This window comes from Neospora caninum, chromosome VIIb (genome assembly GCF_000208865.1).
Source record: "Neospora caninum Liverpool complete genome, chromosome VIIb".
Taxonomy (NCBI): domain Eukaryota; phylum Apicomplexa; class Conoidasida; order Eucoccidiorida; family Sarcocystidae; genus Neospora; species Neospora caninum.
Genome location: NC_018394.1, coordinates 849,608 through 986,550, shown reverse-complemented (window position 1 = coordinate 986,550; position 136,943 = coordinate 849,608). Strand labels below are relative to the sequence as shown.

General features: G+C 55.6%; 14 protein-coding genes across 14 annotated transcripts; 8 read left to right on the top strand and 6 right to left on the bottom strand.

Annotated features, from left to right (window-relative positions):
- Nucleotides 1–5,115: 5,115 nt before the first annotated feature.
- Nucleotides 5,116–6,723, top strand: NCLIV_025110 (conserved hypothetical protein; the record flags this gene model as incomplete). Its single annotated transcript, XM_003882705.1, has 1 exon — nt 5,116–6,723. The coding sequence occupies one exon, from the start codon at nt 5,116–5,118 to the stop codon at nt 6,721–6,723; it is 1,608 nt and encodes a 535-aa protein (XP_003882754.1).
- Nucleotides 6,724–7,513: 790 nt separating this feature from the next.
- Nucleotides 7,514–13,297, bottom strand: NCLIV_025100 (hypothetical protein; the record flags this gene model as incomplete). Its single annotated transcript, XM_003882704.1, has 6 exons — nt 7,514–7,642; nt 8,335–8,654; nt 9,280–10,149; nt 10,680–11,467; nt 11,963–11,999; nt 12,466–13,297. The coding sequence occupies 6 exons, from the start codon at nt 13,295–13,297 to the stop codon at nt 7,514–7,516; spliced, it is 2,976 nt and encodes a 991-aa protein (XP_003882753.1).
- A 4,046-nt stretch (nt 13,298–17,343) lies between these two features.
- NCLIV_025090 (conserved hypothetical protein) lies at nt 17,344–24,963 on the top strand (the record flags this gene model as incomplete). Its single annotated transcript, XM_003882703.1, has 8 exons — nt 17,344–20,621; nt 20,892–21,068; nt 21,607–21,686; nt 21,957–22,327; nt 22,499–22,604; nt 22,904–23,099; nt 23,268–23,616; nt 24,061–24,963. The coding sequence occupies 8 exons, from the start codon at nt 17,344–17,346 to the stop codon at nt 24,961–24,963; spliced, it is 5,460 nt and encodes a 1,819-aa protein (XP_003882752.1).
- A 3,025-nt stretch (nt 24,964–27,988) lies between these two features.
- Nucleotides 27,989–32,514, top strand: NCLIV_025080 (conserved hypothetical protein; the record flags this gene model as incomplete). The annotated part of the gene is made up of 7 exons (XM_003882702.1): nt 27,989–28,147; nt 28,534–28,927; nt 29,481–29,623; nt 30,535–30,613; nt 30,872–31,022; nt 31,347–31,392; nt 32,449–32,514. The coding sequence occupies 7 exons, from the start codon at nt 27,989–27,991 to the stop codon at nt 32,512–32,514; spliced, it is 1,038 nt and encodes a 345-aa protein (XP_003882751.1).
- A 1,890-nt stretch (nt 32,515–34,404) lies between these two features.
- On the top strand, nt 34,405–36,032 carry NCLIV_025070 (conserved hypothetical protein; the record flags this gene model as incomplete). The annotated part of the gene is made up of 2 exons (XM_003882701.1): nt 34,405–35,055; nt 35,928–36,032. 2 exons carry the CDS (start codon nt 34,405–34,407, stop codon nt 36,030–36,032), a joined length of 756 nt encoding a protein of 251 aa, XP_003882750.1.
- A 1,938-nt stretch (nt 36,033–37,970) lies between these two features.
- NCLIV_025060 (conserved hypothetical protein) lies at nt 37,971–59,387 on the bottom strand (the record flags this gene model as incomplete). The annotated part of the gene is made up of 7 exons (XM_003882700.1): nt 37,971–38,938; nt 39,585–44,710; nt 45,416–47,095; nt 47,410–48,975; nt 49,487–54,654; nt 54,990–56,992; nt 57,638–59,387. 7 exons carry the CDS (start codon nt 59,385–59,387, stop codon nt 37,971–37,973), a joined length of 18,261 nt encoding a protein of 6,086 aa, XP_003882749.1.
- Nucleotides 59,388–63,712: 4,325 nt separating this feature from the next.
- On the top strand, nt 63,713–68,542 carry NCLIV_025050 (SPRY domain-containing protein, related; the record flags this gene model as incomplete). Its single annotated transcript, XM_003882699.1, has 5 exons — nt 63,713–64,286; nt 64,752–65,248; nt 65,714–66,449; nt 66,950–67,175; nt 67,924–68,542. 5 exons carry the CDS (start codon nt 63,713–63,715, stop codon nt 68,540–68,542), a joined length of 2,652 nt encoding a protein of 883 aa, XP_003882748.1.
- A 1,281-nt stretch (nt 68,543–69,823) lies between these two features.
- On the bottom strand, nt 69,824–72,914 carry NCLIV_0250 (ADP-ribosylation factor domain-containing protein; the record flags this gene model as incomplete). Its single annotated transcript, XM_003882698.1, has 7 exons — nt 69,824–69,851; nt 70,318–70,418; nt 70,596–70,673; nt 70,814–70,925; nt 71,846–71,927; nt 72,551–72,589; nt 72,812–72,914. 7 exons carry the CDS (start codon nt 72,912–72,914, stop codon nt 69,824–69,826), a joined length of 543 nt encoding a protein of 180 aa, XP_003882747.1.
- A 3,227-nt stretch (nt 72,915–76,141) lies between these two features.
- Nucleotides 76,142–93,600, top strand: NCLIV_025030 (conserved hypothetical protein; the record flags this gene model as incomplete). Its single annotated transcript, XM_003882697.1, has 25 exons — nt 76,142–76,921; nt 77,404–77,583; nt 78,193–78,414; nt 79,032–79,175; nt 79,712–80,222; nt 80,695–81,038; nt 82,037–82,552; nt 82,933–83,090; nt 83,574–83,750; nt 84,334–84,776; nt 85,291–85,431; nt 85,569–86,075; nt 86,454–86,813; nt 87,013–87,584; nt 87,810–88,170; nt 88,672–88,845; nt 88,953–89,210; nt 89,763–89,944; nt 90,196–90,323; nt 90,637–91,165; nt 91,536–91,688; nt 91,999–92,288; nt 92,484–92,717; nt 92,966–93,285; nt 93,404–93,600. The coding sequence occupies 25 exons, from the start codon at nt 76,142–76,144 to the stop codon at nt 93,598–93,600; spliced, it is 7,881 nt and encodes a 2,626-aa protein (XP_003882746.1).
- Nucleotides 93,601–97,426: 3,826 nt separating this feature from the next.
- On the bottom strand, nt 97,427–105,145 carry NCLIV_025020 (conserved hypothetical protein; the record flags this gene model as incomplete). Its single annotated transcript, XM_003882696.1, has 3 exons — nt 97,427–99,149; nt 99,451–101,548; nt 102,112–105,145. 3 exons carry the CDS (start codon nt 105,143–105,145, stop codon nt 97,427–97,429), a joined length of 6,855 nt encoding a protein of 2,284 aa, XP_003882745.1.
- Nucleotides 105,146–107,193: 2,048 nt separating this feature from the next.
- On the top strand, nt 107,194–109,488 carry NCLIV_025010 (hypothetical protein; the record flags this gene model as incomplete). Its single annotated transcript, XM_003882695.1, has 5 exons — nt 107,194–107,266; nt 107,570–107,855; nt 107,999–108,208; nt 108,637–108,839; nt 109,247–109,488. The coding sequence occupies 5 exons, from the start codon at nt 107,194–107,196 to the stop codon at nt 109,486–109,488; spliced, it is 1,014 nt and encodes a 337-aa protein (XP_003882744.1).
- A 2,708-nt stretch (nt 109,489–112,196) lies between these two features.
- NCLIV_025000 (hypothetical protein) lies at nt 112,197–120,207 on the bottom strand (the record flags this gene model as incomplete). Its single annotated transcript, XM_003882694.1, has 11 exons — nt 112,197–112,454; nt 112,819–112,920; nt 113,310–113,420; nt 114,119–114,221; nt 114,490–114,520; nt 115,050–116,117; nt 116,717–116,949; nt 117,662–117,768; nt 118,194–118,326; nt 118,809–118,895; nt 119,303–120,207. The coding sequence occupies 11 exons, from the start codon at nt 120,205–120,207 to the stop codon at nt 112,197–112,199; spliced, it is 3,138 nt and encodes a 1,045-aa protein (XP_003882743.1).
- Nucleotides 120,208–121,654: 1,447 nt separating this feature from the next.
- On the top strand, nt 121,655–123,081 carry NCLIV_024990 (conserved hypothetical protein; the record flags this gene model as incomplete). The annotated part of the gene is made up of 3 exons (XM_003882693.1): nt 121,655–121,828; nt 122,528–122,635; nt 123,025–123,081. The coding sequence occupies 3 exons, from the start codon at nt 121,655–121,657 to the stop codon at nt 123,079–123,081; spliced, it is 339 nt and encodes a 112-aa protein (XP_003882742.1).
- Nucleotides 123,082–133,489: 10,408 nt separating this feature from the next.
- NCLIV_024980 (Pepsinogen A1, related) lies at nt 133,490–135,895 on the bottom strand (the record flags this gene model as incomplete). Its single annotated transcript, XM_003882692.1, has 18 exons — nt 133,490–133,590; nt 133,649–133,662; nt 133,735–133,751; nt 133,811–133,897; nt 133,956–133,997; nt 134,057–134,143; nt 134,208–134,294; nt 134,350–134,446; nt 134,506–134,512; nt 134,576–134,645; nt 134,704–134,719; nt 134,778–134,830; nt 134,892–135,016; nt 135,068–135,105; nt 135,160–135,218; nt 135,271–135,368; nt 135,433–135,484; nt 135,539–135,895. 18 exons carry the CDS (start codon nt 135,893–135,895, stop codon nt 133,490–133,492), a joined length of 1,407 nt encoding a protein of 468 aa, XP_003882741.1.
- Nucleotides 135,896–136,943: the final 1,048 nt, after the last annotated feature.

Genomic DNA, 136,943 nt, shown 5'->3' with positions numbered 1-136,943 from the left:
CCGAGTCCGCGACTGGCCTTGGCGACGCTGGCGAACATCGCAAAGAAAAGAGAAGAAAGTGGCAAAGACGAGGCGACGCGACACCACCCCCGGACGCGCGGAAAGCCCTCCAGCGATGGCCTTTGTTCGTCTTTTCGGCGTGCGCTTCTCGCGGGGAGGGGTTTCTTTTCGCATGCAGACTGCACGGACACGCCTCTCGCGGCCTCCGCACGACGGGGCCTGCGCAGAAGCCGAAACGCCCCGGGGAGTGGACAGAAGCATATTTCCGCGAGGAAAACGAGACGAAAAAACGTCGTGCGGGCGCTTGCACCAGAAAGCTGGTGGGCAACCGGCGAAAACGAGTGGGGACGAGGAAACGAAAGCGTTTGAGACCAGGGACGAACAAGGGCAAACCGAGGCCTGGACCCCGAGAGAAGAGAAAGAGGTCGAGGCGACAGGGACGGCGAGAAGAAGGTGGAGACGGGCCAGGGAGAGGAAAGAAGCACAAGCAAGCTCATGTCGACGCGGAGGGAGCTAGTAAAGAGCGTGAGGAGAAAAAACACGGCGTGGAGACCGCCCACAAAGAGAGGCAGCGGGAAAGGAACTGGGCAGATATGAACGAGACAGGAGCGACGGGTTGAGTGGTGTTCCGCTTTTGCGGCTGGGTCTTACGCGCTGCATTAACGTATGCGTCCGGTGATGCTCTCTCAAGGAACGGCCTGAAGGGGGAAAAACCGCTCGGAAAGACACGGCTCATGCGTTCTGGGCATCAAGGAGACGCGCGCGAGACGAAACATTCTGAGACGCGGGAGACACAGGCGTGCAAGTCGTCTTCTCCCTGGTCTGGAAAATCCCACGTGCGCCTTCCCCGCTGCTCTGCGCGGAGACAACCAACCATTATGTGCGGCCTTGCTCCCCCTTCCGTCTCTCGTTTTCGCTTCTGTTCACGAATCCTCCCCTTGCCGTTCCTTCTGATCTTTCTGCTCTCTTCCCGTTTCACCCCTTTCCCTCTCTGCTCGCTTCCTTTTTTTTCTCGGGTGGGGACAGTCGGCCCTTTCTGTCTTCCGCCTCTCTCCTTTCTTACGAAGACGCTCAGCGGTCCTACGGCTCATCCTCCGAGACCGAGGACGACCTCTGTACTCGTCGTCTTCTTCCTCTTCTTCGCTGCTCTCTTCCTCAGACGACGACGCGTCCGCTTGGAATACGACAGCGCAGGTGTGCTGGAGAGGCGGGCACGACAGCAAGCAGGGAGAAGAGACACAGAACAGATAAAGAGAGTGGACGAGGCGTGGCGAGAGAAAAGTGAAAAACCATCCCCGGAAAAGTGCACACCCGCGTTGCCAGAGGAAATGCGTCGAGACGAAGAGAAGGAGACGAAAATGTAGAACGACAACACACGGGCGGAGCCTGTCTCCCGCTCTCGTCTGCCCGTCTACAACAACACTGTTTTTTTTCTCCAGCAAGGATTGCCCCCACTCAGCACACATGCATGCGGAGTTCCTATGAAAAGCGGCAAATCAGCCGAATAAACAAAGAAGGAAGGGAGAGGAGAAACGAGAGGAGAAACGAGAGGAGAAACGAGAGAAGAAAAGAGAGAAGAAAAGAGAGAAGAGAGCAAGCAGCGAAGAAGGGAGACCACAGACCGTTACCTCAGCGAGGAGAGCGCCTGTGGAAAGGTCGTACGCGGCAATGGAGGTGAAGACCGCTTTGCACAGAGGGCATGTTGTTTCGCGCCGAGACCAGCCCTGAGAGACAGGAGACAGGAGAAAACGGAGACAGCAGCTGTCCAGACGAAAAGCAGCCCCGAACCCACTCAGGGCGACGCAGAGCTCTTGCGACTCCGAGGACGGACAGGCCCGGACGAAAACGCAAGAAGACCAGCAAAGGCCAGAGAGCGGACGCGCAGGAGAGACAGCAAAGGAGTTTTCCTCAAAAAAAAGGCACACGCAAAAGACCAGGGAGATCCAGAAAGACAAAAGACAAGGGACTGCCCAGCGAGGCAGGCGCGGCCCGATAGGAAGATGAAAAAAGGAGTTAGAAGAGAGCCAGGTTCGAAGGCGAAGGCGAAGGCGCAGGCAGCTTGGGTCTGGAAGCCGGGAGGGTTTCATGCGTGAAGCATTTTTTTCGCGCACCTCGATGCAGTGGAGATGGAAGTTGTGGGAGCAACATTCAATCTTCCCTAGGAGAACACCTTGCGGTTGTCTCGCTCCTGTCTCTTCACTTTCGCCAGTGTCTCGGGGCCGGTCGCCCTGCGGTGTCTCTGTGGCCTCAGAACCTTTTCTTCGCTTCGCTTCTCGCTCACCCCCGGCCTCAACCCCGTCGGCATCAGCTTCGTCCACCATCGCGTCGAGGCAACAACCTGTACCCACGAGGCGCAGGAAACAAAGAAAAGCAGCCCGGCGCACACTCCCTTCAATCGACAATTCGCTCGCTCCCGTCCCTGCCGAACACTACTCCTACCTACAGAGAGATCGAGGACAAGCCATCGAGCAACAACCTTGCACAAGCACAAATACAATCATATGCATATATATATATATATATATGCATGTATGCATGTACACAAGTGCGTGTGAGTAGATTCTTCCGTTTAGGTCTACGCGTCTGGACACAGACGCATAGAGTTGTGCCTGAAAGGGAGATGGGGATTCCTTCTGAAGAGTGAACGGAAGGAAATGGGCTGCGTGTGCGGCGGAGATGAGAGCGACGCATCTTGTTTTTCTGTCTTTACCGCGTTCCGACACTTTCCTCAGCTGCACACCCGACGGCGAAACCAGTCTCCTTCGGTGGGCCTTCCCTCGCCCGTGATGGCCACATCCCCCCCCCCCCCCCCGCCCCCACAAGGGGGAAAAGACAGAAGCAACCACGGAAACTGGATGTTGGCCGCGTCTTCTCTCGGCAGGCTCCCGTCCTCTCCCCTCTGTTTTCCCGTTGTCTCCCCTGTTTCCTGTGTCTCGCTTCTCTCGTGTATCTCTCTTCTCTCATGGATCTCGCTTCTCTCGTGTATCTCGCTTCTCTCATGTATCTCGCTTCTCTCCTGTATATCTCTCTTCCCCTGGCTCTTCGTTCTCTCATGTATCTCTCTTCTCCTTTGCTTCTCGTTTAGGTTTTCTGTCTTCTCACCACAGACGCCCTTCGAGATCTCGTCGACCGCCTGTTCCTCTAGGCGAGCTTGGAATCGTGAGGCTTCCCCTTCTGCTGAGACGCGGCAAGCTGCAGCCCCATCTTCCGCAGCTGTCCCTTCCTTCTCTTCTCTCTCGCCCTCTCCTCGCCGGGTCGGCTCCGCCACTGCGTGGCTTCGCGCAGGCCGCCGCGCTCTCGGTGTCGCGCCTCGCCTTCTTGTTCTTCCCCTCGGCTCCCTCGCATCCGCAGGGACAGAAGCGAAAGATGAAGACGACGAGGAAGACGCAGCGGCACAAGAAGAGGAAGCGGTGCGGGACTGAGCGTTCTTTGAGGCAGCGCGAGAGGAGGACTGAAAGCGAAAAAGAAAGATGCTAGAACGAGACATGAGAGGGCTTCTCCAGATCTATTCCGATCTTCTTTTCTTCTCACTGTCTTGTCCAGACAAGTATACCCACACACGCACATGGAACTGCATGCAGTTACCAAAAACTCCGCATATGGTGACGCAGCTTACCGACCTACATACGCACATAACACCCACAGACACCCACAGTACGAAACTATACAACCATATATATATATATATATATATATATATGCATGCGAATGTGTAAATGTGTATCATTGCATGTGGATCTGCACATCTAGGTCGCGAAATGTGTGTACAGACACGTGTAGACGAGTGCATGAGCCTTCGCTGTACGAAGTGCAAGAGACTGGGGCGCTGAGAATTGCTTACTTCTGTCCCGTTCGAAATCTTCGCAGAAGGCGGGGGCTGCCGAGACGGCCTCCCTCTCCTCCCGGACCCTCGAGGACAAGAAGAGATGCGTGCCATTTGCAGCGCCGAGGGGAAAAAAAGAGAAAAAGCGGATAGAAGAGAAAGAAAAAACTGAAGGGAAAAGTAGGATCGAAGAGAGAAGAAGAGAATGGAGAAAAGAAGAAAGAATTGGAGCGAAAGGCGAGAAGAAGAGACGAGACGGAATCGCGGCAGGACTGGAGGGTAGGGTGCACGAATAAAAGGAAGGTTCTTGGACGTTGGTGTGGTCTCAGGGAGAGGAAGAAAGAAGACTGGACCGGAAGAGGAACGGAAAAAGAGAGAAGAATGTGGACGCAGAGAAATCTTTAGAGAGCTACAAGTCCGAGGTAGAGAGACACGTGATTCGAAGCGCAGAGTCCAAAAGGCGGAAAGAAAAGGGGGAGGACCAGAAAACCGAATTAGATCCCTTCAAAGGAGACTTATGTGGAGGGAAACAAATGAGACGCCGTTTTGGGTCGTGTGTTTTGGCGTAGATGTTAAAAATGCACACTGGAGATCAGCTGTCTGTTGCCGTCCGTTTCCTTGCATGCGCATGCAGTATTTTCTTGCATCTGGAAAGAGAGATCTACGAGCCGCGCCGGTACAAGAAAGCAAACACCGAGAAGGACGCATCCCTGCTCCACTTTTCTTATAAAGCGTAAATTTCCCGATAGGAAGAGAGCCAAGAAAGGGAGAAGGGACTGGAAGCTCTTCTTCTTTCTGTTTGAAAAGCCCCCACAGAAAGAAGCGAAACAGAAGACCGCTTAGAAAAACGATTTTGCATGCATCGTGCGTTCGTCCCTTCTTTCGTCTCCCCTCTTTCTTGCCTCGTCATTTACTTTTTCTCTCGTTCACGAACCCTTTCTCCAGCGCCTTTCCTCTTCTTCCGGCGGCTCCATCTCCCTCGGCTGTGTACGTTGTCTCCTCCCGGGTCTTGACTTCGTGCCGTGTTCGTGACGACTTCTCTTTTGTTCTCTTCACCTTTTTGCGTCTATCCTTTTCTTTCGCTCTATCCGCCTTTTCTTCTCCTCCCTCCTCTTGTTCCTTCCCGGCAGTTTCTCCTCCCCTCGTCTCCCCCTTGTTCTCCCTATTTTTGTCCCTCGCCGCTGCTCCCCTCCTCCGGTTCGGGCCGCCGCCTTTCTGTCGCGTCTGTTGCCTCGCTCCCGCCGTTCTTCTTCTTCCTCCTTTTCCCTTGGCCCTTCCACCGTGGAGAGAACATGGAGGATCTCCAGGACTACGCCTTGATGACGGAGGCCTACGACTTCTCTGTCGCCTTCGACGCATGCAAAGGGAAGTTTCTGCAAGCGAAGCGGGCCTTGGAGCCTCAAGAGACTCTTCTCGTAGAGGTGCCTCTGATCGCCTGGCCGATCGGTGCGTCCGTCCCTCTTTCGCAGGCTTCCTTCTGCGAGAACTGCCTCAAACTGAAGCCTTTCCACGCACCGCCTCCGGCTCCGCCAAACGCTTCGCTTTCTTCTCCCCCGAGAGCTGAGGCGAACCGCGCGGACGGCTCCAGTCCTCCGTCCACGGCGCCTGTCTCCGACTCGCCCCACTGTCGCCTTGGAGACGCCTCGCCGTGCCGACCCCAGGCATCTGCCTCAGCAGGCTCTCCACCTTCCGCCGCTCACTCGTCTCTCTCTTCCCCCCCTTCTCTCGCCTCCCCTGGTGAGGACGCGTGCGAACTGACTGTCCAGGGCGTGCAGTGCTGGTTTTGTTCGCCGCACTGCCTCGCCACTGCTCTGGGCGGAGACTGCCTGATGTCTCTCCGCAAGTCCCTTCCGTCTCCGGAGTCGCGCACGGCTCGCGCGCTCGCGGCTGCGGTGGGCGCATCTCTCGACGGCGCCGAAGGAGGCAGAAAGCGGCGAGGCGCGGCTTGTGCGACGGCCGAACAACGGAAGCTGCACGCGCGAGACGCAAACAATTCGCCAGCGGCACCCGAAGACGCGGCCTCGAGAGACGACTGTTCCGCAAGCGTCGCGCCTGCGCGCACCTCGACTCTCGCCGACGAGCGCGCCTCAGTGGATCCCGGCGCTGATGCCCACACCGAAGAGCGGAAACTCGTTGGCGGTTGGATGAGTGTGCTGTCTCCAGCGGCGTTGCACCAGTTGCGCGAAACCGCCCAACCCGCCTCGCCTTCCCACGCGAACCCTCTGCCTGTGGAGGCCGTCGCGCGGGCCATCGCGCGCATCGCCGCTCAGACGCGCACGCTGCTTCTCTCGTGTCCGGGCATCTCTCTCGAGGCAGCGTTCGCGGCAGCCTCGCGGCCTTTCCAGCGCCTGGCTGTGCCTGCTCTGGGGGATTCTGCGGGGGCGTGCACTTTTGATTTCTCAGCGCTCCTCGCAGCCGTCGACGCGGAGAGCGGCGCGCTGGCCGCGGCCTTGGCGAAGCCTCTCCAAGAGACGGTCGGGGCGGAGGCCGCCCGCCTGCTTCTCCACAGAGACACGCTTCTCCATCTCAAGAGCGCCCTCGCTCTCAACAGCCAGGCGATCAACATCTGGGGGGCTTCGACGGACGGCGCGCTCATGGTGATTCGCGGCGGCGGTGTCTACACACTGCATGCATGCGTCAACCACAGCTGCGAGCCGAACTGCGCCGTCTCGTCGTGGGGCCCAGAAGGCGGAGACAGCACTCTGACAGTGACTACGGTGAAGGCCGTCGAGGCCGGAGAAGAGCTGACCATTTCGTACGTCGACGAGGCGTTGCCGGTGCGGCGACGCAGACAGCTCCTCGAAACCACCTTCGGATTCGCGTGCACGTGCCCCAGATGCATGCGCGAAAGCGCCTCGGACCCGACAACGGGCGAGGACGCCCGGGAACCAGAGACGTAGCCAGGGCCAAGCAAAGACAGAAGAGAACAGAGGGGAAGCAGAGCGAGGAAGGAGAGAGAGGCGGGACACACGGGGGGGTGGGGGGGGGGTGGGGGGAAAGACAGCAGAAGGAGAAAGCAGAAAAGGGGGACTGCTGCGGCTGTGTGTGTGTCGAAGTGTGGAGGTTTGCGCGAAACATGATTCAGCGTTTTCTCGCGTGTTCGCTTGCGTGCGGTGACAGAAAACGTTTTGCGCGTGCGACATTCAACTGCCGTGGGCTGCGACTCTGTCGCCTTTTTCGCGTTCGACAACGGGAAGGCGTGATGCCTGTAGAAGGGCGAGACACCCGAGGAGGCAGACAACAGGAAAGGAGAGGAAGCTCAGAGGGGGAAGAACACAGCAGGGACAGGCAGCCGAAGAATGCGAGCGGTTCAAAACACAACAACGCGTGGCGGCGCGTTTCAAGGCCCGACATAGGAGGTCCAGTGAGGGCCGAGCCGCCCCAGAGGGCGAGTCTTCCACACGCCTCGTATTCAGGGCCGACCAGCGAGGAAGCGAAACGGGAAAATTCAGCACACATTCGGAAACGAAGAAAACGAAAGTGTCAGTTTGCTTAGATGCAAAGGAGGTCGAGGCGTGCAAATCTGCCGGTTCACGTTCTCGCCGAAGGCGCACCTGCAGTGGCGGCCGGGCGATGTGACGCCCCTAGCAGTCCCTCACACGAGTGAAAAAGGAACAAGAGAGAGGAAACAGCAACGAGGTAGAGTTGGAAGAAGAGAGAGAAGACAGAGTGAAGAGGATAGGGGAGAATCTAGGAAGCAGACGACGGGGAATCGGCAGAGGGGAGACTCGAAGCTGTTGTGTGGGCTTCGTCGAGAGCAAGTCTGCCAATGTAGGTGAACGGGCTTTCCTTGCTTAGGGCGTTGCCAGCGACCGACCCCTGAACGGCACAGACAAAACCGCAAACAAGGCATTCTGCTGCGCGAGAAAAGAACCCATTCGCGAGACTCTTGCATGCGGAGTGCACAGATATCGACACATCTGCCTCGCGACGCTATATGTTACATGCCCCAAAACACCTGTAGTTACGTGTATACACACAGCTGCACTATATATATATATATATATATATACTGATGCGTACGTTTATCTATATTTGTATACAGATATATATGTTGAGGCAGACGACTGTAGGGCATGCTTGCGCGGACTGCCTGGATGTCCCCGAGACGCGTTCACAGCCTCGACGTCATAAAAGAAACGCATCTCTCATGCGTGTCTGCATGCATCGGATTCGCGTTTGCAGTCGCAGAGAGAGATGGAGAGAAAGACAGAAACAAATAGCAGCCAGACCACGGCCTGGACAAGCGTATGTCTATCTATCTTTATCTATTTAAATCTAATTAAATCTGTTTAGATCTATTTAGATCTATTTGTATCTGTGTATCTCTATCTTTCCCGTTTAAACATGTATATATTTTCAAGTCTACGTAGACACTGCCTTAAATGCGTATGTATCGATGTGCACAAATGCTTTCAAATCGCTTGTGTTGCGTGAGTCGCATCCGCCGGTGAGACTGCGCCTTTCCGAGACGTTCGTGTTTCCTGCTTTCTTTCGAGGCGAGCTCTCACCTTGACGAGCGCTCGCCACAGCCTTCCGACTGTCCACTGCTTGCGCAGCAGAAGCGCGACGAGGGACTTGAGGAGAATGGGGCACTGCGCGTCTTCGAGCGCGTCGGGGAAATCGTGTCTCTCTTTCTGCGGCGCCGATCCCGCCTTCTCTCTGCCGCGACTTTCTGGAAAGGCCGCATGCGGAGCGCGCGTTCGCCCTATCAACTCGGGGCGGCCGTGGGCGTGGTAGATCAGGCGCCTGCCTGCGAGACTCGCGCCGAGCCACTGCAAAAGAAACTTTAACTGAGGATCGCCCTTGAACACCCCACAGCCCCAGTTGCCTGCGACACGGAGAAGCAAAAGGGCCAGCGGGAAATGTAGTCCAACTCGTAGTATATATACTCATGCGGAAAAAGAGAGACACCACCCTGCGCACGGCCCGTGCCCGAAGAAAGAAACGAGAGAACGACAGGCGCCAGGGGGTACGCACGCAGACACAGAAACACGGGGCCTCACTCGCGACGAGGTCAGCTCTGGTCTGCAGAGGAGTGAACCCAAGAGCAAAGCGCCGCCCTGCCAGCAGTCCTGTCTCAGAGAGAGAGAGAGAGAGTCCTCCCTCTGACACACCCTCAATGGAGACTCCCTCGTTCCCTCTTCATGCCGACTTAAAAGCACTCATATATATATATATATATACATATATATACATATATACATATATATATATATATATATGTAAATATACATGTCATTGGCAACAAGCCGCGTGTGGAGGGAGGATGTTGTTGTCTCCCGGGGCTCCTGGCTGACGGCGCAGTTCAGACCGGCGCTCTCTTGTTCGTTTCCAGTGGCCGCGAGGTGAGCGGCGTTTTGGAGCGCGCTCTGTGTTTCGACTGAGTCCGTGCCGGATGGAACGTTCGAGCCCTAGCCGGCCCCTGCTCAAAAACAGGAGACGCGACGGCCTACCTGTGGCGAACGGCCTCTTTGGGCCTTCCGACGGGGACACGGCCGCGCCGTCGAGGGCTTGGTCCGCCTCGAGGCGTGAAGCCTTCCACTGGAGATACGCTGCATACTTGTCGTCTTCCGCAGAGGACAAGGAGAGCGCGGCAACGACTTTGTTCACTTCGCGCAGCATTTGGGGGGCCTCGAATTGTCGACCTGGCATCAGCGCCTCGCCGCCACAAGCACCGGCCACGCCCGCGTACCTCTGAGCGTCAAGAGCTGTCAGCGTAGCGCAAACTTCCAAGCCTACGACACCCCCCGAAAGGCGACTTCGCACTCTCCGCCTGCGCCCGTCGATGTCGCCTCTGTCGGAGGCCTTCTCTCCGCCTTCGGATTCGCGACGCTCTCCCTTGTCTCCAGCATTTTCTCGTTCGTTTGCTGTGTTCTCAGCCGCGCGGTCTGGAGTCTCGGCGGCCTCCCACGGCTTAAGAAAGACCAGCAAGGGACGGGCGTCGACGTCCTCGACGCCCTGAATCTCCGCGTCTGCGTCCAGCGCCGACTCCCTCTCTCTCCCGCTTCGCTCCTCCGCGCACTGTCCCCCGCCAGAGTGAGACGCGGCGACAGAGACTCGCCATGGCCAATCGGGCTGGGGGATTCGGGCATCCAAAGCAGATTCTGAGTTTTGCGTTTGGAGGACCGCCGGTCCGCGTGCGGCACTCGAGGGCGCATGCGAATTGAGCAAGCAGGTGAAACTCTCCGCGTAGCCGGAGTGCCGGGAGAACTTCATGGCCCCGCTCATCGCGCAGCTTTCGTTGACGGCCAGTCGCTGTTGGAACAGACGGAGCAGCAGAAGCTCGGGGTGCGTCGCGAAAAAGATTTCCTCCTGCACACACCCTGAAAACCACGGGCAAGAAAAGGGAGAAAGAAACCTACGGAGACAGAGACGAGGCCAGAGGCGGCAGGGAAGGGAAACGGAGACGGCGGGGAGGCGACACAAACACACGAGTCGACAGAGAAGGGGGAGTCGACAACAGAAGGGAAGACCTTCGGCGAGCAACCGCGCCAGGACATCCAGCAGATCGGGGTTTCCTCCCCGGCCGACACCGAGCCCGTTTTCGTGCTGGTCTCTCTTGCACGAAGACAGGGCACATGGCCAACAGAAAGGCGCATTTTCTTGATTTCCTCTCGTTCCTCTTCCTCCGCCTCCCCCACCTCTCTTTTCCCTCTTCCGTCTCTACAGGCGCCTCCCTCTTCTTTCGGCCTCTCCCTCTCGCCTCAGCAATCCGTGGCGAGACACCCTCCCCAGAAAAGGCAGTTCGACCGTCCGCTGCTTGCTTCGGGTCCTCCATAGAGACACTTCTTTTCCTTTTGAAAGACATTCCCTGTCCGGTGAAAAAACGCTCGGGCCGCATATGCTTCCTTACCTCTGTAGAGAGCGCCTCCGCCGATCCACTGATTCGCAAAGTCAGCCATCAGTTCGAGATCGACTGCGCTGTCGATTCCTTTCTCTGCTTCGGCCTTCTCGCGGAGTTCTTGGAGCGGGAGAAGGGGCGTCTCCCTCTCTGCTAAGCTATCGATGGTCACCGCCACGCACTGCGGCGGCGTGAGGGGAAGCGACAGAAAGTCGAGTTCCTCAGTCGTCTGGGCGGGTGTATCCTCCGCGCCTGTCTCCGCTGCTGCCACGCGTCTGCGCTTCGCCGGAGCGTCCGCGGGAGAGTGCCCTCGGGTGTCTCCGAGCGCGGTTGCCTCCGAGTATAAGCCGGACTCAGAGGAAGCCGGGCGTTGGGGAGACGACGGCGAGAGAGGCGCCAGAGAGGCGCACGTCCGAGAGAGACGAAGCGACCTCAGAACCGCGCAGCATGGCATCCGGAGAAAGAACGGGCCTTGCCGCTGTTGACCGCAGACAGAAGAACAGACAGAACTCGGAGCCGGCAGAAAGAGAAGCGAAGAAGAAGGGCCTTGCGCGGTGTCGAGCTCGCTCTCGCAGCGCCCGTCTTCCTTCCTCTCTTCGCCGCGATTTCTCTCCTTCACTGCTGCGGAGAACTTCGAGACTTCCTCAGTGAGGAGCCGGGAGAGGCGGTCAGCGAAGTCAGGGAACGGTGCTGAGGCGCGGGACAGAAGATGAGGCGGCGCGAGAAGATAGAGGGGAAGACCGTTCGCGCGGCAGACGTCGTGGTACTTGGCTACGGCAGTTGTCATGGCAATGAAATACCTGCACGAGGATAGAGCGAGATGGGGCAAGTAACGTATTTAGTAAGGGGGAGGGGAGGAGGGCGAGGCGAGCCGGCGAAAGACGCGGCGTGACAGAACAGACAGAAGAGCGAAGAAGACAGGAGAGGATGATGCCGGAATGCCGCGAGAAAGAGAGGGAACAAGCACAGAAAAGCGGAGAGAAGTGCGAAACGGACGCGGCAAGAAAAGCACGGAGACGACCGCTGGTACGGCGGAGAGAAAATCCGCTACCGCGCCGGAGACTGAGGAGCTACTAGGGCGTGGGGAAACGCACCCTGACACACCGGCGTCTACATGTTGAGATTTTGTTCGCGTCCCTTGGAAACAAAGTAAGCAGGAAACCAGAGTGAAACACAAACAGGAGAGCGACCGTCTGCGGAACTGTGATGGATCCTTTCGCTGCCTTTAGGAAAGTGCCCCGTTTGCTGAAACTTGCCAGCTTTTCGTTCCTCCCGCGTGTCGCCATCCTTCTCACCTCACGTAGCAGTGAAGCTTGTTCAGCTGATCGTTACCTGAGAGAACACAGAGCAGAGAAAGGAGCAGAAAGGGAAACCCAGCCACGGAATTGCAGAACAGAAGAGAGGGACAGCCGTACACAGGCAGAGGCAAGAAGAAAGGGAACGCGTCACGTGGACGAGGAGAGGGGACAGAGAAGAGCAAGAGGACATCGAAACGGCACAACGAGGGAGAAAAAGGACGATGAGGCTCTAAGGTGATTGTGCAGATCCGTTTTGGTCTCCCTGTCTCACGGTTCCTGTCGCTTTCTGGAGTGCGGCGAAAGGCGAGAGAGTTGACGAATCCGAGCGTCCACACGGAAAGCGAGGGAAGCCCATAAATCCTTCGCAACTGCGTTATTGGGTGAGCCTCGGATTGTCGACATACAGCACCTACCCTACAAAGCACCTTTGGCCTCGAACGCTTCCGTGGAATATCATAGATAAAGACAACTACATCAAATGCCTGCATCGGAGCACTGACCAGCGTGTTCGAAGAGAGACATGAAGTTTGGGTCAGGCAGCTGACGCATCGGCTGCAGGTTGGGGGGAGGAAGAAGCGAGAAAAAAGCGAGAGAGAGCAGTGCCAAGCCCTCGCCGGCCGTCAATTCTACCGCTGCTGGTTGTCGGCTCCCTCTGCACTCTCTTTTCTCGCTTTCTTCTTCGCCGTCTTCCAGAGAGAAGAGTGAAGAAGCGCGGCAAGCCTCCTCACTGGTCGCCAGACTGAGCAACGGGAGATCACGTTGAATCGAGCAACTGAAAGAAGCCGAAGGGGGCAGTGAAGAAGAGGGGAAGATGCGCGGGGCTTCTAGCGACAAAAGCATCATTCGCGGAAGAGCGAGAGAGAGGAAGGGTTCAAGAACTGCAGGAGGGAGGCGCCTAAAGAGGCCCTCGACCTTGCTGTAAAACTGTGGTTTGAAAAAGGGCAACGAAGGGGGCGGCCGCGCAGTCTCGCCTTCGCTCGGTTTGTTTTCGTCTTTCGAAGTAGCGTTTTTTGGGGCCATCGTCTGCCGGAGGCGCATTTCCACCTGAAGATCTACGAGGAGCTGGGCGAGCTCTTGAGGACTCAGGCCCCGGTCTCGCTGCACAGAGGACGCGGGTAGCCTGTCGCTCGCGCCCGATAAACGCGTTGCCGTTTCTCTGTCTCTCTTGTCGCTCGTCCCTTCTCCCTCGTCTCTCCTGTGTTCGCTTGTGCGACTGGCTTCGAACGCGCTTGGGTAGTACGCCGCCAGAGAGCGGCGTAGCACACCCGCCGCAGCTTGCCAGTACCCACAAGGGGGAGGCAGGTGGTGAAACAGAAGAAACTGCTTTTTCATCTTTTCTACCTGAAAGGAAAGGGCAAAAGGATGTCAAATCCTCCGCAGGGATCTAGAACGCGGGTAGGCGGGAAGGCTCGTTTTCGATGGGCCACGAACGTCGTGGGCACACACCGACCACGGCTGGCCAACGACTACGTTTCTGCGTGCCTGTGCAAGGATGCAAGGTTGGATGCGTGGATAGGGAGGCTACTCAAGAGGTAGCGGCTGGTGCCTGAGAAGTACGGGGGAAGGAGAGCGACTCAGATGGGTTTCGTGCTAAGGCAACCTCTAAGGACGACTGGCGCCGGTGTACAGACACCCGAGGAGCCCGTGTGTCCACCGCGCGGCGGCCAACGATGGGAGGGGCGGGCCGGACAAGGTTCAAAGGGCAGGCGCGACTCATACCTCTTCCAGAAGGCACTTTTCTTCTCTCTGGTTTCGAGACCGGGGGACAAAGTTGAGAAGGGCAAGAAAAAAAGGAACTGCCGGGACGGTGTGACGGCTTCCGTACCACAATCGATTCTGTGCACCCAACACACCGAAACGTGGCCCCAACAACCAAAGTCAGAAGAACTGTATTCTCCGGCCAACAGCTTTCTGGGAAAAGGCTCAGGATCGAGATCCTTGACGGGTACTTCGAGTGTGCTCTTTTTCTTCACGTCAATAGCGGTTTCGTACGCTGGCGAAAAAAAATCTTAGAGCATGCATCGCGTTGTAGGGGCCGGCCAGACAGACGGCTGGTTCGCGGGCAGTGCGAGAAGAGAAAACACCAATTCCTCCCTGTACAGAAACGGAAATCCATTGAGGTTATCGGACCTCCTTCCGCCGTTTTTAAGAAAAGGGAAGCGAAGGATTTTTCCAGGCGGTCGGCACGGCTCACCGGCGTGTGCATGTAGTGTGCACGCGAGCGGCACGTGGCGCGGCTGGCACGTGCTTTGTCTGAAGCATCAGCTGAGAGAGACGGTCAGTGCTTGGAAGTTGCAAACCCGGAAGAGAGTCGAAAGGGGAGTTCTTAGTCATCACTTAATTAGAACTGACAGGACAGGGGCGCCTAGAAATGTTGAACTGGGGATCAGTTAACTCAGGAACACTGCCCTCGGTGAGGGCATACAGTGAGGCTCTGCTGCCGTGGTGACAGACAGGGAACCACATAAGCAATGGAAAGAAATGACAGGAACTCTCGAAAGGATACAGTTGCACTGCTATATCCCGCACACCGTGCAGCCAAACAACCTCCCGTATGAAAAAAAACACACAGGCGCGAGTGGGGTACCTTGTTGATGGCCCGGACTGTTACCCTCAGGCCATCAGGACACACCGACGCACATACAAGATGCAAGAGAACTATCGCTGCCACCCACCTACCTGACGCTATAATATAAAAGGTGAGCGTTTTGGACCGCAAAGTACTTCCGCTATTTTCGAGACAGCGAAAAAAGGATTTCCACTGCTAAGCGTGTGCCGCCCTTCCGTCACGGCGGGTCTGGTTTTTGCAAAGCACGCGTGAGTTCGCTCATAACTGGCCGACACTGATAGTGGAATGGCCTGAAATGTCATGTGGCCGACTTGGACACTTTGCTGGAACGTTCTCCTCCTATGGAGATGGTACTAGACTGCGTACACGCCAGATGCCCAACTCTAAATAACAGGCTGCAAAAACGCAGTCATGCTATTCCGCGGCAAACTGCCAGATTTGTCCTCATGATGAAGCAGAGTGCCGTGCCCCCGTTGCACTTCCCCCTGGTTCGTATCCCGCCAGCCCTGAAAGTTTCTGGAACGGGTTCCACACAAGTAAATGTGGACTACTCTATGTTTCACCGCATCGGGCATGCACAACTGTCAAAGAAGCCAGACCGTTACTGGCTCTTGTGGTGCCTCATGGAATTCCACAGTAGCAGGGACTCTGAGGCCAATGCAACCAACGAACGCAGACACAGAGATATGATACACATGGAATATCCACCGTCCATCTGGAGCCAACAGGCAAGACCCCTCCTGAATAGAAATTTAGAGCCTGTACAGAAATTCGAGCCAGAAAAGTGCGGACTGCCAGTGGTAGATACAGAAATTTTCTTAGCGCGCCCAGCGAGATGGTAGAACACCAGCGGACGAAAGATCGCAAATGTGCAAGCGCCTGAAGGTGGTTTCAGTGCAAAACATGCCTTGTCGCCCACCAGGGTGGGGGGCCAGCAACTTGTCGGAAAAGGACAGGGAACGTGCTTCGGTCTGAGCGACGACACCTACAAAAACAAGATGATGCCACGATCTGCTTTGGGGGCTGGGACGAGCTCTTGCTTCTGTGCTACGGCTACTGTTTGTACCTGATGGTGAACATGGCTGTAACAACTTGTAAAGTTGTCTGTGCCTGGCGACTAACTACACTCTGTAGGATCGTAGGGTTGTTTCAGCAGTGAACACTCCTGAGAAAAGAGCCTCGTGTGGGAATGAAACCCAGATATAGGGAGGAATACTTGTGCCCATGTACACTGTGTTGTCGTGCCTTCGGTAACTTTCCGCTGCGGCACACCCGGTCTCCGAATTCTCTGAAGACTGCACTGCCGAGAAATGAATAGACTAGAGGGAAAACTGGCCGCAGAATCCTTCCCCGGAATCCTGTGTTTTGCAGTCAGTGGTAGAAGTCACTTGCCGACCAGTCAGCATCTGCGAGGAAGTACCAGTCACGAGTCCGTAACTTGAGACCTCTCGGTGAGTTGCTAGATTTTTGTGATACGGGGATCTCCTTGTGTTCCGTTCTCCCGTCAGGAAAAAGCCCACCCCCTTGCAGATACTGTACTTTCGTCATCCAGTGATTTCAACTCGTTACTGTTCTGGTTTTTCTGTGGGCCGATCCTGAACGGGACACACGTGACTCTACTTTTCATCGAGGACACACATGTTCCTTCGGTGGCAGCCACCGGTGCCTGCTTCCGCAAAACACATTTGGAAACCGCTGTGCCGCCGTCCTTTTGCTGCTGCCAACACGTGTGGATCTTGCTGCGTGCGGATTACGGGCCGATCGCGTGCCGGCCGCCGCTTCAGTTGCTCCGAAAGGTGTCCTTGGCAGACTTTCAAGACAAGGACGGAGGTTTTGTGGTACGTTCACAGGCGCGAAACAGATTTCTCCGGTGCCGTTTGCTGCGGTCGACTGCCAACAAGAGAAGCGTCCGGGGGAGAGGAGCTTGCGAAAAGAGGTGTAGCCACTGGAGGTGATCGGTTTGTGTGTCTGCCACCCTGGAAAGGGGGGAGCATCCACCCCCTTTTGCTTCTTGCTGCATCAGACGCGGGGCGACAACCGTGCGCGCTTTTTCGCAAACGGAGGGAGGCACATCTGCCATGAAGATGGCGACACCAAGACTGGATGGTTTCCCAAAGCTTGCCTTGGTATTTTCGTTTGGATCGTGCACCACTTCCGCTCCAGGCGCCACGATTAAAGCCGACCCTGCTGCTCGTGTGCATCTTCCCGGTGTTCTGGACAAGCCTCTCTCTGCGCGGCGCGGATCGACGTGGTCTCTGTACACTATCCGTCCACGGCTTGGCACTCTACTTTTTCGTGAGCGTGCAGGGATGCTTCCTTTTTTCTCTCAGCGCGGAACACCCGGCCTCTGGAGGCCAGATTCCGGGGCAAATCGACAAGCGTGAGTGCGGCTGACGCCTTTTTCTGCCTGTCTGCGCGGTGTCCTGGACTCGAGTGACCGGGTTCTGTATAAAGGGGGGCTGGCTGGCGGGTAGGCAGCGGGCGCTGACTCAGATGCCCCGTGTGTCAGGCTATAAACACACTGCGTAGCCGGGACTGTTTCCCTCTTGTTCAGTACGGATGTTTTAGAGTCGCAGTTCCTTGTTTGAAGGGCTGGAGGCGATTTTTTTCCCAGAGTGGGTTCCCAGACCGCGGCCGTCCCCGAGTTGTGGATTGCCTCTTGCAATCCTGATCGAATCCTCTTCATCCATCACGGCGATCAGGCGTCTTCTCCTGGCCGCTTGAGGCCTGCGCCTTGGCATCCTCAGGGGCTCTTGTCTCGAGGCACGTGTGAGGCGGCTGTCGACGAACCAGCCCTCTGCTGTTCATCATGCCGTGCCCCACCAGGCCTGTTGATGGTGCCTGTCCGTCGTCGCCAGACTTCCAGTCTCCGTTCACTGACCAGTTGTCTTACTCAAGCAAGTTGCCTTTAAGCAACCGGACCGCCAAGCCTTGCACGCCCGTATCATCTCTTCGTCCTGATTGTGTGCACCAGAACGCGTCATCTCCGGCGGCCGCGCCTATCCCCCCGACCCCTGCAGGCCTGCTCGCCCTTTGTTCGCATCCAGACAGCCCGATTCTTCCCGCGAGCGCGTCTCACCCAGTTTCAGCTCTAGGCAGCTGCTGGCCTTCGCACGACGTCGACAAGAAGGGCGCAGGAATCAGCGGTGCCATTGCAGAGACAGAGATGTCTCTTTTGTCAACGGGGCAGCAGACGAGGAGGAAACTCGACTCCGAAGACGCAGCGGGTGCTGAGCATCCAGGATCTGAGTTATCCGAGGAAGGCCGTCTCAGAGTCTCACTTAAACCGCGCGAGCGGAGCCGCAGTCGCTCAGAGTCGGGACTCTCCCGCGACGATTCAGCCGAGTCTCCACGAGCGTCCTCAGCAGGGGAAGAGAGCCCGTCTGGTGCGTCTCGGCGTCACTTGCCTCGCAGACAAGACGGCAGGAACGCGCGCGCTGATGCAGTTAGGGGGCAAGGAAAGAAGGCGTTGTCTAGGAAGCGGGACCAGGGGGAATCGGCCGAGGCCAGAGATGGCAAGCTGCTCAAGGCCGCGCGCCTCAGTCTGCAGGGGGAGGGCGCGAGCCGGGGTAGGCCCGACGAGGAAGTCGCTGCGTCTGTCTCCGACGGAGTGAAGCAGGGGAGAGACATTCCCGCAAAAGAGGAAGAAACCCGCGCCGAGGCGTGCCAGCGCGGCTCCACAGGATGGAGCCTCGCTGCGTTGTGGAAGAACTGCCGGCCGGTATCCTTCGGCTCAGGCAGGCGATCCCCTTCAAAGGTCGAATCTGCGGAAGCGCAGATCGAGGAGCCTGGAGACATCAGCCACAATGTCGCCTCTGCGGAACCGCTGGAAGAAGGCGGAGGTCTCACAGACTTTGAGGCGGCTGCGTCGGCTCGGGAGGCTGATGCCTTGAGCGCGGGCCCAGAAGGCGAAGTGCGTGGCGCAGACGAGGCTGTCTGGAGCCCTGGGGCGGCAGCCGACGCAGAGCTGGGGGAGGTCGTGCACTTGCTTTCTGGGGAAGGAAGAGATGGAAGCGATGTTGAAGCGGCGGATGGAGACCGAAGCCCGAGCGAACCCGAGAGCTTTGTCTCGTGCAACACACACATCTCCACGCGCGACGGCACCAGCAGCACTGCAGGCAGTCGCAACAGCAGTGGCCACGGCGACGACGGCCTCGGCTCGGCGCCCCAGCGATGGTCCATCTCCGGGAGCGACTTTCCCTTTTCCGCGGGGGCCGCGGTGTCTTCGCCGGCGGAGATCCCCTGTATCCCCCCGTCCCTCTCGCTCGTCTCGAGTGCCCACTGCGAGCTGCCTCCAGCGGCGCCGACAGAGCCGACTCTCACGGACGCCTCGGCGGCCAGTGAGCGCGGAGGCAGCGAAGGCAGCGAAGGCGGGTCTCGGCTGGAAGCTGCAGACAGGCAGTCCAAGGGTCACTCGAGCGAGGCAGACGATTCCCGCGACAGCGAAGAACCCAGCAGACACTGCAGGCGGTCACACCGTTTGCGAGGGTTGCAGAGAGACGCGCGGCAGGAGGCTGGGCACTCTGCGCCGCCTGTGAACGCCGCAGACTGCGACTCTAGCTCGCCAGTCTCCCTCGCGTCGCAGGGGTCTGGCCGGCGCCCGCGGGAGGCAGGGACGGCGCCGCGGCGAAAGGCCCGGGGAAAGGTCGACAAGGGAGACGCGGAGGCCGAGAGAAAGGGCGACTCCGCTGAAGCGCGTGCGCGCTCGGGCGAAGATGAAGACTCTGCGGGAACTCTGCAAAAGGCGTCCGGGACGCTGCGCCGGAAAGGCCGGGGAGCGGGTTCCACTGCGGCCCGCACCGGTCGCGGCAGGCGCAGGCGAGGACGCGAGGAAGAACCCGAACCGGCGCAAGTGCCCGACTCCGAGGCGGCGGGCCGAGGTCGGCTGCGCGAGGAGGCGAAGAAGCGCCGGCTGGCGACTCGCACACGGGCTGCGCCAAGTCGCGCAGAGAAGGCCGGTCGGAGACACAGCGAGAGTGGATCGGACTCCGAGCCAAGCGACGACAGTCTGCCTCCCAGCAGCAGCAGCGCCTCCGATGACAGCGAGTACGAAGAAGAGAGCACAAACAAACGCCCCAAGGCGGCAGGCCGGCGGCGCGACTTGCGGGCTGCTGCGGCGGCCGCCTGGCGATCGGCCCCGGGTCAGCCCCAAGCCCCTGTTCTTCGGCAGCTGAGCGGTCGGGGACTGCTCAGCTGCGGCGGCGGGGCGACCCGAGCCTTTTCGATCTGCGGGGACTCTGCGGGCTCCGAGAGCCTCGGCCGGCTGCCGGGCGGGCCAGCTGTCCGCATTGGATCGCTGGCCGCCGTGGCCTCGAACTCGCCTCCAGTCTCTGACTTGACGACGCTCCTCGGTGGCCTTCCCGCGCGCCCAAATCTCCAGTCTGCCCCGGCCTCGCACGCTCAGCCTCTCTTGCACCGTCCCGGGCGTTCGCCGTTTCCAACACTCGCTGGCCGAGGCAACGCTCTGTCCGGCGTCCTGGGCGGGCTGCTCGGCGCCGGTTCCCGCGGGGCCATGGCCCCTTCTCTGCACGGGGCGAAGAGTCCCGGCCTCCCGACCGGGACTGCAGCGTCGAGAGGCGTGCGCCGCCCCGCGGGGGACACGCGCGCGTCTCCGGCCTTTGGGGGAGGCGCCTCGCTTGCGGGCTCCGAAGACGAAGGTCGCGCCCAGGACTGCGGGGAAGAGAAGCAGCTGAGGGAGAGGGGCGAAGCCGAGCTCGGCTCCAGGGGCTCCATGGAGAGTCGCGAGGCGACGGTGTCGACGGTGACGGCGCAGGACGACGCAGACTTCGACAGCTGGCCGCAAGAGGCGCCAGAGGACTCAGAAAAGGAGAGAAAGAGGCGGGACGAACCTGGCGTCGGGGCCGAGGTGGCCTATTTCCCGGTGCCCCGCGAGAAGGTGACGGCGGAGGACTCGGGAAAGGAGGGAAGCGATGCAGACCTGGAAGACGGCGTGGCAGAACTCGTGCACATTTCCGAGATCGACGAGGCGCACCGCCTCATCTCGCGGCGCGTCGTCATTCGCCGAAACAAGGAATGCCTCATCGGCAGAGACGCCCGAACCTGCGACCTCGTCGCCGACTGCCGAGGGTGAGAGGCGTCTGAAGCTTTGAATCCAGGATTTGCCTCGGAGACGGCGCTTTGTGGCCTGGAGCAAGAACCCTCCACACACGACTGTTCGCGCTCTCGCGGGTTTGCTTTCTCTGTCTCTCTGGCGCCGTCGGCAGGGGGTGTTTCTCGGGTCGCAGCGCGTGTGTGTCCTCAAACCTTTTAAAAGCGACTGGAGCTCTACGTCCGTCTCTGTGGCGACGCTTCCTTCTCTGCTTTTCAATTGTACCCCATTGTGATGTGCGTCTCCAGGGAGTTCGCCAAGATGGTCAGCAGACGCCACGCCGTGATTGAAGCCGTGCCAGTCCCGGAGCTCTTTCATCTTGAGGAAGTCAAAAACGAAGGCTCGAACGAGAAGGCGCCTCTGGCGACGGATAGAGCGACGGGTGTCTCTCACGAAGCCTACAAGCTCTGTCTTCGCGACGTCGGGTAGGCGTCCGAAGCGCGAGAGGGACGGGGGCGAGTGCTACACTTCGCATTCCGGGAGACGGGCAGTGCACATATCCACTGTTTAGAGACGTTCCCTGGCTGTCAACGCACCGAAAGAATGCGTGTGTGTCTAAAAGAGGAATCAAAATGCCCCTAGAGTTCTAGTCGACAGGTACACGGCACACGAATGCTTATAGCGTTCACCGGCTGCCAGAGATTGTGGCGTTCTTGCTGACGCTGTTTCTGCCGGGAAGAAAGCGAAACCCAGCACAAGATGTTTCCCCCAAACCTGTCTTTGGCCCGAGTCCCTGGCAGTTTCTGTGCGCGAAGCAGTTGTCTCTGTCTCGCGTCTCCTTGTTCTTTCTCCGCTGCCACGCTGGCTGTCCACCTTCTCTGTTTGAAGATATCCGGGGCCTGTTTGGCGCCTTCTCGCGGGAACAGCAGGGGATGCTGTTAGGCGTTAACGCTTTGTGTTTTGGATTTAAAAGACAAATGCTCAGGGACAGATCCGCGTTTCGACTGTTGCGTGTCCATGCAGATCGATGAACGGCGTGGCCGTGAACGACGTGCGCCAGGTGACGGCTTTCCTTCGCCATGGCGACATCGTCACTCTCGGCGGTGCGTGGAAATCGGGGGCAGACGCACTCTCGCGACTCCTTTCTTTCTGTCACTTCTTCCTTGTGTCTTCACGGCACACCACTGTCTCTGAAAACCTCGCCTTCTGCCTGGAAAGCAGACTGCGCACCCCAGAGTATATGTGCCGGGGCGTCTCGAGCGTCTCACTCTTTCGAATGACGAACGTCTCTTTCGGCACGGTGACAAGAAATCATCATGACTTCCTTCGGAAAAACGAGCGCGTGCATGCGTTCGGACTGCGGCTGTGTGCAGGCGTCGGGGCTTTGCCGGCGGGGAGAAAGCGAGAACAGCCAGAGTCGCCGTTTCGCTTTCTCGTCAGGTTCCTCCACGCGTTGCCGCCTGCGGAAATCGAGCCTTCCGACTTGGAGATGCCTGGAAAGCACTCGGAGACAGCCATCGGAGCCCGCACGGCGTCTCTCGCTTCCAACTTGGGCGGCGAGAGAGAGAGAGACAGGCTGTCAAAGGAAGGAAGCAGAGGCGCCGACTCCGAGGAGAAGAGAAGGACGCGTGAGGGGAGCGAGGCAGAGCATGAAGGCAAGGCGGAAGGCGTCAGCGGATTGAGACTCGCGCGTCTAAAGGTCGTTCAGCTTTTGAGCGAAGAAGAAATCTGCGAGCGCTTCGAAGTAAGAACTCAAAACACGCAAAACCGTCGCCAGCACGTGGCTGGGCGGGGGAGAGCACTGGAAAGACAGGTGTTTTAGGAGGCAGACGCAGGGTCGCTGGCTCTGTTCACGGCACGTGTTGGCCCTTTTGACGGTTTTTCGGATATCTGATTCTTGTCTTTTTTTGCGCAGAGAGGAGGCAACACGTCGGGACATGCTTCGACTCCCAACTCGCCTCTGGGCTTAGCGCCGCTCGACGAAGGCGCTGGAGGCTCCTTGCAGTTTCCCCTCTCTTCCGGTGCGTTTCGGGGTTGGGATCGACGGTTGTCGCCCCTGATTTTCTTCAAGGTCGACTTATTTATAGATATGTGTATGCATATGCATGCACATGTCTGTGTGTGCATGTGTGTTGGTCTTCAGCCGTGCTCTGTCTTCACAATCCATATATATATATATATATATATATCACCGGAAACCGTTTTGTGCTTGGACGCGTTTTCACTCGTGTAGCTGTCGAGGTACACCAGCATTGCGCTCTGTGGACAGGCGCGACTGACCGCCACTTGCTCCGGGTTTCCCTTCACCTTGTGTGTTCAGGAGGATCGCATGCAGTTGGCCGCGAACGGCTCTCCAGAGCGTCTCGTCTTTCTTCTGTGTCTCCTTTCTCGCCTTCGCTCCCGCGCCAGTCTCGAGACTCGCCGCTTCTGTCGACGCCCCGGCGCTGGTGCGGGCGGCGAGGGGCGAGCAGCGGCGGGGGCCGTCTCCTGCTTTCGGCCAGCCAAGAAGTCTACGGGTGAGGCAGCACATGGCGTTTTTTGAAGGGAAAGAGATTTCAACAATCGCTTTTCGCTTTGCCGCACGTCCAAGAATCACACACTCACCCGCATCCACCAATATATATATATATATGTATATCCCCCTCGTCTTTATGTTTTCTTCTGTTTCTTGTCCTCTTTTGCAGATCTCCCACGGGAGCCTCGCCGTCCCCGAGCCCCGCGCGAACGGCCGCGACGCACTCGCCTTTTCCTTCGGCATCGCCCCTGGCGTCTCCCGGACGCTCTGGGCATCCCCTCTCGCAGCCCACAGCGCCGCTGTCGTGTCTCTCTCAGTCGTCTTCCCACTTTCCGTCGTCTGCGCTGACTCCGCTCTCGCTCGGCCCCGCGTGTTTCTCGCAGCCCCTGGCGCTTGAAGCGCACTCCGCCGTCTCTGTTTCGCGCGTCTCCGATTGCAGCTTTGCCTCAAGCGTCACCAGAAGGGGACTGTCTCCGCTTCGAGGAGCCGAGAACCGAAAGATGGAAATCATCGGCGAGGTTCGTGCTGGGGCCGCGGGGTATCGGGCGGGAAAGGACGCACGGATTTGAAGAGAGTCGGTCCTACGTCCAGTGTGTCTCGTTCGCTTCTGTACACTTGCGCGGGCTGGGAGTTAGAGGGGAGAAACGAATGTTCTCTCTGTTTCTTCTTAGCAAGCCTGGCCGTTTTTGAAGGACGCCTGTCACACGCGGAGTCTCAGCCGTTCGTTCTTCAGACCCTCCCTCCAACACTGTCCGATCCCTCTGCGACGCCTTTGCCGTCTCTGGTTCTCTTCCCGTGATACGCTTGACGTGTTTGAGCAGTCCAGCTTTTTTTCCAGTTCGCAAACCCTCGAACGTATTTGGAGCCTCGAGGATACGTATAATGTGGAGGAAGGCTTTTTGTTTCGTCACTTCTTCCAGCGATCCTGCACGCGGTGGCAGCCTCTCTTGTTTTCTCTCCAGGTGACGGTGCCGTGGAACGGGACGATTGCGCGCGTCCGCACGCATGTCGATGCGCTGCTTCGCGAGTTGTTGAAAGACAAAACCTTTGCTTCTTCCTTTTCCTCTGCTGGCGCTTCTTCTGATGGTTCGCCCACGGAAGAGGCCGGAAGAGAAGGCGACCAGGCGGCGAACAAGGCGGAAGTGAGCGAAGACGGGGAGACGAAGTCAGGCGAGAAGGCCGCGACTGCTGCGGAGAATACTGGAGAGAGTCGAGGATGCAAGGCCGAGCGAGAAGACCCGGAAAACGATTCAACCGAGACCAAGTGTCGGTTGCCCGCCTATGAGCTTCTGTCTTCTCCTGCAGTCACAGAGGCGCCGTTCAAACGCGAAGAATTGTCTTGGGTGTTCGAACTCGCGCCGTTCAACCCCTCCGCGAACCTGGCAGTAGCGCCCTGCTTTCGGTCTATAAACGGAGAAGGCTCGGCGACAGGCGAAGATTCCCGAGACTGCGCAGCTCCAGTGCGCACGGTCAGCACGATCTACTTGCGCTTTCTAAAAAGTGAACGCGCGAAGGGAGGCGAGAGCGAAGACGAACGCGCAGGAGGCGAGCATGAGCAAGAGGAAAGGGACCGAGAAGAACGAGAGCGACGAGAACGCGAGGAGCGAGAGGAGAAGGGGAAGTGTTCGCCGGCGTGTGGGTTGTCTTTCGACGACGCCGAGGGCTTCTTTGATCCTGAGGAAGAGGCGACCGGACCGAAACTGGCAACCGATATTACCGAGGGAGAACCGCGGGAAAATGAAGGCATGTTGCGCGAAAACTGGGAAGAAAGCCTCGGGGGTGCGCAGTACACCTCCCAGTCGGGCCCGAGACACAGCGAGGGGCTGTTGAGTGAATACGGCAGCGATGAGGCTTGGCATGAGTAGAACATGTGTGAAGCGACTTGTGGCGGGTATCGAGAGAAATGTGGCAAGTGCCTGTGGCGAAAGGCCTTCTGAAGAAGCACATTTCTGCAGGAAAGAGGAGTGAGAGCAGGGCACGAGTCATGTCCGTGTTCTGTTTCTCGTGGCTCTTCAAGAGGCCCGCGCGTCGGGCTAGAGTCGCAGATGCTAGACACAGTTTCGGTCTCTCTGAGAGTCTGTGGAAAGGTTTCTAAGTCCGTAAAACGCGAGGATTCCAGTCTCTGTTTTTGTCCGAACGCGTGCGGGAGAGCGCTACAGTTGCTCAGGTGTCGTTCTTCCTCGCCACACTTGCGGCATGTGCATTCGTTTTTCGCGTGGGTACTCGAGTCTGGGAAACCGCGGCGGAGAAAACAGCGCGTTGCCCGTCATTGTCGGTTTCCTCTCAGAGTCTGCCGCACGAAGTTCTCTCTCTTTCCTCAACACCCGACGTGTGTGTTTCAGTCGGAAAAGAGTGCCAGGGAAGGAAAGGGTTTTGTGGGCGTGCAGTCGAGAAGCAACAATGTCAACGATGCGCGCTTATGGTTTCGGACAAATGCGCGACGCAAACTGGGACACATGTGGATGGCGTCCTTGGTTTAGGCATTCCCTGGGTTTGCAGCCTAGTCACATCTTCTGTGCACACTTATCGACGCGTGAATATATCTACATATACATTTGCATTCGGCTTGAAGGATTTTTTCATTCGGATGAACATCTATTCTGTGCACCAAGAAATCAAGAGTGAGTCCTCTTGGAGAGAGCCGAGGGGGAAGAAGCAGGGACTGTCAAGTCTCGCGCACGCCCTTTTTCCTCACGAGACATAACTGGAGAACCGAAAAATATGCCCACGCGGGAACCTCTACGAGAATCGAGAACAGTGTGCAAGTGTCTCCGCACATTTCGAGGTAGAAAATGAACAGAAAGGATACGGACCGACTTCACCTAGAACGCCAAATCAGAGGTGACACACGTGACACAACCACAAAAAATCCACCTGGTCCACCTCAGCGACACAAAGAGATACACAGGCTCGACAAAAGCCATAGAGAAAATCTGTCTTCCCGACGTTGTTTGAGTGTACAGGTGTTCTGGAAAGCCTCTACTTCGCGCCAACGGCTGAGAAAATCGTCTTACTCGTCATCGTGAACCAATACATTTGCATATATGTATATATATATATATGTACACCTAAATGTATATATATATATATATATATATATATATATATATGGGCTTGTATGCATAGTGTTGTTTTGCGTTGCGACATTTGCTGCATACCTTTTCTTGCAATTTGTTCTTCCCCACCCTATGAAGTCTTAAGCGCTGCACTGTTGCTGTGAGTTGCCTCTATAAACAGTGATGACCATTTTCGATCCGCGGCAGAGTTTTCGGAGTCCTTTTAGGAATTTTTAAATATTTTTCTTCCAAAGGATAAACCGTGCATTTGGACAGGGTTCTAGATCGGGACTCAGCAGGACGTAGTTGCCTTTCATCCCTGCACACCGTCCGGGTGTCTCTTGGTTTTCTTTCCAGAAACTCGAAAAACGAGACAATTTTGAGAAAAGTGAGTTCGACCTTGGGGCTGCATGCGCAGGTTGCCGCTTGAGTGTATAACGGTGGGGTGATCCCGAGGCTGACTGGGGAACGGTTCTGTAAAAAGCCTGCCGCTGCTGAGCAGCACGAAATGCAGGACTCCCCGGTGAAGCGTGAGAGCGGCTGGACTGGTTTTGGGGCGATACTTTCTCAAAGAGAAAAGAAAACAGAGGGCTGGCGAGCGTTTTTCCTGCAAACCAGACCGCGGAGGCCCCCGAGAGGCGTCAGCTAGCCCTCCAGAAGGGGTGAACTTCCTCGACGTCACACCGAGGCCGAATTTCCATTTTAAGTTCTTTGCCATCCGCTATCGCAAGTGCTACTTCAAAGGTGCCTGTGGACAACTCACGGAGAAACAGGAAAATATCCAGGTTGAGCATTGTCTCGCGGTGCGGGCCGGAGACACGCGACACACTGCCCCACCATCGCGCGGTTCTCGTCGCGTTTCGCTCTCGAGATTCGCGAGTGGGCTCTTCCCGACACGACCTCGGTCTCGTCCTTTCAACAGATTTACTTCCAGTGCACGATTTTCACTGCGGCCGAGCCATGCTTTGTGTACCAGCGCGCTGACGTGCAAGAAAGGGATCTCACAGCTGTCTCCCAATGTTCTATCTGCAACGGGGTTACCCAGTCGAGTATCTTGCCAAAAATGGTCATGTGAAGCCTTTTTTGCTTCCGTTGAGATGCGGAGCAGTTTCCACTCTAGCTGGAAGAAAGAAAATCGACGTTTCACGGGGAAGGACGAACACAGCAGAACGGAGTGACTCTGTGCCGCCGGCGTCGCTTCTGGGACAACGCCCACACACATCTAAGCGGCGACCGTTTTCGTTCGGGGTTCGTGAATCGCAGCATGTGCAAGAGAAAAACGCGCTTCTCGCCTCCAGCGAAACCGCTTTTTCTCCACCCTGGAATGACTCAGGGCCTCACGTTTCGGCAAATATATATATATATATATATATATACATCTACATATATGTATATATATGTATGCTGCATTTTTGCGTACTGTTCTGTGACAACCGTACGTGATCTCGGGGGCACGAGAGGAATCTCTCTTCGGACGAACACTTCAGGACAATGACTGGCAAACGAGAAGGCTTTTCTGAAGACGTTTTGTTTCCCTAAACAGCTCGTCACTTTCCCACGGGGTTTTCCTCTATTGCAACGCCGGTTGTTGCTTCCAAGAGAAATCAGATTCTTGCAGTAGCACGTAACGAAAACACGTGTTTTCTGTAGGTAAAGATAGCTGAATAGGTAGCGAGCGAGGCAGAACGATGCAGATGAAACCCCTCAAATTATCTCTGTTTATGCAAATCTTTCCGCCACACATACAGCTCTGTCCATGCGCAAACGCTTGAAGGGAGTTTCTCCCCACTTTTTTCTTCTTACCTTCGTTGCATGCTGACAACAAGCGGGCGCAATGGAGCTCATCGTCGATCCGCCGCTGCCGTCGGCGGCTCTAAATGCCCCTCTTCGCGGGAAAGACAACGAGATGACGGATGTCATTCTCCGGGGGATCGTCGAAGTCTTTCCCCAGACTGCCGAGATGAAGAGCCTTCTCGCCAAGAGATTGGAACAGGTTCGTGCTCTGCCGAGTCCATCCTTGCGGCAGGCGAAAAGTCCGTTCGAAAGCGGCCCGTTTTTCTCACTGACAGAAATCGCAATAAACAGGAAGCTGTCCCAGGAGAAAACTCGGCTTTGGCAGACAGTCTACGTAGTCCACAAGTGTGCAATCCGATCGAGGGTTTCCTTGGAAAGACAGAACACACTGACTGCCTTCGTTTTGAGAACACTTTTGCCAAAACACGTGCTCCCTCGCCTATATGGCCCTTGCCCAGGCTGGCAAGGAAGAACGAATTCGGAATTGCTCACAGAGGTGGGGAAGGTGGAGGCTGGGGAGGAGGTCATCACCCCGCAGCACTTGCATCGAACAGTGTCCTTGCCTCGAGCGTTTCCCTTTGCTAGACACACATTCTTCGCTTCAGTGTCAAGAAGTTCACTTGCTTCGACGAGGCATCGGCTGTTGCGTTTCTTGCCCTCCAGGAGCAACAACGACGCGAGGAGGAAGAGGCTCGCCGGAGGGTGGAGCTGAAGGAAGAGATGGAGCGCCAGAAACGCGAAGAAGACTTGAAAAAGTTGAAGCAGCAGAGGAAGAAACAGAGAGACATCGAAGAGCGAAAGAGAATGGAAGAGGAAATGAAGAACCGAGAGGACGACAATCTCTCCCGCGTTCTTCAAATGTGCCTAGAAAATGCGACTCCCGCAGAAACGTCTTTCAGCGGCCTCGCTTTCACTCAGGTCCAAATCCGCGTCCTCGTTCGCGAGGGCCTCGCTTTCAATCGAAGCATTGTTGCGCTTGGTAAGACCAACGCCGTTTGCGTCAATGTCGAAACCAGCTCAGAGAAGTCGTTCGGTGAAGGAGTGTGCTTTAGATGGGTCAACAAATCGTACACCCAAAAAGTTCGACACAAACTGAGACCTCGCCAAACAAATCATGATTCCCCTCTCTCTACATCTATATATATATATATATACATATAGATGACTCTCTCTCTCTCTCTCTCTCTATATATATATATATATATATATATATATATATATGAGAGACGTACTTGCGTCTGTGCTTGTAACACTCCACGTTGTAGGCATAAGGTATGTGTTTCCAGAGAGATCTACAACGTGGCGTAGGACAAGCAAAGACCCCAAGGTGTCTCCGTATGACGCTGCATTCCTGAAAGACCTTTGATGGAAAACGGTGTGCATGCGTTTAAAGTGCGTTTTGTTCCGGCTCGCTGTTTATCGACGATGTTGGCTTCTTTTCGCCGAGGCGAAATTTCCGGAGTGGCGCGTGGCTGATCTTTAGCAGGACATTCTCCTTCTCTGCTTTTGCCTCTCTCGGGGAACCGGGGAAGATCTCAGCAGGGCCGGCCTCACTGAAGAAGACGGCCCCAGTGTCGCGCAGATGCTAAAATCGAACAAAGTCCTCGTTGCTCTGGACTTGGAAGGCAACCATTTCGGCCTGGCATCTGCCAAGGCTTTCCGCAAGGCGCTTGAGGTATCTCGTTCGGCCTCGCGTTCTCCCTCGTAGCAAAAGACACCGAACTGTTTGGGCACCGCTTGTTCACCTTTTTTCTCGTGTACGGAAACAGATGCAGATCCACAGGGTTCGACGGACACGGAGATGCACACCTACATCGGCAAACACGCGTGAAAAGGTAAAATGCATCTGTGTGTAAGGAGACAACCGGTAACAAGACGGTCATCAATCCCTGTTTGCCGAGAAACGAAACTCCCCCGAGAGCGCATCAGGAGACACACGCCGTTGCCGTGTTTCAGTCTGGGAAACCTTGGAAGCCTCGCCGGCTTCTCCGTTCCCCCCTCCACCTCGCGGTCCGAGTCCCGTGTCTGTGGTGACTGGGTTTCCGTTTAGTTTTTGTGAGCAGAAAGCAATGCCAGCTGGGATCGTGACATGCCCGCGTGGAACGAATTCGCTTTCCCTACCCATCCGTTCTTGTTTCCGCCTTTTCACAGGTCAACGACACCCTTCGCTCTTTGAACGTGGAGAATTGCAGCTTCACCTGTCGCGGCGATGAACAGAGTGGCATCGTCGAACTCGCAAAGGGGCTGAGGATCAACAGAGGCCTTCGAAGTTTGAACTTGCGAAACAATCAGATTGATGATGTGCGCGAGTCATGTGCAAAGAACAGAAAGGAGGGAAGGACGCGCCAGCCCGTTACTCAACTTCGGCCATTTCAGCGGGCGGCGATAGCGCGGGCAGCACGAACGCATCCTCTTGTCAACGTGTGCGATCTTCGTCCATGGGAGGGCTTTTTTTCGATTTAAAAAACTAGAGACAGATGGCGTCTGACTGTCAAAACCGGGACTGCGTGTATTACGGCACTCTTTGTCAAGGCAGGCAAACGAAAACCGAATTCCAGTTTTTCCCAGTGGATGCCGGATCTTCAGGAAGGCGGGGATGCTCTCCTCGACGCTTTGAATGGAAACAAAACGCTCATCCAACTGGACGCCTCGTTCAATGATTTGAGTAAGTCGCTGTGTCTACTGTCCCCCTGAAGATACAGTCATGTGTTGACCTTGAACGTTCGTCGTCAGGCCGGGCACATACTGCTTGGCTAAGGTTTTTCCGGCATCCAAAAGGAACAGACAGCAGACTGCGGGTTTGCACGTTCGAGGACTATCGATCCTCAGACGTTCCGTGCGTTGGCCTTTCTCAACTCTTCTCTCTGTGTCCGAGACGGTGTCTATCGCGATTCCCGTTCCTCGGTGCGCCTTCTGTTTCCAGGCGTGGAGTTGCTTCGAGAGCTCCACGAACTCCTCAACCGAAACCAAGCGCTGTTCACGCAAGTGAAAAAACACGAAAAACGTGAAAGGAAAGACATGCGCCACGAAGAGGAACTGATGCGGATCTACCTCATGCACGCCGAAGCGCGGAGGTACGAGACTTCCGAAGAATCGGATGTGTTTTCGGAATCGAAACAAAACGCTGATGAACGTCCCGTCAGAAACCAGACACAACGCGTGTACAAGGTTGAGGCGTACCGTTCAGAGGACACACGTGCACGCTGTGTGGAGGGTTCATTTTACTCTGTGTTTCTTCTTTTTCGCTTCTTATTCCTCTACGGGCCGCGTGTTCCTTCGCTTCTTACTTTCTCGCCTCTTCAACTTCCGTTTTCCCACTCTGTAAGTTACGGCCGCGCAAGACCGTTCTGTCTGCGGACCTTGAGCCTCCCTTTTCTCGCTGTCGTGCGGGTGCGTAGGATCATGGTGGAGGGCGCAGAGCGTCGCAGAATTGCGCGAGAACAGGTAACTGATCTTCCTCTCTCTCGCCTCCCTGACGACCCCCAGCAGGCGGTCAGACGACAGGCCTGCCGACGCTCCTCTTCTTTGGCTGTATTTCCGTCCTCCCTCTGGATGTGGGCGCTCGCTCCTTCTTCTCTGTGTCTATGCTTTTGTTCACGGACCAAGTCTGTTGCGGTAACTCATCATGCAACTCGTCTCTCGCGTTTCCCGGCTCCACTCTTGTTCACGGCCACCAGGCGTTTTGCCTGTTTCCTTCTTCGTTAGCAGCCGCTGTTTGTCGAGACCGTTTTCGACTCTGTGTCCCATAATCGGAGGCTAGCTGGAAGAATGCCGCGCTCGCCATGCCTTGTGTTCTCCCTACACCCAGTTCCACGCCCTCCCCACCCCTGCGCGCTGTGTCTTAGGAGAGATTCCAGGGTTGGGTCTTGGCAGCCAGAAGCGAAGAAGACGCGCACAACGAAGCCGTCGACACTCTGCAAAAGGCGAGGAATCGAGGCACACAGAGAGCTCGGAGAATTGCCTTGTTTACTCGACTGAGACAGAGACAGGGGCGCTTGCCGCAGGGGGAGCGACGGAGATACCGCGTGGAAAAAGGAAGACGGAGCAGGGAGCTAGCCAGGAAAGAACCGAATGCAGCGGAGCTTCCCTGCTGATATGCTTGTAGAGACATGCAGCGGAAGCGAAGCCGCATGTTGAACAGCAGAAAAGGGCTGTGCGGGCCGGAAGGCGAGGACAGAGTGACGAAAAGGCAGAACAGCGTGAATCGTTGACTTGAAAGAACACACACACACTGAGAACAATCCTTGATCGACGCGGCACGCGTCTCTTCTGCTCCGTTGAGAAAGGCAGTTCTGAAAACCTCCCCACAAATCTCGTGTTCGCTGCGGCGTTGGCAGCAACTAGGGGCGACGCAGCTCTGTGGGCTCTCCTGTCCTTTCTCCGGCCTTCTGTCCGTCTCACTTTTTGGGTTTCCTCGTTTTTTCTCTCTCAATGCAACCCCTGAAAAACCCGCCACACTCCCACCGGCGTTTTTCTCTTCCTTGCGTGCCGTGTTTTTAGGCCTACGAAGACCGCAAGGCAATGATGAGCCGAAAGAAGAAAGGCAAAGGGAAGAAGAAAAAGTAGAAACGAGAAGAGAGGAGCGCCTCACCCCGCCGCACAGAGGGAACGTAAAGAAGAGAAAAAGAGAAGCCGGCAGAAGAGGGGGTACGTGCAGCTACGACAAGAAAGCGCGGAGACAGGGTGCAAAGGTTTTCTCGGAACCTATAGAGGACGGGCGACTCACCCGAGAAGGAACAGACGCGCGTCTCGCTTTTGTCGGGCGCGAGGCACCCGAACCGAAGAGAACGCACAAAGAAAGCGAAAGAGGAAAGTGAACAAAACACGCTCGCGGCGCACTTTGCTGGCGAGATGCAGAACTCCTTCCAGTGTGGGCGTCGCGCTTCCCGTTCTTCGCGCCTTACACCGGACAACTGCGGCGTTTCTGCCTTTTCCTTTTCCTTTCGCGACTCTGTCTATCCCATAGAGGAAGCATGTGCTCTTTCCTCACCGTGGCCGCGCACTCGACGTGGCTTCTCTGCCATGCAATTTGTGGGAGAATGCAGAGCAGAAGAGGACGAAGTCTTGTTTCTCTCTTCCTCGCTTTTCCTCGAAGAACCATCGGTTTGGTGCACTTGCTCCCCTGGTTTCCTCCGTGATCCCAGATCGCAAAGACGCTACTACAAGACACTCTCCTCACTGTTCCACGTTTCTCTCTTCCGCGCAACTCGCTCTCTCTCTTTTGCCACACCAACAGGGAAAAGCACTCGACGCACCCTTGCCGAACAACAGAAAAGGCCGAACTACGTCTACCGGTGCATACACATATACATATATATATATACATATATACATATATATATACATATATATATACATACACCTATACGAACATGCCTACATATTTTTATTTATATAAATACATGTGTATATGTGAATTCCTATGAAGGTATAAACGTGTATCCGAATGCCGCAGTATGTGTGCCGAGACCTACTGATGACTCTCCCTCTGTCACAGTGGACGTCCTTTTTTCTGCTTTTTAGAGTGTCTCTGCGCATATGCATATATTTATAGTATATTAATACCTATGAATATATGAATATAGAGGTAGAGGAAGAAACGTTCTCGCTGCGCATGTTGAGTTTTCCGGTCTGAAGGCGCCTCGCGTAGAGCCTTCCTCGTGTTCCACGCTGAGCAAAACAATTCGACGCGCCGAACTCGCAGTGACTCCGTATGGAGAGCGCTTGTGGAGAAAATCCTGGGCGAGAGAGGAAAGCGGGAAGAAGAGAGTCCTCTTCCTGAGACAGCGAAGGAAACAGAGCAGAACATTTGCAACGGCTGTGGAGACAGCGCAAAGACGAGACACACACGCACACAGCTGCAGGTACAGGGCGTCTCTCGGCCAAACCACAGGAGAAAAGACTCACCCTCGGCGGCGAGCAAAACGTAGTGATCTACAGGAACTAATGAAAAGAAGAAAACCGGGAACTTTATGAATAACACATAACGAGAAAGGAAAGCTGAGTTTCTTTTTCTTCTCTTCTTCCTGTTTTCCCATTTCCATCCAAAACCCCAGCTGATCTTGTGTTTTTCTGCTCCCGTCCGCCTCCCATCACGCTGTGACAACTGTCGAGGGAGACACAGTTTCGATCTCGCCTTTTCTCTCAAGCTAGCATTTTAAGACGAAGTTTGGGTTTTGCAAATCCAGTTTCTTTTTTCTTCCTTCTTGCTCGACACACACTGGCGTTTTCATCCGAGAACCTTTGCTTGCATTTTTTTACACTTCTTTGCCGCAGGCTCGAGAGGAGAATCGACAGATTCTCTTTAGAGGTTTTTTTGGCTCTACAGACTGATGCTTCTCTTTCCTCGGCCATCTTTCTCATGAGAGTTTCTTCTCGCCTCGCCTTTCTTTCCTCTCTGCTTCCCCAGTTTCTTTGCCGTTTTCTCGCGGGTGAACCGCGCCTAGAGAAGACAAAATGACCTGTCCAGCGACGCAGCTTGTTTGGAGGAAAACTCCACGGGCCCTCTCTCTTCTTAAGCTTCTGCGTCGAAACCCCGACCTCTCTCTTTCTTCCTCCCCTCCATCTCTTTCCTCTTCCTCCCCTCCATCTCTTCCCTGTTCTTCCTCGTGGTCTCCCCCTTCTTCCTCGTCTTCCTTCTCTCTTTCCTCTCCTCTCTCTTCTTCCTCTTGTGTCTCTTCTTGCTCTTATCTCTCTTCTTCCTCTTCTTCCTCTTCTTTCTCTCCTTCGTCTCCTTCCTCTTCTGCCTCTTCTTCCTCTTGCTTCTCTTCTGTTTCGGTATTTCACACTGCCTTACGCGGCGTTACCCCTTTCTTGCATGATGCGACAACAGGACATTTTCCCCGTCTTTTCCGCACGCGTTCTGCATCGACTGACGCCTCCGTATTAGCGAAGCCGTCTGTCTACTCGTGCGCCGAAGCAGAGAAAGGAGGCGAGGACAAGGCGCCAGGGAATCAAACAGAAGGGAGCGCGCGAGACAGCGACGCAGACTCGCTCTCTGCCACAGAAGACGCCGAGTACCAACGCGCAGCCGATGCGCTCCTGAAGACGCTGTTTCAACAAGTGGAAGAGGATGCATGGGAAGGCATCGAAGACATTGACTATCGCGTAAGAGAAACCGCCAATACACCCTCCGCTGCCGTCCCGTCCCCTTTTCCTCGCGACTGGGCTCTCGTTCCACCACCGTCACGGTTCTCTCCTTTTCTTTCTTTCCCTGAATTTTCAAAGACACAGAGACGTGTGTACTGAGGTTCGGACAGCCGGAAAGACAGAGGGAGGCTGCGCGAAACCCCATGCCCAAAACCACTTGAATGCGCCGCTGGTCAGAAACTGCTTTCAAAGAGATACAGGGAGAAGAACAAGCTGCCATGCTCTTCGAACCTTCCTCGGGTGTTCTCCAGTGTCTCTCCGTCTGTTCCTTTTCGCTCTGTCTCCCGCTTCTTCCCAGTCGGAGACCGGCAAGAGTCGAAAGAGGATTGCGCGTTTCGAATCTCGGAAAAAAAGGAGACAGGAAACACGAGCATCCTTTGTGATTTTCCTTCTTGTAGGGGTTCCGTTCTTCGCCTGTTGTCAGGACCGCTGTTTCGGTGCTTTTCCATTTTGTCTTTTCTCTTCCTTTTCGCTTTTTCGATTTTGAACTGTTCAGGAGGGCGTCTTGCAAATCACGTGCCGAGGGGGACCGACAATCGTCTTAAACAAGCATTACGCGACGAAGCAAATATGGTATGCTTCTCCTATCAGGTACGTCTTCTTCGTGTATCTGGGCTTCTCCATTTCCTTCTCTTCCTCTTTTCTTCTGTCTGCTTCTATCTCTTTCTCCTTTGTCTTTGTCCCTGTGTCTCGCGTGTGTCCTCGCTTCTTAGGATATTGAAATCCAACACTTTTTTAGCTGTCTTTAGCACTGAAGTGGGGAGATGGCTTGTACAGCAATCATAGAGAACAAATGGACTCGAATGTTCTCCTTCCTCTCTGTTTCGCAGCGGCGGCGACTACTTCGATTACTCGGCGCAGTCTTCGTCAGGCTGTCCGACGTCTTGGCGTTCGGCGCGATCTGGCCGGACTCTCGGCGAGGTGCTCTCGGCTGAGCTGGACCAGCTAGCAAATAGCTGAGGGCGGATTTTTTTGGGAGATGACGCGCTTGGAAAAGGGAAACGAAACACCTAGAAAAGCGTGGGGAAAAAGCACACCTGCCTGCCTGTCTCGTTTGTCTGCCTTCGTTTCTTTTCTCGCCCACTGCGAGTGCAAAAAAACCAAGGCGAGGGCGAAGAGGCGACACGCGAGACGGGCGCGCCTTTCGCTCTCGGTTTTTCTGTCCTTTTCGCGCGATCAACGCAGGAATGCCTCGCGACGATGTGAGGGAGATTCGCGAGGATGTGCTCCTGCTTCTGCGTCTCGATTTTCTTCTCCTGCTCTTCTCTCGGGGCCCTGAGCGGCCGGCTCTTCCGTTCGCGTGGTTCAAACATCCTGGGCCAGCTGGCCGCGTTTCCGTTCGCAGCGAGGAAGACGCCAAGAGAAGGCACATGTGCGTTTGGTGGAGAAGAGGAGGAAGGCTCCACGCTCCGAAACGACGAGAATCCACACGCAACAGATCTCAAAAAACTGGGAAAACGCGTCGAAACAAGGTAGTTGATGGTGAAAGAGTGGCTGCACAAACCGCTTAATTGATTATGCCGACTTGAGTCCCGATGAGCTACAGTTCTGCGCCTTGGTTTTTATTAACTCCTTGCGGCGAGGCACGGTGTCTCTGAAGCCTTCTTTCGGCCGGCATTCTGTCCCCTTTGCTTCGGCACTTGCTGCCAGCCTTCACGCCTCTTTTCTCAACACTTGTGCCCATATATTCCTGTGCAAACATGAATATACATATGTAGATATCCAGGGAAATACACAGATATGGAATCACCGATGTCTCTCTCTCCCCATCTAAGCACCTTCTCTGGTGTATCTATGGTTCCCTAGGGGAACGTAGAGAACAGAAACGGACGGCATTCTAATTTGGAGAGACAGAGATGCTCGACTGGGGTTTGTTCCAAAGAGAGTCACGTTTTGTGAGAAGGAAGAGGGACACTTTTTCGCTCCGATCTTCTCGCGTTTCTCTGGCGAGGCAACAAAGCTTCACGAGCGAGACGGACAGCAAAGAGACACTTGTGTCACGGGCGCGTCAACGGGAAAAGCCGAGAAGCAATGCACTACTCGACGGGTGTTTGTGGTGAGCTTTCACATGCGTGACTGTCTCTCCCGAAGATGCAGAAACATCGGAAGAGTACTCTGTTCTCTCGACACGGGAGACTCGAGAGGATGTGCACTCTGTCTAAAAACAGAGAGGCGCGTAGGAGAACAAATGCCTTTTTCGTTCCAACGAAACAGGCATTTATCTTTGCTTCCCGAGAGGCGAGTGCACCTGGTTTGACAAGAGAGCAAACTTACGAAACGTTCAAGCCGAAAACGGAACCTTCGACAGAAAAAAAGGAGGCATCCGCGGCGAGAAGACGCGCGAGTGGAAGGCAAACGTCTTTCGATCGCTCGCGTAAAACAACATGCTGGAAAAAGTTAGAGACCGGGCCACAGGAAAAACGCACTGACAGCATTCCGAAGAGCGCTGGAAAACGAAGAGCGGAGGAGGACTGGGGCGGCGCGCGAGCTCTCCAGACCCCGCGGGCAACAGAGAACGCTTGCAGGAAGTGGAGACGAAAGGCAGAGCCAAGGGAAGAGGAGCTCCAAATGCGGAGTGTTTTTCGTCTGCCAACGGGGCCAAGAGGCTGCATGCGTTTTGCCGGAGGGCGTCAGAGTCGCAACGCGCTCTCCTTCCCGCACGGCACCCGGCGCCTCCACCGAGCAGGGGAAGAAGTTGAGCAGGAAAAAGGAGGGAGACACACAAGTTTTTTGCCGCAAAAGCCATGAAGCAAAAGACAAGGCGACAAGGGGGAAAAAACAGACCCAACGCAAGAACAAGACACCAGAACCAAAGAGGTGAAGGAGAAAGACAAATGAGAAGGGAAACACACACGCGGGAGTAGAGGCGCCGTTCAGAGGGGAAGACCAAAGGCAACGGCGGCGGCTCCAGTGGAGAGGCGGAGGCGACACGCCTGCTTCGCTTCGTTGATCGACTCTGTCAAGGAGAGACGTACAGAAGAACAAGGACAATCCGTAGGCGTCTCTTCTCTCTCTTCGTCTCTCTCTTCTTCTCTCTCTTCGTCTCTCTCTTCTTCTCTCTCTTCGTCTCTCTCTTCTTCTCTCTCTTCTTCTCTCTCTTCTTCTCTCTCTTCTTCTCTCTCTTCTTCTCTTTCTTCTTCTCTCTCTTCGTCTCTCTCTTCTTCTCTTTCTTCTGCTTCGCGTGCCGGATTGTCTTCGTGTTTTGCCGCACCGTCCGCGTCCCCGCGTCGGCGATTCGCGCTCGCGGCCTCGGGCCGGCGAGAGAAGCTCCGTTTCGCGAAGAGACCTCCGGAGGGGTTTCCGACGACTGTCCCAGCCCCTTCCCAGACGGTGCGCGTTCGTGTCTCGCGGAGCAACAGGGGCGAAGAGTGCGCCTGGGTCCACTTCCAGAGCATACTCTTTGTCACTGCATCCGCCTCGACATCGGTCACACTCCACAGGTTGCCAATCACCAGCGGGCTGCCGCCGATCAAGAAGTCGAAGGCAAAACTCCAGGGCGCACTGCGAGGGCTAAACGAGGTGAGACGCACGCTGCTACAGCCGAACAGAAGAGCCGCCGCGCGAAGTCCAGAGAGATACGAAAGCGAAGGAGAGGAAGAACAAGGCGAACGAGAAGAAGAGCGACAAGGAACGGGGGAAGGAGAAGAAGGAACGGGGGAAGGCGGGGGAAGAGAAGGGAGAGATGGAGAGAGAGATGGCAACTGGAAGGAAGAGACAGAGGAGTCGTCCAGAAGCTGGAAGGCGCGCTGAATCAAATCTCTGTGAATATACTGCTCGCCGCCCTGGTGGCCGCAGTAGAGAAAGACGTCCGCCGAGAGGAGACTGAAAAGCACTTCGTTTTCTGAAAGCCGACAAAGCAAACATCGACGCGAAACAACCAGGTTATTTTTTCTACTGGAGAGCCAAACCAGAGGAAAAAGGCAAAGAAAAACGGGTCAAGACGGCAGAGAAGGGGACCCCGATGCGGGCACTGTGGAGGCGACAAGTGCAGCCGCACCCGTAGCGACGCTTCGGATCAAGAAAGACAGGAAAAATGAGAAAGCAACACTTTCGCACGAAATTCACACATTTCCGCAGAGAAAGACCAGGGGCGAATACGTACACATCTGCAAACAAAAGTATGGACTCTGATTACACTCCCAGAGAAAGATAGACACAGCGCGCGCTCTCTCTCTATATGCCATTCTCTGTATATATTTCTGGAGAATCGACGAGACAGAGCGAAGATGCTTGTATATAACTGTATAGAAATTTGTACGTGTACCCATGGAAAGACAGGCAAGACGCAGGATGTATATCTGTGCTTATCTATCTATCTATCTATCTATCTATCTATCTATCTATCTATCTATCTATCTATCTATCTATCTATCTATCTATCTATCTATCTATCTATCTATCTATCTATATATGTATCTCTATCTATGTATCTAAATCTATGTAGCTACAAGTTGGTTCAGTAGTAGGGCCGGGAAGTTGAGATTTACCTGTTAACGGGGCACTGAGTTTTCCTGTCCACGCATCTCCGCCGGCGAGGAGGAAAGGGAGGCAAACTCGAGCTGTGCGAGACAAATCGCCAGAGGGATTGATGCTGAAGACGACGCGGCTCTTGTTCGCGCCGAGCAACGACCCTCTCTCTCCGAGACGCAGCCTGAATGCTCGGTCTCCTGCCGGCACGCTTCCAACCATCACGCGTTCTCTCCCCTCTCTCCGGTCTCGGCTCGTAGACTTTCCCTCGATCTCTTCGCTGTCGGCCTCGACTCCGCCCCCCGGTATTTCGCCCCTCCGCCCGCTTCTCCTCCGACTTCGCCCCGCGAGCTTCCAGCTGCCAGGCGCTGTGCAAGCGTCTCTCGTTCTCTCTCCAAAGGACACGAACGCTCGCGCGCCGCCGCCACGCTTCTCGAGAGCGTCCTGACTCCGTGCCCGACTGTTTGTCCGGCCTCTCTCAGCTGCGCCTGCTGGTGTCGCCTCAGCGGCTCTCCGAGACGCCACAGAGCAGCAGGGCTGCGTGTACGGCGCCAGGTCGAGATCGAAGAGTGATAGGGCGAGCCTGGTCGCGTCTCGCCCCTGCACGTTTTGCGTTGGATGCCTCGCCTGTTTCGCGAAAAAGGTGCTGCGTTGACTTTTGGGCGGAGTGCCCGAAACGAAGCGAAGGTTCGGAGAGAGACGGGCCACCGCGCCGAATCGTTCCTGAGGCGCCAGCGCCCCACAGATCGCCTCCCGTGTCTCCTGGCTGTCTCCTCTTCGCCGCTTCGCCTCGCGTGTCTCCTCGCGGTCTTCGGCCTGGGTGACCTGGCCGCCGTGATTGTCCAGAGGGCGGAGACGCCAGGGAGCGTCTTTTGCTTCGTTTCGCGTTCGCTTTCTGTCCGTGTCGCTCGGCAGGGGAGACCAGGACGGAGGCGAGGGCGCATACTCCAGGGAAGCGCGCTGCGTGAGAGGTTTCTGAGAAGGCGACCGTCTCCCCCGCAGCTGCGAGAGCAGAAAAAACGTGATGAGGGGCGAGCCGCCGCGACACAGAGGCTGAAGGCGCAGCGCTGGCAAAGCCTCCAGCGGGAGCTGAGAAAAAAGCGGATCTGCGTACAGCAAAACCGGCTCTGTCGCCACGAGGCCATCTTCGTCTTCTTCCCCTTCTTTTTCTCTTTCTTCCTTGCCTTCGGCTTCCTCTGTCCTTGTCGCTTCGGGCGGTTGAGCGAGGACCGCACGCAGAAGAGAAGGGAACGACATCCGCCTAGCTTGTTCGGTTCGCGGCGAGCTTTTTGCAGCAAACGGAGACCTCCCGCGCATGCACTTTTTCCCAAAGAAGCGCTCGCGTCGCCCGTCGTCTGTGGCGCGTTTCGCGTCCAGAGGCGGTCGGTCCTGCAGGCTCCTGTGGATCGAAACAATTCGGTCCCACTCACCCTGTGTGAAGTCTCCGTGCGTCTCGCCTTCGCCGAGGCCTCGTCGCACGCTCGCGGTCTCGTTTGCTTCCTCCCGCTCGCTCGCCACGCCCGGTTCTCTGCGGGCTGAGTCCAGAAGGTCGACTGCCTTTTGGCTCTTTGCTCTGCATGCAGAATCCTGCACTTTAACGGGAAAGGAAAGAGGCCGAGAGGCGGGCGAGACGGAGACACTCTCGATCTCGAGGCGCGCCTTGTCTTCTTCGCAGTCTCCGCCTTCCCAGCGCCTTGGAAGCCCAGCGTTCTGGACAGGCAAGAGAGAAGAAGCGAACGGAGGGGAACAACGTCGCGAGGGAAAGGAGGGGAGAAGGGCTGGAGATCGAGAACAGGAGCAGGGAGACGCGGTTTCAGGTGAGAGGTTTCGCTTTTTGCGAGAGGCAAAGAAAAGCGCCGCAAGAGGCTCAACGACATCGCGGAGAAAGGTCCAGGCGACGAGACGCCACAGTCGCCTTTCCTCTTCCTTTTCTTGTTCTTTGTCGTTGCTGGCTTCTGCATCTCGTTTCTGCCCGTCTCCCGTTTCTTCTAGATCTGCTTCACCCCCGCCCTCTCGCAAGTCGAAGCCGCTTCCTCCCCCTTCTTCACGCTCCGCCTGTCGCGCCCGGTTCCCTGGGCCACAGCCCCCGTTTGCCAGCAGAGGCGGAAGCACATGTCTGTGCAGAAAGTTGCCTAAATCGTCGAGAGAACACGAAAAGGCGTCCCAAGTTATGTCCATCATCTCCTCGCGAAACAGAGCAGTGAGCGATGGGGGAGCCCGTGCGCCTGCAGCGTTGCTGACCGCCGCGCCCTGCTCGGACCAGTACCGGATCGGTTCCGTTCCAAAATCCCGGCTTTGAACTCTGTCTTTGCCGCTTTCTTCTCTGCCGCGCCAGCCCCTTGTGCGCGGCTCCGCTGCGCTGTGTGCTCGGCCTGGGCAGGCATCGAGGTCCCACGGACACGGCTCGCGAGCATGGCAGGGAGACACCGGCCGAGGCGAGGACATCCCAGCATGCGGCGACGCGGAAAAAGACGAAGAAACGCGACTCGAAACTCCCGGGGCCCGTTCAGAATGAAACACGCCGTAAGGTCCGACCAGGCTCCCCAGGTGGAGTCTGTCGCTCTCGGGCCAATCAACGGACAGCTTAAGAGACGCAAGCGCAAAGGCCAGCTGCGCGAGACTGGCGAGCAGGATTTCGCCTGTCCCTTGCCGACTTTGGTCCGAGAAAGTGTCGCCCTTTCCGCCGTTTTTCTCGCTCCTGCGTTCGGACAGAAAGCGCTGGAGAGGCAGAAGCAGCCGGGGACGCCTATGATGCTGCAGGGTCGGGCTGTCGCCACGCGGGAGACCATCTGGAGCGGAGAGGAGACGCGCGTGTGTCGCCTCGCGCGCCTGCCCTGGTCTTTCCTTCTCTGCGGCTTTGGCGACGACCAGACGTTCCGTATCTGAAGCCGCCTCTTCTCTCTTGCCTTTCCAGCGGTCTCCGTCAGCAGACGCCCACGAGGCCAGCCATCGGGCGAGGACGCCCCCGCAAAAGCGGAGGACCTCGAGGAGACGCGCCTCCTTTCTCTCGCCTTCGCGCGTGAAGGAGAACGAAGACGGAGGAGACGGAGAAGACGGAGAAGAGAAGGAGGGCCAACCGCGAAGCAACAGGAGGGCGAGGCCGAGCCGACAGTGGAGACGATGGATCCAGCGAGAAAACTCAGCTTCGAGCTCGCACCGCTGCGTCCACCAGCGGAGCAGGAGCTGCGCGCGCTGCATCTGCTCATCCCCGCATGAGGGCGAAGCCGCAGAGGCCCCACACGAAGCAGAGAGAGGAGAGAGGGACGGCGATCGATGCGAGAAGGCCTGTGCCGTCTGCCCAGCCGTGAGAGAGAGGAGCCACTGGAGCCATTGGAACTGACGGAGGAGAGAGGAGAACGACACAGCGGAAGAACTCGAGGCAGACGAGCACGGAGAGGAGGAAGAACAAGAGGGAGAACAAGGCAGATTGGGAGACGCCGGATCTGTCCGGGCCCTGGGGGTCTTGCACCGTTCTCCTCGGCAAGCATGCGAGTCTGTCTCCGTGACTGCAAGGCCGTCGCTCTCGCGCACGTAGTAGACGATCCAGAAGTAGCTTTCTTCCTCCGTCGTTGGTTCCGGATCCTGTGCCTTTCCAGCGGAGCGCGAAGGCGTTCTTTCCTGCGCATCCCTCAACAGGTTTTCCCTGCCGCTCCACTCTGCGTCGCCTTCGACGTGACCGTCAAAAGCCTTCAGCTCGCGTCCCGCCTGGTCGACGGACCAGATCGCTTTCCTGCACTCGCTTTGCCCCTCCGTGCGGCCTCCGCGGCGTCTCTCGCCTGACTGTCTCTCCCCACACTGTCCCCCTGTCTCCTCAGACTCCTCCGACATGGAAAGTGCGGCGCCTGCGGCGAGGGCAGCGGCGAGGCGAGCAGGGACCGGCCTGGCGAGGACGCAGGTTCGACGGTCAGGCGAGAGAGACAGGAAAACGCAGGACCAGGCGATGGGCATGAGGCCCCAAAATGCACGACACGCATCTGTCGGCGAGGCAGGGAAAGGAGACAAGTCTGAAAAAGGAGACGAGGGAAGCGCTCGAGAAGAAGAGAACGCCGCGGGAGCGGCAAAGGCCGTGCCGTCTGCCCATGTGGGCTGCACATGTGCTGGAGAGGAAGGCGACGAAGAAGGCTGCGCAGCGCGGGAGAGAGACAAAGCGCGTGCCTCGCTGTCTCCTGTCTCTGGTCTCACACCGCGAGAGGAAGCAGAGAAGAGGAACGAAGAGAAAGGCGAAGAAATCACAGACGAGAAAGGCGAAGAGAACGGCCAGCACGGACTCGGCACAGTCCGTTTCTGTGGATTTGCCGCGAGGGGAAGACGCGAATGTGGCCCGTTTTGCTGAGGGGAGAAGGCGAGAAAACGCTCCATGAGAATCGCCAGAAAAACCAGAGATCCGGAGCTCGACAGGCTCGCCATCGCTCTCTCAGCCGTCCCTCCCGAGAGTCGCCCCCCCGGAGTGGACGTGTCTCCGTTTGGCGCATCCAGACCTGCCGACGGGTGCCGCGGCCTCGAAGCGGACGGAGAAGACTGAGCGAGGAGGCGCGAGAGAAGCCGGCGCTCCTCGGCTCTGTAGAGAAGCTGCAAATCCACTGCACCACCGCCGCAGGCCAAGGGGATCGATGCCTGCAAGATGGAGGAGACGGCAAAACGCGCTTCGGTTTCCTCGTCCTCTACTTGCACAGCGCGTCCCGCCTCCGGGGGCATCACGTGTTGCGGCCTCTGCGAAGCTTTCTTCATTTCGTGTACGCAGTCGACGAGCTGGCGAGCGCTCTCGCGAATGCCCACGGTGTCTGTGAGCCTCGCGGCGACGCAGAGCGCACACACAGAGAGAAGAAACCGTAGGTCGCACGGCAACCACTCTGTCGTTTTTCCGCCAAGCAGGAACCCCCGTCCGTCGTCTCTCCGTTCCTCTTGCGGGGCGGGAGATTCCGCGGTAACGCGCTCTCCTGTCCTCCAAGGTGGTGAAGATGAGGGCGCAGGAACATCCAGTTCATGCAGAAGAATGTGCAGCACAAGTCCGAGCAGGCAGGAAAAAGGAGATGAAGACGATGAAGAAGCCGAAGAAGCAGAAGATGAAGGAGATGGAGAAAGGGAGGGCGGATGGAGAAGCGAGTGTTCGACCAGAGCTTCGAGAGCGAGACGAAGAAGCTGGTTTCTGCGGGGGAGAGCAGCAGCGTACGCGGAAATGCGAGGCAGAACCCGAGAAGAAGGAATAGAAGAATGCGGGTTAAACGGTGTGGACTGTGGAGAAGTTGAGGGAGAATTTGCTAGCTGCGTGCAACACCACAGGGCGATATCGAGGAAGGTGCGCGAGACTCGCTTCGGGAAAAAAGAACTGCGTATTTTCTTCTCTCTGTCTCCCCAAGTTTTCCTATCTCTTTCGCCTCGCTCTTCGCGGTTCCCTTCCGCTGGTTGTCTGGACGTTGCTTGCCTGTCTCCGCGACCAGAGACAGGGAGACGACAGATGAACTGATGGCCCCTCGCGACGCCGGCACGGCGGCCCAGAAGAAAAGAGAGAAGAAGAGACAGCGAGGCGAGAGGTCTGAAAAGCAAACGGCAAGAAAGAGAAAGAGTTGCCATAACACAGGGGCGAGGCAGAGCCCGGAACGGAAACGGATGCACGAACGGGAGAGTCAGAAACATTCCCTGGAAACGGCTGACCGTCCCTTCGACTCGTGTCGAAAGCCCACGGAAGACAGAGAGGGGGGAAGAGGAAGACGAAGAACAAGATAAACGAGAGGAGGGATAACGGAGACAGCAAGAAAGAAGCGTCGAGACCACAAATCGCCACCTAAGGGCGCAAGACACTTAAGGAAGACCCTAAGGAGACAGACCGAAAACCTACAAGCACGCATCTTACGTGTCTCTTTCGAGGACTCCCCGGCTACGTTGCACCGTTAGCTCGAGTGCTCTTTCAGCCCTTTCGATCCCGTCTTCAATGTCCTCTTCGCGATCTTCATCTCCATCCCCGGCGTCGTCCTCCGTTTCGGTTTCCTGGATTCCGTCTCGCTTCCTACAAAGCTCTGAGAGAACGTTGAGGAGACTCCGAGAGTGGAGCAGAAAGAACGGATCCATTTGCAGATGAGCAGCAGGCTGCGGCGCAAAAGGAGGGAGTGTCTCTTCTGTCTCCCTCGCGTCTTCGCCCCTTTTAACCACCGCCTTTCCGCTTCTTTTTCGCGTCTCCGCCGCGCGCCCTTCCTTCGTGACCGTCTTTGACCTCGACAGAACCCCGTTGGAAGGCAGCCGAAACGACTGCTCCGAAAGAAGGCCCGAACTGACGAATGCGCTGTCTCCAGCCTCGCCTACGTCTCCTCTTCCCTCGCGTCCTTCCGTCCTGTCTTCCAGTGTTTCGAAGGGTTCCTCCATTTTGAAATGGTTCGCCCGAAAAGAAACTCCTGTCGAAGCCGCAGCCGGCAAGGCCGCGGCGGCTCCACACGCAAGCCTCGCCTCCGCGAGAGCCTCGCTCACCAGCGCCAGGTCGTAGAACGAAACGCCCAGCTCGGCTGGCGCTTTCTCGCCCTTTGGCCGCCTCGTCAGAAGCTTCGTCGATCCCGAAGACGCCCCGAGCGTCTCGCCTGGACTTCCCCCCTGTCCCCGCCCGCCGGCGCACCTGCCGTCTGCTTCGGGTTGGAGGCGAAGCTCTGGAAGTCGCTTCGCGCCGAAGGAACAGATGAGACGTGCCGAAGGCGGGGCGTCCACGGGGCGTGCGTCTCGAAGGCCGTCTGTCTCTTCCAGACTTGGCAGACTTGGCAGGTTTGGAGGACCGGGACATGTCGTCAGAGCAGAGGGACTCCGAGCGAGAATCTCGCGCGCCCCCGCATGCGGTTCGTTCTGACTGTGTCGCGCGTTCAAGGGGACACTTGAGGGCGAGGGAGAAAGCGCGGAGGCTTGCTGGCGCAGCGGAGTCGGAAGGTCGGCGTGTCGGCCGTCGAGGTTCCTGTTTCCTCTTGGCGAGTTCACGGCCTGGAGGAAGATAAACTTCAGAGAGAGAAGAAGACGCTGGAGAAAAGCCTTCAGCTGGAGATGCTCCACGACTGAGAGGCCGTTCACGAGCGGAACCGACTCCGGTTTGAAGAGCAGAGCCAGGCTGCGCTGCATGGCGAGGCGGAGGCTTTCGTCTCTTGTCTTTTCCGGTGCACTTTCGTCTCTCTCTGTGTTCGTGTCGCCCGTGTCGGTCTCGGAAGCCGTTTCAGCCGGACTCCTCTGCTCCAGGCGAGGCGGGAGAGACGCCTCCGCGTGCAGCGAGCGCAGCGAACAGACCGGCGAAGAGAACGCAGAAAGGGAGGCGCGAAGAAGATGCGGAGGCAAAAGCGAGGACGCAGGATTCGCGGTAAGCAGGCTCAGCTGATGAGCAGGCAGGAAACCAGAGACAGAAAAGGACGAAGAAGAGGAAGAAGACGAAGAAGAGGAGGAAGAGGAAGAGGAAGAGGAGGAAGAAGAAGAAGAAAGAGAAGAAAAAGAAGCGGTTGGCGAGAAATCCGAGACATCTAGGCGAGGGTGGCCATGCCGGAGAACAAGACGGACGAGGGCTGTTGAGCAGCTGTGGAGGAAAAGACGCCGCGAGAAGGAGAAGAAAAAGGAACCCGTGAACACGCAAAGAACCGAGTACGCTTTGGGGATAGTAAATTCACTAACAAAAGGCACACTGCATGCAGCAGAGCCGTCGACAGGACGTGTGGAGCGTATGTCTCACGTTCACCGGTTCTATTCAGAGCTCCGTGCCTCTTCGTTTTCGCGCGCTTCTCCTGTCGTCTCACTGCGTGTCGTTTTCCCCTTTTCGTCTCGTTTTTTTCTTGTCGTCTCGCTCCCCCTTCTTTCGTTTTTATTTGTCTTCAAGCGTTTTGCTGGGCTCACCGTATGGCCATGGGAAGGCAGTAGGTCCACCGGCAGCAGAGGTCGAGAGCGCCTGCTAGCGCCCGAAGCGCATAGAGTTCGAATCCGGCTCTTTCGTGCGACTCTGCGGCCCAGAGCGTTGCAAAGAGAAGCTGCAGGAGGTCGGGGAGGCAGAAGCCGCGCGTAAGGTCCAAACAGGAGACAGAAACGGCGGCGGATGCGCACCCCACAGACGACACTGGGAGACGAAGTGGGTGGCTCTGTCTCTCAGTTTCGCGATACCCCGATAAGAAGAGCGAAGACAGGGCGGAAGCGAAGGGGGGGAAGGGTGGCCGCGAGGCATTTGGCGAACTCGCCTGATTGGACGAGAGTGAGCGGGACGAAGCAGAGAGAGACGCATGCAAGGCAGTCGTCAGAGGCGCATTGGCAGCATCGCCGAGAAACAAACCTAGCCCGGGATCGAGAGCGACGTGGTCGGGGCTGTCGCGGTCTGGCCTTTTGCGACTTGTCTCTCCAGGTGGCGCCGCGCTTCGAAACGAAAGAGACGCCGGCGAGGGAGAGACAGACCCAACAAAACTCGATTCGAGAGTCGCGCGGCTCAGTTCCTCGAGGACACCCGACAGCGCGAGAGCAGCGAGAGGCGAAGACGCAGAAGACCAGGAACCAAGATGCCCGTCAGGCTGCATCTGCGCGCCGTTCTCCGGGACGGCCTCTGTCTTTTGAAGAGTGTCTTGCTTGTCTCCACGCGGTCGCCCCCCACCTGTTGAAGCCTTTGAGAACTCGACGAGGAAGAAGATTTCCCTGACAATCGCGTCCGTTCGTCGCCGCCTCTCTGCGCCGGCAAACAGACGGCGACATGCGCGCAGCCGCACACTGGTGACTTCGATCTTTTTGTGCAAAAACGACACAGGGAGAGAAGCCGGCGAAGGGGTTGCGCCGTTCGGAGAAACAGAGGAAGCGACGAGCGAGGCGACGCGCTCTTCCCACTGCAGGAGCAGCTGTTCTCCAGCTTCAAACCACTCGAAGGCGGGAGAGATCAAGGTCACCTGTTCCTCGCCGGCGTCGTCCGCCAGTTTCCCCCTCGTTTCCTCTTCTTCCCACGCCTTTTCTCGTTCTTCGTTCCACGTGTCTCCTCTCGCGGTGCTGCCGCCTCGCCGATCTCGCGAGCCTTTCGTGTCTAGACAGGCACGAGGAGAGCGCGGAGCGATAGCAGCGACAAGCGAGATACGGAGAAGAACGGCGGCAGCGGCCAGGAGCGAATCTGCGGAGGCTAGGTGAGCCTCCATGCGGGACGCAGACACGCACGGAGACGAAAGAGAAGCGGAAACTGGACCCTGGGTCTCCCTTCCGGGTGACGTCTCTTCTCCGACTTCGCTAGGCTGCGCGTTTGCGCGGCCTTCCACAAAAGCGTTTCCTTCTTTCCCGCCCGATCGCTCGCTTCCGTCGGCAGCAGGGCAGGAGACAGAAGGCGAGACAGGCGGGGAATTCCACGCAGGGAGGAGGAGGGCGAGAGAAAGCAGGAGAGAGGCCGTGCGGAGACGCTGCGAGTTGCAGGCTTCGGCGATCCAGAACAGCTGGCTTACAAAGCTGCGAGAAGGTGGAAGGAGATTCACAGCAAACAAATTTTGGAATTTGCATTTTAAAAAAACTTAAAAATAATCTATTAAATTTAAATTTTATTCGATTTAAAAGAAAGCAAGCGTGAACCAGAAACAATCAGAAGGTCAGAAGGACAGACGCAGGGCGTGTGCCTGGGATGGTTCGGCGACTTTGTCGCGTCTGGGCTCCAAACGAAATTAACGCGAAAAAACTGGGGAATCGCAACAGGAGATGCGACAGACAGGCGAGACCACGAGGGAAAGACGACACACGCACGTGCGGGCGGGAGGAAGACAGTAAAGGGGAGAACTAGCGCACGCAAACGCCCGAAGAGAGCGAAACGGCGAGAAAGAGAGAGAAGGAGAGACAGAGAGGCCAGGAGGCGGTGCGAGGCAGAAGGAACGAGGCGAAAGAACCGGCGGAGAGCGCACGGCCTGTGCGACGTGGTCAACTGGATTCGTCACTTTTCTCTTCGAATCCCCACATCGTCCGAGCTTACGTGAGCAATGTGCGGCGTCGGCTGTCAAAAGAGTCCCCTGAAGACGGCGACGAAAGAGAAGAGGAACAGGGAGAAGCGAACAGAGAAGGCTTCGAAGGCGAAGTGCGTGGGTCCGTCCTCCTGGTGTCGCGTTCGGTCTCTTCTTTGCTTCGGGTCTCCTCTGGATCGCCTGCGTCACGCTTTTCTTGAGAGCAGCCGCGCTGTAGACTCGCGAGCGGCCTCCAGCTGTCCAGCGTCAAAAGTTCGCTGCTCGCGTTGCGGTTCAAAACGCGGGCGACGAGAGAAGCCGGGAGGAAAGGCGAAACTCGAGAAGCTGATGGGCGAGAAACCGGAGAAGAAGGCGACAGAAGCGCCTGCGCTTCGCCGCGGTCGCCGCCCCGCGACACGCCGCGTCCCTTCGACTCCCCGTCTCGACCTGCGTGGGCGAGAGAGAGAAGAAAAGCGAGGAAGAACGCGAGAGAGGTGCGGGCGTGCCTGCGGGCGGCGGCCTGTCGCCCGAGAGCTCCGGCCCACCAGGCTTCGCGCAGGCCTCGATTGCATGCATCTTCCGCGTCGAGGGGAAGGAGACAGGAAGCAGGAGAAGAAGAGGCTGTCGAGAGAGCAGGAGACAGAGGAGACGCGGGGAACGCGGAGCAGGAAGCGAGAAGCGGCCAGGGCGATGGATCCGGCCGCGAGGAGAAAGAGGCGTCTCGACACCCTGAGTCCGGTGTGCCTCCTCTGGTCCAGGGAAGGATGTCTCTGTCTCCCTTGTCGCTTCGTTCTCGCCGCCTCGCTCTCCAGCGGCCTGCGTCTCCTTCATCGTTTCCGGTCCTTCTCGCCCCCCTTCCCTCCCCCGGACCGTTCCGCGCGCATTCGAGGGCGAGATCCCAGCCACACAGGACCGTGGAGCAAAGAAGCAGAGCAGTCTCCGCGAGCAGAAACGCGAAGACGGCCTCGGCTTGCGTCGCCACGCTGCCTTGCCAGGCAGAGAGAGTCTCTGGTGGAGACGGGTGAAAGGAAGCACACGATGCATCCCGAGAAGATGGAGAGAAGGACGAACGCGCACCGAGAAGGAAGTTCTGGGCGGTGTGGAGAATCTGCAAGAGTGTAGTTCCGTTGGTGGCTGTCGCCTCGACAAGATTTGCTGTCAGGTGTTTCTTCACTCTGTTCTTCATCTCCTTCCTGTCCCTCTCCGCCTCCGCCGTCCGACTGCTTTCGGGCGGGGCCGAAGCTGCCGCATCCTGCCCTTGCTTCCCGCGCCTCGACCGACCGCCTTGCTCGTTGTCCGCCTGTGTCGCCTCGATAACTTGCACGGTGTCTCCGTCGTCTCCACTGTCTCTTTGACTGTCTCTACCATTGTCTCCTTTGCAGTCTCCACGCTCGCCCAAGTGCTTCGGTTCTGGTCGGTCGCGGACGTTCCTTTCGTTTGGCGCCTCCTCGCCTGCGTGCGGCGCCGAACCGAGCCGAGCCAAGGCAGCCTGGCGCCGGCGCTCCCCTTCCGTTTGCTCGCCCCGCGTCTCCTTCGCGCATGCAATCGCCCACGAGTCCCGGAGAAAACGGTGAGACAGCGCAGCGATCTGCGCGACGGTCAAACCGATCTGGACGCGCCAGAAAGGACGCGATTCCTCTTCCTCGCGATCCGCAGCGTCGTGCTGTGCCGTGTCTCCCTCCGTTTCTCTCTCGGCTTTGCGGTTCGCATGTTGTCTCCACGAACGTCTTCTCTCTCCTCTCTCTGTGTCTCCTTCGGCTGTTCTCTCGTGCGCCTTGCGGGCTCCGCGTTTGCAATCTCGAGCCTCTGCATCGAACTTCGCATCTCCTGGGAAGCTGGAACGGGCCGAGACAGGCGGCGCGCTCTGCGCGACCTCGCAAATGCCTCGAAGGCTGGCGAGAAGAGAGGCATTCAGTTCTTCCCACATCGATGGAGCCGAAGAGGAAGGCGATGCCGACGCCAGAAGCAGCCGGTACAGCAGGGGCGTTTGTTGCTCCTTCCTCCCGAGAAAGGCGAGTTGTTCTTCTAGCCAGGAAGTGAGAAATGCAAGCCGCGGGAGAGAAACAGACTCGCGCCTGTCCGTCGTCTCCACGCTCGGCCCTTCCGAGAGAGCGTGGCGCGCCAGGGGACCGACAGCGCTGATGGAGGGACCAGGATCAGCAAGAGCGTTCGGCAGAGAGAAGAGGGAAACCGGAGCACGAAAAACAGAGAAAGGACAAGTTGAAGAAGAGGCAGAAGGGGAAGAAGACGAAAGAGGGTTCACTGTAGAGGAATGGAGACACCCCTGGGTTTGTTGCTTGTTGGATAATTGCGAGAGAAGCGCCTGAACATGCGATCGAACCCCTCGCCTAAGCACGACTCGCATATCCTCAGCAATCCTTCGCATGCGGCTCGTGCCTTTCTCCCGACGGTCATCTGTCTCGTGCTCTTCTTCCGCTTCGCGCCTTTCCCCCTCGCCGCCTTTCTCGCTTTCCCTTCCCGTTCTGTCCTTTGCGTCCTGGAGAGCAGGTGTTTGTTTCGCGGGTGTGCGTTCTTTCTCGCTCGTCTCCTGTCTCCGTTCGTCTCCCTGTCCCTCTCGTTCTCCCGTCGCTCGCGCTCGCGCCCGTTCGTCTTCCTCTCGGTCTGTGTCGCGTTTCTCCTCTCCACTGCGTTCAGCGCCCGCTGTCTCCTCCCAAGGGGGCGACGCCTTGAAGAAAGAAACAAGAACTGCCATTTTGTCTCGGGAGGCTTCCGACCGCAAAAGCAGACTGCATGCCCGCACTAGGGCAATGTTGCCATGTGCGTACACCTCGTTCCGAAGCGCGCGCGCAGCGCTCGCCGCCCCCGTGTAGTTCCTCACGAAAAGCAGAGATTCTTGAAGCGATTTGAAAGCGAAAACAACCGCCTCGAGGTGCGGCGCAAACATGCCGTCGACGCGGCGGGGAAAAGACGAGAGCGAGACAAACTCGGGAGACGAAGAAGACTTTGGGGCACGACCAGCAGACGGCAAGGCACGTGGACTGCGATCGGACGGGAGAGGCTCCTGCGCTGCCGTCGCGTTCATCCGTCTGTTTCGGTCCCTTTCTGTCTCTGCCGAGGGAGACGGAGCGGGGCGACGGGTTTGCGCGCCACCGCGAGGCTGGACAGGTCCCGACAAAGGAAGTGCTCGGCCTGGAGCGTGAGAGGAAAGCGGAGAAGAACCCGAAGAAGGAGAAGAAACAGATGAAGAATCAGACGGAGAAGTGCCGACCGAGTGGCTGTCAAAACGGGAAGTGTCGGCGAGCAGCATCTCCTTTCTCTGTGTGTGAAAAGGCACTACGTTGTGCTCTCGTTCTGCATTTGGGCTGCCGAGACTCGGGGGCGCAAAGCTGGAGTGCGTTCTTGGTCGCCCTCGGGGTTGAGATGCGGAAGAAGAGACGCCCCGCGCTCGACCTCGACCGGCCACAGCTGCCGCCTGACCCGCTGACAGAGAGAAACCTCGTGCGGTCTGCTTTCCGGGTTCTTCGACAGCTCCTCTGGCTGTCTCCCGTCCAGGCATTGCCAGCCTTTTCTCGCTTTCCTCCCTTCCTTGCTCCCTTCCTTGCTCCCTTCCTTTCTCCCTTCCTTGCTCCCTTCCTTCCTCCCTGCCCCGCCTCGGCGTATGCATCCCCTCCTCCACAGGAAAGCGCCGCTCCTCAAGAGCCGGGCATGCCGGTGTAGAAGACGAGGAAGAAGACGACTCGGAGAGACCGCCCCTCGACTGAGGCTCGACTTCGCGCGTGCGACGCATCGACGACGACAGAGGCGAAGAAGGAAAAGGCAGTGAAGACTCGACAGATGACTTCGACAGAGACAAATCAGACGAAAGAGCAGAAAGAGGAGCCTTGGATGAAAGAGGAGACGGGGGCGACAGAGTAGACTTGGATGAGAGAGGCGAGAGTGACGACGAGAAGGGCGAGAGTTGGCTGCGAAAAGATGAGAGAGGGGAGACAACTGCAGAGATTCGCCTTTGCTGCAGCGCACTGAGAGAGCGGCCAGGTCGGGGTTTGCCCAGAGGCGTGCGGGGCGCGTGGCCCAACAAGCTTCGCCCTCTGGGAGCACTGAGCGGAGACGCCGCGAGGGACGGCGAGGCAAACGCAGAGGGCGTTGAAGAAAAATCCTGTCGAAATCCCCGAGGCGGCGGAGTCCGAAGCGGAGACGAGAAGTCTTCAGAGAGAGGCGAGGAAGACAAAGGCAAGGAAGACAAAGGCGAATCCAATTCATCATCTTCACGTCTTTCTCCAGTTCTCAGGCCTTCTCCAGCTCCGCCTCCGTGAGTCTCTCGGCATCCACGAAACGCGACATCCGCAGCATCGCGGGCCGGCGTTCGAGACCGTGTGTCGCGCTCGCCCTCTTTCTCCTTCTCCTCCGTCACAGGCGGAAACCAAACAGAAGTTGGAGACGCTGCGACAGAGGGCGAAGACGAAGAAAAGGGAGAAGACGCAGGCTCACCAAGGGGAGAGAGAGACGGCAGGAGTTTCCCTTCGGACGGACCGTCCCTGGCGGGGGCTGGTGAGGTTTGGGCGCTCCGTCTCCGCATCAAAAGAGGAGATTGAGACGTGTCGGCGAGAGACAAAGAGACGTCGTTTTCAAGAAACGCGCGTTTCTCGTGTTCCCCCTCCTCACAGGCAAAGGGTTCCTTGGCGTTTGAAACGTTTGGAGAGGAAAGCGCGCTCGCCGATGTCGAGTCTGCTTTCGAGGGGTTCGCCCCCGAGGTTCCCCAGTCGTGTGTCGCCTGTCTCCCTGTCTCCTCTTCCCGCTTCGTTTCAAAAGCGCCGACCACCGTGGCGCCTCTTTGCGCCGCTTTGCGGCTGCAGTCGCGCTCTCCGCCGTCAGCGGTTTCAGCCTCAGGCTGTCTCCGACCGGGACACCAAGACGTCCGCGGGCGGAGACGAAAGGGCGGCGAGGCAAGGAGCGGGCGCAGCGAAGGCAGAATCGCCTCGCGGAGAAACGCTGAGTAGCAAGCGACTGCATGCGCTCTGTGGAAGCGCAGCCGCGCCTCGAGGATCAGATCGCGGCTAAACTGCGAAAAGAGGATCTCGGGAACTGGCAAAGACTCTCGAAGGTCGTCCGAGGCGGCAAGCGAATGAAGAGAAAACGACGGGGCGTCCAGCGAAGAAGGCCGCAGGGGGCGCAGCACTTCGCGTTGCCAGGCCTGCAAGGCTTCGGCGAAGACGCGAGCGAGACGGTCCCAAGTGGAAGGCTGGACGGCAGAAAAAGGAACCAGAAAAAAGGCGAAAAGGATCAGGTACACAGACACTTGGTGAAACGACGAAAGAGAAGAGACCCTCGCGCCAGGAGGCGAAGAAGAGGACGAAACACCGATAGGCAGAGAAACACGAAAAATCTCGAGGGGATCAACCTTGCCGACGTAAGACAACGGGAAGACGGAGAGCCGTGTGCAAGTGGAGAGAAAGGGAGAGGCCAACCGCCACGAGAAACTGCGGCCTTTTCTTTTGACCAGTGACACAGTATGCAAACACAGGCGAGGCGAAGAACGCGCATTTGTTTTCATCGTCTGCTGCACGGAACGCTCACCGTTTCCTTCGTTTCTCGCGCTCTCTCTCCATCTCTCGCGTCTTTTTCCCCGCCGCCTTCCTCCCAGCTCCGTCGCCTCGGGCTCGGCCCTATCTCGGTCTCGCGCTCTCCCTTTTTCTCTCCGCTATGCTTCGCCGCTCCGGACTCTGGCGGCGACAGGTGTCCCCGCGTCGTGTGGTCCCCCCTGTCTCCCAGACGCTGGAGCGTTGTCTCGATGGCGAGCCGTGTGAGGAGGCGCAGGAGCGAGAAGCCCGCTCGAAGGGAAGATCCGCCGTCAAAGAAGAAAAAGGAACATTCTTCTTCCGACCGATCGAGCGCCCTCGGAGGCGCGGTGGAATCTCTTCGCTGGCGCCTTCCCCCAAGCGGTTCGTCTGATGTTTCGCCTGACGTTTTGGTTGACTCCTTCCCGCGCTCTGCTGTCCTTCGTCGCCCCCGCACCAGGTCGGATACCAAACGCTCCAGACGCATGCGCTGTCTCCGCGACTCGGTGGAGACGTCCTGCCGACGCAGGCAGGTTCGCGATTCAACAGAAGAAGAGGAAGCATTGGAAGAGAAAGACGAAGAGGCAGACGACGAACAAAGCAGAGAAGGGGAAGAAGACAGAGAAGAGGAAGAAGGGAGAGAAGAGGAAGAGGGGTCGGAATCACTGCCCCGTTCGATTCGTAGGCGTTCGTTCAACAGAAAGAGGGTCCGAGAGGAAACAAGAAGAAGCCGAAACGTGTCGGCGACGGCCCGCTCAACGTCGTCGAATAAAGTTGAGGCGTCTTCTGTCGCCTCTGGCCCTTTTGTCTTGCGTTCTTCTCCGTCGCCTTTGCGAGTCGTTTTCGCAATTTCGGTTCTCCGCGGATGCTCTGCCTGTCCGAGCGGGGACAGTTTCTGTAGACCGGTTCCCGCTCCGAAGAAAGGGAGAAAAAGAAACAAACAAGAAGTCGCCTTGCCGACGGCCTGACACAGCTCCTCCAACTCCTCGCCGAGATTCACTGCTTCTTTGCACAGCCACGCAACTGGAAAAGAAGAGGAAAAGGAAGAAGCGGAAGGAAACGGGGAATCAGCAGCAGGGACGGCTGAGGACGAAGGAGACGGAGAAAGCGGAGAAAGCGGAGAAAGGAGAGACGAGGGCGATGGAGACGTCGGGGCACACAACTGCGGAAACGCAACAATGTAGGAAACCAGAAGCCGGAGGTGGTGAATGAGGGAGTGTGCACTGAACGATGCACGCCTCAGCCATGCCTTCAAAGACGAGGCACGTGGGGAAGAGGAAGAATCCGAGTCGAGAGAGGACCGAGAAGACCCGAACGAAGGGCGTCTGAGGAGGAAGACGGAGAGTCTCCAGGTGAGCGTGCATACAAAAGCGTCGATTCGGCAAGTTGCAAGGATTTCCCGCAGTTTCGTCTGTTCGACGTTCACTTCTTCGCCTGTGAACGCATTCGACGCCGCTCTCGTAGGGTCCACATCGCGTTCGCCGACTCGACAGCGCAGCAGTCCTGCATGCACCCCTCGCTTTTCTTCTCGCTTTTCTCCTGTTTCTTTTTGCTTATCGCTCTCCACCCATAGAGGGAGATGCTGCGCGACATGAAGGCGCACTCGGCAGGCGAGGCGAACCAGCTCGGTGGCCTGTCTGTGCCTTTTCGCCTCGTGGGACTCCTTCGCGATTTCCCCCCTCTCTGGTGCTTCGCGCGCGCCTGTCCGTTCGGCTGGAGCCTGCACGGAGTTTTCCCCGGCGTCCTGCGCAATCGCGTTGGACTCAGCCGCCGCAGGATGAAGGCTTTGAGATTTTCTTGACCCTGAAGCGAGAGAAGAAGAAGAAGAAGAAGGAAGAGAAGAAGGAAGAGAAGAAGAAAGAGGAGGAGAAGGAAGAGAAGAAGGAGAAGAAGAAGGAGAAGAATGATGCGTATCAGCGAGGAGCAGCCCGGCGCACGCGTCGAAGGGAGCAATTGCAAAGAGAATCTGAGAAGGCGGGAGAGAGGGGAACGATGAGGAAGGAGGGGGAAAAGGATCGAGGTCTGATTCAGAAGAGAACGGGGCAGAGACACGAGAGGATGGGGGAGAGAAAACCGTTGCAAGTTCTTTGCAAAGGAGCAGAAGCTCGTCGACGCTATCGAACGCGACGACACACTGACTTCTCGACTCGACACAACATCCGCCTCGTGTTCGTGCGCTCTGACGTCCAGTGTTTTCCTGCGTCAGCGCGGCACGTGATTTAGCTTGGGCTTGCGCGTGATGTTCGCTGGAGAGCGAGTCAGGCCCCAGAGACAGGAGAAGTCTTGCAAAGTGTTTGCAGTGCTGGAGAAGCAGAGCCACTTCTTTCTGGCTCTTTTCGTCTCTCGCTCCTCCGTCCCCAGCTGTCCATACAGCCGAGCGCAGCCAGGAAAGGAGAACGCGACGCATGCCTTGGAGGCCTATGCGAGTGACGCTTCGCTTTCCGTTTTCACCTGCAGGGCGACAGCAAACGGGCGAGAGAGAAGTGAGAGGCAACGAGGCAACGCGAAGGATGACAGAAACACGAGGCAGCAAGATACCGCGAAGGACAAGGCCCCGGAAAGCCGTGGAAACCGGGAGACCTACGCAGGATTCGGGTGTACATACACTGTGCCCATTTGTGTCTACGTGCAGCCGGCCGACACCAAGCGCCTCGCGACGAAGCTCACCACGTGCACCGCTTTCCGCCCCAGCTGCGGGCGTCAGGAGGCTCTGGGGGGGCAGCAGAGAGGCGAGAGAAGGCGAAGGCGACTGGACGGTTACGGAGAGGAGACGGCGAAGAGGGAAGAGGACCGCGTCAGGCACTGAGAGCACATGGAAAGGAGTTCGGGAAAGCGAAGAAGACGACGCGGGGACAGCAACGGACGAGGCGACAGCTGGCGTGGAGGCGTGCGGAGGAAATCTGTCGGTTTCCTCTGGGCTCTTTGCATCTGCACATCGTTGTTTCGCATCCACTCCCGCCTTTCTCAGCTCTCTGGCTGTAGCCTCTCCCTCGTCGTCTCTCGGGGTTTCGCTTCTCTCCACCTCGTGCTGTGTCTCCGAAAGGAAACGCCCGAGCAGAAGTGCCCACACAACGGCTTCCCAGGCCATGTCCTGAAGACTCTGACAGGCGAGAAAAGTCGACTCGTCCTGTGAGTTGTCTTTGGTCCCTTCGCGCTTTTTCGCGCTGTCTGTCGATCTTTCCTCGCCCGGATCTCCACCGCCTTCGCGTGTTGCACACCTTGCGAACCGTATCTCCTCTTGGCTCTCGACGCGGGCCCTCTCACGCGCCCTCGCCACCGCGCTTTCTGTCCGCAGTTCATCTCCGTCGCCCCGGGCGTTTTGTGTCTCCTGAGTCCCCTCGAGGGCGACCGAAACAATGCCGAGAAAAAGACGCACGACCAGACCCAAGTTGTTCGCGAGGGCGACGCAGATGCCTCGACGGTTCGAGCAGCCAGCAAGCGCAACGGCCGAGGCTGAAAGCGAAGAGCGAGAATGATGAGAGACGGAGGATGCCGAGACAGAACAGGAGAGAGAGGAACGCGAGAGAAACGCGGAGAAAGGACTGGACTCGCCGCAGGGCGGCGGGTGTTCGGTAGGTCTGCCGGAGCGCGTCGGCGCTGGGGATGCGCCCTCGCCATTGAAGAAGACACCGAAGAAGGAAGGACAGGAAGAAGAGATGCCCTCCGGGTACCTGTCGATGCCTTGGAGAGAGTCTCTTGATGTTTCTTCCTGCTCGCTCTGCGGAGGCGCCAGCGTTTCGGTCCGGCTTCGGCGACTCGGCGCGACTCTCGCAGAGCGGACTGCGACGCATGCAAGAGGCGAGACACGGCAAAAAAAATGGGAGAGAAGGCGGTCGAGCAGCCCGCGCGAAAGGAAGACACACAGCGCCACAATCTGGCTCTTTTGCGCGCTCGACAGCCCCCGCCGATCCGGAACGAAAGAGCGGGGAGGCGAAGAAGAAGGTGGGGTCTGGGTAGAGAGTCTCAGGAATCGCGTGGCATGTTGGAGGATCCGGACAGATACACCGTAGCTCGATAGCAAGACACTGTCGACCGCTTGCTCTCGTGCTTTGTCGTTGGGTTCCTCTAGTTCCTCCCCGTTTCGCTTCTCGCCGGTCTCCCGAGAAATGGGGTCTTTCGCCGCCGCTTTCTTCTCTCCAGGGCGCGTAGACGGCTGGCCGGAACTCGCAGAGAGAGAAGGACAGACAGCAGAGGAGAAAGAAGGATCCAAAGGGGAAGAAGAGGAAGAAGAGGAAGAAGGGGAAGAAGGGGACAAAGGCGAAGCGGAAGCGAGGGACGGGAGCTGTGACGAGGCGCGAGGCGCGAGGGAGAGAGGAAGGCGAAGAAGGAGGTTGAGAGATGAGAACGCGAGAAGCAAGACGGAGACGCAGCCTTCCAGCCTCGATTCCAAAGGTGGTGGAAGAGCAGGAGAATACATCGAGGAAGATGAAAACGAAGGCCGGGATTTGTCAAGGGGCGCTAAAGAAGTCGTCGGAGAACGGGAGTTTGCTAAGGAGGAAAATTCCTCTTCCAAGCATGCAGCGGAGACACGCAAGACGCACCAGAAGGCCTTCGCTGCACGTTCGGCCTCTGCGCCCCAGGGGCTCGATCGAGGGGAAAGCAGAGACGCCGAAAACGAGACAGGAGACGCCGCAGAGGAGCAAGGAAGCTCGGGAGACTCACGGCGTCGGGGAGAGCCTGGGTGTCCCAGGGGCGAGGAAGAGACGGGAACGAAGGCAAAATGGTCGGACGACGAAGCGGAGGAATTCGACGTTGAGGCAGACCTTTCGCATCTCCCCCGAGAGGGTGGTTGAGCAGAGGAAATTGACTCCAAGAGCGCGCAAAGCCGCCAGTGAGCGCATGCGAAACAGGCGCCGCAGCGGCCGGAAGTCTCTGGAGAGACGCGCTTCGCCCTCCCGACAGGCAACGAAAAAGATGCAGGAAGAGACAAGGGAGAGGAAAGGGAAGGAAGGAAGGAAAGGGAAGGAAGGGAGGAATGGGAGGACAAGAAGGAGAGATGCGACGCGAGAGGAGACGACTGGGTGAAAGAGGTGAGAGGCGAAGAACAGGTGAGAAGCGAAGGCGATGGAGACGACCGAAAGGCGTCACGAACGAGAGATTTGGCTGCAGAGAGACAGGCCGCTTCGGACCTATCTCTGTCCCCCCCGAGGTGAGCCTTCTCTTGGCAGGTCGCTGGAGTTACGAAGTGGGCACGAGAGCGAGAAAGAGGCGAGGATGCAGAGGCGCGAGGCGAGCGAGAAGAAGACGGGAGGGGAGACGAGGGAAGAGCTGAGAACGAAGCGCGAGAAGAGGCGGAGGCGGGATCCTGGAGAGACGACGGGGAGTAGGAGACTTTCTTCCGCGCCGTTTGCTCCTCTTCTCTGCCTTCCTCTTCGGCGTCGTCTCCTCGCCCCCGTTTCTGCCGCCGCCTTGACGCGCGAAAGTCGCGACTGGCCGCCGGAGGTAGAGCTGCGGCGGACTCCCGCGGACTCTCTGCCACCAGACGGCGGATTCCTCGCCCGTCCTTATTCTCCTCATGGCGAGAACGTGAAAGAGAAGAACGAGGGGAATGAGGAGGAGAACGAGGAGAATCCGCAGTTTGACCAGGCCGGAGAGGTTTAGAGTGTGCAGCAGCAGGACGAGAAGGCGTAGGCAGAGGAGACACCGCGACTTTCCCACGGCTGCGATGGAGAGGAGACGAGGGCGTGGAAGAAGGGGAGGCAGAAGAAAGCGAGAGCCTCGGCATGGCGGGCCGAGGACGTTCTGCGAAAAGGAAAAAGAGTCGGTAACCTCGAGCAGAGAGGGGAGGACAATGTTAGAGGCCGATTTGATTAGGAAGAAACTCCCGGGCCAAGAGAGACAGAAGGAGCGAGGAAGCGCGTTGCAGGCGTCGCCCCGTAAGCACGAAGGGAGGGAGGAAGTTCGGTGTGCTGACGCGCAAAGCCGCCTTATTTCGGAAGGCGAAGCCGAGAAACCTGAGGCAACTTGTTCAACCAAAGAAAGACACGCCGGAGTCTTTCTCGGACACTTGTTTCACAGATTGACAAGACGAGATTTTTGCTGCAAACGATTTATCAACATGTATGATTACTCGTATCCCTCCGCATCTCGTTACACCTACACCTCTCTGCATGTAAATATGTAAACATATTTGCACACACATACATACACATGTGTCAGTATCCGAGTTCTTCCCTCGCCAAGATGGACACACCGTATTCGGGTTCTCTCTCGGCTCCATCTCGTTTCTTCTCTCTTTTTTCCCGGCGGTTTGCACACCGCCGTTCTTCGTCTTGCTTGAGGAGAAGGAGTCGGAAGCGAGGGCGGGGGAGTTCGGCAGGAGACAGGGCCCGAAATCTGGGAATCAGCCGTGGAAAAAATATTTGATTGACAAGACAAGAAAGGAGGTTTCCCGCTGCGACTTTGCGCAGGGGGCTGTGTCGAGAGACGGCGGCGAGCTCTCGGCGCCAGCGGGTCGATGAGAAGGAGACAAAGAAGCGGCTGAAACGAAGAAGACGAGAGACAGCGGGAAGGGCGTCTGAATGCGAAGCGAGCCTTCAAGAAGAGGGGAAGAAGAGGGGAAGAAAAGGGGAAGGAAAGGGGAAGAAAAGGGGAAGAAAAGGAGAAAAACCTGTGAGCGGCCTTGGCAGGCAGGATAACGGGGGGTGTGCAGGAGGAAGTCGCCGCGCTGAGCACCGTTGAAGGACAGCTGCGGAGAGAACAAGACAGGTGCGGGGAAGAAGGTTCCAGAAAAATACAGAGAAGGAAGAGAGAGAGGAAGGGGTTCTTGGGGCACGAGTTCAGGCGGGGAAAAAGGAGAAACCGCTGGAAGAGGAGTCAAAACAAGGCTTTAAAAGAAAGCATCGAGTCGAGAAACGCGGAGAGAAGAAGGCGACAAGCCGGTGTTTCGAGGGGATTTGGTGTGTCCGCCCAAAGGAAGAAGAGCCTCTCTCCAGAATCAGCTTTCCTCGTGCCGTGCCTTCGGCGGCCCCCAGGCTGTCTCCACGTCGGCATGCGAGAAAGAGAAAAAACGTCGGAAGAAACGAAAAAGAAGGCTCCGGTGCTTTTCGCCCAAGGCCCTCGCCCCCGCATCGAGCTCGCTCCACACGAGCGCGCCACCGCCTGCATCGCGCTCGCCTCGAAACCACGTTGAAAGCGAGGTTTCTTGTCCTTCGCGTTTCTCCAGGGAAGACCAGATGGAGGAACGCGGAGAAAAAGCGGGGCAAAAAACCGGGTTACCGCCCCATGTGTGGTTTGCAGTGTCTCGCGCAGCGCCTTGAGAGGAGGGCTGTCGGGGAGGCGAGATGGGGCTAGCGCAGTGTGTGTCTCTCTGCCTTGTGCGAGAAAAGTTGTCTTCACCCTCCACGAGACTGTGCGAGTACGGAGACGAACCAGTAGTGTTTTCCTGCCTCTGACGCTGCAGTCGCGCTGAAGAATCAAACGAAAGCTGAGTTTCAGCAGTGCTCTACGGTTCCTTGCCTCGAGGTACTTTTTCTCACAGCCGTCTTTTTCCCGACGGAGGCGGGAGGGTCAGCGAGAAGACCGTCTCGCTCCTCTGCATGCTGTACAGGTTCACGGCATTCCGTTTTCCGTTTCTCGTTCTTCTTCCGTTCGTCTTGTCTTGTGTTTGGAAAAAACGCATCGTCTTCCTGCTGTACGCCTGAGAACGCGCAGCTGCGCCCAACCAGACCCTCGAGAGCTGCGGCTGTCTCTGAACTTTCCCCCCCTTTTTCTACCACGCTCTCTCGTTATCTCTTCTCTCTTTTTTTTGTAACAGTCTCGGTGTCTCTCCCTTCTCTTCTTCTTCTCAACGCATGTTCAAGCACGTCTGTCCGTATGTGCATGCACAAAGCAGTCGTCCAGCTATCCGTATAACCGCAAACATAATATATATATATATATATATATATATAGAATACATACAGATATTTATATGTATGTATATAGATATGTAGGGGTTTCTGTGTCGGTGTTGGTATATATGTGTACGTTGTATCGATTGCAGCCGCGTGTTTTTTTGGAGGAGTTGTTTCAACGTGTGTGCATGCAAATGTGTGTAGATTCTCTTCCTTTGTTGTGTCGACTTCCTCGGCATCTCTCCTCACAAACTGGCGCTGCGCTTAGCCTGGCGAGATACCGTCCTCCGGTTTTGAATCCGCCCTCAGGAGAGGTAGAAGTGAAGAAGAACCTACGCCCCTCTCGGAGGTTTTCCGAGCAAAGCTTCTGTCCTGTTTGTCGATTCTTACTTCCCTTCCTGTCTTCTGTCTTCTCTGTCTTTCTTCCCTTTCTTTCTTCACTTTTAATGATACGCGGATACTGCAGATTCCCTCAGATCGCCATGATGTCCATGGCGCGTGGCGTCGCATGATGTGACAAGACAGAAACCAAGCCTCTTCCTTCGTTCTTCTCTCTTCTTCATCTCCCCTCTCTTCTTCTTGATTCTCGACCTCTCTCCTCTCCCTTTCTGATCTCCGTTCTCTTCGCCCTGCCTTCTTCTCCCCTCGCGCTTCATCGTCTCGCGCTTCATCGTCTCGCGCTTCATCGTCTCGCGCTTCATCGTCTCGCGCTTCATCGTCTCGCACTTCATCGTCTCGCTCTTCGTCTTCTGTTTCTTCGTCTTCTGTTTCTTCATTTTTCTGCTTCTTCATCTTTTGCTTCTTCTCTCTCTTCTCTCCTCTGTTTCCTGCTCTCACGTCTCTCTTCCTGGACCGCCCCGTGTGTCGTCTGAGTGCCGAGACCGCGCACGCCGAAGCGCAGAGAGCGATGGAGAGAGGCGCCAAGAGAGAGGGGAGAGGCGAGGACGGAGCCGACGAGGAACGCGATGGGAAGCGTCGGCGCAGTGCCACCTCGAGTTTGTCTTCTCGTGACCACCACGCTCCCCCTCCATCAGCCGCAGTTCATGTCCCGAGCAAACGACTTCTTCTTCGCCAAGTTCAGCCAACTTCGCGTTCGTTTCTGCAGTGCACAGTCGCAGGCGAGTCTCCGGAGACAAGCGCTGCGTGCGTGCTGCCGCCCTTCGCGTCGAGTGCATGCGTTGCCTCGCCCGCCTCGGCTTCTTCGGTTTCCTCCTCGCCCGCCTCGAGTCTGTCTCTTGCAGCGCGTCGCCAGCACGGCGGAGCCGGGGCCGGGGTTCCAGGCAGGGAGAGGAGGCGCGAGAAGAAGCGCGAGCGCGGGAAGGGTGCAAAAGAGAGACTCGAGACCGACGGCGATGGATCGAACCTGCGCGCGGAAGCGCGGCGCCTCGGTCTCTCTCTGCGAAACGAATTCGCCGAACATACCTTCGACCCTCGGTACTCCTCGAACGTGCGTCTCTCCCCCGACAGGCTCAGCGCAACAGGTACGCGGCTTCGCCAGACTCTGAAGGGAACTCGCGAGGGGGTGGATGGAAGACGAGAAAAGAGGAAGAACGCGCCACGTGGGCGAAGAAGAGGGAATGCAGTTGCAGACTCTCTTAGCTGCTTGAATCGGTCGAGGTCTGACCTCTGTGTCCTCCGCGGGGGGGTGTCTGTCGCGTGGCGGCTCCGCTCTCTCTCTCTCGCAGCCGCGCGTCCCTCTCTTGTGAATGCGGCCTTTTCGTAGCGGGAAAAAAGGCCAACGTGCAAGGCACGAGCGAGGGGGGAGACAGCGAGAGACGCGGGGAGGAAGAGGTCGGAGAGTCGACGAGAAGGAGGAGCGGGGCAGAAACGAGGGCGGCGATTCGCGTCAGAAAAAAGACAGCCTAGTTTCAGAGTGCACGCCCTTCTCGTGAAGCTCGGCGCGTGCGCGAAGTGTCAGTCCATCTGCGTGCGTCCGCTTTCTGCAGGGAACAAGAACTGGGGCACGAGCCTCGCTCGATGTTGCTGTCGACAAGGGTCATGGTACTTCGAAGTCACCATTGGAACCTCCCCCTCTCTCCGTGTTTCTTCCTTCTCTCGCGAGACCGGTTCCGTGGCAGGAGCCGAGGGGGACGAGAAGGAAGAGGAAGCGCATCTGTCTCACCCGCCTGGCCTTCGCTCTAAAATCGAGGCCTTCGCGTCCTCTCCAGCGGGAGGGCGCGACGGGCCCGACGACGAAGACGAACAAGAGAATTCAGTTCCTCGAGAACGCCGGAAACGTGAGAGAGCAAACGGAGAGACGGAAGCACCAGACAGACGCGAAGCGGAAGAGGAAGAGTTTTCCACGCAGCATGCCGCGAAGCACTCTAGCCGCCAAAAGAGAAAGGCCGAGAAGGACGAGAAGAAAGCGAAAGCTGGAGGCGAACCTCTCGCGTTTCCCGTCGCCGGATGGGGGCCTTGTCGAACGCTAAAGAACGTTCGCGAAGTGAGCAAAACGAAAGCGAAAAGGCGGGGGACGCGTGACCCACGGCGGAACGACGAGAGGCTGCGCAGCTTTTTCAGGGGCAAAACTTCTCTTTTTGAGGGATCCTGCCCCCATTATGCATTCGAGAGTGAACATTTTGCTCGACAGTGTCTCTTTTGGTTGCCGCGCGCCTGCGCCAGGAAATCTCGCCATCTCACACAGGGACACACGTCGCGGGCGTCCACGCGGTTCGTGGCCTCTATCGGTCCTCCGTCTGCATCTCGTTTCGTTTTTTCCATTCCCCATATCTCTCTTCGCCTCTCGCCGCCTTCGGCCCCCTTTCGCGTCACCCTCCCTCCTTTTCTCTCTCCGTCTCTGCCTCGCTTCTCTCTCTTCTTTCTCTTCCCTGTGTTCATCTTGTCTCTCTCTCGCTCTCTCTCTGTCTCTCAGTCTGCCCTTTTTCTCTTGCCGTTTCGTGTCTGCTAGGACCATCCCGAGAGTTTCTTGTCGGACGGCGTGGACAGCGTCGCTCCCTGCGTGCGCGTCGGCTGGGGATCGCGTCTCTCGAGTTTCCTCGCGCCGATCGGAGCGAATCGTTTCGGCTACGCTCTCTCCTCCTTTTCGCCGCACACCCGCCCGGGCTGTCGCGACACCGCAGACGGCGCGGGCTTCTCGCCGCGAGGAAAGAGTCCTCTCTTTGTCATCCAGGCGGGAAAGCGGAGGGCCCTCAGGCGAGGGTTTCCCCTTCCGGCTTCCGGAGACGCCCACGTCAGTTTGCTGTCGAGAGAGGTGAAGGACGGGGAAGGCGAAACAGAGAGAAACGCGGGCTGCGAAAACGAGGACGCAGTCGCGCGCTTTCGTGGGGGTGAGAACGCCCGCCTCCCTCTCTCAGCCGAAAGGACGACCGACGGAGACAGGGACACAACCAGGGACAGGGCATGCACCACCGCATGCCGGAGCGAAGGGCGCGAGAAGAAAAGGCACCGGAACGCGAGCGGAGAGGAAGAAGACAGAGGGAACGAAGAGACACTGGAGGAGGGAAAAGCGACGGGAAGCGAGGAAGGACAAAAAAAAGAGACAGCGCCGTCGTGGGAAGAAGTGCAAGACAGACTCCAGGAAGGAGACGTTGTGGGATGTTACATTCATCTGCCTGGGGAAGAGCCGCCGGCTATCCTCGATGATCCTCGAGGCCTCGCACAGCTGTGGACGTTTCTCCAGCAAGGTGAGCAGGCAACTGGAAGGAGGCTTCAGTTCGGCGCTCCGTCTGTTGTGCTGGATATTCTCTGTCCAGATGCCGTCAGAACGCAAACGGTTCTAAACCAAAAAGGCCGACCGACACGCACAGACTCGGGACGCGCTTCCGCGGGGAGTCGGGTGCGCCGCCAGGCTGGACGTGTTTTGGGTTGTGCGTTGGTTTTCGTCTTTTTGTCGCTGTTTGCGCCCCGACACACGGAGAGTGAAGGTCGACCGCATCTTCGTCTGCTCCGGTTGAAAGCGCCGCACCCTCGTGCTCTCCCTCCTCCGCCTGCCCTCGAGGCCTCGCGCGCGCGAGTGTGTTGTGGCTGTGGCGTCTGCGCTTCCCCCTTCGGTTGTGCTTCTCTCCACGTTTTAAAGTGTCTCTCTCTTTCCTCAGTGTCCCCTTTTCTTGCCTTTCCTCGCTGTCCACCCTTCGTTTCCTCGCCTCGCCTCTCCCGTTTTTTTGCGTGTCTGCCTCGTCCCCAGGTTTGCTGTGCGACGTGACCAATGACTCGACGCTGCCGCGCGCGGTGCCCTACCCGAACTCGTTCATCTCGTTCTCCGTGAACGGGCTGCTCTTTCCTCGTTGCTTCCACGACGTCTGCACTGCAGAGTTTCATCCCGCCGTCTCGCTGTTCAACGGCGCCTCGGCCGCGCTCAATCTCGGGCCGAACTTCCAGTTCCTCAGCCCCGCGGAGCGCCGCGTGTTCCGGTGAGCCCTCGCGACAGACGAAAAGAGACGAGCAACGAGACAGGGGAGAAGCCGGAAAAGGAAAGGGCGGCGTACGCACCAACACAGAAGAGAGCATGCAGGTTCTAGGCAAATCGACCGCAGGAGCGGACGCAGAAGAAAAGACAACGTTTTGTGGGTGGCTAAGGCGGCCTGCGTTGTCTTGGTCCCACCTGTCTTGTGAACGGTGGACAGTTACTCGGCCCTGCTCGATTTGTGTCGCAACCTGTCTTGCGGGGGTGCTCGGATGATTACTCTTTCTATCTCCATCTGCCGCCGTGAACAGTTCGCCAATCTTTCTGGAGTCAGGGTGTGCACGGCCAAGCCGACCTCGCTGTTGCTCTCCGGTCTCCTCCTGCGTGTCTCTCCTGTTCACCTCATGTTCCGTCCTCTCGCCTCCTGTCTGCTTCGTCCTCTCGCCTCCTGTCTGCTTCGTCCTCTCGCCGCCTGTCTGCTTCGTCCTCTCGCCTCCTGTCTGCTTCGTCCTCTCGCCTCCTGTCTGCTTCGTCCTCTCGCCTCCTGTCTGCTTCGTCCTCTCGCCTCCTGTCTGCTTCGTCCTCTCGCTTCCTGTCTGCTTCGTCCTCTCGCCTCCTGTCTGCTTCGTCCTCTCGCCTCCTGTCTGCTTCGTCCTCTCGCTTCCTGTCTGCTTCGTCCTCTCGCCTCTCTCTCCTCTCTCCTTTGCTCATTTCGGAGGCCGCGGCTTCGGCCTCGCGTCCCGCGTCTTCTGCAGGCCGGCGTGCGAGATGGGCGTCTCGATGTATCCGCTGAAAGTGGATTTGGTCAAGTTCTGGCTGCTCTCGTCCCAGTCGGAAATCGTCGTCGACCAGGAGTACCAGTGTACGTACCGCCGGCAGCGCACCCTCGCAGAGGTGGACGGGGACTGGGACCGAGCGCGGACCTTCGCGCGAATGGCGGCGACCTCGGGCCGCCTCGAATTCTCGACTCGAGAGGAGAGAAGAGAGGAGAAAACAGAGGCGAGAAGGGAGGAGGGAAAGGAGGAGAAAAAGCAGACGGAAGTGAACGGCGAGCAGGCTCTGGCCACAACCGTGGACGTGGAAATCGCAAACGACGCGACCCGTCGACACGTAGCAGACGGGCTTGGACGCGTCACTTCGCACGCGGAAACTGAGCGACAGCCGAGAGAAGGAAACGCGGGAGATCGGAACGCGTCGAGGGCGCATGCAGACGCGTCTCGCGTTTCTGCCTCGATCGCTCCGTCTTCAGACGACGTCTCGTCTCCAATCTCGCTCTCTTTCCAATCGTCCAACGCTGCCTCCGCGCCCTCCTCCCCTTCCCTCGCCTCCCCACCCTCCACTCTCTCTTCACCCTCCGGCCTCCTGTCATCCTAGCCAGCGTATACGGGAACGTATTCCAGAAATGGCCCTCAGCATGTGCATATAAATATCCGACATATAGAGCGCGATAAATGAACCTATGCCTGTATAATACGAGGCCTTCGTGCACATTTATCAAAGGATATATATATTTATATGTATATATGTCTATATGCATGCATATACATATGTATAGAGGTTTTTATGTTGTTCGTACGGGTTTTTGTTGCTGGCCACTCTGTCCTTTCCTTTGGTGACAAGTCTCCTTTTTTCGTTACGAGACTGAGGAGATTCCTCGCTCTACTTATGAAATGTCTTTAAAGCGAAAGGCAGAGCGAGAGACGTTCTGGCAAGCATCGTTTCGAAACGGAAATGCAGCGGCTTCGGCTCCGACCTTTTTATGCTGGCTGCCATGCGGCGAAGCGTCACACGCCCAGGAAAAGCCTGCGCTGTGGACGCGTGTACAAGTCGATCGATCTTGTTCATTCTCCTTCCTCGCTCGGTTATTCAGCTCCTCTCTTCTCTCTCTTTCTTCTCTAAGAAAGACAAGAAACCAGCTGAGGAACTGCGAATGGGAGAGACGGGGTGATTGAAAAACCATCCACGTGCAAGTGTGGCTTTCTGTCCCACCCTTTGTTGCTTCGTAACCCCGGATTTGAAACTCAGTCGACATGAAGCGTGTTGTGTGCAAGGACATTTTTACAAGTACAAATAAGAGCATGCACACACAAACGCATTTTAACATATATATACTTATATATTTATATGCATGCAAGGAGCATTGCACGCGACGACCGAATGCGTGTGACATGATCTGTCCACGCCGTACACACCGCTGGGATGCATGGAGTTTTTAAAATTTGAGTTTGGATGTTTCAGTTTGGAAAATTAAAAATTTAAATGCCTGTCTTGGACGTTCGCCGCGACACGGCGACGCGCGATATCACGCATGCAGAGACTGGCAGATGCCGCACAACCCTGGTGCCTGTCTCAGAGAAACCCGCGAGAGAAGGCTCGACGGCGCACCCGAAAAGCGTTTCTTTTCCCCGTTTCCGTCGGAGAAACCAAGGCGCGAAACTCTCTAAAACGCATGCACATGCTGCACGGAAACCTTCACCTCGAAATGAACGCGAGACGCAACCGCCCACGCGAGTGCCCCCCGAGGGTTGCATGCATGCGTCAGAATACAGGAAGGGGGAAAATCAGGTTCGCAAGAAGCCTTTTCGCATTTCGCAAAAAGCAGGATCGCGCGCGCCCTTGCGCACATGTTTCTCTTTCGGGAAAGGAGCATTCTCGCTAGGATTGCGAGAGAACATCTGTAAGCCTGAAAAGACGCGAGACACCAAGAAACTCGGGAGGACGGAATGCATGCATCCAACCACCGCCCCGGGTTTTCTTTCTGAGCTCGCTTCTACGGTCTGCAGCTGGAGACTCAGCGATGCATGCAAAGAGATCGAACGAGGGCTTTCACGCGAACGTGACGCGCTGAGGAACTGGATGAGAGTTGCATTCGACAAAAAAAGGCAGGGTGACGCTTGCAAGTCCCATAACCGATCTACACACGAACAAGGGTTCCCCCACATACACACGCATCTATATATGCATATATATATATATATATATATATATATGGATGTGTGTCAATATGTATACCTCTTTACCTATATATATATATATATATATATATATATGCTTTGTGCATGTGGTGACGTGTCGATATTCATGAGAGAATCGTGTCTGCGTGATGTGCCGTTCACATTTCGTTACGGCGATGGGCGGTTTTCTCTCACCAGTCCATCGCCTGCTCCAAGCCTTCGCCCTTAACGGCGGAGGTCCGCATGATCGCCCACGGCCGATCGCGCAGCGAAGGCAGCCCCAGTGCAGCAGAGACCTGAGGAGACAAAAAGGAAACATCTCACACATGTGATATATAAATATATATATATATATATATACATATATACATATTGTTCAAATGGGCATGCAACTTGTTTCCCATGTTTTCTTTTCTTGTGTGTCTTTTCATCTTTTCGCTTTATCTTCTTTGTCGCAGTTGTTTTTCTCTCACTTCGCCTTCACTCATTGCGTTCGGCAAGTCTTGCTTGTTCGCCGCGACCGCGAGAGCAACGCCCCGCAATTCTTCCTCCTGAGAGCAAACGGGGGAAACGGAACTACAAAGGAGCCTCCATTTGCTTTGTGCCTACGACTCCCGCTGTTTCGAGAAAAGGTTTTGAGCACGTGAAAGACGCAGTCGCCCATCTGAAGGCTAAGAGCATCTCCTCTCACCTGAAGAATCAGGAGAAGTTCGTGCTTCGCGTCCGAGATGCGTTCGCGGTCAGCACTATCCACTACGTAGATGATTCCGTTCGTGTTGGGAAAGTAACAACGCCAGTAGGGCCTGATGGGAGCATGACACCAAAAGGAGACAAAACACGGAGTGGGAGAGAGCGAGAAGACAAGAAAGGCGATCAGAGAGAGCTGAGAAAACAAAACAAAAGCGCGGTCGTGAGACAAAACAGACGCGTTTTCTTTGAAGCCGAGAGAAATCGCGAAGGCAAAGTCGGCGTGGCAAACCCAGACGCAGACAACTGGTACAGAAAGCACGGGACACACACTCACAGGACAGGAAGAGACAGAAAACACAGAGAACAAATCACAGAGTGAACAGGCTCTGCCGTGGCGCCTACGCTATCTCAGAGATTATCACTCCCAGTCCAGCGATCTCCTGATCACACTAACCCTTGAGGAGCTTTCTCTCGTAAAACATGATAACAATCATCCAAATGTTACGCCTAGAACGACACTAATGTGGAGTAACCTTATGTCGTAGGCTATAGAATTTTAGCCCGCTGTTTGGCTGCGTTTGAGCGCCTCCGTGGAAAGCAGGCATCATGGACATAACCATCGTAGCTGGGCCATGCGTTCGTATATCAGACTAACACTAGCCAGCGTCTCTGTACAGTGTCAGCGATACGAACTGCTGTCGACGAGGAAACACGAGGACGACAACTCGCGCTTTCCCGTTTCTTCGTGGGGTTGGACGAGCGCGGCGTCATCTCGGTCCATTCTGAGTGTTCCTTCGTCTCTGGATTTGTCTCTTTGCGTCCGACCTCACAGGAGAGGCAACCTCTCTACAAGCTGGGCTTTCCTGTCCCCGCACGCCCTTGCGCTGGCGTGGCGTCTACTCGACTGCCGCTTAAAGTGGGTGTTTAGATTATTCAAAAAACGCGTCGTTCTTAGTTTTAAGCACTTTCTCAAAAGTTAAAAATAAAAAGTTCTTTTCTAAAAAGGTTCTCTGTAGTTTTGCCTGTTGCTCACCGCACAGACGTTTGGCCGCCGAGATCCCAAACCTGGAACTCAATGTTTTTGTACCGGACCGTTTCGACATTGAAGCCGATTGCTGAAGAGAAAGGGGAGAATGTTTCGAAGCAGCACGGGGAGGGAGTGAAGGAAAACTTGTGTTCTTCGGCGTTTCGCGCACAAATGCGAAGCGTGTGAAAACAGGGAGAGATTCGCCTCTGCACTGACGAAGCACGAAAAGAGAGAAAGAACACACAGACGGCGCGAGAGAAGAAAAAGGCGCACAGCACTGCGCGTCCTAAAAAGCCTACAGAACTCTGGGAGCGAGATGGAGAGCTTATCTGTATGCGTTTCCACGTTACGGGAAATGGAGAGGAACCCGGGACTGCAGTACGGTTTTCAAGAGAGGGAAAGGAAGGAGTCGACGGGAGGAGCGTGTTAAGAGAAACGAAGAACACACAGTCGCGGAGCATTCGTAGAGACAATATCTACTTATACTGTGATAATAACAATACATGGTCTAGCTTCTTATGACACACGGACGGGCTTCTTCGCTGTCTTTCGCGTTCAATGTCTCAAAACCAAAGGGGACGGCGAGAGCAACACTGTCCCAAAGGAGCAGAACAAACGAAGTACGTAGAGGAAGAAGAGACGGAGAAAGACGGGCAAGAACGGGAAGAAAGAGAAGATGATAGTCGACAAATCAGCGAAAAGGATCCTTACTAGGAATCGTTTCGACGACTTCGTTCAAATGCAGTCGATCTGTAGAATACGCACAGAGGGAGGAAGGAAAGGGTTTTTGTTTCTGGGGAAAGCAAAATGGAAGCATGCAGCTAGAGGGCTGTTAGTTTCAATGCAGAAGGCAGAGCACTGGATTGGATACCCAGGGAACTGTGCACCCATTAGTAAGAATCATGAGTCACCAGGAATGCAACATTGAGGAAAGGCTTCTCTCACGCAGCAAGTCTCCGTTTTTCGTCTTACAGAGAATCGTCGTCTTTCCGGCGTTGTCGAGGCCGAGGATGAGAATCCGAACCTCCTTCGGGCCAAGGAGGCGAGAAAAGAGAGCCGAAAAATAACTCCCCATAGTCACGTGCGTTGGCGAGAGACGAGAAGAGAAAGGGAACGATGACGGAGAAAGAGGAGACTGTCCCTGAAGAACGGCCCGTCACTCTCTCCCCTTCATTTTTAAACGCCTCCGTTTCCTCCTCTCGTATTCTCTGCCTTCTTCTCTCTTCTTCCCTCTCCGCCCTCTCTTTCCTCTCTCCCTTCTTCTCTCTCCTCCCTCTCTTTCCTCTCTCCCTTCTCTCTTCTTCCCTCTCCTCCCTCTCTTTTCTCTCTCCCTTCTTCTCTCTTCTTCCCTCTCCTCCCTCTCTTCTCTCTCCTCCCTCTCTTCTTCCCTCTCCTCCCTCTCTTTTCTCTCTCCCTTATTCTCTCTTCGTCCCTCTCATCCCTCCCTTATCTCTCCTCCCTCTCTTCTTTTCTCTCCTCCCTTATCTGTCTGCTTCCCTTCCCTTTCGAAAGTCCCGGTCTTGGCTGGCGTCTGGGGGCATTGCCTTTGTACCTTCTCCCGTGTTGTGCACCGTTTTCTTGTGTCTCCCCGCCTCTCTGTTCTTCTCCTTCACCGTCTGTTCCTGTCGCTTTTTCGCGTCATTCTCCGGTACTGGCACAGCGAGAAAGAGACACTGCGCCTTGGCAGCTGCGGAAAAGAAGGGGCGCGGGAACGGCCTTCCTGGCAGCCTGAGACTCCGACGAAAAGAAGACGAGAAATCGTCGAAAGGCGCTCCGACCACTAAAGAAACCGGCAGAGGCGGAGAGAGAAGAAGCACACCAAAAGACGAAAATGGAAAGAAGTCTCCACGGCGGCGACACAGAAAAAAAGACGGAGCAGGACACGGAGGACGGCCCTGACTCCTCCACCCCCGCGAGGCAAAGAAGGAAGATGTTCTCTTAGGAAAGCTCGGAGGTTCTTCCTCCGGTTTCAGACCCGAAAGGAAAAGAAAACGTTTTCTTCTCGACAACAAAGACAGCAAGACAAGAACACGGCACGTGACGCTCGCAAAAGCAAGAGACTCACTAGTCTGAACCTTTGCGAAGCTCGCCGTCAGTAGTTCCGCTGTCCTGTCTCGCGCTCTCTCCCTCAGACATACAGCAGGAGAAGATTCTTCCCTCGCTTCTTTGCAGCGCCCACGACCTCGCCTTTTGTTTTTCGCTCCTCCGTCGAATTTCTTCCTTTCCCTCTAGTGGTGTGGCCTTCTCTCTCGCCTGCAAAACCCGATCGCGACCCGCCATTGCTCACGCGTGGCTCTGGCGTCTCCGAATATAACTCGCCCCCCCAGCCAGCAGCAAAGAAGAGGGCGAAAGAGTCGAGAGCGAGAGTGTCAAGCCGCACGTCTCTCTTTCCTCGTCGCCGCGCATGCCTTGTTTTGAGTGCAGGCAAAACAGTTCTTTGTCGGGGAAAGGGTCGGGGGAAGGTTTCTGCTGGAAAGGTCTTCAGCGAGTCTAAGCGGGTTTTCCTCTGGGAAAACCTTGCCGGGTTAGATGCAGAGCACATGTCCGACGGAGGCGTCTCTCGCGCTGTCCATCCAGATACATAGGCACGGCGTGAGCTCCTCTCCGGGTCGTCCTTCCCTCGCCGCCTCTCTCGCGGCTCTACAAACCGCCCTCAGGCTCTTGTCACTGAATCGGAAACTTCATTTTTCCAGTGCATGCAGACGCGTCGATCGTGCCTTCGGCTTACGCAGATGCCGCCCGAGAGCCGCCAGAGAGGCTCGACGGCGCGCAAATATCGGAGACAGAAAGATTCGAAGTCGACCTGACCTTGGCAACGCATTTCGAAAGACTCATATCCATATACGCTCACAGATATATATATATATATATGTTTGTGTCTTTATGTGTATATTTTACTGCATGTGTATGTATACGTTTATATGCATATGAAGCTATCTGTGTGAAAATTTGTCTGGAGATGCATGTAGTTGAGTGCCTAGCAATTCAACTTTGTTCGCTCCCGTCGGCGCCGTTTCCTCCGGGTTCTCTTTTTGCTGCAAGGCTGCTGCCCTCGCTGTGTCGCGACAGCCGTGCTTCCTCGCTCTCCTTGTTTCCGGAGACAGGAGGCAGTCCCTCCGACCCTGTGGCGCGGGCCGAGTCGCGCAGTTCTGAAGAAAGGGAAGCGTTTTTTGGAACAGAACTACAGAGACTGGGGTGGGGAGGAGTACGGTCGACAGCGAGGAGAACAGTGAAGAAATGTGGCGGAAAAACAGGAGAGAATACTCACCTCTACTCCGTCTTGTCTCGGTGAGTTCGCGTTTCTCTATCTTCGCCGTCGCCCTTGTGTCCTCTCTCCTTGTTCTTCCTCTGCACCAGTTGCTCTCAGCTCGCGGCTGTCGCCGCTTGTCTCGCGCTACTCTCCTATTTGTCTCTTGTGTTTCCCTCTGCTTACCAGGAGGCGTCGCGCAGCCGCTTATATCAAGGAAAAACATGCAAGAGTCTTTCCTTCAATTCGCCTTCCTCCGCTTTCATACCCGCCTTCCTCCTCCTTCTCTACTTTCCCGCTATCTTTCCCCTTTTCATTCCCTCTCGTAATCTCCTTATCCTCTCTCTTATCCTCTCTCATAATCCGCCTCTTCTCTCTCTTCTTGTCCCCCGTCTTCTCCCTCTTATTCCCGCTCTTCTTCTCCCTCTTCTTCTCGCTCGTATTCTCCCTCTTCTTCTCCCTCTTCTTCTCGCTCGTATTCTCCCTCTTCTTCTCCCTCTTCTCTCTCTCCTTCTCCCTCGTATTCTCCCTGCTCTTCTCTCTCTTCTTGTCGCTTATTCTCACGGCGGTTCCAACCGGGACATCTTCCTGGGCTCGGGCAGCGTCTCTCACTCGCCAAAGGAGTGCTAAGCGCCTGCTTCGCTCTTTCCAGTTGAGGCGCCTTTTCGTTCTTTTTTCGCTTTTTTTCGCAAGAGATCCAGACAGCCCTCTCTCCGCATCGCGTGGCGGGGGCAATGGGAGCCCTCCGGCATTCCCGCCTCGGGCGGAGAGGGGATCAGCTGAGGAGCCGCAGGAGCTCGCCATCGTCCCCCCCGCTCTCCACAGCTGCATCTGCTTGTCGAGCCTCTTCGGCTTCTTCCGCTTCCTCGTCTTCCTCTTTAGTCAGTCTTTGTCGCACGTCGCGTTCTCGCATTTTTGTTCCGCGCCCTCCTCGTGAAGGCAAGACTCCGTGCGTCTCTCCCTCTTGTGTTGGGTTTTCTGGCCTCTCTGCAGTCTCCCGTCCTTTTAGGGGAGAGCGACTGAGATGGACGCGAAAGCCGACAGTACTCGAGACAATGCAGAGGCGGGGGCATTCCCCTTTCTCTCCTGAAAAGTTCCCTCGGGACGACACAGCGAAGCGCCGATCCTGCTGGAAGCACCGGCTTTCGTTTCCCCACTCTTCTCGGTCTTCGCCAGCGTCTCTGCGTTCCTCGCCCAAGTCCCCTCCCAGTGTCAAAAAGGAAGACAGAGACGGCGGCGTGGGGCGCCTCTCACGGCCTCGTCACGTCCTTCTCCTCTTCCTCCATGCTGTCCTTGCTGCTTCTCACCTCTACTTGCCTGCTTTTTCTTCTCCCTCGTCTCCGCTCTCTTCTTCTCCCTCGTCTCCGCTCTCTTCTTCTCCCTCGTCTCCGCTCTCTTCTTCTCCCTCGTCTCCGCTCTCTTCTCCGTGGCTGCAGGATCCTGGCGTCCGCGCACGTCGGTTGTCTGTGTCTCCTGGGGCGCCTCAGTTCTCTCCTAAGTCGCTGCTCTCTGGAGACATCACACACAACCACCGACTCCCGGCGTCTCAGATTGAGCACACCGCGAGTTTCATGGCGGATTATCAGCGCCAGTTTTCTGCGCCTAACCCGCTCGCGGGCGCGGAGACACTCGGCGAGAAGGGAGGCGACGAAGCGAAGGACGGCGAAGAGACAGGCGAGGCGACGGCTGTGGATGTCGACGCCCGACTCGGCGACAAGCTGCGCACGAAACGGCGGGGAGACAAGCAAACTCGAGAAGGGGTGCTCCCAGGCCGCGACGGCGCGCTCCGTGCCGACGCCATCTGCGAGCGAATCAAAGCAGGAAACATTAAACAGGTAGGAAAGCGATTCCGGTGACGCAGCGAGAGAGGAAGGGCCAGATCGTTGCAGCGAGGGAGATGGAGAGAGAGAGCGATAGATGTGGAGATAGAGCGAGATACACAGGTGTGGAAAGATGGAGAGATAGACAGAACGAGGAGACAAGTACGCACAGATCCAAACGTAGGCGTACAGATACGTAGACGGAGTGAAGTTGCAATGTGCTTGGAAAAGGGTGCCAGCAAGGTCAATGTGCCGGTGCATGAATGCGGAGAAATAGGTTTTCTGGACGGCGACTCTTCCCAGTTTGCATGTGGAGGCAGGCGGTGGAAGGATCTTTTTCCCTGCAAAGAGTTTTATGTGCATGTGGCATCCCAGCACTTGGGCAGCATCTTGTAAATCAGACACTAGGTGAAGAACTGGGTTCCTGCGAAGGGTCGAGAGATTCAGAGAGGCCAGGTTCTCAACCGTAAGCCGTTTTGTGTTCTCCGCCTTTCCAGATTTCCCTGGGTGTTCACACCTCGGGAGTGGTCGAGCTCCTGCCGAAAGAAAAACTGAAGAACCACTGGTTCCAAGTCCCTCTCTCCGAGGAAGCTCTGCCTGGCCTCGACACCCCCTCAACTCTTCAGCATTCGCCTCCCGACCTGAGCATCCTTGTGACGCCTCACCGGCCTAGTCAGGTACCCACTTTCGCTGTCCTCGAGGCGTCTCTCCATCGGCACAAATCATTTGATTCATACCTTCTTTACGCATATATATCTAAATACTCGTGTGCCTGCTTACACCAATAGACATAATTAAATAACGCTATATGCCGGTTCATGAGCATCTGGATGTGTTCTTCAAGATGTCTGTGAGGCGACGTGGATCCAGAGAGAGAGAGGGAGTCGGTGTACATACGCTTAGTAGAGCGACGGTGTGCATCAGGTGAACTGAGAGACGTGCTTCCACTTGATTCTTGGGCGTGTCGAGCGCTGCGTTCTTCGTCGGCTTCACTTCTGCGCACTCAGCTGTGCAAATGCCTCCGTGTGGGCGTCCGAAGCACATGCAACGCCCCAGAGGCGCACCACGTACTTTTCGCTTACGCAAATATATAACCATATAAATATATATATATACATTTTTATATGCATGTAGACGTGGACGTATATATATATATATATATATATATATATATATGGATATCCATTTGTCTATATCTGTGCAAATGTGTCGGGATGTGTAGGTGGTTGGCTTGGCGTTTCTTCCCCTGACTGTTTCTGTTCGGTTTTGTTCTCTCTTTTTCCCAGTTCCCAGCGGTGCATTTGATTTCCCAGAAGGCGGGCGCATGCGTTTGGATTCGCGACGCCGCCGCTGCAGGGCCAACTTTGCTGCGCGTCTCCACCGAGGAGCTGCAGCGACTCCCTCGCCCAGGCGTCCTCACGCTCCTCGTCTCCTGCGACGCACCCTGTGCGCCGCACATCAGTCTCCAGTGGAACCCGCTGCGCGCAAACGACGTCATAGACCTCGAGGTAAACATAAACACAGCTGTGGCGAACCTTACACACGTGAGGTGCGTGCTACTCCGTACGATAATATATATATATATATATATATATCTGTTGATAGAGTTATATATATATGTATGTATATATCTATGTTGGTATATTTGTATATGTTTATGTTGATATATTTTCATACAAGTATTTATATGTTGATATATCTGTATGTATAAATGTATATATAGGTTTCGATCAGTAGATTGACAGGCAAAGGCGCAATCATTTCTAGTGCCCCACCGGACGATTTGGGCACGTGTGCACTCGATTTGCTCATTCTCTGTGCACTGTTGAATCTTAACCCGTGAGAACGTGCCGTTCTTTCTGTGATATGGAGGGGTTCACGGCCCGACATTTTCTGCGCATGTGTCGGTAGGTAGCTCGCTGCATGCATGTAGGTAAACAGGTATTCTTGTGTGTGTATTAGCTGTACATGTTTATGTATCGTGGCGCTTTTCTCCTGGGCGATGCTCTGCGCACTTCTTCCACGGAGTGTGTCCGTGTTTTTTTTCGGTGGTGTAGCTGGGAAGGAGCGCCAGCCTTTTTGGATGTGTTTCGCCCATCCCTGGGTTCTTTTGATCCTTCCGCAGTGCCGGAAAGACGAAAAATCAGACATTATCTGTCCCTCGGTGAGCGGCGAGGCGCCTATGGGCGTGCCTCTCCACTACGCGTTCAGATGCACAGAGCCCTGCCGAGAGGCGCTCCGAGGTGTTGTCGGAGCGAGCGTGGAAGTGGTAAGGAACGGAGATGAAGAAACGCGACCGAAAGCGCGACACCGGATCCGAGAAGGGAGAAGCACTTGGGCCAGAGAAAGGAGGAGGGAAGAATCGAGGCAGCGATGGGAAGAAGCGCAGCGGGGGGAGGACGAGACAACAGGGGAGGCCTTCGAGGTCTGCTACACGACACGGTCGAAAAGGGGAAGCGAGATCGATACCTTGCACGGTGGAGAGCTAGATGTCCAGTGAGAGTTGTCCGGGATTTGACGGCAAAGCAGCAACAGGGTCCGAGCGACACAAGAAAGCGCCAAGAAGGAAGACAGCGAGCTGCGGGGAATGAAAGGACAGCTGTCTCTAGACGAACCGAAAGAGTGCGTTGGGACGCACGAGAAAGAAAGGGACAGGAACAACGAAACACAAACTGCTTCTTGCTCGCGCATGCGTGACGTGTGTATCGCGCTTATCGTTTCTCCTTGCCCATCTCTTCTCTCCTTTTTTCTGTCTGTATCTGCCCATGTCTTGTCTCCTGTATCGTCCGTTCGTTTTCCCTGCAGGTCGTGTCTCCGTCATCCTATCAGCCGCTCCTGCCGTCTAGCGCCGACTCGCCTTCCCCGCTGCCGCCGTCCTCTCCTTCCGCGGCTTCGTCTTCTGTTTCTTTTTCTGCTCCTGAACCACGCTTGGCGCTGTTGGCCGCTTGGGACTGCTTGCCGGAGACGACGCTTTCCGATGACGAGGACGACGACAAACATCCCGCGCTGACCCCTGCTCAGGAGGCCGGTGTCTCTCCTTCTCTTTCTCCTCCTTCTTCCGCGTCCTCTCCTTCCTCTTCTTCCTCTTTTTCGTCGTCTTCTTCTTCTTCCCCTTCGTCCTCTTCTTCTTCTCTGCGAAGGCGAAAGGAGGCGGAAGGGCCAGGAGACGAAAATCAGGCAAAAGACGCGCGCACCCACAGTAACGTCGGCGGCGACAGGGGGGGCAACGTTGATCGCGCAAATCGCCGAAACGCATGCAAGCGCCTCGAGTCTGTCGGAGGAGCCGCTGGAGTTACTTACTTCACGGCACCGTTAGGTACGGCGAAACAAACAGACTCCAGGAAAACGAATCTCCACCCTCCATAGATCTGTGTGCGTCTACCATTTGATGTCGTTCTCTGTTCTAAAAGCACAGGAATGCATATATCGCTGGGCGTGTGCGTTCATAGATACAGATATTCATATATCCACTTGTGTGCCGATGCACCTGAATTTCACTCGATTCTCGATGCAGGCCTCCAGTTGCAAGAGGCTTTTTCATACATATACGTATGAACATATATATACATATATATATATATATGTGTATGTCTATTTATATGTATGTATATATATACGGTCTTGTCCTTCTCCCACTCTACAAGCACATCTATCTACCTATATATATATATATATATATATATATATATATATATACATGTGTATATGTATGTGGAGAAAGGTCTAGATTTCGGATTGGTTTCGTCGTTTGATCGGCGTTGTGCTTTCTGGGTTGTGTGCTTTTGCAGGGGACGTGTCGAAGACTCCAGCTGTTCACACGTTGCACATTTTCGTCCTTTCTTCGAGTCAGGCGACTCGGAAGTTTCGTCTCACTCTGGATGTGCCGCGCAGTGTCACCGAGGTGGCCCTGGACCGGCCTTTGTTTGTCGTTTTGCCTGCAAATTCTCTCCGCTTCTTCAAAGTGTTTCTCCCCGAAGTCACCATCGACCCTCAGAACTCGTGTCTCCAAAACGCCGTGGGCTCGACTGTTGAACACCTCCCGGTCGAAATCATCGCTGAATCGGTCGCCGGCGGCGTCCCGGCACTCGCCGTCGCCAACGAGGAGCTAGAACCTAGGCCAGACCCTGCCAAGGTGAGCAGAGAGACACCAATTGAGAGGAGAAAGAGACACCGAACGAGACGAAAAAGAGACACCGGATGTGAGGAACGAGACGCCGAATGAGACGAAAAAGAGACACCGGGTGCGAGGAAAAAGAGACACCGAATGAGATGAAAAAGAGACACCGGATGTGAGCAAAGAGACTCCCAATGTAATGGAAACGAGACACCGGATGTGAGGAAAGAGACACCGAACGAGACGAAAAAGAGAGACCGAATGAGAAGAAAAAGAGACACCGAGTGAGACGAAAAAGAGACACCGGTTGTGAGGGAAGAGACACCGAATGAGACGAAAAAGAGACACCGGGTGTGTCGAAAAAGAGACACCCAGTGAGACGAAAAAGAGACACCGAATGCGACGAAAAAGAGACACCGAACGAGACGAAAAAGAGACACCAAATGTGAAGACAGAGACACCGAATGAGGTGAAAAAGAGACACCGAATGTGAAGACAGAGACACCGAATGAGGTGAAAAAGAGACACCGAATGTGAAGACAGAGACACCGAATGAGGTGAAAAAGAAAGACACGGGATGTGAGCAAAGAGACACCGAATGAGGTGAAAAAGAGAGAAAGAGCGCGGGGTCCCCGTCGCACGTGTCGAAGGGAGGCGCCTTTCAGCAGCTGGTACCGGAGGCATGAAACGAAGTGAAGTAAGTCGCCTGGCGTCGGCCACTCCGCTTTTCCCACGCTGCGACCGGAGGGAAGCGAACAGGAGACACGGGCGACAGGGAGAGGAAGGAAACGAAAAGTTTGCTTTTCGAGCGGGGGAAGAGCAGGCGCGAAGTGTGTGCTTTGTCACAGGGAAAGGAACGTGAAATGGGAACTTGCGGTCCTCTCGCTACGGAGGGCGGGGAGGGGGGGGACAGAGAGGCAAGAGATGCTAGGCGCCGTTTGCGGCGCGTCCCTGTCCCTTCCGCGTGCTACACTTCTGTTTCCACTTTCACCGCTCTTTTGTCTTTTTCGCTTCAGACAAAGCGGGAGCAGGTGTTCGCGTGGCGCAGCACCAGTCAAGAATCCGAGGCGGGCGTTCGCTACGCCCTCGTCTACCTGGGATCCGACGCTCTGCGGCGGAAGAAGCCGTTCGGGACGTTTGTCATCGGCCTGCGCACTTCGACGTTCGCCCTCGTGTCCCTTTCTGTCTCCTCGCTCGCGGCTGCGACGGGCATGCGGCACTGGGCGGAGCTCCCCTCTGTCGGCGTGGGCGTGAACCTCACCTTTATCCCCTTTTCGCACTACTGCAAAGACGAATTCATCGTCTTCCGGACAGGCAGCAACGTCGGCAGGGAAACAGCCCCGGGGATCACAGACGCCAGCCACAGCGAGGAAGCGAAGGCAGACGCAGGGACGGGCGAGGCGCAAACTTCCGTAGGCGGCGAGACGCACGAGTCTCTGATTCTGTTTGTGCACAAACAAAAGGGTGACATGCCCAGCGAATTCTGCGTCGTCCCCTGCGGGCCAGCCGAGGGGCTCTTCCGCGTCTGCCCGGTAGGTGTACAGGGGGAGGCAAGGCCGAGAGGCCGAACCCGCGAGACACAGAGATGCAGGGAGCAGAGCGAGAAAGGGGAAAAAGAGGGAAAAGAGATGAGTGCAAAGGAGAGAGGTGAGAGAAGGAGAGGGAGAAAGGCGGGAGGAGAGGGACGCGCAGGTGCGCCAGCGAGAGACGAGGGAGAAAGAGAGACAAGTGGAAAGCGACAGAAACAAACAAACGGGAAAGGAGAGATCTCGCGTTCGACAGTGAGGTCGCATGCAGATCACAAAAACCTCCAAGGACTCTGCCCATCTGTGGAAGCGTCGCGACTGCGGTTTCCATCGCGCGCGCTCTCTTGTTCGTGCTCGCCGCCGCGTGTCGTTCTCTGCCTGCTCAGAAGCTGCCTCTGGAAAAAGATGCCCCGTGTCCTTCGCCGTTTATAAGCCGACCTACGCCAGGTTCCCAAATGCTGCGCCTCGCCATTCCTGCCGAGGCGCTCGAACCCCGAACGACTTACGTCGTCCGCATTCGTCTCGCGTCGTGGCAAGAAACCTCGTAAGCACGCGGACACGGGGGTGGGCGGTACACCTTCCCTGTCGCATAAGCATATAAATTCGTACGTATACATCTACTTACACATATACGTATACAAACACATGTACACTTACACACATTTATATGCAGTACATACTTTTTTGTATAGTTACGTATATCTATATCTAGAGAGGTATAAAAACACTTTTACACACATGTGCATTTACCTGTGTACATGCATGTATGCCTATGCGTCTGAAGCATTTGTGTCGCTCGTTGGCCTTCCGCGAGGACGCTCGACGCCTTCGTTTTTCGTTCCGAGATGGGTGCTCGCGCATGCTGTCCATGTGCAGCGTTGGCCTTTGCTCTCTCCCTCTCTCTCTCTTCCTCTCTTTCTCCCTCTCTTTCTCCCTCTCTCTCTTCCTGTATCTCTGCGCGTTCCGCGGTTTGCGTGTTTTTGGCGGCATCTGCGGCGGTTGGGACGTCCTTTCTGGTGTCGTTCAGAGTCGTGATGGGTCTCTGGCGCCCGACGCCTCGCGACTATCGCGTGCAGACCGTGCGCGTGATGAGCGGCGTGCCATTCAAAGGCCACCTCTTCAACGACAACGCGACTGCAGCGACGCTGGAACTTCTCTTCAATGTCGACCCAAACGCGCTGCCTCGCCTCTCCAAACCCGACAGGTGAAACGCCCACGCCGCTTCTCGCCCCTTCCCCACGGTAGACACAGGCACACATCACATAATAATCCCTAGAGCAAGAGGCAAGTGGATATATAAATCAGCCGGTACATTGCTGCGAAATACATACATACATACATACATACATACATACATACATACATATATGTATATATATATATATGTATACATATATACATATATATGGATGTGTGTATATGCAGGTTGGTGTGAGTATTTCGATGAGGTGTGGAGAGATACAAGTCCTCTTTCCACGGGTGCATGAGAGTACATACGGCCTGGTTTTTACGTTTGGTGTTTTTCAGATCGCTTTTAGGTTTGCGGCATTCTCGTTTCTCTTTTTGATGTCTCCCGTCTCCTATCTACGTATTTGCTTGCCTTTCGTCTGTCTCTGTCTCCTTTTTCTCTCTCCTTTCGCTTCTTCTTCCCCTTCGGTGGTCCTCTTCGTACACGTGTGCCTCTCCTCACTGCTCTCACCCTTCGTTCCGTATCCACGAGTGTTTTCGCCAACTCTCTCTTGTCTTTCTTCACTCTTCCTCGCTTTTCCCCCTTTTGTCTTCCGCAGCGGGTATATGTTCCGCCTGAGTTTGTCGGGAACTGCTCCGGGGTTTGTCGTCTCTCTTTCGCTTCCCGGAGGGCGCCGGGCGAAGGGAAAGAGCCGGTCCGTCTCCGTCCCTGAAGCCGAGACGAAGAGCAGAGTCGACTTTTCTGAGCGCTTTTCCGCCGCCGCAGTCTTCGAAGACAAAGAGGGCGTGGGCGACTGGAGCGTGCGCATCCACAGCCTGGCCACCGTCCCCGTCGTTGTCGACGTGACTGTCTCCTTTGGCCCCGAAAGCGGAGAGACAGAACAGGCTCTTCTCGCCAAGCGCGCTTCCGGAGCAGGGTTCCTCGAAGTCACGACACATCTCATGGATGGAGCAGTTTATGTCGGGCACATCCAACCAGATGCAAAGCGAGGAAGCGGAAAGCAATTCTTCTCCTTTCCCGTAGACTACAAACTCATCGCAGGTACACAGACCGCATGCCTAACGACCAGCAATCACCGAGATGTATCTGTACATGCACTTGTACACGCAACTACACATACATATATGTAAATATATATATATATATATATGCTTGTGTTTCGAGGGAATTTGAGTTTCCATTCCAGCACCCGTTGTGGAGGCTCCGACCGAGAGGCATCGATACCGAGTGAAAAAATAGTCGTATCGCGTGTCTGCTTTTGGAGCCGGCGGCTGTTCATATGTATGTCTCTGCATGCACACAGGCATACGTGGATAAGGATATCGATAGTGACATAAGGCAAGAGTGTTTTGTCTCTGTTGGGTGTTTTTTCTTATGTTTGAGATCAGCAGGCTTTTTCCGACACCGCTTTTCTCTTTTCGTTTCCGTCTTTGTGACGCAGCGCGGCTCGTCCTCCTTCGCCGTCGCTGTGTGGGTTGTTTGTGCACATACGGGAGCTGTCTTTTTCGCAGTCTTCTCTCATTTCCGTCTTTGATGTTTTCCGGGTTCCCTTCAGCACATGCAGTCGACGCACGCCCGCACATGCGTTGCATCGCCTCCTCCTTCGATGACGAAGGCCGGCGCGTGCGGCTGTTTGCCAACGTTTTGACGAAGGAAAACGCGGAGTCGTACCGCCCGCCAGACCCCGACATTCCAGGTTCGCAAAGAGACACACTCGACAGCGGTGGAAAGAGCGCGTTCCTGTGGCGTGCCTCTGAACCCTGCGTCTGTTGTATTCTCCGTTCTTGGCCGTGTCCTTTCCGTCCGCTTCTTATTGAACTCTATCTCCTGCAGGCACGGTTCTCTGGCCTCGGCAGCACGCTGGGAAATTCCCCGACATTCAAGTTATCGAAGTCCCCCTCGACGACCCGCAGTCGTTGACTCCAGGCACTGCCTCTGCATATGTAGTGGTGGTCCAACCAAGTCCTTCTTCCACTTCTTCTTCTTCCTCTTCTTCTTCCGCTTCTTCTTCCTTTTCCTCTTCTTCCTCTTCCTCTTCCCCTTCTTCTTCCTCTTCTTCTTCCTCTTCCTCTTCTTCTTCCCCTTCTTCTTCCCCTTCTTCTTCCTCTTCCTCTTCTTCCTCGGCCCACCTTCCTGTTGGCTCTGCCGCTGGGGAGGCAAAAGACTCGAACGAGGAGAGTGAGGATGGCATTCCCTTCACCATCGTCTGCAGTGGAAACGGCGAGGTGTTTCCACTACCTCTCGACGTTCCCGTGCGCCGTTCCATTGCCGCCGACGCTTTTCATTTCTACTCTTTTGCAACGCCTGTCTACAACAAGGACGTCGTGATTGCGCTTACAAGTGAGGTTTGTCTGCGAAGAACGCATGCGAACGCGTGCAGTCGCAGGTCCACGCGCTTGGCCGGCTGCTCTTTTCGTCGCGAGGCGTCTCCAACTCTTGTCACGGCAACCCTCGTAACTGCATCCCTAACGCGGATATATCTGCAACTGCTGGCAACCATGAAAACGTAGAAACGGTGAATGTGGCATCTGCATGGCCTCGGGAGACCGCAGGCAAGGTCGAGAGACACATCTCTCTAGGCTTTCCACGTGTGAGTCTACCGTAGATCTGTTTCCTGCGCGCACGTGCATGCAAAGAGTCAAACATCCCCACGCACGTGTGTAGGTTTCGCGTGTGAGTGGGGTTCGCAGTGTTGTTCCTTTCCTCTCTTGTCTTCAGCTGGAGCTGTGGGAGATGCCGACCTCTTTGTGTCTCCTCACCGCGCGGTCTCTTCCGCTCCTCACGGGTACACCTGGTCGTCCACGGAACTTGGCACAGACTGGGTGTTGCTGGCGGCCGAGTCGAAGGATTTCCAAGCGGCCTGCAACGCGACAGTCGTCGCCCAGACCGGGTTCTGCACGTTTTTCATCCTCGTCAAGGCTCAGGAAGACGCGCAGTACACGCTGGAAGTGCGCCAAGAGACGGGTGGCGTCGACGCGATCATCCCTGCTCTCCCCGTGCGCGGCTTCGTCAAGAAAGGCCACACAAAAATGTTCTCCTACATCGACGTGAACCCCGAGGAGGATCTCAAAATCGCAGGTAAGCCCGCACAGACATGCGCGGGGCACAACGTTCGCGCCCTGCCGCCGAGTGTGTTGACCCGTCTTTTGTGCCTTTTGGTGCAGCTTCTCCCCCTTGTCTTGAGTCCCCTCTCTTTTTCGGAGCTTTTGCCCCTCGTTACACTTTTTTCTTGTGTTTTGGCAATCCTTCTGCTCTTTTGTTTCGCGTCTCGTTTCAGTGACGAGCGACCGGGACGTGTCGCTGTACGCCGCACTCGGGAACGGGACGCTCGTCTCGGACTTGACTCCGCTGCACTTGGGGAGCGCGCACTGGTGGGCGGACGGCGTGCGGCGATCGATCGAGATCAAGGGCGCAGATCTCCGCCGGCGGCAGGCTGTCCTCGGCTGTTCCTTCTCGAAGGATTCAAAGGCAAATTCTTCGCGGTCGCTGCGGAAACAGTGCGTGCTCCGCGTGGACGTCTCTGCCCACCAGGACCAGCCTTTTGCGCTCACGCTTCTCCGGTCTCCGACGAACTCGATCGTGTCCAACCTGATCGTCGACGCGACGCCGAATCTCGGCTTCCTCTGGCTAAACAGCGACGTAAAGTACGAACTATGGATCGACGAGTTCATTCTCGATCGAGACCTCGACGCTGCCCTTCACCTGCAAGTTGCCTCGTTCGACTGCCGAGCAACCCTCACGGTCCGGTGGCCGGACGGATACCGCCGAGCCTTTCCGTGGCCGCAGAGCCAGCAACTCGTCATTGGCCGAGACATCCATCCGTGGACCGAAGGGCCTTTCTTCTTCATGGTAGGCGGAGGCGAAAGACGCGACAGCAACGGGCGGGGAACCTCTCGAGGGAGCGTCGCACCGCGCCTCGTTGCCTCCCGCCTGACGCACGCGAGGCAGTTCTCGCTCGTCTTTTTCTGGCGTGTCTGCTTCCCCCCGCGTTTCTGTCCCGGCGCGCTGGCGTTCGCGTTTTTTCCGGTGCCCGCGGGCAACGCATGCAATTGCCTTTTTTCGTTTTTCTCGCAGCTCCACGACCCGAGCATCCAGAAGGGAAGTTGCATATACGTCTTCAACGCCCACGTGTCGACGACGCTCCACGAGAGGCACCAAGTGGTTCCTCTCGACTTCAACGTGCCTCTGCACGCGTCGGTGACGAGTCACAGGCCGAGCTTCTTCGTTTGGACTGCGCCGTATTCTGGGCGGTCCGACGACGACCTTTTCCTCCTCAAAGTCACGCCCTTTGTCCACATGGTCGACGTCTTTGTCCAGCCCCTCCACAGGGCTCTAGGTTTCCCCAAACGCCCAGACCCCGGCGAATCGCTGCCGCCGTCCGTCAAACAACTCGTCCAGGAGTCGCCCGAGTCCCCCACGCTCGTCCTGCGAATCGGTGAGACTGACCGAGAAGACACTCCCGGGAAAAAGGCAGTCCACACGACGGATTCGCATGCGGGTGAAAAACGGAACTCCTGACGGGGCCCGAGGAAGCTCAGCTCGCACAGGTCGCCGCCAGATCGCTGGTCGGCCTTCTGCCGTGTATTTTCGGGGGAAGGGGGAGCAGAGGGGGGGCGGCGGAGATGGGGAGAAACGAACGAGAGATCGCAAGACGCCGAAGGGGAAATCCGAGGGGAACGCGGAGTGAAATGAGAGCATAGGGAGGTGCGAGGAGCTTGGAAAAGAGGCGGGAAGCAGAGACAAAGCCGGGGTCACAAGCGCGGAGGGGCGACGTGGTCGCTTTAGATTTTGTGGCGTGTCTAGGCAAGCATGCTTGGAAACGCGCAAGTTCATATATATCTACATGGAGCTTCATAGCGGCTGTATGTTTCGTTGTTCTTACATCAAAATACGCCGTGTGGAACATACGCCTTTTTTTCGGTTTTCTGTTTTCCAGGAAGCGCGTGGCGCCACGCTGAGGACGTCGACTGGATTCCTGCGTGCGAACCGGATGACCTGGCGACAAGCCGTCTGGAGGACGACCAACTCGGGACCGACACGGAGGACGTTTTTCATCCTCTCGATTCTTGTCAGATTCTCATCAGCGTGTACGACCGCCGGCGCGCCACAGGTAACCAGAAAAACCCAGAGCCACCGGGGAGCGGAAAAACGGAACGACTCGGTGCCTGGTCCATGTCGCTTCCCTGCTGTCGCGTTGGGTCGTGTGCGTCTCTACAGATCTCTCGGAGTCGCGCGAAGTCGATTTCAGCATTCAGGTAACTTCACGGTCCACCGATGCCTTCGACGTCTACTCCTTCGGGGAGACGCGCCAGTTCGTCCCGGAAGAATTCATTGGCGAGAACAGCACAAAGGCGCTCCTGCTGTACCAAGACAACCCGAGTGCAGATGTCCACCTGCATGTTCGGTGCGAAGATCCGTTCTTGATCTCCAAAATGACGGCGGCCTTGTTCCACAACTTGACACGATTGAACCAGGGTACGCCCGGCGCGCGCACGCACATGTCGAATCCTCTAACCGTTTCCTGAGCATGCGACACAGCTGTGCAGGGCTCTAGATTCATCGGCACCCGTATACTTTTTTCACGCACATACCTGCATATAAATATGCATGCATGTGTAGAGATCCAGGTGTGTGCTACGCTGTGTTGTTGTAGGCGCATGTATAGGGCGTTACGTATGGTGGACTTGTACATCGGCGTCTGCTCGTGCCTAGGCACATTTCGTGTAAATCTGAATACATTTATGCATATATATACATAAATACGTGTGTTAATCTGAGAAAGGAGGGGGGGGCGTTTCCGATCCTCGCTTTCGACTGGAGACGGCGTCCATAGTTACTGATGTTTCAAGACGACGTGCGGAAATCCGGTAGGGGTGGCTGGTCGTCCTCCCTCCTGTTTTTCTGGGAATAAACCCTTCCGGTCCGTAGGGCGCGTGGACTGGCCAACGGCGCACAGGAAGGCTCCGTCTTCTTCTGCGCCTTCTGTAAGTTCTTCCCGTTGGGCTTCGTTGTCCTGTGCCTCGGCAGAGCTACAGCACCCCGATGGGTGTCGCGGGGACGACGCCGGGAAGTTCTGCTGGATTGGCGAGCCTACGAAAGACTGGCAAAGTGGATCGACCGCGGACATCCTCATAAAAGCCGATGAGAAACTCGTCGAGAACAAGAACTTTTTATACGTCCTTCTTTTTCTCAACGAAACGTATTCCTCGGTGCGTGCGCAGCTGAGTGTGGCGAAACAAGTGCTAAGGCTCGCGTCTTCTGCCTTCGACTGCCCTCCGTCTTCTTCTCAGCGTCAACCTGGGTCTGTGTGGTTTTTGTTCTCCCTCTCTGCTCTGTCTGGTGCTCGTGAACAACTGCAGTTTTGGGTGCAACGAACTCGCGTCCTTTCGGGTCCCGTCGAGGTTCACCCGTACGCGGAACAACGGGGATCCTGCGAGGTTGCCTTGTTTGTCTTTTCCAGACTTTCCAACCCGTTGTCGAGTTCTCCGCCACACAGGAGGGCTTGTATGTGCCTCTGAAGAACAACATTGACTCGGGAATCTACTCTGTGACAGCTGAAAAACCCGTCTTCTTCTCCTTCGAAGTCACGTACGTTCGCCACAAACACAGCACACCCTTACCTGCAGCCACTTAAATCCGCAGCCGCACGGACACCTACATCTGTGCATGCACAATACGCATATGCGCACTCACGCACCTCTGTGCCTGTCGGTTCCTATATATATATATATATACGTATATGTTATATATATATACGTATATGTGGAAATCTGCATGAGGTCGAGTGTGCGTGGGAGCGTTTTTCCTTTGCGCGTTGTGACGCGCGGAGGCACGAAGGACTGCAGAGAACGCGTTGTGGAGAGGCGTCTTTCTTGTTTTCGGTGTGAGCTTGGTTTCTCAGGGAGCCGAGCGGCCAGGTGATTTTCACTTTGGACCCGGACCGCGACTCACCAAAGACGGACGGCGACCTGCGCAGTTCGTACAGCGAACGCATTCAGAAGCCCCTGCAGGCGACGTCGATGTTTGTGAAGACGTGCAACACAGAGACGTTTGTGCGCACCATGTGGAGTCCCTCCCTTCGGCCTTCCAACCTCCTTAACTCGCATCAGGGTTACGTGAACGAACGCGACCAACTCGTGGCGATTGTCGACAACAACTGGCAATTGTTTGAAGCCCAGCTTTGTTTCTACCGTCTCGGAATCTATACCACGTCGTCGGAGCCCTTGTACTTCCGTATGACAGCCACAATCATTCACCAGTCCTTGCCCATGGCTGTGCCCATCGGGTCTGCTGTCTTGGGCCATGTCTCGAAAATGCCCCACGCGAACCGGCGCACTGTCCTCGTTCAGACCATGGCTGTCGAAGACAAATTCACTTTCCGACTCTGGAAACCGCCCGAATTCAATGGGAAACTCGTCACGACGTTCGAGGTGGGATCTCGCTTCGACACAGGCACATTTCTCCCAACTGCATGGGTCTACGGCGATGAAGATGCAAAGTGCTAATGCGTGCGCGTGTGTGTTCGTGTGCATCGGTCATTTTGGCAGATGATCTATCCTATGTGTGCATGATTCTGTATCGGCGAAGGCGTGGAGTCGCGGATCCGTCCACATGCGTGCAGGAAATAGAGCTCGTCCATCCATGGGTTTACAAACACATCGATAGAACCGGAGTCGAGAGGAGAGTGCGTGAGCATTGCTCGCACTATTCGGCTACAGTCACAGTAGGCGTGCCTCGTCCGAGCTAGAAACGTTTGTTGGAAGGTAGTTCGCGCCTTTGTCTTAAACTCCTTGTTCGCAGGTGTGCAGCGGAACCGCAGCCCTCAGGTGGAATGACCGGCTAAGCAAGATCGTCTCCGGCAGCGTGGTCCCAGGAATTTTCCTGGGGTCCATGAAGCGCGTTTCGAGACGAACAGATAGCTCATCTCTCCAGCAGCAAGGTCGGATGTATCGGGTGAGTCGGATCCAGATGGAATATGGCCGTCTGGCTGTAGCTGCATGGTCTCCAAAAGGTTTTCTTTGGTGAGATGCGGTGTCACCTGTTCCTTCGTGGACGGTTGTTCCCATTGTGTATTGTTTCAAGTGTTCCTTAAAACTGGAAATGATTCACCTTTATATTGAATCGTTTCGGGAACTTAACCAAACTGTAAAAAATAAGAGATACCGGAAAGGGTAATTCGTTCGTGGCTTCGGGACTTTGGAAGTCGGCGAAACAGAGGATCCTGTGTGGTGGAGCTTTGCGTTTCTGCGTGTTGCCTCCGCAGGTTGTTGAGGCGCAAAGCGCAAATTTCCTTGGCGTCTCATGCGAGTTTCCAGAAGGCACGGCCAGCGAAAGCTACATCCGTCAGAAGAATGCGACCTTCAGCATTCTGATGACCAAGCTGGAAAGCACGCCGTGTTTCAGTGCAGAATCTGACGACGTGGACGCAGCAATTGCGCCGGTGCCTTGGTACGAGCACCTTCGCCATCCGTTCAGCGGAAGCAAATGGAATCTGAATGTTCGGTGGAAACCTTTGATGACCTTCCCCGCAATCAAGGCTCTCTCGCAAGACGGGTAAGTCTCCACATTGTCGGTCTTTTCTATGGCCACCAACAATTAGAATTCCAAAAATGCGTGGGCGTGCTTAGCTGGAACCCTTCACGAGTGGCAGTTCTTCGAAGGGCAGCGGAAGGAGTGCTGAAGAGATTCTTTGGAGCCGGGTATTTTGCTTCCTCCCTTTCCCGTCTTCCTTTTCATTTATGTTCTCAGGCACTGGACCTGTTCAAAGACGGCTCTTGGGGAGTGGGGAAACCAAGTTCCGGACAACCAGGTACAGTACGAGGTGTTTGTTGCGCTTGCCAATGCAACTCGGGCGAACTGGTTGGCCAGTTGTGGGCTCTACATGGACGCGGAATACTACAAAACGACGTCAAAGTATCTCGTCACGGCCGGACAGACGAGCTTCAGTCTACCCTTGCAATACCAAGGATCCCAAGTGTACAAGTGAGACGAGGGCCCAATCTCGGGCTGCCGAGACAGCTGGCGGTGTGCGGTGTGCAGGCATCACGTTATTGCGGTGGCCTGCTGAGATCCAGCACGGTGTGGTGCCCCTGTGTACACATACTTGTGTTCTTTACAGTTTCAGATAAACGGCGTGTGAAGCGTCGGACCACCTTTCACGCTGCCAGTGCAGATATCTATGTGCACCTTTTTCGAGATGTCCGGTTATGGGCGCTGACACGTACATGGAGACACCCGAAGATGCGAGCTTATCAAAACGTGCGCGTGGCTGTGGTTTGGTGCTTTTATAGGGTGGGGGTGCTGGCGAAACATATCCCTCAAGCATTCGATCAGGGGATGCAGCCTTACACGTATCGCTTCGTGGAGGTCGAGCTGGCGCATACAGAAGAGCTGCTCGGTCTGGGATCGACTTATCTGTTGATTGTCGTAGTCGCTTGTCTCGTCTTCGCCTGCCGACGGCATATGTTCGCATGCGCAAAAGGCATATGGAAAACGCTACTCTTTGTGACGTCTTCGGGATCCCGCCAGCAAGGACGGAGCCGTACCACAGGTAAGAAAAGCAGAAATCCCTTCGCCTGGCAATGGCCATCTCCTTTCTCTCATGCAATTTCTGCTAGTTACGTTTTGTGTAGTGGCGATTCGACGTGTGTGGTTCTGTCTCCCTGCAGGTCCGCACAGTATTGAAATGTTTCCGGTTTCTCACGGATACACGCCCCCTCCCGCCACACTTGGGTGCAGAACGGTGAAAGAGGACTACGAAGACCAAGGGTGTTCTGAAGGTCCAGTGACTAGGACGGCCGACGAATATCCTTTGTCACCTTTACCACAGTCCGTGGAACCGTGGTTAGGACGGGAGGGACACTAGGTTTCTTCTTTTCGAATGCGGCATTGCTGCACTTGGTGCGGTGGATGTGTATTTCGAGTGCAAGCACGGCAACAGCGTGATTCGTGCAGTGCAGTGGCTTGCGAGCAAAACATCCCCAAGCTCAGTGGAATTTGGGCGCGTTAAACAAAACCATCCAAGGTCTAAGCCAGTAGTTTGGGGCACAGAGACCGCTACCCGTCTTCTTCCTCTGACGAGGAATCCGTATCGGAAGCAAGGTCGAGGTCAGCTTTGTCTCGCGGGGTGGACCCTTTGGTGTTTGCTGAACAACTTTTTTCCAGTTTCGTCCTGGAGCATCATTCGACACCGGCCGTCAGTTTTGTCTATGGTTGCTTCCTAACAGAAAAAACACTCACAGAATGAGCGCTCGCAGTTTCTCCGTGAGCTTCTCCAGCGTGTCATTCGTCTTCATCCGTTTTGCGGCAGGTGTTGTCGGTTCGCCTGTCATTGCTCGCGAGGCTGAGTCACATTTTCCATTTGGTCAATTGCACAAGAACTTTGAATATTTCTGGGAGTTGGCCTACTCGCACGCGGCGCCACGGTCCACTTGGGTTCGCGTTCCATGGAAAGAACCATGAAAGACGCATTTTTGAACTCTTCGTTATCAGAGCGGCAAATGATGTGTGCCAGCGATTGCGCCAGCTGTGGAACGTAGATTTCGCGTGCCTCTTTCATCTGCACCAGAGAAAGTATGTTGTTGCGCCCTTGCTGTACGTACGCCGTCCACAGCCGTACTTCTAGTTCCGCGACTGACATGAATGCGGAAGGATCCTGTGTCTTGAAGTCCTCAAACGTGGACGCCAGTGCACGGTCCAGATTGCTCGAGAGTGCGGACGACTCCTAGTGAGCCGTGCATTAGGTAAGCCAACTCTGTGTATCCACGTTTTTGCCTGAAACTTACTCGCAAATACGTTTTGCACAAACTGCCAAAGCATGCATCTTTACTGTCGACGCTGATGACCTGACACCTCACAGCGTTGCGTCGCATGACGACAAGAGCTGTCGGAGACCTTACCAGAACGATTTCTGACCACGATGCGGGGCCGGCCAACCACACACGGTGTGGGTGCGCTGCCTGAACAGGAATAAAGCACCTTATTACCTGCAACACAAGGCAAAGTAATTACCCCGAGCAAGCGCTCGTATGTGTTTGTCGGCAAGGGGGACGGTGCCAGCTCAACGGGAGCCGCAACGGCAGCCTTTGCGGATCCCGGAGGCTTCCGTTGTCTCTTCTTTGTCAGCAGGCCGAAACGAGCGCCTTTTGCGTCAAGAAACTCCCTGTTGCCAGAGGGAAGGTTGGCCACTGGGAATGTTGCAGCCCGTCATGCGAGTACCTGGTTGCCTTGTCAATCGCACAGACGGGGGCATCTTCAGGCAGCAGTGGCATGGAGTTGAAGGTGCGCAGAATCCTGACAGAACCCCACTCAGTCTGCTTCTTTGGGTCAGCGGTGGCTGCTACGGCGATCCCAACTATTCGAACAGCATATCCGCTGTCATTCACCACTTGCTGCGTATGGGCAATAACTTTGTGTGACGCAGCCTGTGCCAAGGAAAGAAGACAAGCTAGCAGGCCCGTGCCCCTGACTTCAGGGGTAAGCGCATTAACATTTTCGGATTCTGTAAGGACCCGAAGCGAAATCTGGTGAAAGCTAGAGATGGATGGCGACAAGGATGGTCCAGTCAGAAAAACCGTACTTCGGGCTTCAAGAAATTAATAGCAGTGATGTAGCTGAGAAAGGACGCTTCCGTTTGGTCACTCCACTGGCCCTTTACCTGTGCAGGTCATTTTCCCTGTTTCGTGTCTGTGAGCCAAGCGGCGTACACTTACAGCTGCACCAACTTCCGTCATCCACGGCCACGTGTCCAGTTCCTCATTTATCGCTGTTCAAAACAGTAGGCCCATGCATGCGCTATGTTTTGTGTTTCTACGGCAGGGCGTACTTTCGAAATCTTCAACATCTGCCGACTGCCCATCGACGTCAAGCCTTACTCGAAACCGCCAGACTTCGCTTGGTGAAACTCTGAAGAGGGTTGGTACACAAAACGGTTGTTTTGCGCCACCGTCAAGCCATACGTACCTAACCTTCATCCTCAGGAAGGATGCAGCACTTCGCTGGCAGTACATCATGGCCTATTACCCATGCATCCAATGGATGTGCTGGCCCGATTTGAACAACCTCATCGCCTTACCATCTTTAACCCAATTCCAAACACGCCACTCACGCTCGAATCGTTGGTTTTTGAAGTGGCAAATAGCTGCCCAAACGACTCTATCGAATCGCAAGAAAAGCCGACACCCTATAGTTCCTGAGTTGTGGCACAAAATCCGAGAATGTGAGTATACCCCTATCCTCACCGTGTCACGGCAACAGACATCAATCTTCCCGTCCAACAAACGGCGAACGTCGACTTCCATGCGCGGGTTTTGGTGGAAACCGTAGCAGGGCTTGTCGACATGAGTGCAGGCGTCAACTGCATTGTCGGCGAGTTCCTTCGCCACCATCAAAATACCATTTTGCTCTGTGAATCCAGTCACTGACATATCTGGATACAGGTCACCGCCATTCTGTGAGTTTTAGGATTTGAGAGAAACACGTGAAAACGAGCTTACGCCTGTTCAGAAATTGGCTGGCACTCGGAGTAGCCATGTTTACGAGGAAATGATACGCTGGAACAAATATTGTATTCAAAAGCTGTGAAGCACAGAATATACTACCGTCAAACTGGAACTCTATTGCCAGTGTCTACCCCCCTGGAACCCCCCCCCCCCCCGTGGTTGGGCCCGTATTAATGTCAGTGACGAGGGCTGGAGGATATTCCCATCACAGGGCTGTACCGTAAGGGAACTTCTGACGGTCCATTTTGCGACACGCCCGTATCCATGTAACCGATCTTCGCCTCCAGTTCCTACAGAAACAGCCGCTTACCCACAGGGTCAAGTAACAGTTTCGTTCCCGAGCAGCCTAAAGTAAGTTGGTGCGGCGGTGCACGCCACTGAACTGCTGGCGTTCGCGCAATTGTGAGACTGGGATCTGATCTGGCCACCCTGGATATGTCTCGCGCGTTCACCTGTAGACAGATTCAAGTGGTGGATGGGGAAGGCGGGCGCCGTCCGATGGCGCATGCGCAATTAATTCGTTTTCTTCAAGAACACGAAAATTCTGTTTCACTTCTTCAGCGCATCGCCGTCCACCACTCGTTCTCCCTCCCCTTGAACGAGTCGTTTGACTTTTGTATGCCGGCGGAACTCTAGCGTGCCACGTCGCCCTTCCGGTATCGAAGCATACACACACTCACACGGGGCTCCAATGCAAACCGCCAGTGCGCGGGCGTGCATTGGTATACGCTCCTCTTTGGTATGTGCGGTCGTGCGCTTTGCCACTGCTTTGCCTGGAAGCAACGACCGCGAGGGACCCCGCAAGCGCGTTCTTTTCAGGCTGAATGTTGCGACAGATCTCGTATCTACTGGAAGGATCGGTTTTTCATTGGCATCTTGCCCTGCCGTGCATTTATCTGTGGTGGATGCAGAGTCGTTGATCATGTAAAAAGTCCGCAAGATGAAACCTCGATTCGGAAAAACACAGGGAAAGCGAGTTCTACAAGGGATTCCCACAAGGCTCAGATACGTTGGAACGCCCAAGTTTCAACGTGACACCGAAGCAAGTGACATAAGAGCGTTTTCCTTTTTGAATGTTTCACAAACGCACAGCCCCGGTAATCAGGTCTTGTCCCTAGGTCAGCGCCTCCGTTTCGCGCTTGATACCCCCAACGAGCTTCTGTAGTCTGGGCTATTGCTCGTTCATGCTTCTCAGAGGAAATGTGTACTCCGCCTGACGCTCCCAAGATTCGACACCACCTTGGCAAATTTTGCATCGTCTGGAAAAGCTGATGTTTTTTTCTTGATGCCTTTTACTCTTTTCCCTCCCTTCGATCTGGAACTGGCCACCTTCTCAAGCATTCTTCCCTCCGCTAGAAACGTTTGGCGAATCTGCTCGGTGCTGCGTAACATCGTGCTGGCTGACATAATCTCAAACATGTTCACATCATCTTCCATCCAGCTGTCACTCTCTTCGGAATCAGAGAAACCTTCCACCGCGCCGGAACCGTCAACACTGTAACACTCCTGGGCACTGGGTCCCCCACATTTTCCACATCCCTGAGAAAACCCGGTCCGTCCTGGAACATCTCGCTCGTATTCTTCGGTTTCACCGGGGTCTGATTGTATTGAGGAAGTAGGCGCCGGCTCCGGTGCTTCGAAGTTAATCACCGTGCCAGCTTCTTCGACTGCACGTCTCCAGTCCAGCACTTTCAAACTTCCCTCTCCCACCTTCTCAAGCCTCCTTCGCGTTTGAAGTTTCTCCTGCTGGATCATTCGCTCGGTGACAAACTGCCTCTGCAGGGCATCGAGAGAACAGCCAAGAGGTGGCGGCTCATACGCTCCCTCAGGTCCGTGTTGCAACAAGGCCACACCGCCTAGAATCAGCTCCCCCAGAAAGTGGGCTGTTGTTTCCGGCAAGTGTGCCCCAATCCTCAGTGGAAGCCCTCGGAGTGGAGCGGTCTCCACATTTTCTTTCAGCACATCTTTCGTCGCATCACTGCTGCCTGGACTGCCACCACCGTATCTTGCAGCGAAATCGTTTTCACTCGGCGACTTTCCCCCTCCAGATTGGGAAGCTTTTCCTCCGGCGGGGCCACCGTCCTGGGCATCTAAGACTAGACAGTCACTGCATTCGTTTTCGATTTTCACTGCTCGTGCGCATACGTTGAAGGCATCGAGCAGGGTTTCAACACTCCCATGGCGATCCGCCACCTCAGCCAGAGTCTCGTCAGGAGCCCGGCGTCTGGAGAATGCAGCCCGCTGAGAATGCGCGAACTTCTCATGCAGAAGATCGAACGCATGCATGGGAGCCGCCAACGAGTCTGCAGCTAGGGCGTTACGGCTCCCAAAGAGCTGAAGAAACAAGCTCATGGGCTGCGCCTGTTGAAGGCGCCAAAACGCCAACAACGGGGCTTCGGCGAGGGCAAAGGGGAGCGGCAGCGGCCGCTCCAGCGGCGGAAGGACAAAGTTCTGGATTATGCTTGACAGGCGAGCTTGTGTCGAACAAGCCGTCGTGTCGCCGTTGCTGGATCCTCCCCTCGCGTCTCCGTGGTCGTCCTTTGTGCAGTAATCCGGTTCTGCGTCGTACCAGGAAGCCGCCGGGAGGGTAAAACTCCGCTCACTGCCTCTCGTGCTTGGAGGTGACAGCGGGTCCTTGGGAGACTGATACGCTCCTTCTGAGGAAGCACATGCATCCAGTTCTCGGTGTTGTGCATCTAACTGGCGCTGTGTTTCGTAGTGGTACGCTGCGTGCAGAAGCCGTGAATTCATGTGCGTCCGTGTGACAAGGTGTAGAGTGTGCAAAATACCCGAAAGAGGCACGGCCTCTCCGGCACCGGGTCCCTGGTGGCCATCGCCGCTGCTGGCAAAGAGAAGCTCAACAAGGGCGCGGTCGACCGGAGCCCCTATGGCAGCTGTCGCGATCGCGAGAACTCTGAAACCACACACGCGCACACAAAACAGATAGCTTTCATGCAGATCCAGCGGGGATCCAGCAAGGCGCCATCTCGGGCAAGGCGGGGAAAAAAAGCCTCAGTGTGGCAACTGCAAAGTGTCCCTCGTCCGTCTACGGGGCGAATACCGTGTACAGCACCACCTAGAAGTGTTTTCCGGACTTTGCAACTCGGAACCCAAGTCCTCGACTGCGCAAACCTCTCCTCTGATTCCCCGCGACCGAACATGTCGGTTCCGGTCCTCGTCTCGCTTTTTGCCTGTTCTCGGCGCGTCGATCCTACCGTTGCACGAGGGCTTCTCTCGGAGGCGGGCGGAGCGCCACCAGGTGGATGCCCCTCCGCAGAGCCTCTGCGTCCCGAAGGCCCTCTTCCTCGTCACTGCTTGCTCCACCTCGTCGCCCTCGCCCGCCCGTGACTGTCCCGCTTATCGCTTCGTCAATGGAGGCGTTCACAGCGTCTCTCGCAGCCTGCTCATCTTCGCCCTCTCTCCAGCGCGCAATGCAAAGGACGGGGGGACTGTGCTTCTCTTCGCCACGCTCTGTTCCTTGTTTCCGCGGCCTTCGCTGGAGCAGTCTCTTCTGATCGGCCCTCGACAGGCTCCACCAGTCGTAGACACTGAGTCGAGGGAGGGGGAGGGACACTTCGGGGCGGTCGGAGTCCGGTTGCGTTCCACGCGCCCCTCCCGACGGCGAGACGGAGAGCGGCTTTCTTCTGCCAGATTCCTTCACCTCCGGGGGGAAATCACCCGGCTTCGAAGGCGGCTTTGGCGTCGTCTCTCCAGGCGGTTTGACGCGTAGATGGCTGCACACGGTGGGGCGAGCAGAACCGGGAGGCCTCGATGGAGGGCTGGCTTCGTCCTCAACGAGAACTACTGCGTCTGCAGGACTCGGTGCCGTTTTCGTCTCCTGGTGCTTGAGCGCCCGAGCCTGAGCGCTGACCATCGCCATAGAATGGAAGAGGCCGTCGATTCGCTTCTCCTCTCTCAGCTTCTGTTCGCGAACAGCCTGGTGGCCGCAAGCGTAGCACAGCAAGTCGATCAGGCGGTCGCCTCCACATCCGGGAGGCATCGAGACAAGGATCACTCTCGGTCGCTCTTCCTTTTCTCTTCTCGCCTGCGCCTCTCGCCTTCTCCCACTCGCCCGGGATCCTCCACAGCCGCTGCCTCGCTCCGGTTTCTTTCGACTGAGCAAAGAGAGCGGCTTCTCAGGGGCCGCCTCCGCGTCGCTCGCCAAACTCTCGAGGTCGGCGCTCTTGCCTGAGAGAGAAGGACCTCGCTCGAGAGTCGCCTTCAAAAGAGCATGCAGTTCAAGCACTGCATCATTGTTGCCTGCGAGCTCGGACAGACTGCATGCCTCGAAGGCCCGATCCCACATCTCGGTCAGGTGGCCAAGCCAGAGGATGCACGGAGTCTTCAGGACGCCTGCGTTACCCGGTAACTGGCACTCGAGTTCGCGGCGCTCCTTTTCAATTTCTTTCCCCTCTGTTTCCCTCGCAAGCTTCGCCACTCTCTCCTCTTCTCGTGGCGCTTCAGGTGCCGTCTCAGTGTGGACAGTCAAGCTCTCTTCCTTGGAGGACGCGGGCGTGGCTGCATCGGCCCGAACCGTTGTTCCTTTCTTCGAGTTCCTGTCCTCTTTCCCGCCTTCATTCTCCTCCTTCGCCTCTCTCTCTTCACCCTCCAGCAACTTCGCCTCAGCGGCGTGGCCCTCCTCAAAATCTGCTCCATCCTCAACAACCGCCATCGGAGCTGCCCTGTCCGGAGTCTCGGCGTCCTGGGTTGCCTCGCTTTTCGCCCCGCCGCGCGCCTTCGCACACGCCCCCTCAGGCGCATGCTGGTGCCTGGCGTAGAGGCGCAGACATGCACGAACCACGTCTTGCACGAGAACTCCGCTTTTGTCGTTGACGGGATTAAACCTCTGCGCCGCCTCCTCGACAGAAAGGCCCATCGCCCGCATCAGCACAGACTCGGTCGCCACGCGCGGGCCGTCGAACAACGCAGACAGAGCCAAAGAAGAGAAGCGCGAGACGGAGGCAGGAGCGAGAGGTGCGCCAGGTGACAGAACAGCGCGCTTTCGGACTGCATCGAGATGCGTTGTCTCAGCCCCGCCAACCGCCGCCGGCCCGACCTCCGCTTCTGAGGCCCCGGCCGAGGGTGCGGAAGGGCCCTCCGACGCTGGTCCCTCTTCGCTCTTCTGCTCGATGCACTCTGCTGGAGGCGACAAAGAAGAGGAAAGAAAAGAAGAAGAGGAAGGAAAAGAAGAAGGAAAAGAAGAAGAAGGAAAAGAAGGGCGCTCTTGTGGAGGCGTTTCCGCCTGAGGCCAGTAGCCTGCGTCGTTTGTCAAAATGCAAGTCGCCCGCCGCAGGCTTGTCGTCACGGGGAGCCCTGCAGAGGCGCGCGAGAAGACGGAAAACGCGAAAACGGCATGAGAAACCCGCTACAAAGGACATGCAGCCTTCGCAGCGCCGCCGCAGACTTTGAAACGCCGCCGTCGAGAGAGCTCTAGGTGGCACATTTCGTGTATCATCAAAAAAAAGTGTATATATATATGTATATATATACATGTATAGGTACGTATACGTATAGGTATGTATAGGTGTATGCTAGAGCAACCCGTCTAGAACGGCAACCTTCATGCGTGTATGTGTCCACGAGCGTTTGGCACCGTGCCCATCTGCGCACACGCGTCCGAGTCTACTCTATCCACATGGGGACGCGGGCAACCCCCTACCGACGTGTGGATCCACTAAGCGAAGCGGGGGAGTCCTCCTGAGAGTCAGTTTGTGGCGGCAGCGGAAATCCGTGGTCGCTTTGAGCACCTCTGAAGAGTTGTCGAAAGGGATTTCGGAACGAAAACACTAGGCAGCCCGGTCTGGGGCCTGGTTCGCTTAATGCATGTTCCAGGGAAGCACGTCGCGGGGCTGGTCTCCGGCTGTCTTGCATCTTACCTGTTTTTTCGAGAATTTTCAGAATGCCGTTTCGGGTGTAGATGGCGAAGGGGCCGGAAGTCACGAAGAAGAAAACGTCGCGCGAGAGGAAGCTCTCCAGGCCGCAGAGGTCGAGGAGTCTCGCTCGGACGTCTCGCCACTCCAAACCTCGCGGCGGCGCAGCGCGGAGCGGCTGCAGGTTGGAAGATCGCGTGCCGCTCGCTTCAGAGAAAGCCGCCTCAAGCGTGGGAGAGACCCCGCGGATCGCGTTTTCCATTTCGCCTGGGCTGCCATCTCCTTCGCACAGCCTTGACTTGGTGACGGTCTCTGGATCGCCCTCTTCTTCGGAAGACAGCCGTCTTCTCTTTAGCCGCGCGCGCCGGTGGGGCTGCTGTCGCCCGCTGGAATCCTCACGAGCGTTCAGGTCGTCTGTCGGCGGTTCGTGTTCTCGAGAAACTCGCGAGTCTTCTCCTTGGCTCTCGCGTGTTGTGGTGATCGAAGGCGCCGCGCCCCCGAGACACCCGAGAGCCCGTCCACCCGGGAGGCGGCTCGGGCATGTCCCGTCGAGGCCGCCTTCCTCGAAAGCTCGTAAATTCTCGATCCACGCCGCGTTTCTCTCCACCAGGAGGCGAACGCGGTGTTCTTCTTCCCGTTCTCTCTGTCTCTGGTGCGCTTGCAGCACCAGTCTCCGCTTCATCATGACCGCCTCCTGCCGCTCGCGCCGTCTGCTGTCTTCCCCCTCGGCCTCCCTCTGTCTCTCCTGTCGCTCCTGTCTCTCCCGTTTCTCTGCCTCTGCGTTCCGTGGCCTTGCTTTCTTTCCACTCTGTTCTGAGGAGAAACGTTCTTCTCGCGTGCGAGGAGGCGGCGCGGGGGCGCATGCGCGCTTCGGCCGGCCTCGTCTCTCCGCCTTCGCCCCGGGTGTCGCGGGAGGAACGCGCCGACTGAGAAGCAGTGCCCGGGCGGAGACCTTCTGTCGCTTCAATCTCTCGCCGCCCTCTGCGCACTCGCGTTCTTCGCTGTCCGACAGACTGAGAGCGACAGGCTCGGAGTCCGACAGCGGCCGTTTCTGCTGACGCGCTAGCACCCGTCGGCTTCGTCGCGGACCGCCCTCAGAAGAGTCTTTCCCCTCGTCGACCTCCACCTTTCTGTCCCGTTCTCCTTCGCCCGCTTCCCTCTTGTCTCCCGGCTTCCTCTTCTCTGCCGCGAGCGTGAGAAGAACCTCGCCTGCGGATCTCCGCAGCCTCGATCTGTCACCAAGCCCGCGTTTTTCTTCCCAAAAAGGCGCGCCGCACAGTTCGTCGTTCTCTCTCTTCAGACTGTGTCTTGGCTTCCTCTTGCTGCCAGGCTCCTCGCTCTCGTCCGCTGGTTTCTCTCCCTCTCCTTTCTTCAACCCTGGAATCTGCCTGTTCTTCTTCTCGAGGTCCCCCTGCTTCGAGGGCCGCTTGAAAATCTGACTCCACGCTTCTCGAAGCGCCGCGCGAGACCGCCCCGGCTCTTCGCCATTCTCTGCTGGATCCACCGAGTTCTCGCCTCTCCTCTGCGTCGGGGGCTCTTGCGGGTCTTCCTCCGTCGCTCTCTTTTTATCTGCTGCCGTCAGACCCTCTTGAGCGTCCGTCGCCTCTTCCACGAACGGGGCTTCCCGTCCTGTAGTCACCGGGTGGGGCGCGGCAACACGAGCGCAGGAAAAAGACAGGGGAGCCGCCGCAGCGAGAGACTCGGACGAGGCAGCAGAGTTGCCAGGACTGTGGACCGCACAGGAATCAGACAGGGGATCCGATGTCACGGAATCCCGAGACGCGCCGTTGTCGCCACAAGGCTCAGCGACACACAACCCTGGCGCCCCTCTACGACACGCAAACGTTTCTTGCGCGCGTTCGGGAGTCTCGTCTTTGCGCATGCGGTTTTCTTCCTGGGCCCCTTCCGCGTGTCCTTCTTCTCGCGCTCCCCTCGCCTGTCCACTGGATGCTGGCTGATCTGTCTCCTTGCCTGCGCCGTCTCCTTCGACGCCTTCAGTCTCCTGCGCTTCCTCGACAAGCGACACACACGGGAGTGCTTCCTCGACAAGCACATCTGCCGTAGACTCGTCGCCGGCTGGACCCGCGACGGCGACACATCCGCCGTGCTCTGAGGCACAAGACGTCGAGGGAGAAGCGGCGGAGGACTGAGAGGCGCCGAAAGGAGATGGAGAGCCAGCGGAAGAGCGGGACGAAGCCGTTTTCCCGGCTGTTTTTTCGCCCTTTGCGCTTCCGGGGAGACAGGCCTGCGGACCAGTGCCCGCTTTCTGTTGTTCGTCCCCGGTGTCTTTCTCTGTCTCTAGGTCACCATTTGACGGTTGTTGCACACAGAGAGAAGCCGGATTCGGTGCAAAAAAGAAGTTCGGCAGTCGCGTTTGTTTTTGGGGTTTTGCCGTGTTTCCATTCGCGACCGCTGGGAGATTTGGAGGGGGACCGGAAGGCGCGTGACTAGGAGAGCTCTTTCGACACGCGTCCCTCTTGTCGCTGAGCAGCCGCAACGACTCTTCCCTTCGAGGCGCCTCTCGAGGCGCTTCGTGCCTCTCTTCGCCAAGCAGCTTTTTGTCGCTGGAGCGGCTCACCGCCTTTCGCCTCTCGGCTGACGACGGCGCAGGCTCTTCAGACATTTCTCGCACGTTCTTCACCTTCACAGGGACACTTGTCTTCTCTTCCCTGCCTCTCTCTTCGTCGAGCTCTGCCTCCGCCGCCGGATTCCCATCATTCGCGGCCAACAACGAAACGCGGGACGTCCTCCGCCCTTCTTTCTCTTTTTCGTTCTCTTCTCTCCTTTCTTCTGTCTCTTTGCCTCCGGCCGGACACCGCGAGGCGTCTTCTACGGCGCAGCCCGAAAAATTCTTCTTTCCATCTGTCTCGTGCTGTGTCGGCGCGACCTTGCTGCTCAGAGCCTGCGATGAATGAGATGAGGAAGAAGAGGAAGACGGAGAAGAAAAAGATGGAGAAGAAGAGGGACGACAAAGCGGAGACTGGGCGGGGTGTTGGGTTTGGGTGCGAGGGAAGGCGTCTAAGAGCCGCGTTGGAGACATTGTTTTTGGAGGCGGAACGCAGGCAGCGACGAGAGACCGACCAGCGGAATTTCTTCGGCCCAGACAGCCTCTTCCTTGCCGAGGGGCGGAAGCAAAAAAAAACGCTCAGGCGGGAGATACAGGGGGAGCGTCGGGGAAGTCGGCAGGAGAAAGAAGATTCCTTGGCAGAAAAAATGGGGCTGGAGGAGCCCCGGAAACCGGCGACTTTTTACGGAATCAGAGAACCTTTACGGAATCCGAGGAAGGAGTGGAGAGCCGAGCGCGTAGAAGGAGCGGCTATCCAAACCGGGAAACAACGGGGAGACGAGGAGGAGAGAAAAAAGAAAAAAGAAAGGCGTAGAAGACCAGCGGGCTGAAAGGGCGAAGCGACGAGGTCGATCTCTCGCGAATCTGACTGGCGGAAAGCACCGAGGCAAAAGCCCCGAGGCGCAAGGCGCCACCGCACAGAGCAACACTGAAAGGAACACAAAGCGAGGCCTGTTTGGGTGAGTGTGTCGAACATCTGCATTTTTGTTCATCCAGAGGAGCAGGAATCCAGCCTGCACGCACTTGCATAGTGTTTCGTGTCTTGATCCTCAGTCGAGAGGATTCCCACTCTATTTTTGGCGCCAGAATCCCGCAAGCCGAGACAGTCGACGGCTGTCCAACACTCGTCGTGTGTACGTACACACAAAAGCGAATCCACTCGGATTTGTGCAGCTTTCAAAGTGCGCAGAGGTGTCTTGCTTTTTCGGGAAGTCGCCGGGAAGAGCGCCTTCGAGGCAGAAACCGCTGCCGAGACGCGGTTTTCGAAGACCGCGAAAAAGGCTGTCCGAGTCAGAGCATTTGAACGCAAATCGGACTCGACGGAGCGCGGAAAGACTCTTCGCTTGCTCGGTGTGCATTGGGAAAACGGAGACGGAGGGTTTGCAGCAAGAATCGCTGACAGGGAACGCACAGAAAGCGCTCGTCTTTACGCAGAGACAGCCTTTTCGTGTGTCGCCACCCTCGCGTCGTCTTCACACATGCACGCATGTGCACAGATCACACAAACAGAAACCTACGCCGCCAACTCGACCCTTTTCTGTGCCGCCTTCCCCGGTGTCCTCGTCGAGGACAGCTCTTCTTCCCGAGATCTTTCTAAGGAGAGTCGCAAAAGATTTCTCCGTCGCCCGTGGCTGCGTCTCTCCTTTCTCCCAGCTGTCTGCGGCTTCCCAGGCTTGACTTGCGCGCGCTCGGAAAAACCAGTCCCCATCGAGTCCACGGCGTGCAGCCAAGAAAAGACCGACCAGGCGGCCGAGATTCCAGCAGATGCCGCAAATCACGCGATTGCTGTGAGCCCCAACCAAAAAAGGGGAGGCGCAACTCTGAGTCTTATTTGGTTAGCCCCAGCACGCGACAAGGCACCGTTCTACTGCCGAGCACACTCTCTAGACGCGATGCTCTGCCGCTTCGACCCTGTATCGACAGACACAAAATCCATCATCAACTCAAGACATTGATACTTGCAGGCTGCATGTCTTCTGCCCATCATTATCTGTATTGGTACATATGGATCGAGAAATATATGTGTATATACATTCTACATGCGTGCATGTATTTGCGTTTGCATCTGTTTCTCTACTCTCTGCAGTGTCGAACGCGGTTTTTTTCGTTCTTTCGGGGCGCAGCGATCTGGGCCGTATGTGAACTGACGAGAGTCTGTGTGGATTCGTTGATTCCACATCTCCATCCCCCCCTCCCCCTCTAAACTTCCATGGTTCGTTTCGTTGGATGTGGGGGAGCGACGAACGCCTTCCGCTCTTGCGTTAACCTTTGCTGCCCATTGACGAGGGACCTCTTACGCTCTCCTTCGACTGCATATACACTGTGTTCCTCGTCCATGTCTTTCTTCTCGCGACGTCTGTGTCTCCTCCTGCGCTCTTCTTCCTCTTTTTGTCTGAGGCAGAGAGGAGCGCGCCAGAGAGGCGACTGTCGGAGAAGCAGAGAGAAGAACTAGCGGGCTCCTGTCTTTCTGCGAAGACGTGCACTTTCGTTTCCTCTGGAATTTCAAAGGGAACGTCTAAGCAATGCAAGAGTCTGACGGCGGCGCGACCTTTGGAGGCTTCTTGCCTCCACAGGCACAGCCTTCTTTGCTCCTCAGTACGTCGCCCCCGAGACGCTTAAGATCAGTCAGAAAACGTACATATATATGCATTCGTTTCTCTGTAAATGCATATGTATATATATGTATATATATATATATATGTATATATTCGCGTACGGTATGTGTGTATATATATTCACATATGGGTATTATACATCTATATTTAGGTTTATCCAACTGCCTGAAGAGGGGTTCTCGCACATGTGTACACGTTTGCTCGCCCCACCCTCTCTTGTTGGGACCATGGTATTCCTTCTCTGCATTTATGTTTCCTAGTCTCGCTCTGCTTGTTTTCTTAGGCGTCCTCGCTGGCCTCACTGTGGCGGTTTGCGCCGTGCACTGGATCTTTGCGAAGAATCGTGGGAGCGGAAAGCCTTTTGCTCTGTGGCGGAGTGCCCAGGCCGCGACACCTTTTCTGGACAAAACGCGGAAGAAGACCGAGCTGGTTGACAAAATTGTCGTTTCCCCAAACACTTTCAAATTTCGGTTTCGCCTGGACTTCCCCGAACAAGTCCTCGGCCTGCCTGTGGGGAAGCACCTGAAACTGTTCGCGCCGACGCCCAAGGGAACTGCGCCTGGGCAGTGGTGAGTCACCGGAGACAGCGAGGGAGACAGAGAGACAGCGAGGGAGACACAGAGACAGAAAGGGAGAGAAAACGAGAGAGAGACGCGATCGCAGCAGGCGTTCACTCGAACGGGTCTTGGCGCCGCGTTCTGGTTTTCCACAGGAACAAGGCGCCGGACGCAGAGGCGGAGCAAGCGGAAATCGAGCGCAAATACACGCCCATTACGGGAGACGATGTGAAAGGCTACGTGGACCTCCTTGTCAAAATTTATCGGAAAGGAGAAGTCGCGCAGTTCCCCGATGGCGGCAAGATGTCCCAGTACCTCGACAGTCTACGAATTGGAGACCACGTCGACATGATGGGCCCTTTCGGGTAAAACACTCGACGCAAACAACATGTCCCTCTCACCGCGTCGCCGGCTTCCAAGGCAGGGTCTGCGGCAAAAAACCCACAGCAACCTGCATCTCTACGTATATATATATATATATATATATATATGTCGAGCCACATGGCGTTTGACCGAATATTTGCATCTGTGCATGCGTATATCATATATATATATATATATATATATGCATCTCTGAATGCGCACATACATTTATATACACACGTAGATGCCCTCGGGTGTGTGTATGTGTGTGTGTGTCTGGAGCGTTCCTCAGTTCGGTCTCCGTACCTTTACTCTGTGTATGTCATTTCGTATGCTGTGGTGTGTTTGTGTATTTTCTGGGAGAGGCCGTGTCTTTGTCGAAGACGTTGCTTGAGCGTTCCTTTCGTCGTTTCTGTCCTCGTGTGTGCAGCCTGATTGAGTACTTGGGAGACGGCGAATTCCGGGTGAATCGGCGAGTGCTGAAGAAGAAGCACATTGGCATGGTTGCAGGAGGCACAGGCATCACTCCGATGTTTCAACTCTTGTCGAGCATCCTACGGGCGGGCGGAGACAGCACCTCCCTCTCTCTTCTCTTCGCGAATCGGACCGAAGACGACATTCTCTTACGTGATGGTAGGCGACCCGTGCTTACTACATATATATTTATATGGGTGGATATCTATATATCTCTGCATCGGTAGATAAATATGTGTCGAGTTGCATTGTTGTCTTTTAGGTGTCCACTAGCTTGTAGAAATGCATGTATGTATATGCATATATATATATATATATATATATATAGCCGCATGTGCCTTGGTGATGGTGTATCAGGTATACGCGTGTTTTTTTTTGTAGTTGTCTGTATACGTTTGCCGCGTTTTGTAGCGGAAAGGGGGGCGTGCAGCCGTCCCCGTCCAGCAACCTCCAAGCCGATTTCATTGCGGATAATCCGAGGTGTGCGGCTTTTCCAGAGAGTTATTTTCTCGGCGTCTGTCGTGTTCCGGCCCGTTGTCTGTTTGTCTCGTCGCTTATGGCCTCAGAGCTGGAAGAGATGCACGAGCAGTACCCTGACAAGTTCCAGTGCTCGTTCACTGTCGACGTGCCGTCGCCCACGTGGAGATTTTATTCCGGTTTTGTCAACGAAGAAATGCTTAAGGCAGTTATGCCGCCGCCCTGTTCTGACACGGTCATTCTCTTGTGCGGCGCGCCGCCGATGGTTCGCAGTTGCTCCCAACAGCTCTCGAAGCTCGGCTACGCCAAGGAGGACGTCCTCGAGTTCTGAAAAAACAAAGTCAAAGAAACAGAGAGAGGCACGAAACGGCGAGGAACGAGCGATGTATGGCCATGTCGAGTTAGAAACAGGGAATCGTTGCCTCGCTGCCGACCCATTCAGTCGCTTCAGTCACCTGTCCAACGCGGGTTTCTTGCCTTCTTGTCCAATTGGTCAACACCCCTCGGGATGTCCCGACTCAGAAATAGGTTTCTTCACTGCTTGCAACTGAACCGGCTCGCTGGTCTAGCGTACCAAGTCCTTGTGTACCGCTCTTCTGCTGGAATATATAGAGACGAAGAATCACTCGCATACTGCGCAGGTGCGTTGCAGAAGTATAGGTAGATGTGCCTTAGTTTATTGGCTGATGCCCCGTACACCCTCCGGTTTCGAGAAATCGAAAACGCCGCTGAGCATGTGTAGAGATACGCGCCTCTGAACAGATCGATACGGCTACGTAGAGACTCGATTCCTTCGACTTGGAGACGAAGATCTCTTCCGCCATCTGTCGAACATGTTCAGCGTCGCCCTCTAGAGGTCTATTTTTGGGCGTGTGCCTGTGCTCGTTTCGGGCATGTGTGCGTCGCTCCCTATGCCAAACAAAAGGCACAGGCCTTGGCCTAGGCAGTGAATCTCGTTGCTCGGTGCCGTACGCTGCGGCGAGACACGGAAATGGAAAGGAACTCCAGGGAGCACGATTGGTTTCGTGGAAAGATGCCATCGGTGCACCAGATCGCTTTCTAATCAGGAGCGACACATCACGCACGTAGAATTGTTTTTGCGCACAGTACAACAGAAGACGGCCCATTCAGCCTTCCAGTCGAAGAGAAAATCTCGATACAAGCAGCTGTTTGCATTTGTCGTTTTACCCGCCAGCCCCGCTCCTTGCAGTTGTGCACATCTGTGAGGAACGTCTCGAGCTTGAGTCGCTAGCGAAGGACGAAGAGAAAGGGGTTGCCCGAGATTAATCGTCTTGAACGTTCATGTGATAAATCATCACCGAAATCGGTATGTTTGTCAGCGCGGACGGCACAGCGATTTGTACCGCCATTGCTTTTCTTCGCTCCACACGAAGAACTGTGGCACATCACTCCCATTGGCGTGAGTCGAGAGACAAGGCCTACGTTGACCGGTGGTGCACGACCTGAGCATTTCAGAGCTTTCCGTTGTAGAGCCCGTTCCTGATCGACGTAAAGGGTCCGTCCACGAGCAAAACAGCGTCCACGGAAGTTTTGGAACAGCGAACGAAGTAAGCCTGTGCTTCGCCACGTCGGCCTTGTGTAGCTGTCCTCGAGAGACAGTGATGGGTCTCAAGAGGCACAGGATTGTTGTCTGTCGTTTTTGCCTGTGGCTCGGAAAAGGCCGAGCAGTGTATCCGTTGTGTGTGTAACGTGGTAGACCAAGCAAAGTGACTAGCGCCGAGCAAAAGCACGGTGCGAAGTGAGGGCGCAACGGTGTGCGGTCTTGTCCGAGTTCGAACTACGTCTGCCATTTTGCCTTTTTTAACAGGGCTCATTTGCACACCTAATCGTCAGAGAACGTTGCTGTGTGAAAAGAAGGCCACGCCTCGGTGCGCGGCGAATGAATAACTAAGGAAGCCAAGACTGTACGAGATTTCGTTCTTCAGGAGCAGTTTCGGACACGCGGAAACTTGCAAGGGCTCGTCTTGCCTACACTGAGGGCCGCTCAATGCGCTCGAAAAATCATGGAATTTACCTGTCTTTGTAGTGGTCCTGTCCCTGAGTCTTTGTCATTCATGCCAGCATATGAAGAAGCCAAGCCATCTACTCGGTGGAGCCGGCAGGACACATCCCTGAAGCTCTGTTCACTCCCTGTGAAACATCTACTAGGGTGCGGTCTCAGAACACAGCACAGAATCGGGCGATCGGGCGCTGGGAGACACACAGGCTGTGACGTCAGACAAAGGAACGGTCGTTCCTGAAGTTCGACATCCGTGACTTCCTGGTTTCGCTGTCCATTCGCGTAACACCGAATGACACGCCCAACTCTGTGTGGCCTAAAAAACGGACGGTACTGTTTTCGTTCCCTCCGCGCCCATACAACGTACCCTCCATCTGTCATGTTCTGTATCGTTCCCCGACACATCATTCTACAAGTACGGCACAAGCATGCGCACACCGTACAAACAACAATTCGCAGATATATATGTGCAGGTGTGTATGCGCACACACGTAGGCCGGCAAAAACTATCACGGGTAACACGAAAATCGATTCCAGACCGGGTTCCTGACACGTTCTTTCCTCGTTCCATGTGCATATATCTTTGGCCGGGATTTTCGAGGAAAGAAAAAGCGAGCACGATCATGAGATGCATGCTCCTACAGTAGGATCCCTCCCGCCATGTTCTTCGCAACCGCTGGAAGAAACGAGGGGAGAAGATAACCCAAAACGTGTCGCTTTTCTGTACACAAAAATCTATCTACTGTCTCCTCGCTCTCTGTCCCAAACCTAACCCTCTACTGTCTATGTGTGCCATGCACTACAGAAAAGCAAAAACTTCCACTGCCAACGAGCAGTGGAGACAAAGCCTAGCTTCTCTGCCTAAACGACTCTTTTCCTCCAATTTCTCTCTCGGTTTGCAGGCCGCCCTCTTTCTCGGGGGACGGTATCCGCGTGACGAGGGAGGAGCCAGGAGTTAACTAACACGCTAATTTCGTCTTGCCGCCATATTTGCGTCTCTGTGCTTCTCAACTCCCCCTCTAAAGGAAGAACGAACGATCTCTGAGAATCTTGTGTTGCCCCAAAATCTTCGGATTGACTGCCATCGCCTTCTGGCGGTCAAGAACGATCGGCATCTGAGAGATTCCGGACACCTTCACAGTAAACTCGAGGAAATTCTCTTTGCTTTCTTCCACAATCCTGACCACATCCGCCAGGCCTCGAACCTTCTGTCCCTGCACAGCTGTCACGATCGCCGGCGCTGCATTGTACCCCACCGTCAACTCCGACGCGAGAATCTGAACCACGAAAAGCGGAGACAAAAGATAGAACTCCGCAAAGTCAATGAACGCGAAAAAACGAAAAGAAACAACTCACAGGAAAACAAGTGCTCCCGAAAATACCCACACATATAACAATATGTTGGTTATATATATATATATATATATAGGTATTCATTTGTACGCCCTAGTGAATGGATAAGAATGGATTTGCATGCTCACATGCATATATATGGATGTATATGTATGTTGTAGCACCCTGTTTCTAGTTCACACGCTTCTATTTGTTACGTGCCAGTTATATATTCCCATATGCAGACGAGGCATATGTCGACTGTTTCAAAAAGATCCGAGAGGATCCCTTGAAGGCAAGAAAACTCACCACGCTCAACACGACAACTTCGTCACCCTCCGCCTCCTGGTACTCCGACCGCTTTATTTTTGTGTAGAAATGTGCAGGAAATTCCGCTGCCTTCATGTGTTCCTGAAAACACGAGGCCGCCAAGTCAATTCGCTCGGGAGCTCGCACGTGCGTTTTGCACTCTGTTTTGGGACCCATGCATCCACTCACAGAAACAGGTTTCCAACTCTTGCAGAAAACTCGGAAAAGACATTTGGAAGGCCCGGTACTAATTAAAACCCATTTTCGTAGAAATATATGTACACGTAAGTACATGTATATGTATACGTGTATGTATGTATAAATGCGTAAACATGTATAGCAAGAAAAATACGGAATGCCGCAAGCACGTGCGCAAGTAGAACTCTGGACTGGGGGTCCCTGGAACCGTCACTTATCACCATAAGAGGCTGGTGTCGTTTCTTTCCAAACCATGTTTTCGAAAGTATTGTTTGCATGCACGTGCTCCTTACCAGCAGTTGCCGCGTCAGAGTGGTAAAGACGAGGCCGCCAAAGACAAAGTACTTTGGCTTCTGATCCCACGTGTGCCTCGGGATTTTCAGATTCAAGTTGGTGATGGGGACCTGTGCCGCAGGAGAGGGAAAGGCAACCGAAGCATTGCGCGTCGCAAAAGAAAAAAAGAGAAGCAGACGCCGTCCCTGCGTTTCTGCTAAATCGGGTTGGAATCCAATCTGCTCTCGCCGCAGCAGAGGAACTGCAGAAGCAAGCCGCCAGCTCCGTTTTCTCGGGCTCAGGAGCAACAGAGCCAAAAACGCGGAAGGCAGGGAAGGGCGCCGTGTAAAAGATATCGCGGAACACTCTGCCAAAACTCTTTCAAAGCCTTTCCGCGGTGATATCCATTCCCCGCGTTTCCCTTCGCCAAGGAATCTCGACAGACCCAAGCACAGGGAAGGGCACTGGAGCCAGTTCAGGCTTCCCCAGATCGTACACCTCGCGTTTTCCTCGAGAGTATCGCCACCGAGAAGCGAGGCGATCAGTGTCCCCTGAAAATCTCTGAGTGAAAGTTTTCTAGCCGCCCCTCCCACTAGCGAAAGTGGATTTCTGCGTGGCGTCTTTCGGTCCTTTTGCAAATTCTTTCCACCAATGACGCCCAGGCCTGAAGCCGTGCTAGCGGTGGGGGACTGAGTGCCCTGAGGACCCAGAGGTGGGAAACGGAAGGCAAAAGCGAAAGTAAAGATCTGCCACTGAGGTACAAAACGGCGAGGAACTTCCTGTGCGTGGGGACAACGGAGAAACGCGTTTTTCTCGGCCGGTGTCTCACCAGAATCTCTCGAACTCGCCCATCCCGAAGAACCAGCACCTTGCACGTCTCTCCATTGAAGCGATTCATGATGGTGTAGTCGATCGACACGCGTTCGAGTTGTCTGGGAAGAACCAAATCGCAAGACATGCATGCACGCTTTCTGCCCACCTGCTTCTCTCCCACCTTCTGTCTGCCCGTGCACCTGTCTCCTTGTCTGCGTGCCTTTAATCAAACGGCCCCAAGATTCACACTCGCGACCTGTGCTCGAGTCGCGCCGACTAACTTGCTTTCTACGCATATTCAGAAACGGACGAAAACACAGTTCGCCTCTTTCTTTTCCCTCTCGGCAAACACAAGGCCAAGCCAAATTGGTTGGGAGAACCGCGTACCGGAAAGCGACCGTTCCATCATCCGCAACATCTGCAGAACAACGTTCACACAAAACACAAAAGAAATGCGTGCATACACATATACACATATGTACATATATATATATATATATATATATATCCAGATACAATGGGACAACACGAGAGGAAGAACTCAAAACACGGCACCGTGCATCCTCACAGAGCCGCATCTTACTGCAGCCTGGAGACACTGCGTTGACCACTGTCGTCACGTCTACAGACGGGCTAAATCCCGGAGTACGCGCTTCGAACCGGCGGGTATATAACGCAGAAGGTACCGCGTATTTCCTCTGCGTTTCACTTTCCCTCATTCCTATCCTTTTCTCCTGCTTTCCTCATTTCTCCGTGTCCCTTTTTTGCCGTCCACGTCTCCCGTCTCTCTCATATCATCAATGGTTGCATCGAGCGTGTCCGCCCTCAAACGGATGGCTCTCTTTCCGTACTCGCTTCCGATCGTCTCAGTTTTCCTTCTCTCGTCTCCTGCCTCCCTCTGTCTCGCCTCCCCCGCGCGTGTCTTCCCAGTCTCATGCTTGTCTCACCCGTTCCATCGACAGCGAGGATGACATCCCCAACCTTCAGTCCGAGCTCGCCGCCTTCTACGTCTTGCTCCGGTGGGAAATACGGATTCGGCAACAGCAGTTCTTCCTCCGAGCGCGGACCCTCTTCCAGCGGTTCGACAGCCTTCCTGGCCGTCTGCTGGTTCGGCGCCTCGCTCGAGGTAGGAGACGGAGACCCATTTGGCAGGGCGCCGCGTGCGTTCCCACGCACCACCCTGTTCTCTTGGACTTCGAGCGCGTTCCGCCCGCTCGCGACTTCGTCGTGCGCCTGGTCTTGCGCGTGCTCCTGCGCCTCGAGAACGTGGCCCGTGTCTTTGGCAACTCCTGGATTTTCGCCTCGCGCAGCGGAATCCGGGGCGCTCTGCAGACGCCAATCGCGGATCCCCGGCAGCCTGCGGGAAACGGGTATTACTGGCGGTCCGAACGCTCCCTTTGGAATCTGGGCATACAAGCCAGGTCCGAGTTTCGCGACAGTCATGTTCACCACGATCGGGGGTGGAGTCGATCTGTCGCCGTGCCCCGTCGCCACCAACTCACGCCCTTCGCTCGGCGACGCAGCCCCCTCAGTGACCTCGTGCACCTGCTGTCTCCTCCGCGCGAGCGCGTAGAGGCGAAGCAACTGACTACGGCTGCCGAGGATGTGCGTCGGGGTGATGCGCGTCTGCAGAAAGGCCGGATGGGCGAGACCGCCGTCCGCCTCCCTGTGCGCGAGACTCTGGACGTCGCCACTCGCCGCACTCGCGGCCGAAACCAGCTCGAAACGGGGCGCGTCCATCTGGCCGCCGCTCTCGGCCGCGCCAAGCTCGGACGTTCGCGCCTCGGCCGCCGGCGGCGCGCTCTCTTCGTCCTGCGCTCGGAGCTCCTGCAGCAGCTCTAAGCGGTCGCGAGGCTCAGCTAGAGACCGTGACGCGTACGGGACGCGAATCTGCCCAGTCTTGTACCGACTCACGCGCAAGTTGTCCACTTCGACTACCAGCACGCCCGTCGGAGTCACGCCTGGTGGCAGGTCGGCCGCGGTCAACGCACTCAGTCCCTTGAACTGTCGGAGGTCTGCTCGGCACAAAAAGAGAACAGGCGAGAGAGGCAAGCGGGCTGTTCGCGCTTCGGGAGAAGGAAACCGCGACAGGCGCGCACGCCCCCGCGAAAGAACGCACAACTCGCGTCAATGCGCAGTCCCTCCAACATTTCCTCCACCCACGACAACGGCGACTTCACCTGTTCTACGAGGCGAGGGTGTATATTCCTCGCCTCGGCCACAAGGAAGCAATGGGGGGAGAGACGCGCGCGCGCGGCATGAAACGGCGCACTTTGCTCTCTCCAGCCTCGCTTCTCGCGTCTCGCAGAGTCTCCGCATCTTTCTCGTGGAGCTATCGCCCATCGATATCTCCCCTCCTCTCTGTTTCCTCTTCCTTTATAGGTCTATTACCGCTCTCGGTAGCCCTCCTTCCCTTTCCGCTTGAGATACAATCTGCCCCGGAAGGTGGTCGAAGGGGACGGGGGGAGAGGGCCCGTGAGAGCGTTGCGGGAAGTGCGCGCCTGTTTATCTACACCCCCCGGTCGGCGTTGTTAATCCGCCCTCCTCAACGCCGTTTTCGCCTCGCTGACTTCCGCTCCTGTTCAACCGATCTGCGAGTCTCCCAGTGCCTTACGGTCGTTCTCCATGTGGGCGATCTTCACACCCAGCGAGGGGAAGCCCGTGTATCTTCCGTGCAGGACCAAGTCGTTCAAGAAGTGTCGCACAATCGGATACGGGACGATGTAGCCCACATTCTGCAACTGGCTGAAGCCCTGGAAGGCGACGCCCACGACGCGGCCGTCAACGACCGCTGGACCGCCCGAGTTGCCTGGGTTGATCGCGGCGTCAATCTGGACCGTGAGCAGGCTGGGAACACGTGGAGCAAGAGGCAAGAGAGAGACGCAGGGACTGAACAGCGACGGGGAGCAAAAGGAAGCACGTGTCTCGACAGACAAAGGGAAAGCAACCGCAAAGTGTCCGAGACGACGACGCGGTGACCATCCATGCACAAAGAGGAAAGACACACAGGCGGGTCTAGTGGTGACGACCGAGGATCAAATGAAAAACAGAGAGAAGTATGGGTTTTCTAGGCGATGGCGCGCGAACTGGAAAGGGAAAACGCTCAGTTCACACGGAAAAGGAGAACACCTAACTCTCAGTGACTCAAACACCCTCCCTTGTTGAGATGAGTTTAGCAACACGGTCCGAGAACGACACACGTGTTAGGGCACCTCATATCTAAGGGTCAGTCGCATGCTGACGCCCGCATCGCCTACACACAAACGATCACCCTACTCTGCGTCAACATCGATATGGTGACCTACATACTCGCGTACTCATGTATGCATGCATATATATATGTCGGTAAGTAGACAGAGGAGGGTAGCCTCGCGTAGAGACACGCTGTAGAGGGAGGCCGGGTTCTACAGGCGCAGCTTGCCAAGTGACTCACAAATTCCTGTCCATACACCAGAAGCGTTCGACTGTGAAACGGCTACGAGAAAGCCCGAAATGTAGAAAATGCAGGAAACGCACCCCTTGCACACCGCATCCGTCTCACTTTTTTTCTCTCTCTCACCTGACAGAGGAGTGCGCGTACGCTGACATGCCTACTCGGCTGACAATGCCTTCCGTGATGCTCAGCTGGTCGCCTCCTGTTGGATACCCTAGCACGGTGACGCTGTCCTGCATCGGACAAAGGATCAACATTCAACACAGCGTTGCTCTCCACGACGGATGCGACGCCTTTGCTGTCTCCGGCACCATTTGGTCTGTTGTTCCAGTGAACGACCTCTGTATTCAAAATCCCCCCCGGAGATGTATGGGGATCGCATAAATGTGCACATACAGTACTTGTCTACACACAGCTCGGTCCATACATTGGCAAATCTGTGCAAGGGGAGACGCAGAGATTCGTATGGCCGCCAATGCACATCTGTGGTGGGGGACCGCAACGGGTGTGAACGCTCTTTTGGAAATCGTGTACCCACTAGCTGCACGGAACTGGTTTCGCCTCCGTCTCTCTAGACGACAGGGATGTGGCGTGTATGTGCAGAACAACGAAGAAATATCAGCAACCATCGAGTTTCCTGCTCCCTTCCCAGATATACCCTGAGACGCGGGATTCCACCGAACGGCAGCGGCTGGAGGTTTTCCCAGAATTCTTCGCTGTCCACTTCGAGCAGCGCCAGGTCAGCTTCGTGGGCCGTTGCCAAAACTCTCGCAAGAAACTTCTTTGCATTTCTGAAACAGCACAAAACGCAGAGTGGAGGTGAACCGCGCAAAGCTCGGGCTCTGCAGCGCGGGGCTTCCCACCCCTTCGCTGAATGGCGTCCAGGACAGGTGCCTGTGGATAGAACTGACCCTTGGTGCGACCGAAACACCGAACACGTGGAACGTACACCTCCACGTGAGGCAACAGGTGAGCAGCTAAATACATGTGGAAGTAGACGCAAAGACCGCAGGTGCGGCCACGACGACACCGCCACGCAGATATACGCACGTGCAAGATATATATACATATACATGTAGAGATATCCCGATGCGCATACAGAGACGGAGCTTTGGCTAAACGAATTCGCGCTGTTTCGGTGCGTGGCCTGTGCATTTCCTATCTCTGAGGGGGTAGCAAGTGACAAGGGTGTCCTGCGGAAAACGTTTCAGGCGAGCATCCGGCTGCGCAAGCGGAAAAAGACAGTCCGAGAGATTCTCGTTCTCGGTCTTACCCGTGTTTTCGAACTAGAACTCGAGTGGTTTCAGCAACAACATGTCCGTTCGTCAAGATTCGCTTGCCCTCGACGACGAATCCCGAGCTGCGAAGTGCGGCAAGAACAGCAAAAACCAGGAGCAAACACCCCTTGCCCTAGGGCCTTCCCGACAGTTTGTGTCTCCCACATCAATGCTTTGAGCTCGTCATCATTCGAGGCTGCACGTTCAGTACAACTTGGACCACGCAGGCTTTCTGTGCAAGTCCCTCGCGCGGCTCCACGTTGTATCGACACGCGTACAAATCCTCTCTGCTGGACTCGAGTTGTGGATCAAGGCGCATCCGCCACGTGCGATCGGCTGCGCATCGAGAGTGAGAACGGAAAACGCTAAACGGTGCGTTGCGCTGATCTGTGTTTTTGAAAAGGATTCACCGCGTCACTTTGCTCTCAGAGTGTTCTGGATGCACCTTTTCCTCAGTCTCTCTCGCGAGTGCTTTCCCCGTCTTGCCTACCCCGAAGCCTCTTTCGGAGCTTGCATCTGCCAAGGTGAGTAGTAGTCGGGCAGAGTGAAATCGACAAAAATTTTCACAACGCTGCTCAGAGTTGATGACAAAAGGTGACGCCCGGCACGAGTCCCCTGGGTCGCCGTTTCTTTCTGGGCGGGCGCTGCAGGCGCTGCTGCAAGGCCCTTTGCGAGTTCTATTCGACTCGGAGAAATCTGTCCCTTTGCGAGAGCCGCTGCTGCAAGGCCCTTTGCGAGTTCTATTCGACTCGGAGAAATCTGTCCCTTTGCGAGAGCCGCTGCTGCAAGGCCCTTTGCGAGTTCTATTCGACTCGGAGAAATCTGTCCCTTTGCGAGAGCCGCTGCCGCGTTGACCTGAAGGAAAGAGAAAGCGGCTGGTGTCTCTTCGGTCGGCTCTCTAGGAATTCGTGTCGAAGGCTCGAAAGACTCTTCACCGGGTTCCGACTCAGAAATGAAGGCGGTAAATGGGGATTCAGAACCATCTTGTGGCACGGCAATGTCCTCGCGGGGGCTGTGCTGCGCAGTTCCAGAAGTGCTGTGCTCAAACTCGTCCTCCTCCAGCTCCTGAAACCGTTCCTCCGCGCTACCTTCATCCGTAGAAGTAGTGGAGGGATCCAAAAAAAGTGTGTCGGAAGCGAGGGGTGTCTGTCCGTCGGACGCGGCTTCGAGCTTCGGCGCCGCATCCCGTGGCCCGGGCGAGTGTGTTGACGCGGGAGAGAAAGAACGCTCAGCGGAGGAAGAGGAAACCTCTACAGCGTGCGCTTTTGGGCAAACGAAACTGGAGTTGGAATTCCAGAAGAGCATTTCCAAGCCCACAGCAAGCCAGGCAAGAAGAAAGAGCGCCCTCGCTGTCCACCGCGCCCGTTGACTCCTGTCGCGCTGTTCCGCCATCATGTTGAGGGGAACGACGAAAAGAGGAACGCGGAGCGGCGCCGATGCAGTCTCGCTACAGGGAGCGGTGAAACATTACCTTGGAGCCTTGACAAAATGCAAAAGAAAACCGTGGGGACATGCTCCCACGAGAAACTGCGACTGAAAGGCCAAACATTACGAGTCGCTGCTAACGGAGTGAACCATACGAATGAAAGACACGAGAAGTAAAGCAGACACAACACACAGCGAGAAGGCTAGAGTCTCTTTGGAGTTCCCTGGTTGGCGAGGCGTCACAAAAAGTGTTTTGTAATTCCGTCCCCCGTCGTAAAAGGCCGTGACAAGGCAAACTTGCGAGATCCCAGCCAGTGAAGACAGTCGCTCTTACCAGCTAGCCACCAGTCGTGATTCCTACCATGCGAAATCGTCCTCGAGTCCCCCACTTCACAAGCACGGAGTGACACCTATCCTCTAGCTCCAGTTCAAGAGAGAGAGGTGAACACCGCTCCAGGAAAACATTCGATCCAAGAAAGAGCGGCTTTGATGCTTGCGTCGTTCTGTGTAATCGAGAAACGGCGCCGGGAAAAGCAACGATCGGATTGGCGGGCTACCTTGACACACTGTGCCACATGCAGTTTGTCTGGGTGCTAGACACCACGCCCTCGAATTTGCCGTTCCTTTCTCGCGTCCATTATTTTCTTTCTCCTCTGCTGTTGTTTCTCTGACATGAATCTTCACAGAATGTGAAGTTTGGTGGGGGAAATAACGCGGGAAAGTTAGTCGTCCGTTTGCCGTCTCCACCGCCGTTGTCCCCAGGAACCCTCGGGCGGGAGTGACAGCAGGAACTGCATGTTTTCTTCATGTGAAGTAGAGGAAAGGGAAATAAAGCTTGGCAGTTATCCACGTTGTGTCAGAAGCCTCCGGGGCTGTGCTTCTCTGCGCGATCACTCTCTCGTGTGGCATCAGCCTCTCGCGCGTTACCCCCCAGTGCACAGGCAGATCGAACGACGTTTATTTCTGTGTCCGCAAAACTTCCCCAACCCCGCGATAGAATTTCTTGCTTTGTCATTTGTGTACACCTGAACGTAAGGGTCTCTCCCACACTCACACTCGAGCTGTTGCTCATGCAGAACCCCTGATCTCGCGTGATTAAGTGCTTCCCAAAACGTCTTTTCCGTCCCCTTCAGCAAGTTTTCCCGGTTGCCGGTTTCACTGGCATATTTGGCAGCAGTCACACTCTCCCTTAGTTTGGCGTGTCTTTGGAGGATTCGTTGGTGGCAAGTTGCCGCTTGTAACAGGATCGTTTCGCAAACGTTGAGTGGATTGACCGGGACGGGAACCGAAAAGACAGGGACGAAGTCGCGAGGCAGTTGAGGTTAAGGGCAATCGACGTTCCGCTTGAGGAGTAAAGAGTATGCTTGCTTTTGCAATTTTCCCTCACTAGACACGCCCTACTGCGGAGACGTCGGCAATGTCGCGCGGGAAAAAGTTCGTGGCGCTCGCCCTCGCCCTGGGTGGACTTTGGGCCTGGGCGCTGTTCCGCCTTGTCAGCCGGCACTCGTTGGACGCATCGCAAGTTAAAGATCAAGTCTCGTCGGTACAGCACCTTCCGTGGCACGACCCGGTTTTCATCGCCGTTTTCGCGGTGCGTTAGATCCCCCAAACCGTTTTCAATTTTCAATGTGTCGTAGCTGGCCTCAACGGAGTGCAACAGACAGGGGATGGGTGCGTATGCAGGCGAAGCCGGCTGTCACTGATATTTGGCCGCAGGATCGGCTGGTCGTCCGTCTTCTGTCTAGCTCTTGCTTGTGTTTTGGGGGAAGTCGACAAGGCGGTTGTGTCCCAAACGAGGTGGGGCAAAAGTGTAACGACGGGAAAAAAGGCAAAGTGGGATGTGGAACAGTGACTCTAGAATGAACACGTTCCCGTTGCTTCAAACTAGGTCCAGAGAAAATGCGCACTGGGCAGTTCACGGCGGGGGATCAGACATTCAACCGAACCCCGGAAACAAAGTAGTGGAAAACCGAACTTGACGATGAGGGGATCGTCTCCCGCTGTGAGGTGCCACAGAAACGAACAGTATTCTGTTTGTGGACGATTGGACCAAGGGTTTTCAGCACTGTGTGAGTACCGTACGGTAGAGGGGCTTTCTACGGTTCCCCTAGCAGTGTGTGCCTGTGGTATACTCGTAGGACGGCTCATGGAATGCACGTGTAAATCAGCCAAACACTGAGTTGTTTTCTTGATGCAAGTTACCGCAGCACCAGTTCCGCCGCGAACCATGGTCCAGCCGCCAGCTTAAAAAGACATGGTTTTTCGTGTCATCTACGTTGCGCATACTCAGGCACCTTTTCTCGCCCTCGCGCTATTCGGTATCTACGCTGTGGTGACGATCGTTACGCAAGTGATCCGCTTCGAGGACAAAAAGGAGGCTGCTGCTGAACTTGCCCAGGTATTGTTCTGGATGCACAGAAGCGACTGTGTCAGAAGTCCGCTCGCAGCTGCGGAGTTACAGTTTCCTAGGTGTTTTATACGCTGTATGCGAAGCGATTCTCGGGTCCAAGTTTCATATCATCGTTTCTGGTTTCTTGACAGCGATGCACATCGTCTAAGTTTTTGAGACGGTGGTACCGCCACACGCAGATCGCGGAAACGGATTGCGACATGCTGCGCACTGTGGACGCGTTCTTCCCCAGTTTCACGCTGCGTGTATGTGAGCATTACAAAAGCTTCTTCGGTCCTCTGCCAGGCCGCGTTTCCCGTTAGTTCTCGAACGACTCTCAGTCGAGCAGGAATAGACAAGGAGCAGGCGCTTGGTAATGCCGGCTTGTTGTGTGTCAGGACTTGATCACGGCGCGAGCGGACCTTCAGCGGCGGGGCTACCAGTTCGTGAACTGACTGTGACCTGTGTCTTTCTCGAAAGCAGCACGGCAGCGCTTATGCGGTGCGTTGCAATGGGTTTCAGATGCTGCCGATGTACACAAATGGCATCGTAAAGAGCCTTGTGTCCCTCCCATGTGAGTGCACGGAGAGGTTCATTTCAGTACATACGTGGGGGTACGTGCTCCCACTGGTGGTGCACGTGGCGCAAAATCAGTCGCAGGCAAGTCCATTTTGTAGTTCCCAGACATTGTGAAGCCTGACGGACTCATACTTGATCACGGCAGAAACCCCATCAAGATCCGAGAGGGCCACCATGACAATCAACTGGTGTTGCTTCTGGTAAATGGTATTCTCAGAATAGTTTCAACGTGTGCATCGGGCGCCGTGGCATGTTCCCAAAGAGACTGTGTGCTTAACACCTCTGTGTCAGAAACAGGCTGCGATTCTGCGCAGAATCGGCAAGGCTACAAAAAGATCCCGGTTTGGCCTCTGTGCACACGGAATTCTGCGGAATTATCGGATTCCAAGTACCCGGTGATGCCCTGTTCTTCCGTTCTCAAACAAACTGGCAGTTCAGTGGTGTGTGCTAACGGAAACGTGTCGACTGGCACGTGCCGGTTGCTTTCTGCCTGCACTTCTCGTCATTTGCTGGCGAAACAAAGTGACCCCATCCTAGCAAGTACACGATTAATCAATCCTTCATAGATTATTTAGAAACACTGCGGCGAATTCTGAAGTCGCGGGCCAGGTAGCATTTAGACCGAGAGGTCTGTTATTCATCGGGGGCTTCGTTCTGCAAACTGCCGCTACGCTGAAGCTTGATGTTACAAGTTTGCAGGAGGGGCTACTCGAACGCCGTAGAGCCTTTGGGAGGAGCTAAAGCTCTCAAAAGTGTTGCTGGACGCGCAGGCATGTAAGCGGAGAAGCAGTTACCCACCGGCCTTTTGAATCTGAACAGCACGCGTAGTGGTTCATCTCTCTCTGGCCGCACAGGGCGCACGAACTTCGTTGCTTACTTTAGTCAAAGTTGCATAACTTTGTTTCACATAAAAAAAGCCGATTTCCGTTATTGTGGTTCAGCTACTGGTGAACGGTTTTTGGCTGACCCTGCTATATTACTGAGAAAGCCAGCTTCACCGCGGCGCACTGCTAACGAGGTAATGCGAAGCGGATAAATCTGGGCACTGCTATGTAGCCAAATCAGCAAACTTCCCTACGGTGACGGGTGTAGCCAAATTGCCTGGGTAGACCCAAAACTGTCGACTGTTCCAGTACGTGTTGTGGCTGCGTGAATGCCATTTCATCGTGCTAGGCGTCGCCTACACGTCCCAGGATGACTGCGGTCACAAGAGAGGAAATAGTGGGAGGATAGCAACAAGCAGATACTTAAGGCTAAACCAAAGGTTGATTGGAGCTAAGGTTTGACATGCGGACCCCCTCCGAGTTTCCATGTGCGCCCTTTCTGTGCATGTTTACTGGCTAGATATTGTCTTCGCCTCGCAAAAGAAATCCGTTTAATAGAAAAATGAACCTCATGCGTCAATGACAAGTCAGGAGACCGCGGTTTGTCCTTTTCAAAGCGGCGACATCGCTATATGTCTTTGGCTCATGAATGTATTCTTTCTCGTACCAGAGAGCGTCCGGTTTTTCCCGAAGACAGGGGCAAAATCCTCCCGCGCGCAGCCTCCTCTGCCGCCGACCTTCGAGCGAGGCAGTTGGTGGGAACCGACCGCCTGTCTCTCGCAAGACAGTGCAAACGCGTCCGAACATTTTTCTCCCAGTGACACGGGCCATCACTGGTACACGCCATCTGTGCGTTTTGCAGGATTCCGTGTGAAATCCGTAGTTGATGAGTCCTTAGTGGATCTAACGCGCAGTTTTCCGGTTTAGTCGATTGAAGACACGTCAAAGCTCTTCAGCGCTCTTCCGTTGAAATCCGATTCCAACCGCAATCATTGGCGCTTTTCTCCTCTCATGCCTAGAAATGGATCATTTATTTTGCATGGTAGAGGCTAGCCAGTTTTCGCGACTAGATGGGTTGAGTCGTTGTGAACGCCGGCACCCTTCGACCTTGAGCTCGGGCACTCCGGGGGTCAGCGAGACACACGTGCCGCATGTGCGTGACCTGGAACTTACCTGGCAGGTAACGCGAAGAAGTTAGTTGCCCCTTTTCTCTTGAGATGCATCTTTTCGCTTGAACTTGTCGCGGCAAGGTGTGAATCGTAGCTGGTTCTGTTGTTGGACTTCTAAGCGACGACGGGACGTGGCATACGTCAGCGGGTAGGTAGCATTTACTGGGGGCTTCCCACCGAGCGTTATCTTCGCCCTCAAAAGGAGTTCGGCGGAATCGTCGACTTCAATGGCGGCCATGGTGTCCTTTGCGTCGTCCCTGCGCTGTAAAAGCGTAGGAGATCTGGACAGACGAGAAACAGTATCCTCGACAGGCCGCGACAGAGATGGTACAGGAGATAGCGAATTCAGTGCGCCGTTCACGCCGTACACTCTACAGACCCGAAAAGGGAGACAGACCCCTCCACCTCTTCCTCAGCGGGGCAAGGGTCATGTCTCTCCGGTTGGGCAGTACATCAGGCGTAGCATCTACACACCGGAGGAAAGTGCTCCAGCTGCGGTGACCCCGCGAAGCACTCTTGCTCCTTCTTCCGGCAGAACGAACAGCCATGGACAGAGCAAGTCCCCGCAGTCTGTTCGAGTCAAAGCTGCTGAAGCGAAGCTTCCACCAAAATCAGACCATGGGGGAGGATCTGCTTGGAGAGACAGCTCCCATATCGGTGTGTCTTCAGCTAGGTTATCCTCTCCGCCTGTGACAAACGCGGCGAAGCGCTCAGACTTTGTGCGACTCGAACAGTGTCTCCTTTCAACAGAGAAGGGCTGGTCCGCTCTTAAGTCGGAGCTAAGGCGAGTAGGGAGCCCTTACGCTGTCACGCCTGAGCCTGGCGAGAACTTGCGGGGTCGCTCAACGAGTCCAGGACACTCGGCGAGAACGGCCGTGCACGACAGGGGCGGGGCGAGGAAAGGAGCAGCAGTGTGTGCCGCACTCACAACGGCACGGTCCCCAGCCGCCCGCGGAAGGCAAGTGGCCAGAGCGACACCGAGGTCGCAACCGCCTGTCGAAAGAGCAGAGCGTCTCAGCAAGTCCGTGCCTCCTCGGTCAGACGCAGCCGTGAAGAAACCGGCTGCTTCTTCGCCTTCCGATATGAGACGAACAGTGGTTCGAGAAACTTCCAGGAGAGTAACTATTGCACGAGAAGAAGTGTCACCAGCAGGCGTATCCTCAGCGAAGGTGCGCGAGAGCTTTCTTCCGAGACAACGTCCTCGGCCAAGCCAGAGGGGAAACATGGAAATGGCCGGTTTGAATGACCCGTCACCGACACTCGAAGCAGTTATTCCCGACGACGAGAAAAAAAGGTTCAGGGCCGCGTGGAAGGAGGCCCATGCGCAGCTGGCAGCCAAGATGAACGAGTGGGTTCATGGATTGCCGGAGGAAATTCGAATTCAAGTAAGCACTCGAACAGGGAGAGTCTGAGACCCTCACGCAGTCAAGGGCTCGGATTCCTTCTCCGTCATTCTTTTTCTCCCCACAGTTTCTGACTTGGGACAACGTCGCTGCGTACGTTACGAGTGCCAGTGTCGTGAGAGGGAACAACATCGTCATCAGCATAAAACAAGAAACCCTCGCCAGCCGAATATAGATGGGAGTGTGGCATCTGGCCCTAGCATAAAGATCGAGTGCCGAAGGGCAGCCTCCGAGCTTTACCATCAACACAGTGGGAGGCCGGTCTGTCATGCTGACTATTACGGACACTCCAGGTTTTGTATATCTCGGACGGCAAAGGCACTAGCTTTGTCTCGCCTCCGTTGTCACTCGAGTAGGCTGAGACATCGTTCTCGGCCCAAAAGTATGTTGTAGCGGCCTTGATACTTTTTTGTTTCATCCTTTCGTCACTGCATCCCGGAAAACAGGTTTGGTTCGCTTGTTTGCGCCCGTGCGCACTTCAGGTTACAAAGGCTCCGGGTGTTGACGCGAAGTTTCTTGCGCTCCGAGATTGTGTGCTGGCGCTGTGCACCGCTGCAGAGTAAGTGTGTGTTTGCTGTCGTCCGAGCGTGTCTGCTCGGGTTGCTGATGTAGCCACGCTTTAGACTGTGAACGGTTTCGAACCGGTAAGGGACATGCTATCAGAACCGTAGTATGTGTATGCGCATGAGCATCAGGCGAGAGCGCAATGTGCTTCTTCGTCTGGTCGTGACTCGTGGACCTGCGTACTTAATGGGCGGTGTGTGCTGCGTGTTTTTCATCGGATTGCCGGGACTGTTTTTTTCTGCCCGGTCGTCGATCTTGTTTTGAGAACAATGTGTAGAACCGCGGATTTTTGTGCAGGCGGGGACTGTGGTGGACTCGCTTAGTTACCAACGTTCTCCACTATTCTATTCGACAGCTTGCGATTGGCCTACATTCTTCAGAAGGATAACTGTTCTACCGAGAATCTGTCCCCCCTGCTTTACAAATGCTCCTCATGCATGCGTATATATGCGTTCACCATCACCTGTGTTTGACATTCCAACGGCCGAATAACACTGTCCTCTGTCTGCGGTTTCTGTGGAATCCTACAGAAGCAGAGCTGAATCGCTACTAGAGGCTCGCGCGAGGAACGACGAGTCGAAGCGGTCTCTTAAAACAGAGCAGTACAAAGCAGGAACGGTAAGGGCAGAGCTGTTCTTGGCTTTGTCCATCCGAAGACGCGTGAGGCATTCCGTATCGATTCCTCCAATGGCGAGATTTTCGCAGCGTAAAAGTGCATTGTTGGATGCAGGCAGGCAGTCGTCTTAGCACCTCGGTACTATTCGAGTCTGCTCACAATGGTTGCCACTTCGTGTCCTCATTTCAACTGTCAAAGAAAAGCGGTTAACACTGTTGAGTTGCTCGATATCTGCCGCAGGATAAAGAGCTGCAGAACTCTTAGCATTGGTTGGTTACTTTTTAAGGCCAGCTTAGAGGTGGAAGCTGGTCACGTATCTAAAAACCGAGGATCCAACCGAATGCGTGTGCACGTATCTTCAAGTGCGACTATTTCTCATGGCGGTATCCACGAGGAACTTCTGATTCTTGTGAAGGTTTTCCCCTGTTGTCTTGCGCTGCTCTGCGTATGGTTTTTATCTAGATGCTGGTGGAAGTCCAAGGCGGGTTGCTTGCTGCAACAAAGAAAATCCAGCAGCTAGACCGGCTGGTTCGTCTCACGGTGAGGCAGCGACCATTCTCAGAACAACGGGTGAAGTCCACACATGACAGCGGAAGCGCTGCCGCAGGAGGCGCGTCCCCTTACACATCTTACACGTCCATATATAAGATAGATCTGCCGCAAAGGGGAGGCAGTCACGACGATGATTATCCAGTGCCCGTAGATGACCATCAAATGCTTGGAGTACCGAGCGCGGACGAGTCGCTACCACCGGTAAAATCCATCCAGCGGGAAGAAGGTGTGCTCGCCACGGATGGTCAGCAGCACTACGATTCTACTCCAGTCAGCGAAAGAGCTATCTTTATCAATGAAGAAGACGCTACCGTACATCAAAATGTTCAGGACGCGGCCAGAATATGTGACTACTCGCCGCATACGCCGCGCAGCGCCACTGAGGGAACAGGCCACCCTTCTTTTCTATCGTCTGAACCCCCGTGTACAAGTAGTGTCAGAGAGGGGGCAAATGAAATGGGTGCAAATAAGCAATCTCTTACACCGCTTCGGCAACTTTCTGGAGATTCCGGTCAGGCTTCAGCTGAGTTGAGCTTGTCAGGGATTCCGCCGGAGGGGGCGACAGTCAATGAAGATGTTTCGTGGGCAAGGAGCTTTATTTCGGAGTGGTACGCGCATCGGAGGTAGCGGAGCGTATGAACTCGGTAGAGATGCATTATGGCGTCACAATAATTCTGTCAGGGAAAGGCTCGGCTATAAGGTGTTTTACCTGAACGGTCTCTGAGGACTATGTCACATTCAACTTCTTCATAAAGACACTGCTAGTTTTCTTATCGATGCCTTAAGGGTGGCACATCGTAATAAGGTTCTGAGAGTCGCGTGAGGCTTTCCGCGTCAGGAAAAAAGGTCTTTTTCAGCTTGGTGGGGGGTCACAGAGAGGCGAATGGTTCTCAACGGTGGTGTGGAACAAATTTTCATGTTCGATCTCTGGCTTCCCGTGGTGCACCAATAGCTGCACAGTTTCGGAGTGTTGGTCACTTGTATATCAGTGGCTAGAAACACAAGGAATAAGTGATTGTTTAGTTCATCTGCTGGATATACGTTTCTTTGCCCATTTTGGGGTAGCATGAAGGAAGATAGATGCCTAGCACTTCGCCTGAAGGGCGCCCGTACGACACTTCGCTCAGAACCTGTCGATTGATCTATTCGGGGACTCTCGCTAGATATGCATGTTTCCACTATTTCAGCTTCCCTGGAAGTACTTCTCGTGCCGAAAAGGTTGCACCGCAGAACAGAAAAAGGTCACCGTGAGCAACTCGAGGGAGCTGACGCCCATGCCTATCCATTGCGTATAGCACGAAGATGCCGGTCCACTGCCGCATGTCCCACGTACGCCAGCAGCAGCTTCAATGTCCACAAACGTAGGGAAACGACTTTGAAGGTAGGAGTGTTGTTAGGATAGCTTTTTCCCGAAAGGCAGCTCTGAGGTACGCGGCGCACGAGGTTTAAGACTACGAAGTGATTTGCTCTGCAACAAGAGCTACAACGAGGTGATCCAGGCGTCTTATCATACCCTTTCGGAGTCAAGTATGAACGCTTGCCAGGCATAAACGTTCACTGGATGCTGGATGCCATAGTCCTGCTACTGGAGGGCGTCGTGGCTTCATTTGGCGGTTAAGGCGGAGCGATTCAACCGTCTGACAACCCTACGGGTTCGCTCATTAGGCCTAAGGTTCCTTTGTCAGCTCTAAAGGTAATTGGCCATGCAGTGGATCCTAAACAAGTTCGTGATTGTTTGTATCAGCCAAACAGAAAAGCAGAGGGTATGGTGGCAAGCATCGTGCTAGTGTGTAAACGTCCAACCACTGGGGCATTTTTATGGGCTCTTCTGCGTTGGTCGAGTGGACACGGGTGTCCGGGCGTACATTTCAACTTGGGTCTTTTTCCTGTCGTAAGTGGGATTATTTTAAAAACGATCAGTGCGTCGATGGACCTCCTGCAGCAAAACGGTTAATTCCTTCAACGGGACTTCGAAGTGTAAGTGACTCGAACCGCTTATTGAGGCGTGGCGGCTCGAGTCGGCTGACTTCTGTATTGGTGCACACCCCGTCCTATACGGAGATGACTCACTCAAGGAAATGCTAACTACCTGTCGACTTCCCCCAACTACTGGTGCCTCTACAAACGTTTCAGAAACACACTGAGTATGACCAATTCTAATTGTCATCAAAGGAAATTCCTGTTTGCACGGCGACCATATTTTGTAAAGGTGGGTTTTAGACGGCGTTATTCCATCGACCATTGAGGTTTGCTGCAGCGGATCCGTACATGCAGTCTGCCTTGCGTGCGCGAACAGTCGTGATGCCACAGCAGTGTCGTCTTGTTTCTCGCTCAGCGTTTCTCTCGTGCTGCTCGCTGTGTCTCCTTATTCAGCCTCGTCTGAAGTGAAACTGAGAGCTTTTAAGATTGGATACAAACAGGCCGTTCGTCCCCATGAACAGTGCGTAGGCGTCCGACTGTTACAACGGTGTCTTTTCTTTCTAGTGCCGCAGTCGCGATATCAAGTGAAACTGTCTCCCACCTGGCCCTTCAGGAGTCGCCCTGAGTACTTACTGCCTGTGTCGCAGCTTTCCCTTCGAGATTGTGAAGTAACGTGCGCGTTGTGTAGTGAACGTGCAAAAATCTGACTTGAATTTATGCCAAGCACGTAGAGGCCAGAAGGACCAGTCGGAACGGCCACCTGTCGGTGCACCTTTGCAGTTGCAAACGAGCGGACGCAGGCGTGACCGCAAGGTGAATGACAAAAAAATGCGATATTCAGATAATGAACGGGTGAAGCGGTTGCGCGATGGATCCCGACACAGGCGGAGCGAGTCCCCATCGAGCGAGCGACGCAGTCGACATCGTGCTAGACGGAGATCTCGAGATTTGAGGCCAAGCCCGGGGGGCGACTGGTACAGAACAAGAAATGACGTGCGAAGAGCCACACACGGTGTGCGACATTGCCAAAGCCCAACGAATTCCAGACGACGCCGTACCAGTTTTCGTCGAGCCTCGCGGTCCAGGTCGTGCCGTCGGGTCTCTCCTTATCACAGAGGGAACGAAACACGGCGAAGAAACGACAGTCCCACACGCTCTTCAGCTTACAGATCGTGGTCGTCTGTTGGTCAGCGAGGTGGCAGTGCTTCTCCAAAGCGACAACACAGGAAAACGGAGACCGAAGGGCGCCTCGACAATCACACGAGAAGCAAGGCCGCTGCGGGAATTGCAACGATCGGTAGTCGTGAAGCATTCCGACGTGCCACCGGACAGATTGTACGGAGACGATGCAGTGAATCGCAAGATTCAGTTCGCAGTCATCAAGCCAAACCAGTGGCAAATGAGGACCAAGAAGCAGGCCACGGCCACTCGCGCTGCCCAGGTCGGCGGACCAGGACTGCATCGCCCTGTCCTCCGCTCCAGAGAGAATCGTTAGGGGTGGAGCGCGATGGGGAAAGAGTAAACCAGGGTGCCGCAGTAGACGCTAAATGCCTTCAGTCAGAAAGGCCATCTGTAGGCGCGCGTCGCCTGTCACGTAGTCAATCTCTTACGCCAGTATCAGCCGATGATCCATCCGAGGCGAGTCGGTCTCGACGGCGGGTAGTGTCCGACGGCAAACGGAATTTACCTGGTGGTGCGGCGCACTTTTTGAATCAGAAGGATCCTGGAGAGAGACAGGACCAGGACGTCGAAAGTGAGGTAGTGCAGAGTGGCGAGTCACAAGAAAAAGGTGACAGTGAAGGTGATCGAGATGCGAAGCTGCCGACTGAAGTCGAACTTGCATCCGATTCAACGGTGCCAACGCATGAGGTGGTCAGTCTAGGCAGAAGTGGGAGGGTTCGGCCATTAGATAAAGCGGAAAGCTTTAACATGCGGTTACTGCCCCCGGCGGCTGAGGACGGAAGTAAGGACGATGTCACATGGGGACGCGGTTCCACCAAGAAAGCAAAAAGCATTTCAGACCATGCAACCCCAACCGACAGCAAGCAAGGCAAAGAGCTTATAATGAAAAGCCAAAATAAAAGGGAAGTCGGCCAGAAACACGAGATGGAGAGTTTTGTCGTACGTGATCCGTGCGCGCACACGTCTACGGCACTGAGCAGGTGTGCTGATGGGCGAGTTGTATTAGCCTCTGAGGTTGACGTGTTCGAAACCAAAGCAAGCGAAGTCTCGAGAGTTATGCGAGTCCAGCACCGCAGCGCATTCAGGAAAGAGCCGTTATACCGGGGGCGACACCTGCAACACGAAAAACGCGCCGCAGTGGCGCAGGCCCATTTCAGGTCGGCAAGCAATCCTGATGCTACAGGCTGTGGGCGTCCCCGATTGGATCGTCATCTCTCTTCTCAAATTTTGAGGGTGCCTTTCCCTGTTGGGAACCAACATGGGAAACCTCTCCGGAGCAACCCATCGTTCTTCGGGCAGCTGCAACAAGACCATCAGATCAACAGCAGTCGGTTCCCCTTCGCCAGCGGTCCTGGGAGCCCGCCCCTCTCGCGGTCTCAGCTGTCATACCCTCCATCTCAATGGAATGCACCAAAGAATAGTTATCCGGTGAGCCTTTGACTCTTATTACGAGGCACTCTGACCAGACATGTGGTCCGTTGATGGCCCATATCCCGCCAGTGTAACGTTGCTGTTCTGTGTGTGTCAGGTATCACCTATTCCAAGGCCATCGACCAGGGCATCACCGTGGAACGGAGGGAGTAAGTTAATACGGATCAAATTCGTTTTTAGCGTGTTCCGCGAGTCAAGCGTCCCCTAGACCCGGCTGCTGTTTCGATCCCTCTCGCTGTGTGGTGAAGTAGAACTGAAACGGTTTGGTGTCATTCTCTGTCTGTGCGCAGCTGGTAGGCAGGACTCAAAGTGGAGGCATGACATGTACGAGCAGATCGCTCATGAGCCAGAGAAGCACCGCAAACGGTTTAACCTATACGTAAGTTCAGGACCAAGTTCATTGCAATCACAAACTCAGGCACGTCTGTTCTTATAGGTTGCTGAGCTGTTCTGAGATTCGTCTACGGTAAACGGGACAAAACCGTTGCACTGCGGTTGTTCTGTTCTCAGGGAGAAACGCTTGAAGCTGTTGATTAAGTTCACGCATGCGCAGCCGCTTAAGAACAAAATGGGCATGCCCCCGCCTTCCTCTGTTGCTGGGTGCTGTGGGACGCAGCACGGCCTCATGCAGTAGCTCTGGCACAGAAACCCATAATGCCGAGCACTGTTGCCCAGAAAAGGCTGTCTGAGTTCGCGGATGACTCCTTCAGTGATGGGCCGCTCCCTATTGCAATTTCACTATGTTGCAAAAGTCCACTGACAGTTCTTTTAACAAAAATTACCGTCGTGGTTGGCTCTGAAGATGCAGGGTCACGTCGATCCTAAAAGCATAACGAGCTACGTTGTTAACAACAGTTGTTTCCTTTACCTCATGAATCCAACCATCTATGGGGAGGGAATTTTGTGTGGGGTGAGCGAACAAATGGAGGTACAGTCGAACATACCATATGATCCCGATCAAAAATGGTGTAGTATTTCCTTATAAACGAATTCCCAAGAACGAAGAGAGGACCACGAGGAGCAGGAACATCCTGGGCAAACAGTGTGGTCCGGCAGGGAGGACACGAAGTACAGCTATGGTCATCCTACCATTGGTATGAAGCCAGCAGCACAAGTGACCGATTTTCCTTGCTGTAGTGATTCAGCGGTGCAAAAATCAATGCAGGTCCCAGTAAGATTGAATCACTTACGGAGTTGATTTCCTCGACGAGATAGTCAGATGGTTTTAGTGGGAACTTAACGAGGCGTCCATCAGTGTCCTCCAGAACAAAAGTGACCTGCAGCAGGAAGAGCATCCTCATCTGGGTATAACAAAGCGGACATTTTGTGTTAGGCTAGTACCGTTGGGAGGCTATCTTTGTTCGAACAGTCTTCAGCCACGTTTAGCGATTGTAGGAGAGGGTTGATGACTTCAGAGGGTCCGGTGATCTGAAACGACGAATTTCAGTTCTCATATGACTGAGGCAATATAGTGGTTTTTTACCAAACTCGAACCGGTGTCGACAGCGGCTTTGCACCGCTTGCGTTCGCAGATGCGTAGAGACTTGCCGTTGAGGCGAAGACCGTGAATTCCAACTTCCCTACACAGACGGCTCTCAAGTTCACGACTGAGACGGCTACTGTATGGGTCACTTCGCACCAGTAATCTGGTACGACAAGGGATTCAATTTCTTTCATCTTTCATTACCACATATTTGTATAGCTCTTACCCAAAGATATCACGGGGAACCACTGAGGCTTGTGACCTTCGAACGTATATCGAGGGTTTACGGAACCGAACTGTTCAGTATTCTGGAATCGCACACGCATCCAGGGGAGGATGAAGGTCTTCGTTTACCGTGATCTCCCCAGGCCTAAAAAAAGCATATCGTTATCGTTCTGACGTTGGCATCACGTACCCGTGTTGCTCACTGATTCAATTGTTCACTCATATACACGGCGAACACATTCCTTTTAAGCAGTTTCTGCACAGACATTGTTGGAGTCTAATCCCTTCAGTTGTGATTTACCTTGTCATTCTCTCACTTGCTTCATCATTAAGTCGACGAGGGGGAGAGCGTCCGCCGGCAGTCCTTCTTCTCCTGTGACATCAGGAAAACCGAGGCCAACAAGGCCGTCGAACGGTAGATCAGCGAACGGATGCGTGGACTCTGGAAGGGATGCAGAAGCAAAAACTGTTGGCTTTCTGTAGAACACCGTACCTTGAAGGGCTAAGCCAAGAGTTTGATTTTGCACTGTTCTGGAAAGAGGATGAGAAATGACTAGATGCGAAATGAAGACAAGCTTGCCATACATTCCTCCGATGAACACCGTGTCTTTCGCCATCCGAAGAACACATGCACCTGTCCCATACTGACGAACCAGATAAACACTATCAGGCATTCCAGTTTACTATCTAACATACCTGGATGAACGCGATCGCTGGCTCACCAGCACCCGCGTTTATCGGGAGGTAAGTGGAGGAAGTTTTGGGGTCAAAGCGGGTATGCGGCATACAACCGCCTCTGCAACAGGGGTTTCCAGTCTCTGAGCGCCGTTAACTCGCTGTCTCGGTTGCTATCTTACTGTTTGCATTCAGATGCCGGTATCCAGAGGTTTGAGGATCCGGTATCAAATACCTTTCTGAAAGAGTAGAGAACCCTTTTTTCAGGTATAAAGCTCGGCAGGCTCACCACAACAAACGGCACAGGAGGCGTTCCAACTTGAATTTCTCCGAAGTACTGACTGTTATGGAAGTTGAGTAGCTCCTGGTGGGCCTTTTGGGCGACATCGTGTTTTCCGGTCGCCAGTGCTCCATGGTGTTCGAGAAGACGAGATATAAACTCTTTAAGGCCGGTTTCTTGGTAACGATTTTTCAACACAACGTTGAATTCCGGTTCGCGGAAAAGAGACTTCTCTGTGGACTCCGCTTGCAGGAGGGTTTCTTCTGCTGCCAAACGCCCACCATGCTTGTGTTCCGACCGCTCCCGTACCGCGAACGCTGGGCTGCAGCAGACAGCCACACAGGCAATAGTGTGAAGCAGCCTCATTTCTGCTGTCTGATAGACGAGGAAATTATCAGCTTTCTGCCCTCGTTATCTGTATGCACCTCCTCACGTCTTCATCAATGTGGGAAGCTCTTCTGCATCTGGCGACTTGCCTCACGGTGTCTATACACAGCATCTTTTCAACCCGATAGGTGTGGCAGATTCAGGGTCTCAATGAGAAAGTGGATGATGCAGTACAGCCGTGTCTAGCTTTATATAAAAACACGTCATACTGCGCACTGCAATGCTGGAGCCGACCACAGGGAGTCTGCCCTGATTGGTGACAAACCTGTGGCATCAAAACGGTATCGGCCACAAGACCCTCTTGAGGCGAGTGCCAGTAGGCCGATCAAGCACCATAGAAAATGGCAAGGAAGAGTCCTAGCGGAGCCAAGAAAACAAAAAGCCTTCTTTTGATCGATATCGTGTCTCAGTCACCTCTAAGCCACGGTAGTAATAACCTCATACTGCGTAGCAAAAGGCAACCAATCCATATTGTTCGGGAGTCAACGGGTCAACGCTTTATTTTGAAGTGTGGAAAGTTTCGCTTATGTACACTGAGCCACACACGCCTTACTGCTCCCTCAACAGATAAACAAAGCGGTAAAAGGGCATGCGCTTTGCTGCAGTTTGGAGGAATATGTTGACCAGAATATCGCTGTTGGCCTAAGGTGAAGGCAACAGCACGCAGCTGCGTTCCCAATACTGCTTATTGCTCCAAAGTGCACCTAAAATGATTACTTCTGACGGCCTGTCGTCCTGCTCTCGACTTTGTGAGGAGGCAAAGAATGGAAGACATACTGGATGACAGTTTTGAATCCAGAAACTTGGAAGTCCCTCGAATGCAAAAGCGAACTCTGGGGCACATTAATGCGACCGTCTGTTCAGGACAATGTAACTTGCTCGCGCAGCAATATGGTTGAAGATCCGAAGCACAAAATGTGCCAACCGTAATTTGCGGGATTGCAAGTGAAAGGGGCTTTACCACTGATATGTGGTCCACCGTGTCACGCACACCGTTTACACATTGATTCAGTGAATTTTATCGAAA